This window comes from Microtus oregoni, unplaced genomic scaffold (assembly GCF_018167655.1).
Source record: "Microtus oregoni isolate MIOR12 unplaced genomic scaffold, Mior012 000015F_ref0000493, whole genome shotgun sequence".
Lineage (NCBI taxonomy): Eukaryota > Metazoa > Chordata > Mammalia > Rodentia > Cricetidae > Microtus > Microtus oregoni.
The window spans coordinates 28,852,766-28,957,099 of NW_024543074.1; the positions used below are offsets into that span (position 1 = coordinate 28,852,766).

Consider the following 104,334-nt stretch of genomic DNA (forward strand, 5'->3'; position numbering starts at 1 on the left):
GGGTCCTGAACCTCAGAGACCCCTCACCCCCACCTTTACTACTATAAAAATCCAATTCTAATTGAGCTCGAGGCTTTCCAGTTATTCCAATACGTTGGATACGCGGTTGCAAACTTGATTAAAATAAAGCCTCTTTGCTTTTTATATAATGGGACTCGGTTTCCTTGTTCGCCTTGAGGGGACTTCGCAGATTTGGGCATAACATTAGACACTAAGAAGAGGTAGGGGTTCCTCATTTCAAAAGATGACTGAAATTTTTCCTTTTTAGTGGCCTATGCTGGGAAAGAGGTGGTATGCCGGCTAGAGCTGTTAACTTAGACGTTAGAGTCATCTGGAAGAGGGGATTTCAACTGAGAAAATGCCTCCATCAGATTGGCCTGTAGGCAGTTAGGGGTATCTTCTTGATTAATGATTGCTATGGGAGGGCCCAGAACACTGGGGTGGGTGCTGGGTTCCTGGGTCCCCATCCCTGGCACACAGGCCTGGGTATATGCCCGGCCACTTCTGCTTTCACCGGCTCTCAAAGGCCTAGGCCTGGGGTGCCTCTGCGGTCGCCTGCTTGCACACGCCCGGGAGCTAAACGCCACTCGCTTCTTGCACTGCACTCCGGGGAGGCTGGATTTTAATCACACAAACAGTGTCCGGCTTCCTGTCCTCGTCCGCCCCCCCTCCGGCCCGCTTCTCTGGCCCCTCCCTCTCCCCTGGACCGATCCGCCCACCAGCTCCCCCTCCCCATCCCTTGGGTCCCGGGATGGGGGGGCGGTGAGGCAGGCACAGCCCCCCGCCCCCATGGCCGCCCGTCGGAGCCAGAGGCGGAGGGGGCGCCGGGGGGAGCCGGGCACCGCCCTGCTGGCCCCGCTGGTGCTGAGCCTGGGCCTGGCGCTGGCCTGCCTTGGCCTCCTGCTGGTCGTGGTCAGCCTGGGGAGCTGGGCAACGCTGTCTGCCCAGGTGAGGCCCTCAGCATACCCTTCTCTGGGCAGATTAGGAGCAAAAAGTGCAGAGAAGCAGATGGGGGCCGGGAGGGTAGAGAGCCAGGGGATCGGAGAAAGGGGTAGAGGATAAGATGTCAAGAGGACAGGGTGACGCTGCCTCCTTCCCAGCAGGAGCCTTCTCAGGAGGAGCTGACAGCAGAGGACCACCAGGAGCCCCCTGTGAGTAGGTGTGGATGCTGCGTGCTGGCTGCCAGCAAGGGAAAATACGTTGAAGCTTTGGCTGCCTGTGGCAGCTCTGTATGCGGCGTGTGCATTCAGCTGTAGGTGCATGAAGGCTCTCGCGTGCACTAGTTTACAACTGAGTGTGGGGAGTGAACCAGCCCACGTGGGTATGTCCGCGCGTGTGAGAGGGTGATCTGGGGGTAAGGAGGTAACTCTTACCACAAAGTAAGAGTTGTGTTACCTGAGTGGGAAGTGCTGATTGGCTGTGAAGGAGTTGAGACAGAAATCTGAGCCTGTCATGGAGTATGAAAGAGATGGATCACCTATGTATACCCGTTGTCTGTCTGCCCCACCTCCGTGTGTGTGCGTGTGTGCTTGTGTGTGTGTGTGCGTGTGTACTCGTGTGTGCGTGTAGTATGTCAGTAGGGTGCAGGCTGTCTGTTGATTGGGGCTGAAGGCATTAAAGTCTATCTGGTCTCTCAAAAGGGATGAGGACCCAGCCTCACTCCCCAGGTTTAGCCAAGCCCTAGGATTTGAATCCGTTGCTGGCTAATGGTTCTTCTGACAGGCAAGCCCTTTGGCTTTTGTCTCTGGGAGGTCCTGTTTGAGCGTTGCCCTTACTTCCTAGGAACTGAATCCCCAGACAGAGGGAAGCCGGGATGCGGTGGTGCCTTTCCTGGACCGACTAGTGAGGCCTCGAAGAAGTGGTGAGCATCCATCCCTCTGTCCCGTCTCAGGGATGACAAACTTGACTAGTCATTGGTTCACGTGCCGCTTTGTTCTACACAACTGTCTATGAAATGAGCAGAGTAGAGAAACTGAGGCAGGGATCATGACGTAGACAGAGTCACACAGCTAAATAGAGACAGGGATCTAGAAATTTTTAGCTCTCCCTTGCGAAGCTGTTTACCCCTATGGACCCTTCCACAAATGGCCAGGAGTTTGAAAGACTTCTGGAGCCCTCTTAAGGACAAGGTAGAGGAGTCCGAAGTCTGGGCATCCATAAACAAAGGCTTCTATGAGTCAATGGAACATTACTATATATCCAAGTTTGGAAGGATAAAACTGTCCTGGCCTGTCCCTGGTATCTCAGTATCGGGTGTGTGTGTGTCTCTGTGTCTGTGCTGCTGTGTGTCTGTGTATGTCCATGCGTGTGTGTCTCTCTGGTGTCCGTGTGTGTGTCTCTCTGGTGTCCGTGTGTGTCTGTGTGTGTGCATGCGTGTGTGTCTCTCTGGTGTCTGTGTGTGTATGTGTCTGTGCCTGTGTGGTGGTGGAGATAGAACCCAGAGCCTGGTGCATGCTGGGCAAGCACCCGCCACTAAGCTGCTCCCCTTCCCCAGTGTGGATTTTAATTAATAGCCACCTTTTGCTCTCACAAGTATCCCAATTTGGATGATAAATTATGTTGTCACTGTTTATGAAGGAAGACGAGACTGGAAGTGTGATGCTGGGAGTCTGGGAGTGTGACACACCACACACACACACACACACACACACACACTAAGGCTGCCAGGGTCCTGAGCAGGGAGAGGCTGGCCCCTGGGTCTCCAGACGGGTGGGTCTCACTGCTAATCTGTCTTTGCTTTATTCTTAGCTCCTAAAAGCCGGAAAATACGGGCTCGCAGAGCTATCGCCGCTCATTATGAAGGTTGGTAGCCCTTTGGGAAGGGAGGAATGGTGTCAGAGGGGCAGGACAGGTTTCCCAACCTTTCCTGTGTCTTACAGTTCATCCACGGCCAGGACAGGATGGAGCGCAGGCAGGTGAGACCCCATCTCCACCTCTGAACTTTCCCCTGACCCATCGGAGCAGCATCTCCCACACCAGCTTGAGAGGGTTCCCCAAACCTCTTCCTATGTCCAGCCTAGGAACCCTAGAACCCAGTTCAGAAACCCCAGAAAGTCCTCCAAGTTCTCTCGGTGACCCTGGCATGGGATCCCAGGAAGATCCCCTCACCTTCCAGAACCCAGTCAAGCCTCTTCCCAAACCAAATGTTCCAGCTTTCTCCTCCTACCCTCAGGCTTTTCAATTTTTTTTTCTTTTCTGAGACCAGGCTTCTCTGTAGCTTTAGAGGCTGTCCTGGAACTAGCTCTTGTCGACTAGGCTGGCCTCGAACTCACAAAGATCTGCCTGCCTCTGCCTAGAGTGCTGGGATTAAAAGCGTGTGCCACCATCACCCGGCACCCCTCAGACTTTTCAAAGAAACCTCCATGATCCTTTTTTTCCTCTGTATTCTGTGTTTTTTTTTTCTGCTGAGTGATCATTGTTTCTCGTCTCTGCTCATCTCTCTCCCCACTTAGAATGCCAAACTCGGCTCTCCCCTTCCCCATCCTCGGTCCCCTTGCCTCGCCACTGTGTTCAGACTATGTTGCCAAGCTAAGCCCTCTGAAATGTACAGCTCACCAGCCCATTGCCTTTCTGCTTAGCTTCCCGTCTCTCCAGGCTATGGTCTCCACCTCACTTCCTGGCACTTGCTTGTGCCCGAGTATGCCTCTTCTGGACTTTGAACACACTGTTTTCTCACCTGGAACATCCTTCCCCTGTGCAGGTCTGGAGACAGAGCATAAGGGTGGCTCAGACTAGGGCATTAGTAGCAGTGAAGGGGAGACCCGGAGGTTCAACATGCAGCTTGCTCATTCAGAGTTTGCTTGTGGCTTAGATGGAAATGGTTAAGAGAAATGGAGGAATAATAAATAGCACATACTCTGTTCCCTTCTGAGACAGGGTCTCGCTACTCCACCAACGCTGTCCTAAAACTCAAGTGATCCTCTTGCCTCGGCCTCCTCAGTGGCCGGAGCTACTGGTGCCTTGACACCTGCTTGAATATCGCAGAGAACCGTAGAACCATTTTCTAAGACTGGCCTGACCAGGAGGGAAGTAGGTTGTAAGTCTAATGATGGACAAGTGGAGAAAATGGTTAGTAAAGAAAATCTCTCCAGTGGGTAGCTAGACTGGCCCGGGCCGGGTGAGAAATGGTCATGGGGTTGTTACTGAGAGCGACAGCAGGGAAAAATACCCCAAGAACGAGGCTGGGCCAAAGGGGAAGCCAGCTGAGGATATGGGAAAGGGAGAACCTCAAGCAGGGTGTGGTCCTGAGAGCTCAGGACGGGAGGCAGGAGGATGTGGCTGTCTGTGCAGAAGCAGCTGAGAGGTCACATGAGATGAAGACAGATGTGACTGCTGGCTTTGGTGACAGTAGCATCAACTGATGACCTTAATGGGTGAATTGGATAGTGGTGTGCACCGAGGGCGGAAACAAAAGGGACTGCGAGGCTGTGACGAGAGAGGAGTGGCTGGCAGGTAAAGAGGGCTGTGGCCAAGGGAGACCTGTCCTTGTAATGAGACGACATCTGTCCTGTAGGCACTGGGACTGGCCCTTGGCATTTAAACTTATCAGGTCCCAACTGCTGAAGCAGGAAGATATTCTGATGGGCAAACCTAAGTGGTGGAGGCCGGATTCAAAGCCAGCTAGGTCAAGCGTAGGTGCTGAACACGGGCTTCTGAGAAGCACACTTGTTGGGGCACAGATGAAGCTACCCATAGGCCAGAAACTAAGAAGGTGGAAGGGATGTTTCTAGAAGAAAGGGAGGACACACATCATAGAGGTGCCCAAGGAGTGCTTGTAGGTTTTGTAGGGGGCAGTTGGGGAACCCTGGTGTAAGGATGGCTAGGTCCCCTGGAGAACTAGGAACATAAAAGCAGGAGGTCTGAGGAGAGAGGCTACCAAGTCCAGCACTTGGTAGGGGCAGGTGAGGTACCAAGTAGCATTAGACACCCTTTGAAGGGCTGTGAGCCGTTTGCATTCCCAGGTATACGATGCCCTTTGGCCACCACCAGACTTGCCCTAAGCCGGTCTGCATCCATGCCTTCTTCTCTTTCTTTCCTCCCTATGCCAAGCCAGCTCTTTTCACCTTAGTAGAGATCATTTTTTGGGGCACCTTTCCAGGCATCAGTTCAACATGTGTGTATCAGGAACCTGCTATTGACCAGGGACCAGAGCACAGCAAGTCACATGCACCTTTAAAGATACACGGCCGAGGAGTAGCAGACAGTCTATAAATGTGTAATTACAGTGTTGGGCGACGAGGATGATAGAGAGTCGCCCAGGATACATGGCACTGCACAGGAAGACAATTTTACGGTGGAGTCAGGGACTCCTTTCCCCTTGTAGTAGCACTGAGGCCTCACTAGGCCTTGAAGCCTAAATCGAATGGTGTTGAGAAGGTCAGGCACCCTGCAAGGCCGGGCTTTTCCAAGAGTCCAATGAGGCTGAAAGTTGTAAGAATTTCAGTGGGGCTGGGGTGAGAAGTCCTGTATAAGTGTGGGGGTATCAATCCTGTCACGTGATGATGTCCTTACAAATGTATTGGACCACATCCATCGCTCCTCTGGGATGCATGCTCCCTCTCCGAGTGCCATAGGCTGGACATGCCTGTAAGAGAAATAGTGTAGGGTACAAGACTGCCAAGGACAGAAGTCACAGAGTAGACGGGGCTTGATCTTCAGTGACGCATCAAAGGAAATGCGGGGAGAAGCAGGCCCAGGTCTGCGGTCTGGAAATAGCAACTCTGAGGTGTTGCTCGGGAAATAAACTGGAAGAGGTAAGACTGGAAATGGGGTCCAGTATGGAGTCCCAAGGAGACCAGACTGGGAAGAGAAGGGGTAGGCAGGGCTATTCAGGAGCAGGACCGATGGAGAAACTGTGATCACTGAGCAAACTGGGTCTAGGGGAGACTGGGGGGACCAGGAGCTGCATGTGGGATACAGATAGGGGACCAGTCTTCAATCACGCTTCTGGGTGAAGAGAAGTTAGTTCAGTTTTGGTGAAAGAGCTGCCAGAGCTGGACTTAAAGGGCACATACTGTGCTAACTCAGGTGAGAACACCCAGAAAGAATTACCACCCCCTTTTTTTCCAGTGTGGCGGGAGGAGGGGCGGGGGAGAGCAAACCCAGGGACCTACACAGGCTATTGTCTAGCCATGGACCTACACCCTAACCCAGAGAGTTTACTTGAAAAAGGAACAAGAAAGCCAGGCAGGGTGGTACATTCTGTGATCCCAGCACCTTGAAGGACGAGGCAGAAAGACCCCAAGTTCAGATTGTGCACTGTAACCAGGCAGCCGGAGCTACCGAGTGAGACCCTCTCTCAAGAAAACAGCAAACAACAAGTGACAAGATGAGAGGAGGACACTGGGAAAGGCCACCGACTGAGCGTCAGGGCTCTCGAGACCCAGGCAGCCTATGGCCCCAAAGGATGAGAACTGGCAGCCGGTTACCCCTCTCCTGCTCCCCACCAGTGAGGCTCGGGCCTAGGCCCAAGTGCTGGGAATGCAAACAGGGTGAACAAGGCAGTTGTCCTTGCCCTTGCTGGGAAGTCACACCCTAAAGAGAAACAAGGAGGAATCCATAGAAAAGATTCCATATTTTGCTGACTGCTAGGGAACAAGCAGGAGAGACAACAGAGATGGGTTTATCTGCTTGTCTTGTATTGCTTTGTTTTGTTTTGAGACAAGACCTCAGTTTGTAGCCCAGGCTGGCTTTGAGCTTTGAACTCAGGAACTTTCTTTTTCAATCTCCCAAATGCTTGGATTATAGACCTATTCCTCTACAACAGGAGAAGATGGAAGGTGGCTGTCGGGAGGGATTCCTGGGAAGAAGGAAGAACATTATAAAGCTCCAGAGGGAGAGTAGCTTGATGAATAGCAGGAGGCTGAAGAAAGCCACGATGGTTGTGGGTAGCAGCTGTGAGACTGGAGAGGTAGACAGCTTCAGAGGTGGGGTCTGGGAAGCCATGGAATGGGCACTGGGCTTTAGGTCCACTATTTCTGTTCCAATTTTCTTTTTGTTCATGGTTTCCTAGACAGGGTTTCACTCGCTCTGTAGACCAGGCTGGTCTTGAACTCCTGAGAGAGCTGGCATTCACCTTGTACGCGACCATGCCTGGCTTTCTTCTGCAGTTTTCAGCTACTCTCGCTCTGGGGATTTCTTTTTGTTCATTTTGTGGTGATAGAATTTAGAGCCCTAGGCATGCTAGCTAAGGGCTTTACCACTGAGCAGCATCCTCAGCCCATTCTATGGTCTAGTTTTGGGAATCAGTTTTGTTGAGATGGATTTCCCACTCTGTGCAGTCTGTCCATCTGCACAGCTCAGTGCTCTTTAGTCGGCTGTGACTAATGTACAACCTAAGGTACAAACCGTTGGTCACCACAACAAGCCATTACTCACGCTTTTAATCCCAGCATTTAGGAGGCAGGGGCAGGCTGGTCTCTGTGAGTTCAAGGTCAGTCTGGTCTATATTGGGGGCAACCAGTAGAGCCAGGACTGTCACAAAACAAAAACAACAAAACCCCACAGGCCCAAATCTGGCAAAGTGGCACATACCCAATCCTGCACTCGGAAGGTAGGAGAAACAGTATGAGGGATCCGAGATCATCCTCTATTGCATAACAAGTTTGGGGCCAGCCTGGGCTACATGAGGCTTACTCTCAAAAATAGTAGTCTGGCTAGTTCTGGGACAGAGAGAGTGGACACACAGAGAAACCCCCTCCCTCCAAAACTAGTAACAAAGAGCAAGAAAAAGTCACGTGTCCTTTAGCTATTCCCCCCCCCTCGTGTTCGTTCCCATCATGCCTTGCCTCAAGCAATCAACAACCACTTGCAAGCGGTGGTGGCGCACGCCTTTAACTTGCTCTGTAGACCAGGCTGGCCTTGAGCTCACAGAGATCCACCTGTCTCTGCCTCTCAAGTGCTGGGATTAAAGGCCTGTGTCACCACTGCGTGACATATTCTTTCTTGTTTACATAAGAAATTTTAGGCCGGGCGGTGGTGGCGCACGCCTTTAATCCCAGCTCTCGGGAGGCAGAGGCAGGCGGATCTCTGTGACTTCGAGACCAGCCTGGTCTACAAGAGCTAGTTCCAGGACAGGCTCCAAAACCACAGAGAAACCCTGACTCGAAAAACCAAAAAAAAAAAAAAAAAGAAATTTTAAATTCATAACCCATGAGTCTGTGTTCTGTCACTCATTTCGTTTTATTGATTCAAATAATGCATGGATATGAATATATACAACACTATATAGTCAGGACACAATAATGACAGAAAAAGTAAAATGAAAATCCCAACTCCTCTGCTTCAGAACTGTTCTTTACTCTCCCCAGAAACAGTCACCAGTGACAATTTGCCCTGAAACTCTCGGGTCACATATGTTAGATCTCATCATACAGTCCCTTATTGTCAGTATGGGCATCATAGGGCCATGGCTCCTCCCATACTCTGGGCCATACCTCTCTGGATAAGGTGGACCTCACATATATATAAACTCAATGGATTCTTGGGAGGTGTGGGGAGGCTTGTAAAGAGACTTTTACTTATCCCTAAACATCCACATTCAGGTATGGATGGGACAGTGAGTGGCTGGGAAGAGGCCAAAATCAACAGCTCCAGCCCTCTGCGCTATGACCGCCAGATTGGGGAATTCACAGTCGTCAGGGCGGGGCTCTACTACCTATACTGTCAGGTAAGCTCTGCCTGGCTCCGTGGGCAGAGCAGTGACCAAGGAGGATTTGGCTTGGGAGGTAGGAAGGAGGGCAAGGTGTAGATGTGAAAGGGAGACTCTGGGTCTGATGAGGGAAGAGATGCCTGGATTTCTCAGGAAACCGGAAATTAGGATGGGGCAGGCCGAGGCCTGGATCGTGCATGTCCTCTTTCTGCCCAGGTGCACTTTGATGAGGGGAAGGCTGTCTATCTGAAGCTGGACTTGCTGGTGAATGACGTGCTGGCCTTGCGCTGCCTGGAGGAGTTCTCAGCCACAGCAGCCAGCTCTCCTGGGCCCCAGCTTCGTCTGTGCCAGGTCTCCGGGCTGCTGCCCCTGAGGCTAGGGTCTTCCCTGCGGATCCGCACGCTCCCCTGGGCTCATCTTAAGGCTGCCCCCTTCCTTACCTACTTTGGACTCTTTCAAGTTCACTGAGGGGTCCTGCTCTCCCAGACTCCCTAAACTTTACCCAGACAGCTCCCAGAGCACCCCGACCCCTAACTCTGAGCTGCTCCAGTCAAGTCCTCTCCTCTGAAGGCAGTGGGGTTTGTTCACGTGTTTTCCACCCCACGGAAGCATTCCTGTTCCTCTTTACCACCCCATCCCACCCCAACTGCCCACCTCACGAAGCCCCACCTTTCCCTGATTCCCTGGCCCCAGCCCCCAGGACACTGTATTTACTGACTGTGTGCATTGGGCACTGAAATGGGCTGGACCTGGTGGCAGGAAGCCAAGGAGCCTGGGACTAGGCCAGAAGTTCCCAAATGTGAGGGGTAAGAGCCTTCGACAAGCTCCTCCCTGGATCCCTGTGGATTTTGAAAAGATACTATTTTTATTATTATTGTGACAAAATGTTAAATGGATATTAAAACAAATAAATCATGATTTCTCTCTTCTTTGGGGACCAGACTCACTGAAAGTCATGGGAAGGAAGTTTAGGCATTGGGGGGCAAGAGTCTGCATGCCTCTGAGCTGCGGTTCTGAGCAGAAATCACCCAGGTATCAGAAAAAAACCACCTGGTCCTTGGCTGAAGGTAGAGCAGCCTCGGACTCATTTCCCTAGCAGGCGGACTTCCTCCTGTAGGGGGAATCCCTGACTGGGAGGAGCAGGGCCCTTCCTCTTGGCGGCCTTAGAACGTTCAGCAGTTCAGCGTTCAGCAGGTGCTGGCACAGGCCCTAGCGTAGCGAGGAGACGGGGTGGGAGCCAGCTGGGAAAGGAGCTCAAAGCCATAGGAAGGCCTGCAGGGCCAAGAACCAGGCCTGGGCCCCTGGGTCTGGGGAGGAGAGCTGCACTGGCGGGGAGGCTTGGTGCTTTTTCTTTTGTCTCTTTGTCCAGAGAGCCTTATGTAAGAACTCTTCTCGGGGAAACAGGAAGTCCAGCTTGCCAAGTTCAGCACAGGGAGTAGTGCAGGCCTGGTTCCAACACACCCGGCCCAGCCTTCACCCCAGCACCCTGCCAGTTTCTCGTCCCTGGTTCTCTTCCCTGCTGGCCCCTAAACCCCTCTTTTCATCTTCAGTCACCCCTAATAAGCCTCCTCAGGGATCTCCTCCATGCCTGAGTCAGAGAATCTGCCACATTCCCCTTCTACACCTCAATGCTGCCCAGCTTATACCCCTTCCCTGCTCCTGGCACCGTGCCCCATAACCAACCGACCTTCCCTCCTCCAACTCAGGGGCCGCCCCTGGGCTCCTGAATGCTGGCCGCTCCTTCTGGGTGTCACAGGCCGCTCTGGCCTTCCTAGATAATTGGCACCAAATTCTCCTGAGGCTGGGGGAGGGAGGCGGTGAGGCGTGACACTAGCTCCACAGTGGGGGCTAGGGGTACCAACAGTGCTCCTAGTTTGCTTTCTTCCTTTCTCTTTTTTATTCTCAAGTTCCTTTTTATTTCTCCCTTGCGTAACTGCGCTCTTCCCTTCCCTGCCTTTGCCTGTATTCCCACCCTCCCTGCTACCTCCTGGCCACCTCATTTCTGAGACCACAGCTGTTGGCAGCGTCCCCAGCTCATGCCAGCCTCATCCCCAGGCAACATGGGGGGCTCAGTCCGAGAGCCGGCCCTCTCCGTTGCTCTTTGGTTGAGTTGGGGGGCGGTTCTGGGGGCTGTGACTTGTGCCATCGCGCTACTGATCCAACAAACAGAGCTGCAGAGCCTAAGGAGGGAGGTGAGCCGGCTGCAGCGGAGTGGAGGGCCTTCCCAGAAGCGAGGAGAGTGTCCCTGGCAGAGCCTCTGGAAACAGGTGAGTAAGGGGAGATGGGAGTCTCGGGGTGAAGGCAGAATGGCAGAGGGGGCTCAGGGCCTCTCAATCTGCAAAATTTCAAGTAGGTGCAAGAGGTGGCCCTGGATTTGGAAGTCAAGGGAACAGCCATTCCGGGAAAAGAAACTGTTAAAGATTAATGTTTCTTGTACCAAGAACGCCCTGGAAAGCAGTCAGTGCCCAGACCGGGGCCTAGGACAGGTGCAGAGATTTGGGCTATTCCTGGTGTTGTGGAGGGCCGCCAATGAAGGCTGTCTGAAACCCTAACATCTTTAGTCAAACATCCCTCTTCCATGAGCAGTGTCCTGATGTCCTGGAAGCCTGGCAGGATGGGGAGAAATCCAGGAGAAGGAGAGCACTGCTCACCCAGAGGCGCAAGAGTGAGTGAGCTCTGGGGTTCAGCAGGGGTGGGAGGTGGTCCAGAAGATGGGGGGATGGCTGCTAGAGCTGAGGTGAGGGTGGAGGGTGGACTCCAAGGGAAGCCAACACTGTGATTCCCTCCTTCTCTCCTTAGAGAAGTACTCAGTTCTGCATCTTGTTCCCATTAACATCACCTCCAAGGGTGAGCACTACTTTCAATAATGGTATTGTGGGAAGGGTACCAACCAGGAACTGTGGGGCTGGGGCCAAGAGAATCCTAGAAATTGAAAGAGGGAGAGCTCATGTCTATAAGCGTAAAGAAATGCTGACCTGCCACACTCCCCACTTCCAGTGGACTCCGATGAGACGGAGGTGATGTGGCAACCAGTTCTTAGGCGTGGGAGAGGCCTGGAGGTCCAAGGATCTGTTGTCCGAGTCTGGGACACTGGAATTTATCTGCTATACAGCCAGGTAACCCCAGACAAGCCCTGAGCCACCATGTGGGCATGCAGGCTGGCTTGTCATTCTTTCTTAGGGACCCCATAACGAGGGTTTTCCTGATTCCTTTGCTCATACCAGGAGACCCCTCCTCACTCCCTGGCTCCTACAGCAGGGCTCCTGAGGACTCCCAGGACTGAACCTTGCATTCTTGGTTTTCTTCAGCATCTCCTCCCCCCACAGGTCCTGTTTCATGATGTGACTTTCACCATGGGTCAGGTGGTATCTCGGGAACACCAAGGGAGCCGGGAGACTCTATTCCGATGTATCCGAAGTATGCCCTCGGACCCTGACCGTGCCTACAATAGCTGTTACAGTGCAGGTGAGAACAGGGTCAGGAAAGGGTTAATGTGAACAGAGCAGGTCCCATCAACTCAAGCAGCTGACTTGGTGGAGTTACAGTAGAGTTGGCAACTTGGTGTAGAAGCAAATCCGAAGACTAAAGAAGGAGATGCCTAGGTCCTTACAGGGAGAAAAAGCCTCTGAGCCACAAGGTTTTTAGGAAGCTGAGGTGGGAGGTGGAAACTGAGCTTGAAGTTCAAGGCCAGCCCACAGTACAGTGCAGGGCTGTCTCAAAAGTGAAAAGAAGGGAGCTGGTGGTGGTGGCGCACGCCTTTAATCTTAGCACTGCACTCGTGAGGCAGAGGCAGGCGGATCTCTGTGAGTTTGAAGCCAGCCTGGTCTACAGAGTTCCAGGCTCCAAAGCTACACAGAGAAACCCTGTCTCGAAAAACCAACCAAATAAGAAAGGAGCAAGGATGGTTCAATTAGTAAAGGCTATTGTTCCATCCCTCACAGCTCCCCACCTGAGTCTGATCCTCAGAACCCACAGAGAAAAGGAAGTAGCTGACCCCTAAACTGCGCTCTAGCCTCCGCACATGCGCATGATCCCCCCCCCCCCATGAAAACATAAAATCAAAATGGAGGAGGGGCCAGAGCAGGCAGTGAGATATCTGAGAACTTGTGTTTCACTGAGCGTCTGCTCTCTCGGTTTTTCCTCAGGTGTCTTTCATCTACATCAAGGGGATATTCTCACTGTCAAAATTCCACGGGCAAAAGCAAAACTTAGCCTTTCTCCGCACGGAACCTTTCTGGGGTTTGTGAAACTATGATTGTGCTATAAAAGGGGTTTCTAAACTGAGAAGAGCAGTACGGGCCATACTGGAGACTGCAAGAACTTGCCAGACAAAGGAAAGCAAACGCTCAAGAATGGCCCTGCTTGGGTTTGAATTCCTGACTCTCGGTCCTCCCTCTGCCTTTCCCGCCCCCACTCCCTGGGCTTTGACTTAAAGGCTATTAAAAAGGTAGAAGATTTTGCGTTTATCTCCCACCCAGCTCCAAATTCTTTTGTTGTGTGTGTTAGGGGGGTTTCAGCGAACTGTGCCAAGCCTTGTCCACTCGATGGAGTCCACTGGAATGCATCCAGAACGGCACCACCACCTAGCGGCAGATTGAGGAAAGAATACGGCCTCCTCTAGGGAAAACCCGTGTCTCTTGGCCACGCCTCTTCAAGTGCCCTCTGCTTCGATTTACAAGAACCCTGTTTTCACCCTGTTTCTATTGTGTCGAGTTCTTGTTATTATCTAGAAGAATGTATTTTATGGTGCGTCGATCTGCATGCCTTCCGTGCTCCCCATCCCCCTGGTAAACTTCCAAGCTGGGATGGTGCTTCACGCCTTTAATTCCGGTACTAGGGAGCAGATCTCTGTGAGTTCGAGGTCAGCTTGGTCTAAGCAGCGAGTTCCGGGACATCCAGGGTTACATGGTTGAGCCAGTCTCAAACAAACAAAATAACAAAAGACTCTCAAAGATTGGAATGGTGTCCGGGAAGTTTGTATGTAATGGACGCCCTGGCAGTGTCTCACTCTTGAATCAAACCCTGCGTAAAGTTGAAAAAAAAAGAAAGCGTGTCGGCCCCCACGCCGCCTCCGTTTCCCCGGGCGGCAAGCCTCTGGCCAGTCCCCTTAGACCCCCTGACATGCCAGCCATGCTCTGGGAAGCCCACTGGATCAGCTCGGGCTCAGGCCACCAAGGAACAGAGAGCATCGTGTGGCTCCGACGTAGAGCGTGAGGCCGGACGCGACACGCAGACGTAAAAGGGCGAGCGGCGGGGCTGCCACGCGCGGCGAGCCAGGCAGCTGTGCGCAGGCTCGGCCCCGCGTGGCGCTCGAGGGCGGGACCGGCCGGTGGCCTGCACGCTTTCAGGTAGGCGGGACCGGGCAGAAGCTGGCCGCGCCGGCGCCGCTCGCCGGGTGTGACGTACTAACCCTGCGCCGCCAGCGGCGGTGGGCCTGGGGCTCGCGGGAGGGGAAGGAGGAGGAGGGGTGGTGGCGGTGGTGGAGGTGGAGGTGGAGGTGGAGGCTAAAGCCGTGCTAGAGGCGGCCGCGGCGGGACGGCACGGCGCGCGGCCCGGAGCGTTGGCATCGTGAATTGAGACGGCTCCATCTGAAGACAGCAGGAGTGGCGGGGCCGCCGCCGTCCGAAAGATGAGCCGGAAAGCCTGAGGTGGAGACACCCGCCTTGGGGCCCGTGTGGCCGGCTCCCCGCTCCGGGTGAGGACGCCCCTTCCCCTCCCCCCGCCCTTCTGTGGCCTCTTCCATTCCTGGTCCTCGCACGCACCTAACTGGGCCCAAGAGGCCCTTTAAGGGACTTGAGATCCGTGTGTGCCGAACCGCCCTAGGTTTCAGAACTATACCGGGTCGGGAAGCATTCAGGTCCCCCGGGATAAGGCTGGAGAGGGGCTGGTTTGCCTGGCTCCCCGGGCTTCGTTCTCTCCTATCCTCTTGATTCGGTCGTTAAGCACCGACTCGGTTTGCTTCCAGTTTCTTTGAAAAATTTCCCCTCTTATCACCCCATTTTCTGAGCCATAACCCTGGCAGCACCTTTCCCCACACCTGAGGCGTATGTATGTGTCCCCTCCTCCCCCCATCATTCCAGGGTGAACGGGAACTTCCCACTCGGGAACAAAGTTTTCTAGTGGAAGTTGTCTTCCAGGTACACATATCGGGATTCCCGTGTTGAGGAAAGTATCCCTAAGACTTATCCTAAGGACACTCATAGTGGCATTAAAAGGGGAGCCTGGAAATACTGGGCTTCACGCTAGGAGTTTAGAAATAAAATCTAAGGTTTGCCACTTAGTCATTTTCCATTGCTTCTCTACCTGGGCAAGGGAAGAAATGACGGCAAACTCTGAAGGGTTCCTTGTGGACCAGGTTAGCTGGGAAGAGCTGAAGGTAGGGGCTTTCAGATTTTTATTTGTATCTGAAACCAGAGGGGAAATGCTGAGGAACAGCATTTCCTTTGAGGAAGGAGTAGGATGTTGATTCTGATATTGAAGTGTTTGTTTTGCAGGGTATTGGAAGATGAAAGAGACTATACAAGGGACCGGGTCTTGGGGGCCTGAGCCCCCGGGACCCGGCACCACTTACTCAAACCCCAGACGAGAACGTCTTCGTTGGCCCCTGCCCCCTAAGCCCCGGCTCAAGTCAGGTGGTGGGTTTGGGCCGGATCCTGGGTCAGGTACCACAGTGCCAACTAGACGCCTCCCTGCACCTCGGCCCTCTTTCGATGCCTCAGCTAGTGAAGAAGAGGAAGAGGAGGAGGAAGAAGAGGAGGAGGAGGAAGTAGCAGCTTGGAGGCTGCCCCCTAGATGGGGCCACCTGGGGACCTCCCAGCGTCCTCGCCCTCTGCGGCCCTCTCATAGAAAAGCCTGCTCACTGCGCCGGCGCCGAGCCATGAGAGCCTTCCAGATGCTGCTCTACTCCAAAAGCACCTCGTTGACATTCCACTGGAAGCTTTGGGGGCGCCACCGAGGCCGGCGGCAGAACCTGGCACACACCAAGAACCATCTCTCAGCCCAGGAAGGGTGTGCAACGCCACAGGTGCCGTCACCCTGCTGTCGTTTGGATTCCCCCCGGGGGCCACCCCCACCTCGACTGGGTCTGCTAGGTGCTCTCATGGCTGAGGATGGGATGAGAGGGTCTTCACCAGTGCCCTCTGGGCCCCCCATGGAGGAAGATGGACTAAGGTGGACCCCAAAGTCTCCTCTGGACCCCGACTCCGGTAAGGTGGGAGATGGAGTGGGAAGGGTGAAGAGCCGGAGCCCCAGGACGTTGTTGCTGTGGTGAGAATGGGGCCTAAGGAAAGCAGAGCTAGGTATCCAAAAGAGCTGTGGAATGATCTCATTGAGCCTTAATGTGAAAGGCCCGTTCTGGCACACACCTGTAATCTATCCCTTGGGAGGCTAAGACAGAACAGCCTAGGCTGCAGAGAAAGCTCCTGTCGTGTGGCAGTGGGAGAATCTCATTTCGAGCAGCAATGATGCTTGGAACCCACAGAGCAGCCTTGGTCTTCAGCACAGACGACAAAGGGCACTCTGGTTTAGGAAAGTCGGGCTTGTCCGTCTCAAAGCCGCCTTCCTCTCAGGTTCAGGCTTGTGCATGTCTCCACAGTTCACTCATGGCTTGTGGAATGGACCTCTAGGAGAAGGGTGTATCATCTGCAGACTAACGTTTTTATTTAGAATATCTTCTAACTCCAGCCTATGATTTATCATCCTTTCGTATGCACTGCGTACGAGGCTAGGTGTTAGCATATGTTGGCAGTGGGTAGTTCTGAAGTCTCCGAATCCTGCTCTGCTCTCCTCCTGCTGGTAAACAGGAAATCTTCCTTTTCTAAACGTTTGGATGGCCTTACATTAGGCTTGGGGGTGGGGGGACGGTGTCTTGCACTCCATAAGGCTTGCTAGATTCTGCTTCATCCATGCTCTGTGGTCCTATTTGTATGGATCAGTTCTTTTACTGGGGCCAATTTCTCATCCCTTTGCGTTTTCCATGCCTTACAGGCCTCCTCTCATGTACTCTGCCTAATGGTTTTGGGGGACTACCTGGTCCTGAAGGGGAGCGCAGCCTGGCACCCCCTGATGCCAGCATACTCATCAGCAATGTGTGCAGCATTGGGGACCATGTGGCTCAGGAACTTTTTCAGGGCTCTGACGTGGGCACTGCGGAAGAGGCAGAGCGGCCTGAGGAGAAAGCTGGCCAGCATAGTCCTCTACGGGAGGAACACGTGACCTGCGTGCAGAGTAAGCCTTTAGAGGACTTAAGTCTCCTTTTGACCACCTCCTAGGTCAGAGTCTAAAGGTCTCACCTTATTCTTCTACCTCTGCTTAGGCATCTTAGATGAATTCCTTCAAACTTATGGTAGCCTCATCCCCCTCAGCACTGATGAAGTTGTCGAGAAGCTGGAGGACATTTTCCAGCAGGAGTTCTCTACTCCCTCCAGGTGAGCTTTGAAGGAGGGCTGAGACCTTGAGGCCGGGGAGAGATGCTTTCCTCCTTTAGGGATGGATGTATGTAGGATGTGAAAGCTACAGCTGCAGGAGAGGAGGCCACAGACAAAGTCCCAAGCTCTAGAAAACAATTGGGAAGATCTTTATTTGGGATACTGTGAAACACTGAGAAGTTTATGCCTGATCTTTCCTGTGTTCTTTCTGGGGCATTGGGAGACCCTCAAAAGGACTGGTGTAAAAGGTCATTTTAGAATTTTATTCTAGATAATAGTGGATAAATAGTCTGCTCCAGCCCATTAGCTCTTATGTGATTGCAAACCTTTGGCCTATTCAGGAAGAGTCTGGTATTGCAGCTGATTCAGTCCTACCAGCGCATGCCAGGCAATGCCATGGTAAGGGGCTTCCGGGTATCCTATAAACGACACGTGCTCACCATGGATGACTTGGGGACCTTATATGGACAGAACTGGCTCAATGACCAGGTAAGAGGAGGAAGATAAAGGGACTTGAAAAAGCCTTTGGATTGTGGAGCCTTTTGCATAGGGGAACCAACCCTGTACCCATGCCACACCCTCTAGGGCAAGTTACTTTCTCTTTTCCCCAGGTGATGAACATGTATGGAGACCTGGTCATGGACACAGTCCCTGAAAAGGTAGGTCCAATCAGATTTTTTCTTTTTTTGATCCAGGGTTTCTTTGTGTAGTCCTGGATTTCCTGGAACTTGAAATGCAGACCACGCTGGCCTTGAATTTAGATCCACTTGCCTCTGCTTTCCCAGCCTAGAATTAAAGGCATCTGTCTATGTCTCCACTTGACACCAACCAGATTCTTTAATGCCCAGAACTTTGCAATGTAGGGTGACTTAGCAGTTTTTTTACATTTGCTTTCATCTTTCCCATCTTCTATAACTAGGGTCTGCGTTTGGGAGAAGAGGTGTTAAGTGGTAGGCTATTTTAAATCTGCAAGCCAATCTCTAGTGGGTTTTTTTTTTTTTTTTGGTTTTTTCGAGACAGGGTTTCTCTGTGGCTTTGGAGCCTGTCCTGGAACTAGCTCTTGTAGACCAGGCTGGTCTCGAACTCACAGAGATCCGCCTGCCTCTGCCTCCTGAGTGCTGGGATTAAAGGCGTGCGCCACCACTGCCCGACCTTAACCTTCTCTTACGATGATTTCCTATCAATTACTGGGGCGGATGGTGATGGCACATGCCTTTAATCCCAGCACTCGGGAGGCAGAGGCAGGCGGATCTCTGTGAGTTCGAGGCCAGCCTGGTCTAGCAGAGCTAGTTCCAGGACAGGACCCAAAAAATCAAAAAGCTACAGAGAAACCCTGTCTCGAAAAAAAAAAAAAAAAAGGTTAAAAACAGTTCTGTGCTGGGCAGTGGTAGCACATACCTTTAATCTTAGCACTTGGGAGGCAGAGGCAGGGGATGGGGATCTGAGTTCCAGGACAGCCAGAGTGTTACACAGAGACACCCTGTCTAAAAACAACAAAACCACAGTTCTACTGTATTGTTAAGTGAATTAGAACACCAGCTGTTGAAACCATTCCATTTAGGCTGTATGCAGTGGAGTATGGATTGGGAAGGGGAAGGGAATTCTGGGCAACTCTGAAGTCTTTTAATTCTATCCAGCTCTTTTGTGTCTTTGGCACAGGTGCATTTCTTCAACAGTTTCTTCTACGATAAACTCCGCACCAAGGGTTATGATGGGGTGAAAAGGTGGACCAAAAATGTGAGTTACTAGTTCACAACTACTTGTGCAGCACCTTGTCTTTTATATTTTAAAGTTTTGCTTTCTATGAGCCCTTTCCCCAACCCTCGTCACCATTCTGCTAAATATTAAATGTCTTGTGTACTAGGTACTACTGTAGGAAGCAAGGATACAATAGAGTAAGGAAATAATTTTGCCTTGATGAGATTAGGGTAAGTTAAATTTCAGCTAGTCGTAAAGTGTTGTGAACATATTAAAACAGTAACGACAGCATGAGAGGTGGGTACGGGTCTTACCAGACTTAGGTTAAGGCCTTCCACATCTGAATGATTGGAGTTGCCATGTGGAGTCTGGGAAACAGTGCTCTAAGCAAAAGGAACAGCAAGTATTTGAGACCCAGACAGAAAAAGAATATGCTTTGAACACAGTGACTAAGGGTAGAATGATAGAAAATTGGGCAGAGAAGATCATGTGACTTATATGACGTAAACTGACAAAGATGGATGTCACTCTGTGTACCTTGAGAAGCCATTGAAAAACTAATTGCGTTTTTACCGTGTGGATGTGTGTGCCTTGGTATGCATGTGGGGGTCAGAAGACAATGTGCAATGATCAGTTCCAGAGCTCAGACTCAGGCGGTCAGGCTTTGTGGAAGCACTGTACCTATTGAGCCATCTTCCCACTCATACCAGACTAGAGATGCTGCATGTTTGGTGCTCGGTCCGTGGTGGGATGAAAGGGGAGAGTAGCTCAGGTGAAGTAGCTGGACTGGAGTGCAAGTGGGAGATGAAGACAGCAGTGGAGAAGATACCTGGGCTTGGGACTTAAGTAATGGGAAAAATTGGGACAGGAGCAGTTTAGGGTGGACTCAAGAATTTCTGTAGGTTTCTTTGCCCTGTAATTGAAAGGCCAAGAAATTTCTACAGCAACAAAGGAACATTGGTCCTAACACCCACTTGCCTTCCTTCCTCCTGTGACTTAACACTACCTTATCTTCCTACCCTCTATCCTTCCCACCCCCCAAAAATGTAGCTAGAACTATAGCTGTGCACCGTACACCACTAGACTTCTGGCCTGGCCTGGCTCCAGGGCTTCATATCTGTGCTCAGGTTTACGCAGGGGCCTGGTGAGCCTTATTTCGTCCAGTAGTGGCAAGAATGACAACACAGCAACAAACCCTTAGCCTTTGTAAATTTATTCTTCCTGGGGTTCAGCAAGATGGCCCAGTGGGTAAAGGTACTTGCTGCCAAGCCTGATGACTTGAGTTTGATCCCTGGGACCCACATGGTGGAAGGAGAGAATCAACTTGTTCTCTGACCTCTACACATGTATTGTGACACATGTGCCCCCTTCCCATACAATAAAGTCTTTGCTGTTGCTTGCTTCTGTGATCTTGAGCAGTTACTTGCCCAATTGGCAGTTTTGTGTCTTGAGTGATACAAGAACTTGTGGTAGGATGAATATACACATTAACTGAGCCATGCATTTCATGTGGATAGTGACTAGTTTATTCCCCGTAATGAATGAGGACAGGTCCTTTTGTTCCCTTCTTGAGATAGGGCAAGGTATAGGCCAGTAAGTGTAGAAGCTGCACTTCAACCCTAGGTGTGGCACCAAAATCCTGAGTCTATTTTGTTTTTGCTTTAATTATTATAAGGTGTATTGGGTGTTCTGCCCACATGAATGTCTGCACCACATGCATGCAGTGCCATAGAAGTAAGAAGGGGCCATTGAATCCCTGGAACTTAAGTTACAGATGGTTGTGAGCCATCATGTGGGTGTTGGGGATTGAACTCAAGTCCTCAGGAAGAGCAGCCAGTGCTCTTAGTTTTTATATAAACTTTTTCCTTTAATGTATGAGTACCTGGTACCAGACAGGATCTCATAGCAGAGACTGGCCCTGAATTCCTACTTCTACCTCCTAGCTGCTGGAATTACAAGACACATGTATGTTCTGATACTTTTTTTTTTTTTTTATTTTTCGAGACAGGGTTTCTCCGTAGCTTTTGGTTCCTGTCCTGGAACTAGCTCTTGTAGACCAGGCTGGCCTCGAACTCACAGAGATCCGCCTGCCTCTGCCTCCCGAGTGCTGGGATTAAAGGCGTGCGCCACCACCGCCCGGCCTGATACTTTTTTTTAAAGTTCATTTAAATTCATTTTATGTGTATTAGTGTGAAGGTGTCAGGTGCTCTGGAACTGGAGTTACAGACAGTTGTTAGCTGCCATGTGGGTGCTGGGAATTGAACCTGGGTCCTCTGGAAGAGCAGCCAGTGCTCTTAACCGCTGAGCCATCTCTCCAGCCCTTCTGATACTTTTCTTATTTCCAACTTTCTTCACCATCAAATATCTCAACATCAGCCAGATGTGATGGTGCACGTTTTTAATCCAAGGACTAAGGAGGGAGAAGCAGGAGGATCTCTCTGATTTTTGAGGCCAGCCTGGTCTACATAGTAAGTTCCAGGACAGCCAGGGCTGTTTAGAGAGACCCTGTCTCAAAAGACCAAAAACACAAAGCAAAATCTGGGCTAGAGAAATAGCTCAGCTTATAGAGTGATTATGCAGACCTGAGTTTGATCCCCACCTAAAAAAGTCAGGCCAGGGGTAGTAGTAATATCAGTGCTGTGGAAGTGGAGATAGGTGGATTTCTGGAACTTGCTGGCCGGCCTGCCATGCTTGCTTGCTGAGTCCTAGGTCAGTGAGGGACTGTCTTAAGAAAAGGTTGACATTGTCTGAGGAAGGACACTCAGTTGTCCTCTGGCTTTCGTGTGCATGGCACACACATAGGGAATCTAAACAACAATGTAGAGATATAATTCAGTAGTAAAGGGCTTGTTTAGCATACAGCAGGTCATGAGTTGTATACCAGGCACTGCTCCTGTGTCACCCCTAGCCTCCCAATAACCTCTCATAAGTATTAACATCGAAGCTGAGCCTTCCCTCACAATCTAGGATCTGTATTTTATTTTATGACTCCTTTGCCTGTTGCATATTTTCTCTTTAGAAACCCACGGGCCTTCAGCAGATCTCTGTTGTTTCTGACCTCCAGCACTCTCTCTTCAGGTGGACATCTTCAATAAGGAACTGCTGCTGATCCCCATCCATCTGGAGGTGCACTGGTCCTTAATATCCGTGGATGTCAGGCAGCGCACCATCACCTATTTTGACTCGCAGCGCACTCTTAACCGCCGCTGCCCTAAGGTTTGAGGAGGCTGTGGGAAGACAGTAGTAAAGATGTATGGCCACTGGGCAGCAAGCCTGAGGAATGACTGTCAGACTCTGCATTCGGCTGGTAAATGATGGTGTCGCTTTCTTTTTCCTTTCCCACATAGCATATTGCCAAGTATCTGCAGGCAGAAGCCGTAAAAAAAGACCGACTGGATTTCCACCAGGGCTGGAAAGGTTACTTCAAAATGGTGAGTTTCCAGAGGGAAGTAGAATAGTGAGGTAGTGGATAGGAGGTGGGAACTGAATCCGTGACCTCTGGGATTCTCTTGCTTTCTCCTCCCTAGAATGTGGCCAGGCAGAACAACGACAGCGACTGTGGTGCCTTTGTGTTGCAGGTAAGCAAGTGCGCGGCCCCCTTGGCGCCAGTCAGTGCTTAGGGCTGTTGATGGGTTCTTGCCTCAGTTGGCTCAGCCAGTTGTAGAGCAAGGAGTACCTTTATGTGAGAGAACAGAAACCCTGCTTTCCTCTCCAGTCCTTCTCCATCCAGAGTTGGGACTGGTTCTCTGCCTTTGGTCCCAGTATAGAGGCTTCTTGACAGCCTCCCCCAATTCAATCTCTTTTTTCCCACTTGTATGTAGAGTGTTTTTCTCACTTGTATGTAGAGTGTTTTAAATCCCAGGCTATTAGATGCTAATGCCAGTCTGTATGAGAAATGGAGATTCTCTTACGGTTTGTGTGAACTGTGTAGTGCGGGTCCTGACTGGGAGGGATGCTCAGTAAACGTTCTCATGGCCTGCTTTGTTAACACCCAGTACTGCAAGCACCTGGCCCTGTCTCAGCCATTCAGCTTCACTCAGCAGGACATGCCCAAGCTTCGACGGCAGATCTACAAGGAACTGTGTCACTGCAAACTCACTGTGTGAGCCTCATACCCCAGACCCTTTAATGGGCAGGGGACAAGGGAGAGCCTTCCCAAGAAACTCGAGTTCCTCTGTCTCCCCACCCAGGTCCCTTTGGATTTTCATATTTAAATGTTTTGATTTCTGTATTTTGTTTTCTTTGCGAGAATGTTGATTTCTGATGGGAAGGGGGTGGCCACACGAGGCTTTCCTCCCTCTCTAGGGGAATGTTGCCCTGTGGCCTAGGGGCGCATCATTCCTCCTTCTGCGTTCAGGGGGCAGGAAAACTGTGGGGGTGGTGGGCGGGCAAAGGGATTACTGCCTGCCAGATCTTCAAGACTTTTTTTTATATATATAAATATATATATAAAAATGCCACGGTCCTGCTCTGGTCAATAAAGGATCCTTTGAAGATACTTAAGTGGTGGTCTTACTTGAGGGGCCTTAAATTAGTGGATGTGCCCTGTCTCAGGCCTTCCAGCTAGTGCTGTTAGCTGCCCCCTTTCAGGTCTTAAGATCTCAAAAGCCAGCTTTCTATATGTGCCAACACTTCCTCGTCCAAACAGATCCTCCAGGGCAGTATAGTGGAGGGCAGGAAGAGGAATTAGCCTCAAAAATAAGGGAGCCTGAGAGAGAAGCTGGAAACAGGCAAGTACCCTGACAACACACCTTCCTATGCCTGTTAGACAAGAAATGGGTTTCATCCTTTTCTCTCCAGTTAGGAAAACTTCCTATCCCCTGAGAGATCGATACTGGTTCCGTCATTCTTGGCGCACCGTGAACACACCAATCTTTAGTAGTCAGAAGAACAAAACTTCGGCAGGAACCTGTAGCAGAGATGTAAAGGGAAGTGGTAGTCCCGAGTGCCCGGAAGTCCCCGGAGGCTAAAGCCTCACCCCCGTCGCTTGATAGGACCCGCTGAACCATGTGACTAAGGCACGCTCGCCTCCGCACGTGTAAAGGTGCTGGGCTCCAAGATGGCTGCCCTGCCGCGAGGCCCAACTTCTATATGTCACTTCCGTACCAGCGAGAAAGGCGGGCCCTTCAGCCAATGAGGCTGCAGGGCGGGCCTCGACCTTGATAGACATTCAAATTACCCAATAGGGCGTCCGAGGTAAAGCGCCTACAAACTAACGTCACGTCGAGTTGCAGAGCGCCGGCAGGCGGGGCAGAGGCGGCCAAGCCAATGCGATGGCTGGGGCGGGGTCGGGTGCTCTATAAGTTGTCGATAGGCGGGCACTCCGCCCTAGATTGTAAGGATCATGTCTGCGAGTCAGGATTCTCGGTAAGAAAGGCATTTGCAAGCGGTGGTGGCTACTTACCCCGCCGCTCCCTTCGAAGGTCCCGCGGGGGGGAAGTTGAGAGGCCCATCGCCCAAAACCTACCAGGTTGCGAGGGGAACCGAGCCGGGAGGAACCGTCCAGAGGGGGGGCAAAGGGGAATCCATCCACGGCCGACGCTGCCACCAGCGCGGAGACGGGAAAGGGCGGAGGGCGCGAGGTTCGTCGCGAGGCCTCTGCCCGAGGGGCGGTGCGGTGCGCGGAGCCCGGGTACTGAAAGGCGAGACGAGGTCGCGACCTAGCGTGGGAAAGAGGAGAGGCGGCTGCGCGGCCCGGAGCCGGCTGGTCTGGTTGTCTCCCTGTGTCGGGCAGGGCGCGTGCGAGGGTTCCGGAGGATTCTGGCGGTACCACTCGCGACAAGCAGGGGTGTCTGGGTCTTCACGTCGCTCTTGGAATGTGGGTTGGGGAAGAAGAAACAGGCCGTTCAGGGTGCTGGTTTTCTTGACGGCCAGGACTGAGCTTAACCCCGAGGAGCGACCGCGTGAGGCACCAGGAGCCCACCCGGCGCCGGGCGGGCGGGTCCATTTTGCCGCACAAGCCGGGCAATTGGCAAACTGCGGATGGGCAGGTCCACTTTCCTTCGGGGGTGAGCGGCCTGAGGTATGGGAGGGCGACGCCATTTCTCGACGGGGGCGGGCGGGTTGCGGATTGTTTCATGGCGGGGGAGACGCCGCCGAGTGACGGAGCGAATGAGCACATGGCCGCTTGAGAGGTTCCCCTCCCCCAGTCTGCTTCGCTTGTCTGTGTTGTGCAATCTCCCCTTCAGCTAACTCGGCCGGGGCTCATTGTGCGCGAGGCCGCCACCGCCCGCGGCCTCCCACATCCGGGTACTGGGAAGGGGGGGCAGGCCGGAGGGAGTGGGGGAGGGCGCGGGCGGCATGACGTGGGGGGAAGGGGACGGCCCACCCTCGGAACTCCGAGGTGAAGGGCGGGACTTCCGGTGGCCTTGATGCCGGGGAGGAGGCGCACACGCTTTGCTCCGCCGGGCTCAGACCGTGTGGGTCTGGCAGGAGACACCGCATCTCGGCGTCTTGTGTGCGAAGGCACAGCCCGTTGATCTTCACAGGAGGGTCACTCTAAAGTGCCTCTTGACTGTCGTTTGTGAACAAATGGGAGTTGGATCGGGAATTGGCTGCTTGCTTCCGTGCTCTACTCCATCAGGAAAACAAAACTAATGCTTTGAATCAACAGATCCAGAGACAATGGCCCTGACGGGATGGAGCCCGAAGGTGTCATCGAGGTGAGACTCCACTACCCTGTCATGAATTTTCTCTCCTATTCAAATCCTTGCTGTACACGTCTGAAGCAAACAGGCGGTACCTCAGACACCTAGAATGAGGTGGCTGGCTTGGGTGGAGTGGTTGTGCAGCTTTTATTGTAAAACATGTTACTGTCTTACTAGCTTTTCATTTCCTTGCATCCTGCAGAGTAACTGGAATGAGATTGTGGATAGTTTTGATGACATGAATCTCTCAGAATCTCTCCTCCGTGGTATTTATGCCTATGGTTTTGAGAAGCCCTCTGCCATCCAGCAGCGAGCCATTCTTCCTTGTATCAAGGGTAAGAATCATTGTCAGGATAGATTTGGACTGTCCCTGACTTAGGTAGATTTTTAATGGTCGGTGACTAGCCTAGGTGGGTGTAGTTGATAATGTTTGGTGTCCTGGAGTCTGTTGTCACAATATCATGGTGACAAGAACCCCATATTTTGCATCCTTGTTTCCTTACTGATACCATGAACTCTAGGGTTCTGAATGTCTATGAGCCCAAGCTCCTTTACCAAATGGAATTCTTGATCTGATTGTAGGTTATGATGTGATTGCTCAAGCCCAGTCTGGGACTGGGAAAACAGCTACATTTGCCATATCAATTTTGCAACAGATTGAGTTAGATCTAAAGGCCACTCAGGCTTTGGTTCTGGCACCCACTCGTGAGTTGGCTCAGCAGGTAAGAGTGGTTTCTTCCTTTTTAAATGGCTGGTGGAAGAATGGCAGCAACTGAAAGGGCAGGTGCATTTTCTGTTACTGCTGGCTTTAGAATCCTTGTGGTAGCTTCTAGAGCTGTTGATTATCAACAGTTTCTGCTAGCGAAACTTTACTCAGTTCTGTGGAATCAAGCTGGCTGGGCAGGGTCAGCTGTTTTATGAAAGAATCCCTGGCAATGGGCAAAGAGACACCTTGGTGGTGGTGTTGTTCTTAAATCAGCCAGGGGCAGAGCAGATGACAGTCCTTTGTTCATCCTAGCTTGATGCCTGGCTTGGTGGCCAAAGCTGTTTCATGCCTGGGGCACAAAATCCTGATGCTAGTGTTAACTATTTAAAGCTAGTGATTATTTTGAAGCATCTGGGTGTTGATAGAAGCAAGAAATTAGAATTAACAGTGAGGGCCCTGTATATCCAGATCATTGTTTGTGTGTGTTTTGTTTGCGTACGGACTGGGGGTATAACTCAGTAGTGGAACGTGTGCCCGGCATGAGTGAAATCTTGTTTTGTGGCAGGGATGTAATAAACATGTTGGGTATGTTGTTGCATTCCGAATCCAGCCTTTGGGATGTGATGTGGCTGGAGGCTGTGAGTTCCACACCAAAGGGCTGGCCTGGGTTTTAGAGTTGCATGTAGAATGGAAAACTTACTATGAGCCTATGTGTTTAGAAATCAGGACTGCCATTTGTGATGGCAGTGGGGGGGGGGTGTCTTAAGATTAAATTGACAGGGCTGGAGAAATGTTTCAGAGGTTAAGAGCATTGCCTGCTCTTTCAAAGGTCCTGAGTTCAATTCCCAGCAACCACATGGTGGCTCACAACCATCTGTAATGGGGTCTGGTGCCCTCTTCTGGCCTGCAGGCATACACACAGACAGAATATTGTATACATAACAAATAAATAAATAATTAAAAAAAAAACAAAAAAAGATTAAATTGACAGCTGCTTTTCAGCAGGTAACGGGTAGGATAATTTAGTAAACGGCCTGTCATAGCCCAAGCTAATGGAGATGTCTCTTTTGTGTTCAGATACAAAAAGTGGTCATGGCATTAGGAGACTACATGGGTGCCTCCTGTCATGCCTGTATTGGGGGCACCAATGTGCGTGCTGAGGTGCAGAAGCTGCAGATGGAGGCTCCCCATATCATCGTGGGCACTCCTGGCCGGGTGTTTGATATGCTTAACCGGAGATACTTGTGTAAGTACTAATTTACAGTTAGTTGCTGGGTGGCTTTCCCAAGTTTCATTTCTTAGGATGCTAGTTTTCCCTTACTTAGAATTGAGTTGCTCTATGATGAACCCCATGCGTGTCATCTGAGCCCAGCTTCCCTGTTGCCTTAGCCCAGGTAGTGTTCTACTTCCCAGGGCTGTTGTCTCACTTAGCAGGGAGGTCCTGGGCAAAGGATCAGTCCTTATATTCTGAGAGCGGACTGTCTGCCCCTTGGCTGCCCTCTTACCAAGAAACTTAGTTAAATATATTTTATATTTCTTACTGTGCTTGGTATTGTTTCTGCCTTCTAGCGCCAAAATATATCAAGATGTTTGTACTGGATGAAGCAGATGAAATGCTAAGCCGTGGGTTCAAGGACCAGATCTATGATATATTCCAGAAGCTCAACAGTAACACACAGGTAAGGAAGGTGGCAGTCTTCATGGGGTAAACATGGCTTGGTTGTGATGTGAGGAGCACAAAACACCCTTGTGGCTGATCCATTTTCACCCCCACTAACTAGGTAGTTTTGTTGTCTGCTACAATGCCCTCTGATGTCCTTGAGGTGACCAAGAAGTTCATGAGAGACCCCATTCGGATTCTTGTTAAGAAGGAAGAGTTGACCCTGGAGGGTATCCGCCAATTCTACATCAATGTGGAACGAGAGGTGGGGCCCAGTGCAGGAGGCGGACCTGGTAGTAAGTTGTTGGGTATAGCCCCTGACTGATGTTTCCGGATCTCCAGGAGTGGAAGCTTGACACATTGTGTGACTTGTATGAAACCCTGACTATCACCCAGGCAGTAATCTTTATCAATACCAGAAGGAAGGTGGATTGGCTCACTGAGAAGATGCATGCCCGGGATTTCACTGTTTCTGCCATGGTAAGTTTTCTCAAATAGCTATGTGCATGTGTGTAGGTTGCCCAGAAGACACCTTGTGCTATTTGTTACATCCTTATTTTCTAGCATGGCGATATGGACCAAAAGGAACGAGATGTGATCATGAGGGAGTTCCGGTCTGGTTCTAGCAGAGTATTAATTACCACTGACCTGTTGGTGAGTAAAGGCCAGTTTAGGGAAAGCAAGAGGGGAGGAGTAAGTCCAAGGTGATTCCCTCTCCAAGGGGCTGACCAGTGCCCCTTTCAGGAACGTAGCAACTTGGAAGAAAATCTGGCATGCCTGAGGTCTGGGGAACAAGGGTTGCTTGTTGCCTTTGCCTGCCTTTGGTTGCCCACATGTATGCCTAGTCAGTCTGGGTAGATTACCTTCTGACAGCTCTTACCATCTTTCTTGACCTAGGCCAGAGGCATTGATGTGCAGCAGGTCTCCCTAGTCATCAATTACGACCTTCCCACAAACAGGGAAAACTACATCCACAGGTAAATTAAGATCTGAGGTACCAGAACTCACTTGTTCAAACTCGCGGGCACCCCTTTCTCACTTGCATATTCCTTTCTCCTTAGAATTGGCCGTGGCGGTCGCTTTGGCCGTAAAGGTGTGGCCATTAACATGGTGACGGAAGAGGACAAGAGGACTCTTCGAGACATCGAGACATTCTACAACACTTCCATTGAAGAGATGCCCCTCAATGTTGCTGACCTCATTTGAGGAGCTGTCCTGCTACCTGGCCATAGCCAGGGTTCAGTCCTGGGGGGCTGAGGAACAGCTGGAGGGGGGAGGGAAGGGAGCCAAGGGATGGACATCTTGTTTTTGGTTTTTTTTGTTTTTGGTTTTTTTTTCTCTTTGAATAAATGTCACTTTTTGAGGCAAAAAGAAGGAACCGTGAACATTTTAGACACCCTTTTCTTTGGGGTAGGCTCTGCCCCAGGCGCCGTCTCTTCCCCCCCACCCCCCAAAACACTAATCATTTCCCTAACCTAGTCAGTCACCTGATTCTAAAGGCTTTCTTACCCGGCCAAGTCTCAAAGTGAGTCAAGGGTCTAAAAGATGTCTGGCCTCATTTGCTGGACCAAATCTACAGGGAGAATCCCTGCGAGAAGTTGTCCGGGGAATTGTTCCCCAGGTGAGGGGAGCAGGGGAGAGAATATGGTAGCCATTTTTACATTGTTTTGTATAGTATTTATTGATTCAGGAAACAAACACAAGAATTCTGAATAAAAATACTTGGAAACTGCCTGTTTGGGCTTCTTGTTTGTTTCTCTGCCACCTGCTGCTTGCGTGGATCAGCTGTGCTAGTTCCTTATTGTATTTGCTGTGTTGCCTCCTTGCTGTGTGTTCCTACAAATAACAAATGAGGCACACCTTTAATCCTAGCAGAGGCCAGCCTGGTCTTCAAGAGCTAGTTCTAGGCTCCAAAAGCTACAGAGAAACAAAAAAAAAAACATGACCCACTGTATTTAAAGTGGTACTGACAGTATAATGCCCTGAACAGAAGGTTAGTCACAAGTGTCATGTGATTCCAGCCTTGAGGAACTAATAAAGAGTAATGGGGTCAAGGAGTAAGTGAAACTGAGTTCTGCATAGTCATAGCTGAGGCCCAACCCAGATATGGATGCTGATTGCCTCCTTTGAGTTGGTGGAAGAGGGCTCCCTCTGTCCTGAGAGTATGGACCAGGTTGGCCTCTTAGATCTGCCTGCCTCAGTAGTGCTGGGTTTGAAGGTGGTGCACACAGGTGGGGTTAGGTTTCTGACCAATGAGGAAAACGCATTTCTCGCCTTGTAAATAACCAAGTAGAGCAAGTTTTGCTTTAGGTAAGATCCTCTTGAGTCAACTGCCTCATTTTTCACGTGGTAAGCAAGACTTTGTACCTCCCACTCAAAAGGCCACTGCCAATCACAGCTTAGTTGTGAAAGCCAGTGACTAACATGGGAGCAGAGGTGTCTGAGTCAGGTTCGGGGTGGGATTATCTTAGTTAAGGGAAGTACAACTTTCATTTCCTCTTCCAAGAGGATTGAGGAAGAAGCTAGCACAGCCCAGCTGGACTCTGAACTCTTCTACCATGAGGCTCGAAGTGCTTTGCTTGGTCTCACTGGGACTTCTTGTAGGTAAGGAGAATTGAGGGGTGGGAGAGAGCTCTTGGGCAGGAACCTCTACCTAGATTGTTAACCAATCTTGCTGGAAGCCCAAGGAACAGGGAAAGAGTGTCCTCACAAAAAAGCTGCTACTCTCCTGCCATCCTTCACGGTGACGCCTACAACTACAGAAAGCACAGCAAGCCCTACAACCAGCCACAGGCCCATCACTACCACCCACGGGAATATTACAGTTCATCCAACAAGTAATACTACCAGTTCCGGACCCTCAACTTCCACTCCCAACCCTGCCACAACAACCAGTCATGGGAACGCCACAATTCATCCCACCACAAACAACGGCACTGCTACTAGTCCAGGATCCTCCACCACCACCACCGGCCCTCACCCGGGACCATATCCACCCTCTCCGAGTCCTAGTCCAGGCAGCACAGCGACTCTGGGAAACTACACATGGACCAATGGCTCCCAGCCCTGTGCTCAGCTCCAAGCACAAATTCAGATTCGAATCCTGTACCCAATCCAGAGTGGAGGAAAGGTAAAGCTAAGGGGCAAGAGTCAAGTCCTGTTGTGGTCAGAAGGAGAACAGAGGTGGGGATAAAAAACATTGCATGGCCCAGCCATGTAATTTCAGACTCACTATTTTCTCACTTCTGTAGGCCTGGGGCATCTCTACATTGAATCCCAACAAAACTAAGGTCCAGGGGGGCTGTGTCGGTTCCTCTCCCCACCTGCTTCTCCTATTTCCTGGTGGACAGCTTACCTTTGGATTCAAAAAGGTTAGACAGCTTTGTCTTCATCCTTTCCTCTCCCGTGCCCCATACCCATGCCCCCTGCGCCTACCTTCTTGCTCTGTGGACATGATGCCACTATCCCTGCTGCTCTGATCCTCTGTGTTCACCTCAAGGACCTGGAGCACAGCCAGAATATGGTTTACCTCAACTATATGGCAGTGGAATACAACGTGTCCTTCCCACACGCAACACGTGAGTAACCTTCTTTTCTCCTCACCACACTAGCTAGTGTGGAGGGAACAGAGGACTTGTGAGTTGGGAGTGGACTGGATTTGACTCTTCATTACTGACTTCTTCAGAGTGGACATTCTCAGCCCAGAACTCATCTCTTCAAGAGCTCCAAGCTCCCCTGGGCCGAAGCTTCTGTTGCAGAAATACAAGCATAGTTCTTTCTCCAACTGTTCATCTCGACCTGCTCTCCCTGAGGCTACAGGCTGCTCAGCTGCCCAACACAGGACACTTGGGGCCATGTAAGACCCTCTACCTCTTCCTTCCCGGGAATCTCCCAGCACTCTCCCCAGAGCTCTCTCTTTCTACATCCTAGTCGTCTCTACAAGACTACCTATGCCCCCTTGCTTACTGCTCTAAGTTATGGGGTTAATTTAGAGCATCACCCCTGTGTTCTTCCCCCTCCCCCCTCTGTCCCAGGCACCACTGCAGCAATCCCTAATCGTCCCCCTTTCTCCCAGGCGTCTCCTGCACCAATGACCAATCCCTCTGGCTGCCTCTCATCATTGGCCTGGTCCTCCTTGGCCTCCTTGCCTTCGTGCTCATTGCCTTCTGCATTACCCGGAGACGACAGTCCGCCTACCAGCCCCTATGAGCATCGGCTCCCACCAAGGAGCCCCCTCATCTCGTCAGCGTGCCACTGACTCTACCAAGTTATTTTCCTTCCCTATCTTTAAGAACAAAATTGGAGATTTTGTGATGGGGGCAATTAATAAACAAAAATGGTATCCTACTCCTGTTCACAAAAAAAAGGCTTCGCAAGCCCTGTCAGGATTAAAAGTCACGAGTTTCTTGTCATGTGCCTTCTTGTGCCTCCCCATGGTTGACTCACCAGGAGACAGCTGGCAAGAAGGGATGAAAATACCAGAGTGACCAAACGCCTTCATGGTTTCATCCTTCTGTGTCTGGCACAGCTGCTGGTGAAGCTGCCAAAACTCCTTTCCTCTCTTCTGGGGCCAATGGCTACCCATTCCCTTAACATAATGGATCAGACGATCCTGGCATCCTGTTCCTGACAAGCTACAGGTACAGCACAGCCAAAATAGGAGTAGGCAGCCATGTCATTTCATTTCAAATGGGTGAAGCCAGTAGTTACTGAGCAATGAGAACAACTACTGTCTGTTGTGAGGGCAAGATTCACCGAAGAGCCCACTGCAAAGAACTGTGCGACCCACGGAAGCAGTGGGTAGAACAACTTCAGGCCCAGCAAACATACTCTTAATGCCTGGGCACCAGAGGGCAAGGGGGTAATGCTATTGGAGGGGAGCCCACGACCAGATTCTAAAAATGGACTTCCCACTGCACCAAAATCAAGAATAAGCTTTCCTGTTTTTTTAGGACAGGCTTTTCTGTGTAGTCTCAGCAGCCCTGGGACTCAGTAGACCAAATTCTTGGTGGGCTGGTGCCCCTCGCTGCTGAGAGGTGCATGTGGCAGAACCAGCCCAGCTCCACCCTCCAGTGACAAGGAGCAGGGAAACTATTTACGAGCGCCCTACATACAGCCTGAGAGCCAGGCACATCCATCGGGAGGGCACGGAGCCGATGTCCGGGCGCTGGGTACTGGAATGCAATATGGGGTGACCCTAGGTGCCTTTTCCCAAACAAGGGATATTGGGGATCTTTTGCCTATGCCCTCTGGACCATCATCCTCAGGGTTCCAGCCTACACATAGCAGAGGCTGCCTGTTGTGTCAGGGGCTGCTCTCCTGTAGCTGAGTCTGCTCCTCTTCTACTTCACGGTCATTTTCTAAGACCTGGACAAACCAGAGGAAGAAGCAGGGGACTAGGGGTGATGCCCGGCTCAGAATGGCCTCTCCCCGACGCCATTCTTTCCGGAGAAATCAAGCGGGAAAAATAATAGAGCTGCAGCGCCATTTTGAAGACTCGTATTTTTTTCCTTTCCAACTTCAAATGTAAAGTTAGCCGAGAGAAGACAAGATGGCGCATACGCAGGAGGGACGGAGAAAGGCGGAGGGATAAATTTTTTTTTCAGAACTGATAGCCTAAACAAAAGCGCAGAAGTCCTAACTGCGCAGGCGTACAACTCGGACACGTTTTAAAATTCGAACGTCAAGAAGCCGTCGGTGGAGGAGAGCAATCTCGGGTTACCGAGGCAGGGATGGCGGTAGAAGGGGCGGTGCTGCACCGTCCCCGGGGAGAGAGGCTGCAGGCGAGCGCGCATGCGCGGCGTGGGTAATGGCGGGGCGACCCAGCCTGGCGGAAGCTAGCGTTCCAACATGGCGGGCGAGGCGGACGGACCGTTCAAACGGGTGCTGGTGCCGGTTCTTTTACCTGAGAAATGCTATGATCAACTTTTCGTCCAATGGGACTTGCTTCATGGTGAGTTTTATTCAGCCTTTAAAGCCTAGTTCGAGCAACCCCGGGCCGTGAGTTGGTGTGAGCAGTACCGGAGTTGGTCACGCGAAGCTGCGCCGGAAGGCGCTTCTGAAGAGGGCGGAAGTGTTCTGGCCCCTGCCTAGGGAAGGTGCCATATTTGGGCATGAGGGGGAGTCGCCCGAAAATAGTTAAAATTTGTGTTTTACGGTCTGGAAAGTACGTAACCCCCACCTCCCTTTCTGGGCTGGGGAATTCAGGGCCTCGGACGTGCAAGGCAACCACTCTGCTCACCGAGCTCTATCCCCAGCCTGGAGAACTCATGTTTTATAAAATAAAATCCCAGCCGGGCATATAGAGCTACTCCTTCCATCCCAACACTGAACGCAGACAGACAGACAGACAGACACCGCCTCCCCCCCCCCCCCTTTGAGATGCATTCTCACCCGGCGCTGACTGAACTTACTATGTAGCACAGGCTGCCCTTCCTCGGCTACCATGGTGGGAATACAGGGATGAGCTATCTCATCCCATTACCTTCCTTTCCCTTTCTTAACAAGGCAAGGCCATGGCCAGGGGTTCCAGCTGTGGGAGCCGTTGGTAAGGCCCTCCATCTTTCCGCTCTGCTCAGCTCACAGATTCAGAGACACTGTTCTAGTGCGGTTTGGCTTGCAGTAGTCAGACTCCTGCTGGGCTAAATTCCCTCCTGGTCAAGGACTCAGTGCTAGGGAAACTGCCAGGAGCACTGGCCCTCCCTTACTTTTAATGTCAGCAGAGGCAGGAAGGTCTCTGAGTTCAAGGACAGCCTGGTCTACAAGGTGAGTTCCAAGACTAGCATCTACACAGAGAAACCTTGTCTTGAGAAACCAAAATAAATAAATGATAAATACTAGATGATAAAAAGCAAGCCCTGGAAGAGCAGGCTTGGCCACTGAATAAGGAACAATCAGAAGATTCAGGAATGTATGCTGTAAAGATTTGCCTTTGGAAGGAAACCATTTGAAGAGAAAGGAAAGGGTCAGGAAACTCTTGAGCAATACCTGTGTAACTGAAAAGCAATGGCAGTCATGCCTGGGCGGCTACATGTTCGTGTGGAACTGGTGAAGTGGCTGCGAGGTTGGTGACCTGCAGAAAGGCAGAACAGGAGAGCTGGCTCCAGAGTTGTCACCTGAGCATCACACACACCTTTTGTGTCCACACACAGTGTCTATAGATACAGACCTGTGAATGCAGGGGCCTGAAGATGCCCGAGACACAAGAGATCACTGGAACTGGAGTTAGAGACAGTTGTAAGCTTGGGAGTCCCAGCATGGGAGCAGGGACTCCGACCCCTGAAAGAGTAGTAGGTACTCTTAACTACTAAGCCAGCCCTTCAGCCCATATTTCAAATCCACCTTTGTTGTGTGCATCTACTTCTGCACACCCAGGTCATCAGACTTAGCAGCAGAGCCATCTTACTGGCGCAGTATTTTTTTTTATTTTTGTTCTATGTGCATTGGTGTTTTGCCTGTGTGTATGTGTGTGAGGGTGCCGGATCTTCTGGAATTGGAGTTTGGCAGTTGTGAACTCCATGTGGGTACTGGGAATTGAACCTGGGTCCTCTGGAAGAGCAGCCAGTGCTTTTAACAACTGAGCCATCTCTCCAGCCTTATTTTTTTGAGATGGTTCCTACAGAGCCTTGACTGTCCTAGAACTCACTATGTATGTTGTAGCTTCGAACTCATAGAGATCTCTCCGAGATTAAAGGCGTGTGCCACCACACCTGGCAATAGTTTTTAAAGACAGGGTCTCACTATGTAACTCTGACTGACCTTAAATTCAGAGATTAAATGAGATTACAGGCATGCACCACAACAAACTGTCCTAATGATTTTTTTTATTTATTATGTATACAGTGTTCTGCCTGCATGTATGCCTGCAGGCCAGGAGAAGGCACCAGATCTCATTGTAGTTGTAAGCAATCACGTGGATCCTGGATTGAACTCAGGTCATTAATTATCTGATGAGTTTGTAGGAAATAGAAGGTTGGGCAGGGGAAAGGCGTTCAGGTAGAAGCTGCTTTGGCAGCATACCTAGTCTGGATGTAAGATGTTTGCAGCAGGAAGGCTCCCTGCCCCATCATTTCCCCCGTCCCCCAAACGGAGACTTACTGCTGTGGTGGCCATGCCAAGGGTGAGGGGAGAGGGAACAGCTTATGAGGTCCTCACCTGGGTTCCAGAGACCTGTTTGCTTACTTCCTTCTCTCTTCTCAGTTCCCTGCCTCAAGATTCTCCTCAGCAAAGGCCTTGGGCTGGGCATAGTGGCTGGGTCACTCCTGGGTATGTATATATAGTTCCTTCCTTCTGTTCAAGTAAGGGTGGGGTGTTGAGAGGCTAATGCCACGGGCTCGGGATAGTATGCTTCTTCCCCAGCCGTGCCCTTCTTTCCCCCAGTAAAGCTGCCCCAGATCTTTAAAATCTTGGGAGCCAAGAGTGCTGAAGGACTGAGTCTCCAGTCAGTGATGCTGGAGCTCACAGCGTTGACTGGAACTGTGGTCTACAGCATCACCAACAACTTCCCCTTCAGGTGAGGGGCCCACTCCTCACTCCCAAGGCCTAGTTGTAATTTATTTACTGGGGAGCGGGGTGTGCTCAGAGACAACTTGTAGGAGCTGGTTCTCTTCTTCCAGTGTGGATCATGGGGCTGGAACTCAGGCAAGTACCTTTGCCTGCTGAGCTCTTCTCCAGCCCTAGCAAGGGTTACAGCCCTCACAGAAGTGTAGTCAGTGAGCCAGGTCTGGGGTAGTTGGGGGAGCACAGGCCTAGTGGATGGCTATGGAGGCTTTCCCCGCCTCTTTCCAGGCCTGCCTTTTCCCTCCCAACTCTTGACTCTACAGCTCTTGGGGTGAAGCACTGTTCCTGACACTCCAGACAATTGCCATCTGCTTCCTGGTCATGCACTACAGAGGAGAGACCGTCAAAGGTGCCAGGGAATTGCTGGAGAGCAGGCGTGGATCTTGGGGATCTTGTTGGGGACTCAGGAGGTTCAAGAGGGCTCCTTGTCTCCCTGACCCTTAGGCGTTGCTTTCCTTGCCTGTTATGCGATGCTCCTGCTGGCGCTGCTCTCCCCTCTCACGCCTCTGGCTGTAGTGACCCTGCTCCAGGCCTCCAATGTGCCTGCTGTGGTGGTGGGGAAGGTGGGTACTCCGAGTGAAAGGGTGTGTATGCTGTGTGGTGGAGGCAGAATGGAACCTCAAAGGGTGGACTGTTAGTCTGGGGGAAATGAAGGCATTAGTTCAGGTGACAGAAGCCAAAGTATGGATTTCTCTAGTTGCTCCAGGCAGCCACCAACTACCATAATGGGCACACGGGCCAGCTTTCCGCTATCACAGTGTTTATGCTGTTTGGGGGCTCTTTGGCCCGAATCTTCACTTCTGTTCAGGTGAGTGCACCTTCTGTCCTCTAGAGGGCACTAAAACCTCATGCACCCAGCTGAGTAGTAAGCTGCTTCCTCTGGAACCTTTCTAGATCTGTGTTGTCTCTCCTAAACAGGAAACTGGAGACCCCCTCATGGCTGGAGTCTTTGTGGTCTCTTCCCTCTGCAATGGCCTCATTGCTGCCCAGGTCCTCTTCTACTGGAATGCAAAGCCTCCCCACAAACAGAAAAAGGAGCAGTAGTGCTGGGGCAGCTTCTAGAACCATTCCATTCCATCCAGCCACTACCTTCAGGTCCCTCCACAGGACCTGGTCTGCTGGTTCAACTTAATCATCCTCCATTCCACTGTAACTGCAGCCTCCTGAGCCAGGGTTCGTGTAAACAGCACATACTCGTTTCAGCAGGGGCTGAGGCTGCCTTTCTAAGCAGCTGTCTTCTTATTGGAGCAATGTCATGCCTTGTCCACTTACCTTCCTTCTGGGCAGAGGACAGAGCCTGGACAAACGTGGTTGGGAGCTTGTGGCTGCTTCCCTCCTGCCACATGGCTGGGATAATCTATTGGACCCCAGTTCTGGAGGTGGGGGAGGGGGAGAATGACTCAGATAAGGGCCTCGGGGTGGGGTGGGGAGGCTCCTGCTGTGGCAGGTCCAGACGGAAGGGAAGGGTGTGGAGAAGACTTGGGCTGCTGCTGTAATGAGACAATAAAGACTCAGAGACGGGCTTTCATTGTACAAAATCGCGTTTAGTGTAGGTTTGTGCATTCTGCTTCCTTGGGAGACTTGTAGGCCTCTGACTGGAAAGGGACGGGTCTGTGGGGTTGGCCCTGGATGTCTCTGCCAGTTAAAGGTGGGTTACAGACATGGGGCACCAGCAAGGGAAGTATTGTATGGAGTGGTAGAGCCTGGGGATAAGTAAGTGGGAAAAGAGGGCATTAGCTCCTCCTGGAGCCTAGGATCACTCTGAGGAAGGGAGCACGACGAGGGCGCCTCCGGTCTACAATGGGAAGAGCTGTAGAGAGAAACATAGGGTTTGGAGGTTACACTTCTGGGTTGGAGAGACTGGGCAGTGTCCCCAACTCAGTAGGAGACTGGTCTGACCAGTTTGCAGTAGACTGGGTTAGAATTTGCTATTCAGCCAGCCATGCTTGGGTACAGCAGGCATGGAACAAGACCCTAGGATGGCTTAAAGAGCAAGGTAGCTCTGTTGGGGCACGCTCAGGAGCTGTCTTGCGTGCTGCACGCTGTTCGCCTCTTGGGGCAGCAGGCCAGGAAGGAGCAACAGGATGGGTTTGGCCTCTCCTTGCCCCGGGGGCTGGGAGAGGAAGCCAGGTCACACCAGGGCCATCAACAGTGGAGAAACGGAGTTCAGAAAGTAGAATACATTATCCAGAGACGGACAAGCCTCTGTCCTGAATTTTCTGAGCTCTCCCACCCAACTGCCTGGTGTGGCTTCAGCTAGGATGGACGGGCGTTCTCCCAACTTAGCCCTCTGGCTTTCATCCCCACCCAGCCTTCAGGAAGGAGAATTGCAGAGATGGTGGTGGGGGACAACCAGGCACTCACGTGTAACTGCCGGGCAGGTAGGCTGACGAATAGTTGGGAGGCTGGTACCCAAAGCCTCTGCTCCCTTGCGTAGTTGTGTACCCGGGCCCCCAGTGCGGGCCACCACAGGCCAGGCCGCCTCCTCCCTGGCTGAAGTGGACAGACCCGGTGCCCGAGTTCTTGCTCTTGCGCCGAGGCCTGTACTTGTAGTCGGGGTAGTCGCGTAGGTGACGGGCTCGTAGTCGCTTGGCCTCCTCCACGAAGGGACGCTTCTCTTCGTCGTCCAGCAGCTTCCACTGCGCGCCCAGGCGCTTCGAGATCTCAGAGTTGTGCATCTTGGGGTTCTGCTGCGCCATCTGGCGGCGCTGAACAGAGCTCCACACCATGAAGGCGTTCATGGGCCGCTTCACCTTCTCCAGCGGAAGCCCCCCAGACGCTCCAGGGCTCCCGGCACCCTCCTGCTCCCGAGGTCGCAAGGACAAAGAGGCTGTGGGGACCGGAGGCTCCAAGCCCCAAGTCTGGGCTTGTGAGGAGCCGGGCAGCGCCATGGGTTGAAAGTAAAGCGTCTTTGAGGGGGCGTCTTGAATGCCCTCCTCCCAAAGTGAAGTCTGGGTACTTAAGTATCTTCCAGAGTCCTTGACTCGAACCTTTGTTCCCAGGAGTGAATCCGTCACCTCTGGAAAGCGGAATGCCGAATCCTTGTCTGTCACCAGTGTCCTGAAGAGGTTGTGCTCTCTCAAGTCTAGCTACTGCCAGTCCCTCTCCCTACCCTCTGCTGGGGCGGGACGGAGCCTTCCGTGGAGGCTGCGACTCGGTGAAGTTCTTGGTTTCCAAAGCTCCCACAGCTGCCGGGAGTGAACCCAGGTGCCACACAACTTCCCCACCTGTGCTCAGCCTCGGAGGAAGGTTCTTAAAGACCGACTCCTCCCCCAATCCCTCCCAGAGGCTGTGCTGTCCCGACACACACAAACTCTTGTGTCCTGTTCTGCGCAGCCCAGACACCTCCCCTGGGGCACCACGCCCCTCTCCACCCAAGGTCTGGATGTCTGGCCTAATGACCCCAATGGCTAAATTGTCAACTTTTTACCAGCAATTTGAAGCAAATTCCTTTCCTTGGTGGGATCAAGCTTGAGCATCAGACGTCCCCAGGGTCACTCCCTACTCAATACCTTTTCCGGTGCCTGTTGATCCTCAAATCCTGAACTGCCCCAGGGGTAAGAAACTCAAAGAAGATAGGCCACGGCCAACTGAGTCATCCCAGCAGGTGCCTGGGCAGATGAGAACACTCAAGCACTTCCAGCCCTGAGACTTGCCCACTGCCACTCAATTACGGCAAGTTTCATCTTTAAATCCAAACCAGGAGCAGCCAAAGGACTCTGCACCAGAGATACTTTTTTTGGTTGTTTTGTTTTTAAGACAGGGTTTCTCTGTGTAACAGTTCTAGCTGTGTACTGGAACTTGCTTTGTAGACCAGGCTGACCTCAAACTCAAGAGATTCGTCTGAGTGCTAGGATTAAAGGTTTGTACCACCACTCCCATGTCCTCTGAGCTATCTTTACTGCCCTGATAAATACTTTTTTAAATGTCATTATTTGAGACAGGGACTGCACCATACAGCTCTGGTGTTGCATGTCTTTACTCTCAGTGCTTGGGAGGCAGAGACACGCAGATGCCCGATCCACGAAGCGAGTTCCAGGACAACCAGGGCTACACAGAGAAACTCTGTCCTGAAAAACAAACAGGATGTATCAGGTACTTAGGAGGCAGAGGCAGATGGATCTCTGGCTCCCAAGTACCGAGAGTAAAGGTGTGTAACACCATCACCTGGACATATTTATTATGTATACAGTGTTCTGCCTGCGTGTATCCCTTCATGCCAGAAGGTGGCACAAGATCTCATTATGGAAGATTGTGAGCCACCATGTGGTTGCTGGGAATTGAACTCAGGTCCTCTGGAAGAGCAAGCATCCAGAGTTCTTAACCTCTGAGCCATCTCTCCAACCCCTGATAAATATTTAAGGATCTAAGTTCACTACATTTTAAGGTCATGGCTTCTCTGTCAAGGCATTCAGGGACGCCCTATTTAGGATCACCTTCAGCCCTCAGTGTACTGTCCAACATAGGTCTGGAGTCTCCCAACTCTATAATCACACCTCTTCTCCCTGGAGACCCCAAAAGCTAAGGTCAAGGGTGTGGATTCTGGAGTCAGGGCAACACCAGGCCAGAAATACTTGCTGACCCTCCTGGGTTCCAGAGGCCATGCTGAGAGAACCCTATTTTCACCTCTGATGAAGGCCCAGCCTGTGCCCCGGGCCCCAGATAATCCGATTAAATAGCCTGCCCAGACTCTCAGCTCCTAGCAGGAACAGATCCAGCTTCAAGCAGTCTTGCCTAGCCTCCCGTGACTCAGGGCTTAGGAGTGGCCCAACTCTATCAAGCAACCAAGGGGAGGGAGGAAACAGCAAGGCCTGAAGCACAAACCTCTGGACCAGAAGAATAACTGGGTATGGAGAATTAAGTATGCAGCAATTCCCAGAATATCATCTTTCTGACATAGGATGAAAAGCTAAGAATAAGGAATAGAAAACAAGAGCAAGCAAGAGACCAGTGCAGGTCAGTCCTAGAGATCCAAACAGACCAGACTGGGTACAAAGAAGGCATGGGAACCACAAGGCCATTGGATTTTTTTATTCTCTTTTTAAATACTGTACAGTGAAAAATAAATACGCCTTCTCATCCACCAGACAAGGTTATCCCCCCAACTCCCTAGGGGACCTTGTCACCCCCCTTCATACACACCCCTGGTTCTACTCCAAAACCTTCCCCATGCCTCCCACCCACAAATACCCTCACTATCCCCGTCTTCCACAGTGATGAGGCCCCAGAAATGGGGGGTACAGGATGGGAGGAGGGATAGCAGGGAAGCCCCCCTGAACTGTCAAATCTGGGTGGGTCATGGAGCACCCCCACAAACAGGCGGAGAATGGGGGTGTTCAGAGGTCGGGGCATTAGAGGATAAAGGCACATCCAGTCTGATAGGGAAGGGGAGGCTCCCCTCACCCTGGGGGTAGGTTGGACAAGAAGGAGGGGGTATGACCCTGTTACACACCCCTCCACTAGCTCCTGGAGGTTGGGGGGGACCCAAGCTGCTGTGCCACCCCCCACCCCCGTAGATAAGAGCAGCTCCAGCGCAGGTCAGTTGGACCCATGAGGGCCATGGTGGTGGGCAGCAAGCGAGATGGAGAAAGGAGGGATGTGGACTGGAGGTTTTATGAAACCCCATTCACCAAACTACCCAACTCCAAGGGGGCAGAGAGCTCCCCATTCTCCGAGGGGCCCTTGGGAAGCTTGCTGACAGAGTCACCCTGAGGAGGAAGCAGGAGAAGGAAAAGAATGCAGTTCATCAGTACACCAGGTGTGGGCACTCCTTCTCACTACTGATACACCTGTGCTCTAGTCACTGCGAGCCTTGTCTTCTGTTCGTGCCAGCTCTGCTCTATCCTCAGCTTAACCTGAACTCTACCAGATACAGCTAATTCAACATCTCAGATATTTCCTAGGAAAGTTTTCTGTGTCCCTGCCCCGAATCAAAAGAACAGGGTAAACTGTATCATGACTGCCTACCTTCTGTCCTGAAAGAGATTCCTCTGAGGGTTTCGTACGTTCCAGAGGTGGCCGCTGGCGGCTCTGAGACTCTGCCCGTGAGATATAGTCTGCCACAGTCACTAGGAAAGGCAGAGAGGATCGAGACTTTCAGGAACACAGGTATCCATCTCCATGGTTCTCACCGAACCCAACCCTGGTTTTCCTAGAGCAGGAGGCATCCCATTCTTAGTTCCTGAAAGGCTCCAATCCCACAGTGTCAGCTGACCTGGTTGGCGGTCTCCGCTGATAGACCCATCAGTTCGATTACCACGATTGCGGCGGCGGCGGCTCCGATTACGTCGCTGGGGTCTCGATTCATCTTCTGTGTAGTAAAGAAAAGTCATACACCCATCCTCTTCATTCTTTCTCAAACCACCTATAAGAACCCAGGCTCGCCCCTCACCCAGGCCATTCTCTGTCATGTTAGGACCATCAGACTCTAGGCCTCCATCCATGACAGTCCTGTCTTCATCAGTACGACGGCGGCGGGAACGGCGACGACGGGCACTTGCTGGAGGGGGTTCACCAGGTTCTGAATCAACTGGGGGCTCTGGTTCAGATGTGTCCAATAGGCTGTAAGGATTACTGTCTGGATCCTTTAGCACTGATGATGACAGGACAGAAAGGGACTGGGAGTTAGGTGACCACTATTTTCTCCTTTGGGCCCACAAACACGACACCACCACCCCTCACCCCCCTCCAGCTCTCTGATACCTGAGCTAATAGATGACGAATTGTATCTTGAGGTAGGCCGGGGAACAGGTGGGGGTCCCCTTCCCCGGCCCCCAATTGGCCGCCTCCGGCTTTCTTCTCCACGGCTTGGGGGCTCTCGGTCACCAGGTCCCGCTCGATTAGGCTCCTCTCTCTTTTCTGACTCTGTCTCAGAAGCTGTGGATGGGTCTGAGCTGGGGCCTGAAGGGCACAGACAGGTTTAATCAGATCCACTGGTCTTGCCCTGGGAGTTTCACTACCTCTTCCAAACTAGAATTCTTCTTATCACTCATAAGTACTCAAGTCACTGCTTTCCCTGAGTCTCCACCCAAACATCCACCTCCTCCACTGTCCCCACAGTTGTCTCACCATAGGCAGGACCACCAGTCCTCCGGCCCCGGCCCCGGCCCCCATAGCTGCCCCCATATGTTCGGGTCGTGTGCAGGGAAGAGGAGGAGCTCTCATCTGTGGTATAGCCAGCCTTGTCACTGCCACCACCGCCACCCCGTCCACTCCCAGGAGGGCGGAAGCCCAGTCCAATCTGCCGAAGCTGTTCATCAATCTGCAGTCTCTCTAAGCGAAGTTGTTCAACCTCCTGGATGGAAAGAAAACAGACAACACAGGAGAATTAAAATGAGTGGACAGTCCACTTCCTTCATGCTTTTCTCTCCATATGGTCCCTGTGTAACTAAGCTTTTGGGACTACAAGAAGGAAGACAAAACATTAGAGAATAGGATACAGCCCCATAGCCAAAATATGAACTAACGGTCCTGTTCTGCAAAAAGACAAAGCATGCAGGACAGCTCCAAAGATTATATACTAGCTGGGCAGTGGTGGCGCACGCCTTTAATCCCAGCACTCGGGAGGCAGAGACAGGCGGATCTCTGAGTTCGAGACCAGCCTGGTCTACAAGAGATAGTTCCAGGACAGGCTCCAAAGCCACAGAGAAACCCTGTCTCGAAAAACAAACAACAACAACAAAAAAAACAACAAAAAAACCAAGATTATATACTAGCAGTCCTTGCCCCCTCTTCACCCCAGTTTGTCTGACATGGCTTTTGACATGGGTACCTGCAGGTAGGAGAGGTGGTATTCTAGCAGTGCCTGGGCATTGCTGATATTCTCTCGGGTTCCAACAAATATGAAGGGAACCATTCCCTAGAGAACAGACCAGAAAAAAGATTAGAAGTCAGTTAGGTGTGATGGCACACATAATCCTTAGCACTCAGGAGACAGGGGCAGCAGGAATTCAAAGTCATCCTCAGTTACACAGTAAAGTTAATTAAGTTCAAACACAACCTAAACTACACGAGACTCTGCTTCAACAACCCCCGCCCCTAAAGGTGCCAGGCATGGTGGTACAGGTCTTTAGTACCAACACTAGGGAGGCAGAGGCAGGCAGATCTCTGTGAACTGAGTTTAAGGCCAGCCTGGTTCACAAAAGTAAGTTCCAGGCCAGCTAGGGCTAAATAAAAGGAAAAAGAAAGGGCTGGAGAGATGGCTCAGCAGTTAAGAGCACTAGCTGTTCTTCCAAAGGTCCTGAGTTCAATTCCCAGCAACCACTTGGTGGCTCACAACCATCTGTAATAAGATCTGGTGCCCTCTTCTGGCCTGCAGGCATACATGCAGGCAGAACACTGTATAGATAATAAATAACTAAAAAACATAGAAAAAGAATAAAGAAAATCAGAAAAGATTAAAATGTTACAAGAAAAAAAGAAAATCAGAAAGGAAAAGATTAAAATGTTAAGCCCACTCCTCAAATAGACAACAGGACCACAGTCTACGTCTAGAAGTCCCCAGGCCCCATACCTCTTCCCTGGGGTTCTTCTTGTCGTTGTCACCTTCCACACGCACCCTCACCACACCAGACTTGTCCACGATCTCCTGGATCACTTTCCCATTCTTTCCAATCACTTTGCCTAAATGGATAAAGGAGGAATTAGGCTTTTATTTTTTGTGGTTATTAAGGAAATACAAGTCAAAGTCTTCTTCTTCTATAGTCCCTTCTCATTATATATATATATTGCATGTAATTCATCTTCCTGCTTCTAGGAATCTCATAACCCTTCCAGGGATAAAAAATGCTACAATCCCTCAAACTACATCACTGCCTTTTCTCATTCTTATGTCAGACTCTTTATAAGGAATTACAAAATTGTCTTCAAGCCCTTGCCACCTGGGCCCTAACTATTCCTTTTTATATGCACACCCAAACTCACCAACCAGGTTCCTGGGCACTTGTACAGAGTCCTCAGAAAATTCCAGGTAGCTTCGAGCTTGTCGGCATGCCTCAGGTGTCTATAGAAAAGGCAAACTAAAATAGAGTCTGGATCTCTGCCATTTTCTGACCAAAGTCAGGCAGAGAGGGTACCACAAATTTGCTTTCCACCTCATCTCTATCCCCTCAGTTCCCCAAAGGACCCAAAAGAGCAATCTTTGGCTGACCTCCCCATAGATGCGGAAAGTGCAGGTCTCTTCACCCAACTCAATGGCAGTCACTCCTGGCACTTTTCGGGCCTGCTGGATGTTGGCACCATGTGTCCCAATTGCCAGACCCATCAGGTCCTCTCTCACCGTAAACTCCTCTTGGAACGCTGCTGCCAATTGCTTACTTGTCTAAGAGGAAAAGGCACTGTGAGATCATGGTGGTGGAATCTCAGAATATGCGTCCCAGGTGGCTAATTCTCTGTACTGCTTTTTTTTTTGGGGGGGGGGGAGGTCTTTCTTTCTCTCTCTCCCTCTCTCTCCCTCTCTCTCTCTCTCTCTCCCTCCCTCCCTCCCTCCCTCTTTCGTTTTCTGAGACACAGCTTCTCTGTAGCTTTGGTGCCTGTCCTGGAATTCACTCTTGTAGACCAGGCTGGCCTCAAACTCAGAGATCCACCTGCCTCTGCCTCTTGAGTGCTGGGACTAAAGGTGTGTGCCACCACTGCCCAGTGGGGGGTTTCCTTTTTTCTTTTCTTTTTTTCCCCTTTCGTTCTTCAAGAACAGGTTTCTCTGTAGCTTTGTTTTTTTTTTTGTTTTTTTTTTTTTTGATTTTCGAGACAGGGTTTCTCTGTAGTTTTTGGTACCTGTCCTGGAACTAGCTCTTGTAGACCAGGTTGGCCTCGAACTCACAAAGATTCTCGTGCCTCTGCCTCCCGAGTCTCTGTAGCTTTGGAGACCAATAGGCCTCAAACTCACAGAGATCCACCTGTGTCTGCCTCCCAAGTGCTGGGATTAAAGGTGTGTACTACTACCTCCCTGGTTTCTTTGTATTGTTTAAATAAGGAAAAAAAAAAGGCATGAAGAAAACCAGAACCACCTGTGATCTGCTAGGCACTGAACCCTGCACAGAAATCTCAGACTCCTTTAAATACGAAGGCTTATGGGCAGTTATTAACTAATGAGGGCAGTTTGAGCTAGAAACCACCAAAGTTCTAGATTTGGTTCTAACACGAACTGGTTGAATGGTTCTTAACAAGACACACTCTCTGTTCTACCATCTGACAGTCCCTACAGCTGGTCTACTCACTCTGATGTTAGTAAAAATAGTACTCCTCTTTTGAGCCCTTCTCACTCTCAGTTGTTCTCATTTTCATTAATAAAGCAATGTTTATTCTGCATTAAAAGAGAGCGACAAAGCCAGGTGGTGGTGCCACACACCTTTAATCATAGCATTTGAGAGGCAAAGACAGATCCCGGAGTTCAAAGCCAGCCTGGGCTACAGAGTGAATTTCAGGATAGCCAGGACTAGAGAGAATACTGTCTTGAAAAAAAAAGGGGGTGAAAAAAAAAAACTAACAAGAGGATTAGACAAGGCTGACGTCAAAGTGGCTTTTTTTTTCTTTTTTTGGTTTTTTTCAAGACAGGGTTTCTCCAAAGTGGTTTCTTAAAATTCTTTCTTTTTTTTAATTTTTGAAACAGGGTTTCTCTGTAGCTTTTGGTGCCTATCCTGGAACTCACAGGATCTGCCTGCCTCTGTGCTACCACCACCCAGCTAAATTTATTTTATGTATATGAGTGTTCTGTTTGTATGTCTGTGTACCATGCATGTACATGCTTGTTGCTCCACAAGGCCAGAAGAGGCATCAGCTCCCTGGAATTGGAGTTAAAGATGGTTATGAGCTGTCATATACAAACTCAGGGCCTCTGCAAGAGCAACTGGTGCTCTTAACTCTCTAGCACCAAATGCAGGCACATGTCATAATGTGCAGCTGTCCAGTTCTTCTTCAGATGGGGGTCTCACTATGCTGGCCTTGGACTAAGGCATTCAAGCAGTATTCTGCCTCTCCTGAGTACCTAGGTAGAGTCTACTGTTTCACCCATGGCTTCTCATACTCTAGGCAAATGCTGTACTACTCAGCTATAGCCCTAACAGTTATTGTCAGTGGCTGAGAACTTGCCTAAAGTTCAGAAGGCTTTATATTTAGTCCCCAACAAAGAAAAATAAAGGGGGGGGGGAGATTGGGAGTGAATAAGAAAGAGGTATTATCTAGGTACAGTGGCACACAGCTTTAATCCCTGCCCTGGGAAGGGAGAGACAGGCTGATTGATCTCTGAATTGAAGACAAGTCTGGTCTACATAGCAAGTTCCAGGCAAGCCAAGGTTACACAGTGAGATTGTGTCTCAAAAACAAAACAAAAACAAACAAAAACAAAACAAAAAAAGGCCAGGTGATGGTGGCGCACGCCTTTAATCCCAGCACTCGGGAGGCAGAGGCAGGCGGATCTCTGTGAGTTCGAGACCAGCCTGGTCTACAGAGCTAGTGCCAGGACAGGCTCCAAAGCCACAGAGAAACCCTGTCTCGAACCCCCCCCCCCCAAAAAAAGTACAAGAATGTAAAAAGTAACAAGAATCAATAAAAACAAAGGCAAGCTTTCCTTTTGTCCTTTCTTTTTCTAAAGACAGGGTCTCTCTACATAGCCCTGATAACCTCGGCTGTTCTGGAACTCTCTATGTAGAGATTCACCTACCTCTTCCTCCAACTGCTGGGATTAAAGGTATGAAAATAAGTGCACATATCCTCCTGCCTCCATCTCCCAAATGCTGGGATTACTATGTCAAGTTTACACGGTGCTGAGAAAGCACTTTGATTACTAGAAGCATGTTACCATAGAAAGTGAAAGCCAAGATCTAGGAGAAAAGAATATTCTACCCTTTGTTAAAATCTGCTTATGGGCCTGGAGAATTTACTCCAAGTTACGTTAAGTCTTGCAAAGGACCCAGGTTTTATTCCCAGCATCCATTAGGCAGCTCACAACCACCTTTAACTTCAGTCCCAGGGAATCTAATGCTCTCTTTCTGACCTCTAAAGACTATAGACACCATGCATGCATACACACACATAATGTAAAATAAATCTTTTGTTGTTTTTTTGAGACAAGGTTTCTGTGTCATGGAACTTGCTTTATAGACCAGGCTGGCCACAAACTTATATAGATCTGCCTCCCTCTGCTTCCCAAAAGGCATGTGCCACCTCACCAAGCAAAAAATAAATAAGTAAAAAAAAAAGAAAAGAAAAAAAATTATATATGGCTTAATCATTTATTCACTTTATGTCTGCATTTGTCTAACAGAAGAGGGCATCTGATCCCATTAAACTACAGTTATAGAGCTACCATGTGGGTGCTGGGATTTGAACTTGGAACCTCTGAAAGAACAGTCAGTCAGTGCTCTTAATTGCTGAACCATCTCTCCAGCCCTGGCAAAATAAATCTTTAAAAAAAAAAAAGGAAAAAAATCTACTCATTCGGAACTGGCAAAAACATGTGGATCAAGCAGAAGGAAAGATGACTTTTCATCAACCAGTTCCTTCAGTAACAGCCCTGGAGAAGACTGGAATAATGCACAATTTGTGCTGTCTCAAAGAAAAGCCTCCCAAAAGGGTCAGTTCACTTGATAAATGGAATTAAAGATCCGAATCAATCTAAACACTCACACCCTACACTCATTTAGAATGGTTTAACAGCCAGGCATTGGTGGTGCACACCTTTAAATCCTAGCACTCAGGAGGCAGAGGCAGGTGGGTCTCTGTGAGCTCGAGGCCAGCCTGGTCTACAGAGAAAATTCCAGGACAGCCAGGGCTGTTACACTGAGAAACCCTGTTTCAAAAACAAAACAAACAAAAAGAATGATTTAATCATTCTGAAAAGGAAACTTGTAATTATAGGATGTCAGAACTCAAAACCTTGTAGCAAAAACTTGTAGAGGAGTTGAGGGTGTGGCTCATTAGGAGACCTGCTTAGCAAGTAACAGACCCTGTGTTCTATACTCAGGCCAGGAGAAAAAGATTGTGGGTTGCGGGTTCAGCTGGTAGAGTGTTTGCTTAGCATGCATGATGCTCTAGGTTACAGCCAGATCCCAGCACTATGACAAACAGGGGTATTGGTCACACCTATAATCTGAGCACCAGGAGAATAGAGAAAAATTATCAAAAAAAATTTTTTTTAATTATTTATTATGCATACAATAGTCTGTCTGTGTGTATGTCTGCAGGCCAGAAGAGGGCACCAGACCTCATTGTAGATGGTTGTGAGCCACCATGTGGTTGCCGGGAATTGAACTCAGGACCTTTGGAAGAGCAGGCAATGCTCTTAACCACTGAGCCATCTCTCCAGCCCCTATCAAAAAATTTTAAGGTCATCTTGGCTACATAACAAAATTGAGACCAGTCTAGGATACAAAAGACCCTATGTTAAACAAAAAACAGCTGGGCAGTGGTGGCACAAAGGCAGGTGGACCTCTGAGTTCAAAGCCAGCCTGGTTTACAGAGCTAGTTCCAGGAGAGAGAGAGACAGAGAGAAACAAAACCAAGCTGGGCATGGTGGTACACACCTTAGATTCCAGCATTTTAGAAGCAGAGGCATTTGAGGTTGGTAGCCTGGCCTGCAGAGTTTCAGGCAAGCTAAGGAGACCAGTGAGATCCTGTTCTAAAGCAATATTGCCAGGCAATGGTGGTGCATGACAACATTTGGGAGATCTCTGAGTTTGGCCATCTTACTTTATATAGCAAGTTTCAGGACAGCCAAAGCTATATAATAGAGAAACCCTGCCTCAAAAATAAACAGATATATGATAGGCAGAGAGACAGACAATGTGTACTTTTGGCCATCTTTTTAATCCAAAACTCGTGAGACAGAGGCAGATGGATCTGTGAGTTTGTGGCCAGCCTTGTCTACAGAGTAGGTTCCAAGACAACCAGCGCTACACAAAGAGAAACCCTGTCTTGAAAAGCAGATAAAAGCCAGGCAGTGCCTTTAATCCCAGCAGGAGGCAGGCAGATCTTTGTGAGTTCAAGGCCAGGCTGATCCACACAGGGAGCTGCAGGACAGCCACAGGTACACAGAAATCACGTCTCAAAACAAACAAACAAATAAACAAAAAACAGAATAGAACACTGTCCTCTGGAGATTATGAGACAAAACTGCCAATCCAGGACTAATGACTCAGTAGCCTTTGTCTATGTTTCAGAAACAAGATGAGAAAGCAAAGTACAACATTATTCAGCATGAGAAAAAGCAGCCAAAACTTGCCTCTAGGTGCTTGGTAGCTTCTTCATTGCGGGACATAAGCAGCAATTTGGTGCGAAGGCTTCGAAAATGCATGTCACCCAGCAAAGATGCCCTCTTCACAGGGGCTTCTGTGGTTGACTGGGAAGAAATGAATAAAAAGTCTTACAAACAAAATACACTCCAGGGAGCATCAAAGACTGGGCACCAGAATGCCAGTATCCTGCAAAGAAGGCAGGTGTCAAGAATGAAGTTCAGCCGATCATGGTGGAGGCCAAGAAGCAGAGACAAGTAGATCTCTATGAGTTTGAAGCCAGCCTGGTCTACAGAGTGAGTTCCAGGACAGTCAGGGCTACACAAGAAGAAAACCTGTCGTGAAAAGTGGAAAAAGGCTGGGCGGTGATGGCACACGCCTTTATCTCAGCCCTTGGGAGAAGGGAGATCTCTGTGAATTCAAGGCCAACCTGGACTACAGAGTTCCAGAATAGCCAAGGCTACACAGAGAAAGCCTGGCTCAAAAAACCAGGGGGGAAAAAAGAGAGGGAGAGGAGAAAAAGAGGGAGAGATGAAATTTAAAATAAGAATGGTAGCACAGCTTATCCCCTCAAACGTAGGGAGAGTAAAGCCGGAAAGCTGTCACAAACCCAAGTGCAGCTGCAGCAACACAGTGAGTACCAGGTCATCCAGGGGACACAGTAAGACCTTGTCTCAAAGGAAGAAAAAGGAAATGAGGTAGGATACAGGAAAATCACTGTCACTCACACAGAGGCTGGATAGCTGAACACTAACGGAACTCATCTGACAAGAAGCAAGTACAAGGTGAGAGCAATATGGTGGTTTTTTGTTTTTGTTTTATCATTTATAAAGATTTATAGCTGGAGATAGTGGTGGATGCAGCAGGTAGATCTCTGAATTTGAGGTTTACATAGTGAATTCCAGGGCAGTCAAAATGAGATCATCTCAAAAAACAACAAAAGATAAGAGATTTATATGTGTCTCTCGCTGTGTGAATATGTTATGTACACATAGACACAAAGACCAGAGAGGGTTCAGGGGTCCTGACGTAGAAAAGGCAGGAACAGGAGTTCCCAGGAGGACTGGATGACTGACTGGCTGGCTCTGGGTTCAAAGACTGTCTTATAAAGTGTAGGTTGATTGTACCTGATACCAACACTTCAGGCTTTCTCAACCACCCCCAAAGTGTGCATTTATATACACGCAAACATGCACACACACACAGATCCTAATATATCCAAGAGCTAGGGTACTTTTCTAAAACAGATAGGTGTGTGAAGAACATGATTTTGTCTCTCACATTGAAAAAAAAAGAAGGGGGAAATTAAGGCCATACATGAGGAAAAGTAAGGAAAGCAGGTGACCTGGGTTCAGAGGGTCAGAAGTAACAAAGTCACAAGTTAAGTATGAGCACAGTCTAGCACAACCCATTTCTGCAAAAGCTTAAAGAGGAAAAAGGAAAAACTGTTGAAAAGACCTATGTTAATTTAACATGAAAACTCACCAGAATAAAGAGCTCACTGTTTGCAATGTTGAGAAAGATGCAATTGGCTCCCAGTGCTTTCTTGAACTCTTTATGGACATTTTCATTGGAGCAGCTGCAGAGAACAGTAAAGTGCTCAGGATGAAGCAGTAAGAGGTTTGGGGACAAAAAGTAGGGAGAAGGAAATAAGAAAGATAGAATCACTCTTGTTGTTGTTATTTTTTGTTTTTGTTTTTTTGAGACCGGATCTTTCTGTAACAGCTCTGGCTATCCTGTAACTCGTTTTGTAGACCAGGTTAGGATCGTACCAAATGTTAAATAATAAGGATTAAGAAAATTATTTTTAAAAATAATCAGAGCAGAGTATATTGGTGCACATCTTTAATCCCAGGACTCAGGGAGGCAGAGGCAGGTGGATCTATGTGACTTGGTTTACATAGAGTTTCAGGACAGCCAGAGCTTGTATGGTAAGGCCCTGTCTCAAAATAAAGACAGACAGACAGAAAGAGAGATAAAGATGAAAAATGGAAAGGCTAGAGGTATATCATGCAAAAAGATCCTCATAGGGCCAGGGGATAAATAGAACAGACTGAAGAGTGGGAGACCTGGGAAAAATAAGGACAGAGGCTGACACTATAGAGAGTCGTCAATTCCCAACCTCTCCAACACTCACGCCTCTCTGAGATCTTCAGGCACAGCCATGGTAACCTTGAAGAAGCTGCCTTTGGTTGCAAGGGGATTGGGATTAACAGGTCGAAGTCGTTCCAGGGTGACAATCTCATTGTAGGTAGCATCGCAGGCAGCATACTCAATGACATAGAACTGGCAGAAAGGAAGAAGGAAGGGTAATCAATCCATTTGCTACCTTTCCACAGAACAACAGCTTCAGGAGTTCCCCACAGGGCTTTAGTCACTCACATCTCCCTTCATCATCCGAACCCGGGCCAGCCACCAACCACAAGGTTCCTGTTCATTGGCTCTCGAATAAACCTGGAAAGTTAGAAATAAAGAGACACAGCATTGAAGACTATTCAAAAACATCAAATTAGAGAAAGCCAGCTGGGTATGGCGGTGTACACCTTTATCCCAGTACTTGGGAGGCAGGGGCAGACAGAGCTCTGAGTTTGAGGCCCAGCCTGGTCTGCAGGGTCAGTTCCAGGGCACCCAAGGCTATTATACAGAGAACCTCCCCCCCAAAACAAAAACAACAACAAAAAACAGAAACAAAAGAATTGGAGAAAGCTGAACTTGCACAGTGGACAAGAGCTCTCCAAGCCTGATAACCTGAGTGAGTTCAAGTCCCAGAGCTCATGGCTGTCCCGACCACCACTTGTGAGCCATGACACACTCATGCCTACAATTATGTATGCACACAGACGCATGCACATACACATACCTCTCACAAAATATGCCCAAGGTCTTGGGTTAAGTCCCAAGTCTCACTCACTCACTCATACACAGACTTCAAGTGGATTTGTCACACATGAAAGAGTGGCCCCTTTAATCAGGTGCACCCTCCGATCACACCCATGACAGAAAGGTACCAATGCATTTACTTCACCAGCTACATGGCTAGATGTGGTGGTTCAGATGAGGAAGGAACAAAATCAGTAAGTTAAAAACCTAAAATCCAACTGGGCTATAGTGATGCACATCTTTGATCCCAGCACTCAGGAGGCAGAAGCAGGTGTATCTGTGACTACCTGGTCTACAAAACGAGTTCCAGGACAACCAGAGAAACCCTGTCTTGAAAAAACAAAACAACAGAACCCTAAGGGGAAAAAGAGCAAACTAAGATGGTGCACTTCACAGGCCTTACCTCGACTTCATCTCCTTCTGTGATCTCCTTATTATAATCAGCTGGAGGTGGTAGTCGGACATCTCCAAAAGGAATCTGTCTCTCACTTTGCCAGCTACAAGACAGTGACAGGAAAGCTATTCAGATTGATGTAATTGTCCACTTCTTCACAAGGAAGTTCCTCCCTGGCCAAGACCACTTTATCCTTTCTGCTAGTTTAAGAGTCAAAACAACAGGCTCTGTTCTACAGTGGTCTTTATTCTTTACACTAATTGTCAAATGCCTACAACTTGCACCAAGCTACCTGCCCTTTTTTTCCTGGAATTCTCATCCAAACTCTCAGTTCCCTGGCACCTACTGTCCTCAGCAGGCCCCACTTTTTTGCTGTCCTTTCAGGACCTACTATGCCTGTCTATTCCTAAGGTCTTACTTGTTTTCAAAGAAGATGGTGACAGAGTCTTCATGGACATCCTTCACAAAGCCCTAGAAAAAAAATGTAAAAAACATAAATGAAAAGACATTTAATACTCAATAATACCACTTTTGGGTATATATCCAAAGGATGCTCAATCGTACCACAAGGATATGTGCTCAACCATGCTCAAAACAGCTTTGTTTCTTATAGCCAGAACCTGGAAACAACCTAAATGCCCCTCCATAGAGGAATGGATGAGAAAGATGTGGTACATTTACACAATGGAGTACTACACAGCAGAAAAAAATAACGCCAGCTTGAATTTTGCAGGAAAATGGATGGAACTAGAAAACATTATTTTGAGTGAGGTAACCCAGACACAGAAAGATAATTATCACATGTACTCACTCATAGGTGGTTTTTAAACATAAAGGAAAGAAAGATAGCCTACAAACCACAATCCCAGAGAATTTAAATAACAATACGGATGCTAAGAGAGACTTACATTGATATAATCTACATGGGAAGTAGAAAGTATAAAAAGACAAGATCTCCTGAGTAAATTGGGAGCATGGGGACCTTGGGGGAGGATTGAAGGGAGGAGGGGAGAGGCAGGGAGGGGAGCAGAGAAAAATGTAAAGCTCAATAAATATCAATAAAAAATATATAAAAAAAGAAAATACATTTAACGATCATCTTAGCCATCAGAAGCCTTTAAAATTAAGAGGTTTAGCAGGGGGTGTGAACAATCTAAACACAACCAGGAAGATGTGTCAGAAAATATGAACAGTGAAAGAAAACCATACTGACAAAAATCTAGAAATAACATGGGATAAGAACAAAGTAGAACCTGCACCAGAGCAGCCCCACAGGTGGCCTACTCAGGATACCAGTTACCTCGCTATCTGCCTCTTGGTGTGCTAAGCAGCCTGCTAGAGTTCAATTAAAATACCGTCAACTTTCAGCAAAGCTACAAATATCCCACAAGACAGTGTACAGCTAGACTAGAACACCTAGAGGACACCAGAGCTGGCAAATTTAGTACCCAGATGTCCAAGTCCTTGGAGAATAACTGGAACACTGGAGAAGTCCAAAATATTAAGCAGTTTACATAAGAAAAAACTAAGAGTTTAAAAGATGTCATAGTTCTGAAGGCAAAAATAACTACTGAACCTAGAAATAAAGTATGTACAAGACTCCAACCTTGAGATCATGGCCAAAGGAGTCATGAAATAGGGGCTTCTTCAATCTATAGTCTCAGTTATTGTCTTCTCTATTTTTCACACAAAGATTTCTAGTTTTGACAAAGTACAATTCATTAATTTTTATGAATTGTGCTTCTGATTTCACATCTAAGAAACTTCTGGAATCTAAATCCCCTAAGGTTTTCTTTTATGTATTCTAGGAATTTGTTTTTTAAATTACACATTGTATATGTGTGTAAGTGTGTGTGTGAACATATGCATGCTTTTGCTACAACATCTGTGGGAAGGTCAAAGGACAAACTATTGATGTCTGTTCTCTTCTATCATGTGGATTCTGCGATCAAACTCGGGTATTGCCCATTGAGCCATCTCCCAGGCCCACACTTTTTTTTTTTTGGTTACACACTTTTTATTTTATATTTTGGTATGTAACAGATTTTATTTTAGAGTCAGCAGCCCAGGCTGGCCTCAAATTCATATGCAGCAGAGCCTTTAACTTCTGATCTTCCTGTCTCCACCTCCCAAGTGTTGTGATTACAGCTGTGCACCACCATACCCAATTTATTTGGTGCTGGGAGTCCTCTGTGCATGTACTATCAGCTGCACTACACCCCAGCCCCCAAAGTGCTTTCAGTTATATATTACTTTCTACTTCCTGATTTTTGATAAAAATAAAAAGAGTTCGGAGAAAGCAGAGTGCTTTTCAAAAAATGGTGCTGAAAAAACTGGATAGCCACAGACAAAAGATGGACTTCGATAACCTCATTATCATACAAACAATTTACTTCAGAAATTTTAAATGGAGGCTGGAGAACTGGCTTAGCAGTTAAGACCACATGTTACTCTTGCAGAAGACCCAGGCTCACATCCTAGCACCACCTCTGACTCCCAATCCCAGAGGACCTGACCTTGTTCTGGTCTGTGCAGGCAGCAGGTACACATGATGGTACACACACAGACAAGCATTCATATACATCGATTTTTTAAAAGATAATTTTAAAGTATCTATCTTTTATTATTTCTCATTATGTATGTAGGTGTGTGGGTCTGCTTGTGGGTATGTGAATACTGAGTGCAGGAGCTCAAAGAGGTCAGAAGTGTTGGGTGCTCTGGAGCTGCAGTTATATAGCTGTGATATCCCTGAGGTAGGTGCTGGAATTGAACTCTGGTCCTCTGGAAGAGGCAAGTGCTTTTAACTGTTGAGCTGTCTCTCCAGTCCTAAAAAAGAAAAAAATAAATTTAATGTATCATAAGCCAGGCATGAAGAAGTACACATATAATCCAGCACTCAAGTGAAGGCAGAAACAGCAGATTTTAGGGCCTTCCTTGGCAGACGTACCTGCGGGAACCAGGCATACAAATAGTACATATATTCATAAATTGATAAAGTACCCATACACAGGCTGAGTGCAGTGGTGCCCAGCTTCTTTAGTTCCGGGATTTGAAAAGTAGAAGCAGGTGGATCTTTTTAAGTTCCAGGTTAGTCTGGTCTACATAAAAAGTTCCAGACCACCAAAAGATACATAATAAAACACTGTCTTAAACAAATGATATAAAAAAAAAATAGTTGCCACTGAGTGGTGGCACATACCTTTAATCCCAGCCCTCAAGAGGCAGAGGCAGGAGGATCTTGGAGTTCCAGGCCAACCTGGTCTACAGAGTGAGTTCCAGTACAGCCAAGGCTACACACAGAAACCTTGTATTAAAAAAAAAAAAAAAAGCCACCTATAGCTAAACAAAATAATAATCTAATTAGGGAGCTTGGGCTGGAGCACATAGTTTAGCAATGGTATGTGCTTAGCATATACAAGGGCCTGAATTCAATCGTCAACATCAGAATCAGTAAGAAAAGCAGGTACTTCAAAAGGCTAACAGTATTCAAGGACCAACTCTTAGCATAGTAACTAGGATAGTGGCAGAGCTTAGGAGAAAATGTACCAATAATGCTCTAGAGAATATACAGCTCCCTCTACACAGAACCAATCAACCACTACTTATGTATTGCTCTTTCTTTATAATGGAAAAAATCTAAACTTGGATTTTCGGCTGTTTTGTGGGAACAGTCTCACTATCCAGCCCTAGATAAACTGGAACCTATTACATATACCAGGCTGTGAAGTGGCCTTTAACTCAGATAAATCTACCTGCCTCTATCTCTCACATGCTGGGATTATAGGCATATACTAACCGTCCAGGTTTGTGTGGTATGTGTATTTATGTGAAAGCCAGAAACAGATCTATGTCCCTGTACTGCAATTTTTGAGATAGAATCCATCACTGAACTTGGACTGACCAACAAGCCCCCTGGGCTCCTCCTGTCTCTGATAGTGCTAAGATCACAGAGTTTTGTTGCTACAACAAGCTACTTATATTGGTTCCTGGGATCCAAACTCGGGTTCTGAGCAAGCACTGAGCCATCTTGCCAACCCTATTACTTTTTTTTTCTTTAAAGATTTACGTATTCATGACAAGCAGTAGTGGCACAAGCCTTCAACATCATCCCTCAGGAAGCAGAGGCAAGATGATCTCTGAGTTCTAGGCCACCCTGGTCTACAGAGCCAAGTTCTGGGACAGCCAAGGCCATACAGAAAAACTCATCTCAAAAATAACAAAACAAAGTAAGATTTACTTATGTGTGAGTATTAGGCTTGAAGGCATGTATGTGCACCAAATGTGTACCTGGTTCCATGAGAGAGAAGACTGTCAGATACCCGGGAACTAGAATTATCAACTGTATGGGTGCTTGGACTTATACCCCAATACTCTGAAACCTAGCAAGTGCTATAAGCCATCTCTCTAGCCCTATGCTACTTTTCATCTTCCCCTTTGATTTTTGAGACAGTCTTCCTTAGAGCCTTACTATTGCCCAAGTGTGGACAATCTGTCCTCAGCATATATTCCTTAGCACACTGTAAATACAAGTCTTCAGAGATGTTTATCTTCTTTTCATTCAGAACCAATGCCTATTCCTGCTAGTCTCTACAAAGTAACTCTGCCAAACAGCTTCCACTTGTCAGGACTCGCCTGCATCCTGCTTCCTTTTGGGTTCTTTAGCTTGTCTGAGACAGAATCTCATGCAGAATTTACTATGTAGGTGAGGATGACCATCAATTCCTGACCTCCAGTCTCTACCTCCCAAGTAGTAGGATTACAGGGATAGATCACCAAGCCTAACATTTTATCAAACTCTTTATCCAAATGTCCATCTCCAAGAATTTTTTCCCCTAGGGTAAATGTAGATTTATTAAGGAAAAGTGAGACAGAGAAGCCAGGCCTGGTGGCATAAACTTCTAATCCCAGCACTAAAGAGGCAGAGGCAGGCAGATCTGAGTTCCAGGGCAACCGCCAACCACAGTTATATAGAGTCTCTTACCATAGACAGACAGACAGACAGAGAACTCCTGAGAGTGGGAAAGGCTCAGAGTCTTAGATTATCAAGATACTTATCATTTATCAAAAACATTTTAAGGAGAAAAAGGAAGGAGAAAAGTCATAATCACTTGACTGCCTCTGAAAAAAAGTTCTCACTCCTAGATATACTCATTCACAAGGGCTATGTCTAAAGCTTTAATTTTCTTTTTTTTTAAAAAAAAAATTTATTTATTATGTATACAATGTTCTGTCTGTGTGTATGCCTGAAGGTCAGAAGAGAGCACCAGACCTCATTATAAATGGTTGAGCCACCATGTGGTTGCTGGGAATTGAACTCAGGACCTTTGGAAGAGCAGATAATGCTCTTAACCACTGAGCCATCTCTCCAACCCAAGCTTTAATTTTCTATGTTGAATTAGTCCATAAAGTAATATTAGTTTTTTCAATAAATAGTGACTTCCAAGGCAGAAATGCTAAGTTCAGACTAGAATCACCCTTTTTTTGTAGTATAACCCAATGCCACTTACCATATACCTTCACCATCTTTTCCCCTTCAACTACTTTCCATCAACCCTTCAACTCTCTTCCCAACATCATACTCCAGTTCTACCTCTGCCTCTTAATTCTTTTTTTTTTTTTTTTTTTTTTTTGGTTTTTCGAGACAGGGTTTCTCTGTGGTTTTGGAGCCTGTCCTGGAACTAGCTCTTGTAGACCAGGCTGGTCTCGAACTCACAGAGATCCGCCTGCCTCTGCCTCCCGAGTGCTGGGATTAAAGGCGTGCGCCACCACCGCCCGGCTCTGCCTCTTAATTCTACCCATTTACTTCAGATACAAGGTTTTCTTTGGAGGACAACTGTGATAGAAAAAGAACTCCAAAGTTCTGTTTGGTCTATGCCACTGGAGAAATAAGAGAGCACATAAATTCTGTTGTAAACCTTCTAGATCCAGATGATCTGAGTCAGGGCTGTAGCATTTCCTGGATTAGCTTTCTGGACTTAGAACTGTCAGGTGAATGAAGAAAGCTCTTAAATTCCTAGATACTTCAGTTTCCTTAAATAAGAAGATATGAAATTAATCTCCATCTTTACCCCACAGAAGAAAAAGGAATTTTTAGGAGAAAAAGAGTCAAGGCAAAAAATATGTTTTGAAGTTGATAATGTCCCATTAGAAAAGAATGCTGGCCGGTTGGTGGTGGCATATGTCTTTAAAGGCAGCACTGGAGAGGCAGACAGGTGGGTCTCTGAGTTTGAGGCCAGCCTGGTCTACAGATCGAGTTCCAGGACAGGACAGCCAGAGCTATACAGATACCCCATCTTGAAAAACAGAAACAAAAAAACAGAAAAAACAAAACATTATGAATCTGGGTTTGGTGGTGTGTCTCAATCCTAGCACTTGGGAAGTGGAGGCAGTAAGACCAGGAATTCAAGGTCATCCTCAGCTAAAAACCAGGCTGAGCCACTTGAACCTCACCTTAAAACAAAAAAGGAAAGCTTGATAGGATAGATATAAAATAATTTGGATCTGACATCTAGTATCTGCCCTGGATAAATCAAAATAAGTTTTGAGAGAAGGGGGTCTCCCTAAATTTAGAGATCTAAGACAAGCCAGAACTCCTTCACTCACACTGAAGTCTGCTGAGTCATGAATATCAATCAGCAAGATTGGAACAGATAAGCAACCACATCACACTGAGTTTAAGAAAGGTGAGTCCAATTGTCAGTCGTAGAGCAGAAAGTGCTGAAATGGCTAGAATACAGGATTTTATTCAACTGCTAATTCTGTCCCTGCTTCACTCAAATACATCTCTGCTATGTATGGTCCATAGGTAAAAAGGACTTTCTGTTGGATCCTCTTTTTAACAGAAACTCTATCCCTTCCCAACCACCTCAGTTAATCTGAACTGAGCACTCTTCTTTCCAAGCTGTGCCTGGCTCCCAAGCTCCTAGAACAAAAGTATCTTATCTTGAATTACTTTCTAAATGGGTGTGGTTGTGGATGCCTTTAATCCCAGACCCAAAAATGAGTTCAAGGCCAGCCTGGTCTACCTAGGAGTTCCAGGACAACCAGGGCCCCTTAGAGAGATCCTATCCCCAAAAAACAAACAAGGAGAAAAAAAGTCACTTTTCTTGAAAGTAAAAATTTGGAGGTGAAGAGGATATATATGAAAGCTAAGATGTCTCCAGGAAAAAAGAACAGCTTATGAAGGGTATTTTTGTTGTTTTGAGACCTGATCTCATTCTCCACACTTGGGCCATTTTAAACTTGGACCATCATACTTCAGCCTTCCAAGTACTAGGATTAGAGGAATGTGCCACGATACCCAGCCTAAGGAAGACTTTTAATAAATCTAATACAAGTCTGAGAAAAAGGATATTAAAAAACATAATGTAGCCAGACAGTGGTAGCACACACCTTTAATCCCAGCACTAGGGAAGCAGAGGCAGGTGGATCTCTGCGAGTCTGAGGTCAGCCTGGTCTACAGAGAGTTCCAGGACAGCCAGGGCTACACAGAGAAACTGTCTTAAAAACAAAACAATCCACCACAACAAACACATAAATGTGTCCAATGAGAACCCCTGAAAGGAATTAAGAGACTTTTGCCACAGAAAACAGAAATGTTACAAAGATATTGCTCCAGTCAGAAGAAAAAGTATTAAGAGTGGGAAAGATGACAGGGTCAGAATCAGCTAGGAGCCTTCTTCAGCTATACACAGAATAGGTGAACATCAGTGAGGATGACACAAGAATACAGAAATAGCAAGGCAAAAAGTCCAAGACTTAATTGAGACGATAAGCTAAGACTAACATATTTACACTCACAGGCACTGGATAAAGAACCTGATCAGAAAAGGCAGGCAGAAATGGTATGGCGTTCACAGAGTAAAATCAAACTTATCAGCTGAAGTGGAGCAGAAACCACTACAAGGGCAAGCACAAGGCCTTTTCAGCTACAAAAAGATACAGTTTCACAGTGGTCAGAGAGATTCCCAAGGGCCTGAGAAAGCGGAAAAGTCTCCTGGAGTAGGACCTGAGGAGACATGAAATAAAGGCGGCTCCAACTTATCCGATGCTATGAAAATTCCTTCCTCTCCAGAGTAAAAAGAGTAAGGGAGGAATCAAAAGTTTCTGGGACAATTCCACCCCCCAAAAATCAAAAGAAGGCCAGGTGGAGGTGGGGGTAGAGGCCAGCCTGGTCTACAGAGCACACCTGTCTTGCGGGGTGGGGGGTGTTCAAAATAAGTTCAGAATTTCACCTATCAGATGAAGAAAAATATTTGGTGGGTCAAGAAGAGTCAGTCTTTAATCTAAATTGGGGGGAGAGGGAATCCAGAATAGACAGAACAGATACAGAAGGTGGGATGGATGTATGGATAGAAAGAAAAACAAAAAGTCTGGTCTGGGATGGTGGCATACATCTGTAGTCCCAGAACTTGGAAGGCTGAGGTAGGAGTACAGAAGAGGTCACGTTTAGCCTGGGCTAAATAGTGTGAGCTATACATCAAGGTCCTCTTCCAACCCCACCCCTAAACAGGTCAAAGAAATCAAATCTTGGGCAAAGAAAAGCTGAAATGAGCCACTCTGGAAGGTATCTTTTCTTTCCAGAAAGACTGTCAACAAGTAGAAATCTGTCAGAGTAAGAACAGAATCTTGATGAGACACCTTTTAACGAAGCTTAAACTTTAGAAGATAAAGGAATGGCCTCACTGTATCTGGAGTCAAAGAGGTAAGTACAAACCCAAACCTAGGTAGGCTGGTTTAGGACAAAGGTGTGGTGGGGTGACAGACTTGCCCAACAAACCCACTTTCATGGCTGATAAAACCGGAGGCCAAAGATGCTAAATAACACAAATGCGTTTTGACCATTTCTTCTTAACCTGGGGACAAGAATGCAAGATGAAAGTTGAGTAAATGGTCTAGAGCCAGCAGGCAGAAGCCTCCCTGAAGACGGAAGATCGAATATGGGCCAGTGGCCCTTCCCAAGGGGGTCACGCAGGAAAAGAAAGAGGCTCTCCCATGTGCTTGGGCCGCAGAGGATGCGATTAGGAGCTCAAGTATCTCCTCCACTAGGAAACAAGAAAAGTCCATTAGAAGCTGGGTGAAGGGGTTTCTCCGGAGGGAGCGGGAGCGCCCAGCCACGCGCAGTAATGACCTGATGGTCACGCTTCCAGCTGAGGATAAAAGCAGGTGTACCCGCGGGCTCGAAGAGCAGAGCACGAGGGTTAACTCCCACGGTCTCCCCGGAAGGCTTTCGAGTGGGAGCGTGAGTCGAAGGTTCTAAGGGTCAGGACCGAGCTCCAGAAACTCGATCCCGCTCCACTCGTGCCGGCCTCGGCCGGGGGAGGGGGCTAGGGAGGGTGTCCCGGGTCGACGCGCCGTCTCACCTTGTAGAAGGCCCCGTTGGAGCCCCGCACCTCGACGGGCAGTCCCGGCTCCACATCCCCCCCAGAGGCCAGGCCGCCCATGGCGCCGCCGCCACCTCCGACTGCCCCGGCAGCGGCTGAAGCGGAGCTCTGAGTGCGGGCCGGGCCGGGCCCCCGGCGTCTCCCAGGAGGAGGAGCCGGAGGGGGAGCCGCGGGGGGCGGGAGCCGGGCCGGCCCCACGGCGGCCCTGCTACAGCCGACGAGCAGGGGGCCGGGGCCGGGCCGCTCCCCGTCCGCCGCCGCCTTGGTCTCCGCCACCGTGAGAGAAACGGCCGCCGCCGCCGCCGCCTTCGTCACCTCAGCTTCCGCCCGCCGGCGCCCCCGCTGCTGCCTCAGTCCCGGGACCCGCTGCTGCCGCTGCCTCTCCACGGCCTCCACCTCCCCCTGCCGCCGCCGCCGCCTACTGCGCAGGCGCACAGGGCACCCGCCCGCCGCGCGCGGAGCCGAAGGGCCAAGGCGCAGGCGTCCAGGCTAGCGACCCAACTCGGGCTCGCCAGCGCGTCAGGGCTTCCACATTCTCTTCCCCTCTCTCACGCCCCCTCCTGGTCGCGCCTCTGCGCCTGCGCGGAAGGAGACGAACGCTCGGGCCTCACCACCCCTTCCTTTCCCCGCCCCACAACACTGGAAGCAAACCAATCAAGGGAAGGGAGGGGCCGCGCTCGCTCCAGCGGATTGGACTTCCGCCTCCACAAAGTGAGCCCCGCACAGCCAGGGCAGTTTAGGGATGGGCATGCGCTGGAATGACTGCTTGGTCACTTTCACCACCTTTGTCTTTCTTGGTGCGCACACTCCAAAGTGAGGGGCGGGATGGGGGGGTTGAGGGCTGGGGAGGGGGGGGGGAGCCGAAAGGCAAAAAGTGCCCCATGCGCACGCGCTGGGCTTTGGTGTTGGTGCGCATGTGTTGACGCTCTGCATATATAGGAGATTAAAGAGTCACAGTTCTTGGCTTGAGTAGATTTTTTTTTTTTTTTAAGTTTTGGAGACAGGGTCTCTTATATCCTAGGTTGACTACGAACTCTCTAAGTAGTTGAGGAATGACCTTGAATTCGTGATACCTCCCAAGTACAAAAACTACAGACATGCATGTATGCATGTCATTGCCATGCTTGCCCTAAATTGGTTCTAATATTGTAATAAATTCAAGGCCCTGTCGAAAAGAAAATGCAAGCCAGGCGGTGCTAGCGCACGCCTTTCATTCCGGCACTTGGGAGGCAGAGGCAGGCGAACATATGTGAGTTCAAGGCCAGCCTGATCTACAAGAGCTAGTTCCAAGACAGTCAGGGCTACACAGAGAAATCCTATCTCAAACAAACAAACAAACAAACAAATAAATAAAATGAAAAGAAAATGCATTATGATCTGATACATAAATGCTGAGGAAATTCAAAACAGGGAAAACTGTCATGGAGTTAAAAAAAATTTTTCCTAGCCTGGAGGATGTCTCAATTTACAAAGCTTAGGCCGGGCGGTGGTGGCGCAGGCCTTTAATCCCAGCACTCGGGAGGCAGAGGCAGGCAGATCTCTGGGAGTTCGAGGCCAGCCTGGTCTACAAGAGCTAGTTCCAGGACAGGCACCAAAGCTACAGAGAAACCCTGTCTCGAAAAACAAACAAACAAGCAAAAAACAAACAAAAAATTTACAAAGCCGAACGACTGGGGTTCAGTTCCTAAACCCATAGCACAAGATACAAGGAGATACCCACTTCCCACAAGTTGTCTTCTGACCATCACACATATGATATCACTCCTGTTCACCCACACACATAACACAATAATTTATTTAAGTAAAAATAAAAAGTATCAGCTGAGCATTGGTGGCACAAGTCTTTAACCCCAGACAGAGGCAGGTGGATCTCTATGTGTTCAAGGATAGCCAAGGCTATATAGAGAAACCCCATCTCAAAAATAAAAAGACTAAATAAAAAAAGGAACTGAGATATAGACTTGTACATGTTTATACAAGGCCTTAGGGTTGGATCCATAGTACAGTATGTAAATAAATCAAAATTAAATCAGTAACTGCAGTAAAAAGGAATGTTATACTGAAAATAAAGAAATCCTGTAGACTTTAGTAAGATTTAACAAAGAGGGCTGGAGAGATGGCTCAGCAGTTGAGAGCACTAGCTGCTCTTCCAGAGGGCCCGGGTTCAATTCCCAGCACCCATATGGCAGCTCACAACTGTCTGTAACTCCAGTTCCAGGGGTTCTGACACCTCACATAGACATACATACAGGCAAAACACCAAATATACACAAAATAAAACAAAATAAATTATTTTAAAAAAATAATAAAAGATATAACACACACATATACATATATATATATATATATATATATATATATATATATATTTTCCAGACAGGGAGAGAGAGAGAGAGAGAGAGAGAGAGAGAGAGAAAGAAAGGTTTCTTATATCTCAGGCTGGCCTCAAATTGCTATGTAGCCAAAAATGGCCCTAAATGGTTTTGTTTCTGAGACAGAATAGCATGAGAGATGGCTCTGAATTCTCTATGTAGCCAACCTTAAACTTCTAATCTTTCTGATCCGCCTCCAAAAATAGGCTCTTACAAACACACCTATTTTATGTGATGCTAGGGAAGAAGAGGGGGTTTGTGCATACTAGGAAAGCCCTCTACAAATTATTCTACATTCTCAGTCCAAGAAAATTTTCTTTTTATTTTGGTTTTCTGAGACAGGGTCCCTCTACACAGTCCTGGCTGCCTTGGAAAGCAAGAAAAATTTTTTTTTTGATTTTTCAAGACAGGGTTTCTACGTAGCTTTTGGTTCCTGTCCTGGAACTAGCTCTTGTAGACCAGACTGGCCTCGAACTCACAGAGATCCGCCTGCCTCTGCCTCCCAAGTGCTGAGATTAAAGGCGTGCACCACCACCACCCAGCACCAAGAAAGTTTTTAAATAAAAAATGAACTATTAAGACGTAGAACTAAAGCGGTTGTGATGACACTTGCCTTTATAATCCCTGCATTTTAGAGACAGAAACAGGTGGATCTCTGTGAGTTTGAAACCAGCATGGTCTACAGAGAAAATTCCAGGACAGCCAGAGCTATGTAGAGAAACCCTATTTCGCAAAACCAAAAAATAAAAAATGTACTATTAAGCATGGTAAATCTTTTCTGTAATTCTAAAATTTGTGGGCAGAGAAAGAAGTTTTGTAAATTCCAAGCCAGCCTGATGCACACCAAGTTTATAAACTAACAAAATAGATAAAAAACAATAGCCCTGGCCGGGTGGTGGTGGCGGCGGCGCATGCCTTTAATCCCAGCACTTAAGAGGCAGAGGCAGGCAGATCTCTGTGAGTTTGAGGCCAGCCTGGTCTACAAGAGCTAGTTCCAGGACAGGAACCAAAGCTTCAGAGAAACCCTGTCTCGAAAATTAAAAAAACAACAACAACAAAAAATAGCCCTACTCAAAGACAGATCATCTATATTTCATGTATTTTTTATTATTGTTGTTGTTGGTGGTGGGGTGTGTGTGTGTGTGTGTGTGTGTGTGTGTGCTGATGTACATGCGTGGGAGGACAATGTTGTGGAGTCTAAGTGACAGAGTGAAATCGAGGCCAGTCTGGGTAACTTAATGAGACCCAAACTCAAAAACTGAAAGAAGTCTATGTATTTTGTTTGTTTTGGTTTTTCAAGACAGGGTTTCCCAGTAGCTATGGGAGCCAGTTCTGGAACTTCTCCGTAGACCAGGCTGGCCTTGAACTCCCAGAGCTCTGCCTGCCTCTGCCTCCCAAGTGCTGGGATTAAGGGCATGCACAACCATGGCCAGTTTAAAAGAGGTCTATGTATTTAGTTCGTAGTAGCACACTTGCCTTGGCAGATGTAAGACACTAGATTCAATCCCTAGTATTGAAGAAAGACAAATATTATATATTTTCTCTCACATATAAATCTATATTTTTATTGATATTTATTGAGCCCTACATTTTTCTCTGCTCCCCTCCCTGCCTCTCCCCTCCCCTCTTCAATCCTCCCCCAAGGTCCCCATGCTCCCAATTTACTCAGGAGATATTGTCTTTTTCTACTTCCCATGTAGATTAGATTTATGTAAGTCTCTCTTAGAGTCTGCATTGTTGTCTAAGTTCTCTGGGATTGAGTTTTGTAGGCTGGCTTTCTTTGCTTTATGTTTAAAAACCACCTATGAGTGAGTACATGTGATAATTGTCTTTCTGTGTCTGGGTTTCCTCACTCAAAATAATGTTTTCTAGCTCCATCCATTTTCCAGCAAAATTCAAACTGTGAATATTTTTTTCTGCTGTGTAGTACTCCATTGTGTAAATGTACCACATTTTTCTTATCCATTCTTCTATGGAGGGACATTTAGGTTGTTTCCAGATTCTGGCTATGACAAACAAAACTGCTATGAACAGAGTTGAGCACATGTCCTTGTGGCACAATTGAGCATCCTTTAGATATATACCCCAAAGTGGTATTACTGCTTGAGGAAGGTTGTTTCCTAATTTTCTGAGAAATCGCCACACTGACATCCAAAGGGGTTGGACCAGCTTGCATTCCCACCAGCAATGCAGAAGTGTTCCCTTTTCCCTACAACCTCTCCAGCATAAGTTGTCATCAGTGTTTTTGATTTTGGCCATTCTTACAGGTGTAAGATGGAATCTTAGGATTGTTTTGATTTGCGTTTCTCTGAAGACTAAGAATGTTGATCATTTCCTTAAGTGTCTTCCAGACATTTTAGCTTGCTCTGTTGAGAGTTCTCTGTTTAGGTCTGTACTCCATTTTTTTATTGGATTATGTGATCTTTTGGTGTCCAATTTCCTGAATTCTTTGTATGTATATTTTGGTGATCAGACCTCTGCCTGTTGTGGGGTTAGTGAAGATCTTTTCCCATTCTGTAGGCTGCCGTTTTGTCTTGTTGACAGTGTCCTTTTCTTTTCTTTTCTTTTCTTTTTTTTTTTTTTAGTTTTTTGAGACAGGGTTTCTCTGTAGCTTTGGAGCCTGTCCTGGAACTAGCTCTTGTAGACCAGGCTGGCCTCGAACTCACAGAGATCCGCCTGCCTCTGCCTCCCGAGTGCTGGGATTAAAGGCGTGCGCCGCCACCGCCCAGCCTGTGTCCTTTTCTTTACAGAAGCTTTTCAGTTTCAGGAGGTCCCATTTATTAATTTTTCTCTCAGTGTCTGTACTACTGGGGTTATATTTAGGATGTGGTTCCCTGTGCCAATGCGTTCAAGTGTCTTCCCACTTTCTCTTCTATGAGATTCAGTGTGGCTGGCTTTATGTTGAGGTCTTTGATCCATTTGGACTTGCGTTTTGTGCATGGTGATAGATATGGGTCTATTTTCATTCTCCTCCATGTTGATATCCAGTTATGCCAGCACCACTTGTTAAATATGCTTTCTTTTTTCCATTTGATAATTTTTGCTTCTTTATCAAAGATCAGGTGTTTGAAGAAATGTGGATTGATGTCCGGGTCTTCTATTCGGTTCCATTGGTCCTCCTGTCTGTTCTTATGCCAATAAAATCTATATTTAAATATATATTTATAAACGTAGTGGAAGGGGAAGCAAGGATTCTAATGGGAGGAGGAAGGAGGTAATGGATGAAAAAAGACTGCATTTTTTCTCACAGAATCTAAGTTCAACAGCATATGGATATGTACAGGACATGAAAACATAAGAGGGCTGCTTTGAGAAGAGGAGAAATGAAGAAGGAGGTGGGCTGGTTTATTATGAGCATGGTACAATGATATATGTATTTGGTATGCTCATTAAAACAAAAGAAAAACTCCTAAACAGGCTTGAGAACTTCCAACCCAATGCTCCTATTCCTCACCCCAACCATTTTCATCTGTATCCTTTGTAATAACATCCTTAACAATATACTGTAAACGTATCTGCTAACTCTGGGGCCATCCTAGCAAATTAACTGGATCCAAGGCGAGGCTGTGGAAACCTGACTGAGAACTGGTTGGTCAGAAACAATTGACTTTGGCGCCTGAAGTGAGAAACAGGCAAGTTGTGGGGACCGAGCCCTCTCTAGGCAGATCATGTAAGAACAATGGCGTTAAAGGACTCCCCGTTAGTGTTAGCTGTACTTTGTCTTTGTGTATGCACGCAGATGTGTTTGAGATTCGTGTACTTTCAGTATGAAGTGGGTATGGGGTCCAGAGTCAACGCTAAAAGTCTTCCCCAATCAATTTCCACTTGCTTTATTTTTATTTTTTTTTTTATTTTGGTTTTTCAAGACAGGATTTCTCTGCAGCTTTGGAACCTGTCCTGGAACTTGCTCTGTAGACCAGGTTGGCCACAAACTCACAGAGATCCACCTGCCTCTGCCTCCTGAGTGCTGGGATTAAAGGCGTGCGCCACCACCATCTGGCCTATATGTTACAGAATCTGCTGTATCTCAGGCTGGCTTGAAACTTGGAGCCTCTTGCCTCAGGTCCTAGGACTACAGATATACATTTTAACGTTTTATTTATTGATTTAGAAACAGGGCCTCTGCAGCCCAACAGTAAAATGTCAAGGCTGGCCTTGAGCTCCTAAGATTCTTGCTTTCAGCCCCCAGTACTGTGGTCACAGGTGTGTCAGCACCTCGATTTAGAGGGTTTGTTTTGTCTTAGATTATTTATTTTATGTATATAAAGGTTTTGCCTGCATGTATCCATGTGCATTACACGCATGCCTGGTGCGCTTCCGAGGTCAGGAGAGGGTGTTGGGTCACTTGGGACAGGAGTTATAGTTATTCGTGACCCATCATTCAGATGCTGAAAAGCAAACCTTGGTCTTCTTCTTTTTTTTTTTTTAATGATTTATTTATTTATTATGTATACAACATTCTGCCTCGATGTATGCCCACACGCCAGAGGAGGGCGCCAGATCTCATTACAGATGGTTGTGAGCCACCATGTGGTTGCTGGGAATTGAACTCAGAACCTCTGGAAGAACAGCCAGTGCTCTTATCCTCTGAGCCATCTCTCCAGCCCCCAAACCTTGGTCTTCTGCAAGAGCAACAAGCACTCTTAACTGCTGAACCTCTCTCTAACTTCTTGTTTTTTGTTTATTAAAACAGAGTTGCATCTGTAGCTCAGGCTCACCTAGAACTTGCTGTGGAAGCCAGGCTGGCCTCCAACTCAGAGCAATGCTCCTGCCTCATCTTCCTGAGTTCTGGGATTACAAATGTGAGCCACTAGGTCTGGCTTGAGGTTGGTAGTATTTCCACGTTGAGCAAAGGTCAGAGAGTTGGAACTTACCTCTAGTTCCTTCAAAGTTCTTGTCTCTACGCCAAACAAAGGTTCCACCTTTAGAACAGAGTAGTGCTCTCAAAAAAAAAAAAAAAAAAAAAAAGCTGGGTGATGGTGGCGCACGCCTTTAATCGCAGCACTTGGGAGGCAGAGGCAGGCGGATCTCTGTGAGTTCGCGACCAGCCTGGTCTACAGAGCTAGTTCCAGGACAGGCTCCAAAGCCACGGAGAAACCCTGTCTCGAAAACAAAACAAAACAAAACAGAGTAGTGCTCTCTCAACAGGTGTGGCTAATAGATCTTTCCTACCTCAAACAAAAGTCTAAGGATCCAACTAAGTTCCAGTTCTCTTAAGGAGATAATGCTGGATTCCCAGGAAGTGGTTTGCCTACAGAATGTTTTGGTCCAGCGGTTAAGAGCACTGACTGCTATTCTAGAGGTCCTGAGTTCAATTCCCAGCAACCACATGGTGGCTCACAACCCCCTATAATGAGATCTGGTGCCCTCTTCTGGCCTACCCAATGTTTTGGTCTAGGTTATAAGTGTGACTTGTTTTGTTCTAGGGACTTCACATTTAACTACTTTAACTACGACTGTAGCCGCGACCTTCAATTGGTCTGTTCATTTCCTTGTATCATGTTAATGCAGTCTTTTGTCTTACTCCTACTTTTTGGGGTCAGGGGTATATGAAGCAGTTGGAAATTAAACATGGGTGAATTTTCAGTACTCACTGGAATTCCCTCCTGATACTATCCTATATGTTTCTCCGTTTTATTTTCTTTCGTGTCTTCATATTTTTTAATAATATTTTCTAGGGGGCTAGAGAGATGGCTCTACCTAGCCCCAGCTAGATTTTTTTTTTGAAACCCAGGGCCTTGCACATTTTAAGCAAGTACTCCAGCCCTGAGCTGCAGCTACAGCCCATTTGAAAAGCTTGTTTTTGTTTTTGTGACACAGGGTTTCTCATGTGAAGCCCTGGCTGTCCTGGAACTTGCTCTGAAGATCAGGTTGGCCTCCAATTCAGTGATCTATAGTCGGATTTTCTTTGGATTGCCAGCTCCCAAATAATGACATGGAGACTTATAAATTTGGAAGCTTGGCCTTAGCTTATTGCCAACTAGCTCTTGAGATTTAAATTAACTCATTTATATTAGTCTACCTTCTGCCATGTGGCTCTTTACTGTTGGACAATATTAAATTAAGATGTATTACATTTGTTTATGCTGTAGAACATTTAATGATGCAAAGATGTGTTTCATTTAATTCTGTGAAGTTGGAGCTGGAGAGATGGCTCAGTGGTTAAGAGCATTGCCTGTTCTTCCAAAGGTCCTGAGTTCAATTCCCAGCAACCACATGGTGGCTCACAACCATCTGTAAAGAGGTCTGGCGCCCTCTTCTGGCCTTCAGGCATACAGACAGAATATTGTATACATAATAAATAAATAACTAAATATTTAATTCTGTGAAGTTGTGTTACCTTGCATGTCTAAAATATCTGATTGGTCTAATAAAGAGCTTAATGGACAATAGCAAGGCAGAACAGGTGGGGCTGGCAGGCAGAGAGGATACTCCAGGGGACAGCCACCCAGTTACACAGCAAGCCCCAGAATAAAAAGTAAAAAAAGGTATATAGGATAAAGATAAAAGCCCAGAGGTAGACAGAATAATTTAAGAAAAGCTATTATGAAACAAGCCAAGCTAATAAGGCCAGGCATTTATAAGTAAGAATGAGCCTCTCTGTGATTTATTTGGGAGCTGGGTGGTGGGCCCCCGAAAGAGCCAAAAGAGTACAAAACAAAAACCAACAACACTTTATCTCTTCTCAGTACTATATGTCTATATATATGTCTATCTCTCTCTCTCTCTCTCTCTCTCACACACACACACACACACACACACACACACCCACACCCCTGCTGCCCCAAGTTTAGCTGGCAAATCTCTAGTGCCTCAGATTCTTCCCATAGTTGCTTTCTCTGCTCGGAAGTCCCACCTATCCTCTCCTGCCTACCTATTGGCCATTTAACTCTTTATTAAACCAACCAATAGGTGCCTTAGACATATGGGATAAAAAAGACGTCTTCACACAGTATGATCAAATCTCCCACAGCAGGGATCTGCCTGGGATTAAGGCCCTGTGCCACCACATCTTTTTCTTTCTTTGTTTCTGAAACAGGGTAACCTTGAAATCTTTTTGAGAAAGACTCTTCCCAAATCTTTTTTTTTATTGATTTTTTTTGAGCTCTACATTTTTCTCTGCTCCCTTCCCTACCTTTCCCCTCCCCTTCAACCCTCCCCCAAAGTCCCCATGTTCACAATTTACTCAGGAGATGTTATCTTTTTCTACTTCCCATGTAGATTAGATCTATGTAAGTCTCTCTTAGTGTAGTGTCCTCATTGTTGTCTAAATTCTCTGGGATTGTAGTTTGTAGGCTGGCTTTCTTTGCTTTATGTTTAAAACCACTTATGAGTGAGTACATGTGATAATTGTCTTTCTGTGTCTGGGTTACCTCACTCAAAATAATGTTTTCTAGCTCCATCCATATTCTTGCAAAAGTCATGATGTCATTACTTTTTCTATTGTGTAGTACTCCATTGTGTAAATGTACCACATTTTCTTATCCATTCTTCTATGGAGGGACATTTAGGTTGTTTCCAGGTTCTGGCTATGACAAACAAAACTGCTATGAACATAGTTGAGCACATGTCCTTGTGGCACAATTGAGCATCCTTTGGATATATACCCAAAAGTGGTATTACTGGGTCTTGAGGAAGGTTGTTTCCTAATTTTCTGAGAAATCGCCACACTGACATCCAAAGGGGCTGTACCAGCTTGCACTCCCACCAGCAATGCAGAAGTGTTCCCTTTTCCCTACAACCTCTCCAGCATAAGTTGTCATCAGTGTTTTTGATTTTGGCCATTCTTACAGGTGTAAGATGGAATCTCAGGGTTGTTTTGGTTTGCATTTCTCTGATGACTAATGATGTTGACTATTTCCTTAAGTGTCTTCCAGCCATTTTAGCTTGCTCTGTTGAGAGTTCTCTGTTTAGGTCTGTACTCCATTTTTTATTGGATTATTTGTTCTTTTGATGACCAATTTCTTGTGTTTCTTCCCAAATCTTAACTAATTATCAAATCTTTTGCCTCAGCCCTCTAAGTATCTGGGATTACACACCCGCATTACCAGGCTCCATTCCAGATGAGTATTTATTTATTTATAAACTTATTTATTGTATGTATGGGTGTTTTGCTTGTGTGCACGTCTGTGCACCATGCATATGCAGTGCTCATGCACTCCTAGAGTGAGCTATGACGTCCTTGTGCCTCCCCACACAAGGAATGAATGTAAGAAAAGAAAAAAGGAAGCAATGATGGAGATGTGGCCTAGTTGGTAGGTACAATGCTTTCCTCACACACACGAGCCCTGCATTCCAACCCCAAGAACACTTCCATAATACAGGCATGGTGCATTTGCCCGCTATCTCAGCACTCTAGAAGTACAGACAGAGGGCCAGAAATTCAGGGTCATTCTTAGCTACTCAGGGAATTGGACGTCAGCCTGGGCTAGAGATTATCTCAAAACAACAAAACAAAAAAAATGACTGGGGCGGTAATAAACACTTTCAGTCCCAGCACTCTCAAGGCAGAGGCAGTGAATCTCTGTGTTCTAGGCCAATCTGATGGTCTGCACAGCGAGTTCTAGACCAGCCAGAGCTACATAGTGTGGACCCTATCTAAAAAGAACAAAGGTTGCCAGGCAGTGGTAGTGCACATCTTTAATCCCAGCAGAGGCTTGAAGCCAACCTTGTCCACAGAGTGAGTTCCAGGACAGCTAAGACTACACAGAAAAACCCTATCTGGAAAAAACAAAAACAAAGAACATGAAAGAAGGAGAGAAAAATAGCCTGCTTTCTTTCTTGTTCTCAGAGATTTAAACATTTCCTTTAGTTTTATTTAATTTTACTTTAGTTTAGGCAATGTCAAACTAATAATTGAAATTTTTTTTTCAATTTTATTTTTTTATGAGACAGGTCTCACTTTTCCAGGTGGGTCCTGAACTCTGGGATCAAGGGATTTTCCTACTTCAGCCTCCCCAGTACCATGCCATCATGCCTCTTAGCTGAGGCTGATTAGTTAAGGTGAAGCAATTGTATCTTCCCAGTGTCCCTTGAATTGATGACGGCAACAGGCAGTCTGTAGTCAGTGGCACATCAGTCCCAAAAGACTGACTGACGGGTTAAACTCTCCCAGTCTCACAACCGAATTTACATTTCAGGTCTCTGAGAACAGAGTCTCTCCCAACAAAGAGCCAATTATCCAATATACCCTTGCATTCAGGGGCAAAGGAGAAAAAAATATATCAAAGGCCCGAGTCTTCCCTACAAAGTCTCAAGTACAGTTCCTGCAACCCCCTTGACACTTACACAAATATGTCTACAGATAAAAAACCTCAGCCAACTAAAAGTAGGTATAACTGTTTGTCATGTTTGAGATGTCCCTGAACCATTCCTAACTACGCTCAGAAGGAGGCTACACACTTCTCTCAGGGGTGCCACCATTGTGTACAGGTGAACAACCCCACATGCATGCTTTGTTGTTACATACTTTTTGAGTCTGGGATCTTCCTTCAGCAGCATTTCCTCAGACCCCACTAGACCTTTGGGTTCCAAAGATGATTGACAAGATTGATATGTCATTCCTATAGACTCTTGTTCTTTTAAATTTTACTTTGATTTTATGTGCACTGGTGTTTAACCTACATGTTTGCCTGTGTGAGGATACCACGTCCCATGGAACTAGACTTACAGACAATTGTGAGTTGCCATGTGGGTGCTGGGAATTGAACCTGGGTCCTGTGAAGACCAGCCAGGGCTTTTAACCACTGAGACATATCATCTCCAGTCCCTTGTTCTCTTTTTAGAATCACAGGCTGGAGCTAAGACCTGGGGCATCCAGTACTCCTGGCTCCCTGCTATCCCAGCCCCCATCAAAGGAATATTACCCAGCCTGAAAACAGAAGAAGAGTTTCAAAGTGGCTGCACCGCGTCCTTTCATCAATCCCTCTACCCAACACCACACCAGGGCAAATGAAGTATTTTATTCTTTATTCTGAACAAGACTCCTCCCTTGTTTCCACTCTTTCTGCACCTCAGTGCAGTCTAGGTCAGTGTCTGTGAATATAGCCTTAGGAAAACTTGATAGGATATTGCCAAATTAGTAGCAATAAATTGAACTCCCCAGGGGATGACATCATCATCCTGCCAACACTTTCATTGCCTCTTGTTCAAATTGGAAGAAATGCCAGCCTTCTGCTTCAGTCAGATCTTGAGCACCCAGAGACTTGTACAAGTCAATGGCCTTCTTGTTCCAGTCCAGAACTGCCAGGCGGAACTGGGAGCACCCCTTGTGTAGGGCTTCCTGTAGGAGAAGACACTACTTACTGCCCCGGGTTCACAAAAGAAGAATTACCGGGTGGTGGCGATGGTGGCACACACTTTTAATCGCAGCACTTGGGAGGCAGAAGCAAGAGGATCTCTCAGTTTGAAGGCAGCTTGTTGTATAGAGCAAGTTCCAGGACAGCCAGGACTACACAAACAACCCCATCTCGAAATACCAAAAGAAGAAGAACCTTTCTTATCTCCTCATTCAACCTTGGCCCCTATACATTCTTGGTGGGTTGGTTTGTTTGGCCAATTGGTTATTTCTTGGGGGGAGGGGGAGGGAACTAGACTGTAACCCCTACCCCTTTGCTTACCTCAGCCACCTTTTTGATTATTTTGGTACCAATCCCTTGACCTGTAATGGAAAAAAGCGGGGGGGGGGGAGGCTATTATTTGAGTTGAAGGAGTATCTAAAGAAACCACAGGCTGATACAGGGGACAGGGAAGGGGATGGTCTTGAGGACTGCTCAGTGGGTCTATGGGTACTTTATATCCACCCTTAGCCTCTGCTAGTAGTACCCCGATATTTTGGCATCACATAGATGTCTTCCAGATAAACGTTTCTTCCAGACCATGTGCTGTAGATGAAGTAGTACAGCCCGAAGCCCACCACACTGGGCCCTGAAAGGAGAGAGAAGGGTAAGACCTCTGCGAGGGAAAACTCTGAGGATGCCTGGAGGGTCCCTTACCTTGGAGCTCCCCAGGTGCTGGAACAATCTCTGCCACCAAACAGTGAAAGAAAGGGTTCTCTCCAAAGCCATCTGCTCTCAGGGCTGTAGAGGTTGGGGGTGTGACAAAGGGGCAGAAAGGAGAGAGGGAATCAATGCCCAGCCCTGTAGATACCACCCAAGAGTTCGTCCTTTGCTTCCACCCCAGCCTCAGCACCCAGGTGCAAACCCCACCTTCTTCACTGATCTTCACCTGATGGGAAAGTTTCTCATACTCGGCCAGTTCCTACAACCGGAGAACCAAGACAGCATTAAGGTAGGAAGGAGGCCCTGCCGCTCTGAGAGCAGCGTCCAAAGGTACAGGTCCCGTTTCTAACTCTCCCCCTCCGACCACGCTGCTCCCAGCCCCAGGGCGCTCCGATTTTTAGCCAGCAGTCTTCACCCGTATCATCCTCAGAATGTCTCCACAATCTGTCTCCCTGGCCTCTCGGATCCGCGTGGAAGCCATCCAGATCCTCTCTGTCAAAAATCAAAGAGTAAAGACAAAATCCACTTCCGTTCTGCAGGATCACAAAAAGGGCCTGCAGCTCAGGTCTCAAAAATCTGGGAGTGAGGGGCAGAAGAAATGCTAGGAGCTCCCAGACAGCAGCTAGCTGGTCTCAGCCCGGAGCTTTCGGTCCGCCTGGAGCTCTCTTCTGCCTCCCGCCCTCCAACCAATCAGCTTCTGCTCAAGACCATTTCTCCACCTCCACCCCATCCCGGCCCCGCCTCGCCTCTCTGTGACAGGGCTAGGGGCAAGGGTTAAAGCTTGTTGTTTTAGCAAGGGTCACATATACCCCAACTTAAAAGCCCTCTTCTGCGCTGCTTTAATTAAAGCATGCGCCAGTTAGCTGCTTCAGTTTTTACTCTTAGTCGTCTAGCAAGACCCTCAGCTGTATTCTGTATCAGTTGTCTTTGATAGTGCAGGCCTTGTACTCTGCCTCCCCGTTTTTTAAAATCTATTTTTTTCTATTTTTTTAAATATTTATTTATTTAGTATACAATATTCTGTCTGTGTGTATACCTGCAGGCCAGAAGAGGGCACCAGACCCCATTACAGATGGTTGTGAGCCACCATGTGGTTGCTGGGAATTGAACTCAGGACCTTTGGAAGAGCAGGCAATGCTCTTAACCTCTGAGCCACCTCTCCAGCCCTAAAATCTATTTATTTATTTAAAAAAAATAGATGTATGCCTGCAGATCAGAAGAGGGCACCAGATCTCATTACAGATGGTTGTGAGCCACAATGTGGTTGCTGGAAACTGAACTCAGGACCTTCAGAAGGGCAGGCAGTGCTCTTAACTGCTGAGCCATCTCTCCAGTCCCTGTACTCTGCCTCTTAAGGCTTTCCCTCCCTTCCTTCCTCCCTCCCTCTCCCCTTCTTTGGTTCTGGACATTAAACCCTGTACCTCTGGAAGTGCTGAGGTTCATAGCGTTTTTAAGTTTTCCACATTAGGTCCTATAATAAGTCCCTGTAATTAAGAGTAGTATCAGAATCGGGTGGTGGTGGGGCATGCCTTTAATCCCAGCAGGCAGATCTCTGTGAGATGGAGGCCAGCTTGGCCTACAGAGCAAGTTCCAGGACAGCCAGAGCTGTTTATATGGAGAAACCCTGACTCAAATAACCAAAATAAAATAAAAGAGTAATAGCAGTTTCCTTAAATTTTATTATTCTTTATTTCTGATAAGGTCTTCAGGGAGTGGGAGTTTTTCCTGGGTATGCAGCCCAGGCTGGTGTCACATTCACCATATAGCCAAGAATGACCTAGAACTCCTGATTTTCCTGCCTCTTCATCCCTGGTGATGGTGTTACATATATTACTTATACCTGATTTAGCCTCAAACCCTTGATGCTTTGGGCTCCACATCCCTTGTTCTCCCGTAGCAGCTGGAACTACAATCTTGTGTCACGACATCCACCTTTTTTGTTTTATTTTGAGACAAAGTGTCACTCTTACACTCTGACTGGCCTGAGACTTATGTAGTGCAGGCTCACCACAAACTCAAAGCTCAAACTCTTGCCTCAACCTCCCAAGTGTCTGCGTTCTAGGTGTGAGTCACCACATCCAGCTTAGCCTAGAACTTATTCTTTTTAAATTCAAGAGCCCTTTTTAAAAATTAAAAAGATAGCCGGGCGGTGGTGGCGCACGCCTTTAATCCCAGCACTTGGGAGGCAGAGGCAGGCGGATCTCTGTGAGTTCGAGACCAGCCTGGTCTACAAGAGCTAGTTCCAGGACAGGCTCCAAAACCACAGAGAAACCCTGTCTCGAAAAAACAAAAAAAAAATATTAAAAAGATAATTTATGTACTGCATTGATGTTTTGCCTGCATTTGTGAGGGTGTCGGGTACCCTGGAACAGGAGTTACAGACAGTTGAGCTGCCATGTGGGTGCTGGGAATTGAACCTGGGTCTGGGAAGAGCAGCCAGAACTTTTAACCACTGCGACATGTCTCCAGTCCCTTGTTCTCTCTCTTTTTTTAAATTTTTTAAAAAGATACATTTATTTATTGTGTACACAGTGTTCAGCCTCCTTGTATGCCTGCAGGCCAGAAGAGGGCACCAGATCTCATTACAGATGGTTGTGAGCCACCATGTGGTTGCTGGGAATTGAACTCAGGACCTCTGGAAGATCAGCCAGTGCTCACCACTGAGCCATCTCTCTAGCACCCCCTGGTTCTCTTTTTAGAATCACAGGCTGGAGCTAAGACCTGGGGCATCCAGTACTCCTGGCTCCCTGCTATCCCAGCCCCCATCAAAGGAATATTACCCAGCCTGAAAACAGAAGAAATTTCAAAGTGGCTGCACCGCGTCCTTTCATCAATCCCTCTACCCAACACCACACCAGGGCAAATGAAGTATTTTATTCTTTATTCTGAACAAGACTCCTCCCTTGTTTCCACTCTTTCTGCACCTCAGGAGGCCTTGGATTAGTGTCTGTCTAGGTCAGGGTCTGTGAAAACTTCATAGGGCACTCCCAAATAAGAGGCAGTAGAGAGAACACCCCAGGGGATGACATCATCATCCTGCCAACTCCTTCATTGCCTCTTGTTCAAATCGGAAGCAAAGCCGGCCTTCTACTTCAGTCAGATCTTGAGCACCCAGAGACTTGTACAAGTCAATGGCCTTCTTGTTCCAGTCCAGAACTGCCAGGCGGAACTGGGAGCACCCCTTGTGTAGGGCTTCCTGTAGGAGAAGACACTACTTACTGCCCCGGGTTCACAAAAGAAGAATTACCGGGTGGTGGCGATGGTGGCACACACTTTTAATCGCAGCACTTGGGAGGCAGAAGCAAGAGGATCTCTCAGTTTGAAGGCAGCTTGTTGTATAGAGCAAGTTCCAGGACAGCCAGGACTACACAAACAACCCCATCTCGAAATACCAAAAGAAGAAGAACCTTTCTTATCTCCTCATTCAACCTTGGCCCCTATACATTCTTGGTGGGTTGGTTTGTTTGGCCAATTGGTTATTTCTTGGGGGGAGGGGGAGGGAACTAGACTGTAACCCCTACCCCTTTGCTTACCTCAGCCACCTTTTTGATTATTTTGGTACCAATCCCTTGACCTGTAATGGAAAAAAGCGGGGGGGGGGGGGGAGGCTATTATTTGAGTTGAAGGAGTATCTAAAGAAACCACAGGCTGATACAGGGGACAGGGAAGGGGATGGTCTTGAGGACTGCTCAGTGGGTCTATGGGTACTTTATATCCACCCTTAGCCTCTGCTAGTAGTACCCCGATATTTTGGCATCACATAGATGTCTTCCAGATAAACGTTTCTTCCAGACCATGTGCTGTAGATGAAGTAGTACAGCCCGAAGCCCACCACACTGGGCCCTGAAAGGAGAGAGAAGGGTAAGACCTCTGCGAGGGAAAACTCTGAGGATGCCTGGAGGGTCCCTTACCTTGGAGCTCCCCAGGTGCTGGAACAATCTCTGCCACCAAACAGTGAAAGAAAGGGTTCTCTCCAAAGCCATCTGCTCTCAGGGCTGTAGAGGTTGGGGGTGTGACAAAGGGGCAGAAAGGAGAGAGGGAATCAATGCCCAGCCCTGTAGATACCACCCAAGAGTTCGTCCTTTGCTTCCACCCCAGCCTCAGCACCCAGGTGCAAACCCCACCTTCTTCACTGATCTTCACCTGATGGGAAAGTTTCTCATACTCGGCCAGTTCCTACAACCGGAGAACCAAGACAGCATTAAGGTAGGAAGGAGGCCCTGCCGCTCTGAGAGCAGCGTCCAAAGGTACAGGTCCCGTTTCTAACTCTCCCCCTCCGACCACGCTGCTCCCAGCCCCAGGGCGCTCCGATTTTTAGCCAGCAGTCTTCACCCGTATCATCCTCAGAATGTCTCCACAATCTGTCTCCCTGGCCTCTCGGATCCGCGTGGAAGCCATCCAGATCCTCTCTGTCAAAAATCAAAGAGTAAAGACAAAATCCACTTCCGTTCTGCAGGATCACAAAAAGGGCCTGCAGCTCAGGTCTCAAAAATCTGGGAGTGAGGGGCAGAAGAAATGCTAGGAGCTCCCAGACAGCAGCTAGCTGGTCTCAGCCCGGAGCTTTCGGTCCGCCTGGAGCTCTCTTCTGCCTCCCGCCCTCCAACCAATCAGCTTCTGCTCAAGACCATTTCTCCACCTCCACCCCATCCCGGCCCCGCCTCGCCTCTCTGTGACAGGGCTAGGGGCAAGGGTTAAAGCTTGTTGTTTCAACAGGGGTCGCACACACCCAACTTAAAAGCCCTCTTCTGCGCTGCTTTAATTAAAGCCTGCGCCAGTTAGCTGCTTCAGTTTTTACTCTTAGTCGTCTAGCAAGACCCTCAGCTGTATTCTGTATTAGTTGTCTTTGATAGTGCAGGCCTTGTGCTCTGACTCTTACAGCTCTCCCTGCCTCCCTCCCTTCCTCCCTCCCTCTCTCTCCTTCTTTGGTTCTGGACATTAAACCCTGTACCTCCGGACGTACTTGCTTCCTGTGGCTATTGGGTGGCTCATAGAGTTTTTAAGTTTTCCACATTAGGTCCTATAATAAATACCTGTAATTAAGAGTAGTATCAGAATCGGGTGGTGGTGGGGCATGCCTTTAATCCCAGCAGGCAGATCTCTGTGAGATGGAGGCCAGCCTGGTCTACAGAGCAAGTTCCAGGACAGCCAGAGCTGTTTATACAGAGAAACCTTGTCTCGAATAACCAAAATAAAATAAAAGAGTAATAGCAGTTTCCTTAAATTTTATTATTCTTTATTTCTGATAAGGTCTTCAGGGAGTGGGAGTTTTTCCTGGGTATGCAGCCCAGGCTGGTGTCACATTCACCATATAGCCAAGAATGACCTAGAACTCCTGATTTTCCTGCCTCTACCTCCCCAGTGATGGCGTTACATATGTTACTTATACCTGATTTAGCCTCAAACCCTTGATGCTTTGGGCTCCACATCCCTTGTTCTCCCGTAGCAGCTGGAACTACAATCTTGTGTCACGATATCCACCTTTTTTGTTTTATTTTTTATTTATTTATTTGTTGCTTTTTTTGTTTTATTTTGAGACAGAGTGTCACTCTTACACTCTGACTGGCCTGAAACATGTAGTGCAGGCTCACCTCAAACCCAAAGCTCAAACTCTTGCCTCTACGTCCCAAGTGTCTGCGTTCTAGGTGTGAGTCACCACATCCAGCTTAGCCTTGAGCTTCTTCTTTTTCTTTTTTTTTTTAAATTCAAGATCCTCCTTTTTAATTAAACAAAATTAATTTATGTTCCCTGGACCTGGAGTTGCAGACAGTGTGAGCAGCCATGTGGGTGCTGGGAATTGAACCTCTGGCCTCTGGAAAGACAGCCAGTGCTCTTTTCAACTGAGCCATCTCTCCAGCTCCAAACTCTTTTTTTTGACTCGGTGAGTGTGCTACATGTGCACTTGTGCAGGCACAGGAGCATGTGAGCGTGCACAGCAGGAAGCCAGTGTTTTTTTCTTCTTCAGTGAGTCTGGAGCTGCTAGACCGACTGTCCAGTGAGCTCCAGGGGTCCACCTCTTTGCATCCCATCACATCTCCCCCAGCACTGGGGTCCCAGGTGTGTACCTCCTTGTCCTGGTTTATGTTAGTGGTGGTGGGCAATCCATACTCATGTCTTCAAGGCTGATCAGCAAGAACTTCACCTCCATTTTGTTTGTTTGTGTGGTTGGTTTTCAAGACAGGGTTTCCCTGTGTAGCTTTGGAACTTGTCCTGGATCTCGTTCTGTAGACCATGCTGGCCTCGAATTCACAGCGATCCGCCTGCCTTTGCCGCCCCAGTGCTGGGATTAAAGGTGTGTGCCACCAGCACCTGGTGCATTACACCAGTTGAATCATTTCCTCTGCCCAGTGTTAAACTCCGAATCTCAGCCAGAGTTGATATTTTTTCTCTCACTGCATCTGGTTTTTTGTTTGTGTTCATGTGTATAGGTATTGAGTGTTTTGCCTGTATGTATATATGTACACCATGTCTGTTTCTGGAGCCCTCGGAAGTTAGAGAATTGCAGTTATAGATGGCTATGAGCTGCCATGTGGGTGCTGGGAATCAAGCCTAAGTCCTCTGCAAGAGCAGCCCGTGCTCTTAACTGCTGAGTCATCTCTCTAACTGCCTTTTAAAAATTTATTTTATTTATTTATTTCATATTTTATGTATTGGTGTTTTTCTTTTTTTTCTTTTTTTTAAAATATTTATTTATTTATTATGTATACAATATTCTGTCTGTGTGTATGCCTGCAGGCCAGAAGAGGGCACCAGACCTCATTACAGATGGTTGTGAGCCACCATGTGGTTGCTGGGAATTGAACTCAGGACCTTTGGAAGAGCAGGCAATGCTCTTAACCACTGAGCCATCTCTCCAGCCCCTATTGGTGTTTTTCTTGCATGTATGTCTGTGTGAGTTGTTGGATCCCTGGAAGTGAAGTTACAGACAGCTATGAGCTGACGTAGTGTGCTGAGGAGTCAGTGTGGAGTCTGGAAGAACAGCCAGTGCTCTTACCCATTGAGCCATCTTTCTAGCCCCATGTCCATTTTTATTTTTTTCCTGGACTGGAGAAGTGGCTCAGCAGTTAAGAGAGAGCAATTACTGCTCTTCCAGAGGACCTGAGATGGATGGTGGGTTCTTTTTTTTAAAAAAAAAAAAATATTTATTATGTATACGATATTCTGTCTGTGTGTACAACTGCAAGCCAGAAGAGGGCACTAGACCTCATTACAGATGGTTGTGAGCCACCACGTGGTTGCTGGGAATTGAACTCAGGACCTTTGGAAGAGCAGGCAGTGCTCTTAACTGCTGAGCCATCTCTCCAGCCCTGGTGGGTTCTTTCTTTCTTTCTTTCTTTCTTTCTTTCTTTCTTTCTTTCTTTCTTTGACAAAGTCTCGCCGGGTGGTGGTGGCGCACGCCTTTAATCCTAGCACTTGGGAGGCAGAGGCAGGCGGATCTCTGAGTTAGAGGCCAGCCTGGTCTACAAGAGCTAGTTCCAGGACAGGCTCCAAAGCCACAGAGAAACCCTGTCTCGAAAAACCAAAACCAAAAAACAAAACAAAACAAAACAAAAAAACAAAAAGACAAAGTCTCACTATGTTGTTCTGGTTGTCCTAGAACTTCCTTTGTTAACCAGGCCGACCTGTGCACACATGTGCATGCGTGTGTGTGTGTGGAGGTCCGAGGACAACTTTCAGGAGTTAGTTCTTTCCTTCCGTCTGTGGATCCTGTGGCATAGACTCAAGTCATCAGGCTTGGCAGCGGCTCTCACCCACGGAGCCATCTATACCCCCACCACCTTTTAGAGCAGTCTCTCTGTGTAGTCCAGACTAGCTCTGAGGTCATGATTTGGCCGTTTCTATCACCCCGGTGCTTGGTTTAGAGGCAGATTTCTTCTTAGTATCCATTAAAGCACACAGAGAGACAATGCTTTCCTGTGAGAGCGGCGTGGTGGCTCTGGGAAAACTAAGGGAGGCATTCCTCTCAGATCCTGGGCTCCCTCCATACAGAAGTTCCATAACAGAAGGCTTATGTTCCTCCTGGACAAAGCCAGGGAGCACAAAGGTGACGAGTGTCTCCCAAGGCCAGCCAGCAAGATATCTGGATTCCACACCTCAGCCTTATCCTTGGGAGACGATGCCAGTTAAGCAGGGAGCACTGTTTCCAGATCTTAAGTTGGCCTAGGCAGCCTCCCCTTGTGGGAGGAGGCTTTGGAGGAGCCATACTGGACCATGGGGGGAGGAGAAGAGCGCTGCAGGGGATAGCAGTGGAGGGACTCTGTCCCTCACCTCATTTGCCTTCAGAGGGGCCCCTCACAGCCAGTGTCCCTGTCTCCTGCTCCTCCTTCTTCCTCTGGAGCAACCTTTAACCCTCCTCCACACACTGCAAGGCTACCTACTCCACTTGTTCTCCTCTGTCTGAGCTGCAGAGTGGACAGTGGCTATCAATGGAGAACAGAGACTCCTGCTTGCATCGACGGCTGCTTCTGCTATTGCTGCTGCTGCTGCCACCACCTCACACCCACCAGGGACAGCCTCTGAGACACACTGTTCCTAACCAGGTGCAGAATGGGATGGGGTTCCCCTGTGTGTTTAAATGAGCTACGTTTTAGCTCTGCCTTTTCCCGTCCTCTCCTCTTCTGACCCGGTAGCCGTGCTTGTCTGCCTCTGAAACATCTTGACTCAGCTCATTCTCTTTTTTCTGACAGAGTGCTCAGGCCCCTCCGCCTAGGTACCTCAGCAATGGCCCAGGACAAGAGCCTGTCACTGTGATAACCATTGATGTCGCCAAAATCAGCAAGTACGGAAGTTACTCTGCCTCTTTTTGTCTTAAACTTCTTTTTATTTTTATGTGTACTAATGTTTGGTCTGCGTGTATGTCTGTGTGAGGGTGTTGGATCCCCTGGAACTGGAGTTACAGACAGTTGTAACTCTGGAAGAGCAGCCAGTGTTTTTAACCGCTGAGTCATCTCTCCAGCCCCGTCGCTTGACCTCTTGACCCAGCCCTCTGACCTTCCCTCCCCCCCCCATGTTATCTCCCAGAGTTCCACTCCCCTCAACCCTGAAACCCCACACATCCCATACACAGTCTCTCCTTCTGTGTCCTTCCAGACCCTATTCCTCCTTTGAGTTTCGAACCTGGGATCCAGAGGGAGTGATTTTTTATGGGGACACTAACACCAAAGATGATTGGTTCATGCTGGGACTTCGGGATGGCCAGCCTGAAATTCAGCTGCACAATCTCTGGGCTCGGCTTACAGTAGGCTTTGGTCCTCGGCTCAGTGATGGGAGATGGCACCAGGTAAGAGAACTCTGCTGGGGGATGTCACCTTTATTTGATGAGGAAGGAGAGCAGGAACATACCTTCACGATGGTCCTCTCTTCTTAGTGATGCACAGTCCCTGTGAAGTAGCTGTTCTTATCCCTCTTTCATCAGATGGGAATTCCCAGGCGGAGTCAGTATGTAGTGACACAGTCTGAGGGACCAAGGATGCGTCTTCTAGTGCATCCTCTTTCAGCTGCGCTAGGCTGCCTCTGAGGAAAGTGGAGGTGACAGACTCAGGGCCCTCTGCTTTTGCTTCTTTCTGCTTCTGGTCCCGTCCTGTAGGTGGAGCTGAAGATGAATGGGGATTCACTGCTGCTGTCGGTGGACAGGAAGGAGGTGCTGTGCCTGAGACAAATCTCTGGATCTCTGGCTGACAGGGCCCAGCCCAGCATGAGGATTGCCCTAGGGGGACTCCTCCTCCCTGCCTCCAGTCTTCGGTTCCCGGTAACTACATCCTAGGGCCAAGCTATGGAACCCTAAGTTCAGGTTTTAGGGAGAGTGGGGTGGAGTAAGAGCTATGTGGCTACATGGAACTCTGGGTGAAGGAGGCAGAGGCAGGCAGATCTCTGTGAGTTCGAAGCCAGCCTGGTCTACAAAAGCTAGTTCCAGGACAGCTAGGACTGCTACACAGAGAAACCCTGTCTCAAAAACAAACAAACAAACAAACAAACAAACGAGCCACAGAGAGAAAAATAAACACTTGCCTTCCTAAGAGGAAATGCTAGGGGTTAACGGATTCAGATGCCCTGATCCCACCATCCCAACATTTTCCACCACTCCACTCCCAACCCACTTCAGCTGGTTCCTGCACTAGACGGATGTATACGTCGAGATATCTGGCTGGGCCACGAGACCCAGCTCTCACCCTCTGCCACTACTAACCTCGGAAACTGTGGCATGGACTTGCAGCCTGGACTGTTCTTCCCGCCAGGGACCCATGCAGAATTCAGTCTCCAAGGTAGACTTTTTAAAATCTCTTTCCTCTCCATGTCCAGTTCTGCCTTCCTCTGTCTCTCTTTAACATAAAACCCAAGTCTTACAGCCTCAGGAGAATAATTTTTCCCCCTAGACATTCCCCAGCCTCACACGGACCCCTGGAGCTTTTCTCTGGAGCTGGGATTTAAGATGGTGGATGGTTCCGGATGCCTCCTTGCTCTTGGGACAGGAAGAAATTCTTCTTGGCTTACCCTTCACCTCCAAGATCAAGTAAAGGAAGAGGGTGGAATGCTGGCTGTATTTAGCGGATTCTGGGGAAAATGAGGCAAGGGGGTGGTTTAGTAGTAGAAAGGCTTAAGTGGGCATTGAGATCAGGGTGGAAAGCCAGAGACATCACAAAAGGCAGACAGCTTTTACCTAGACTGCGTGCTTATTTGGGGCTGGGGATGGTTTCACAGAAGGTCAAACCAGGACATTGCACGGAAGTATAGCTCAGAGGCTGAATTAAGGGAGCGAGAGGAGCTGCAAGGTGTAGACGTGGCTCGTCCTTTCCTCTCTTAATGCCTTCTCTGCCCTGCCCACTGCAGAAGGTGGTGCTGTCTTCTGGAGTAGAACCAAAACTAGCTTTACCCCTGGACTTGGAACTCCCTCTTCAGCTGAAGCTGGATAACTTCAAAGTGGTCTTGAGTCAAGGACCAAAGATGGAGGTCCTTGCTGTGTCCCTTTGGAGATTTGCCTCCCTCCAGAGACTCTGGTCCCACCCTCAGAGCCATCTTTCCCTTGGGGCTTTACCAGGTAAGCGAATTCTGTTTAAGTAGCTATAGGGAGAGTGGACACATTCTGAGGGGAAGGGAGCCTCGGGGAGAGAAGAAAGGGATGACACGTGGAGTATCATTGAGGCATAGAGTGCAAACCTAGCGTGCATGAGGCTGTGGTTCTTTTACTAGAAAGTGAAATTGGATAGAGGGGGGGCTAGCCATGGAAACACACACACACACCACACATACACCACACCCCTACACACCACACACACATCACACACACACACCACACCACACACACATCACACACATACACACCACACACACCACACACACATCACACATACACACCACACACACCACACACACCACACACACATCACACATACACCACATACACCACACACACCATACACACACCACACACCACACACATACACACCACACACACCACACACACATATCACACATACACCACACACACCACACACACATCACACATACACACCACACACACCACACACACCACACACACATCATACACACACCACACACATACACACCACACACACCTCACACATACACACACACATCATACACACACCACACACATACACACCACACACACACCACACACCACACACACCACACACATACACACCACACACACACCACACACACCACACACACATCACACATACACCACATACACCACACACACCATACACACACCACACACACCACACACATACACACCACACACACCACACACACATATCACACATACACCACACACACCACACACACATCACACATACACACCACACACACCACACACACCACACACACATCATACACACACCACACACATACACACCACACACACCTCACACATACACACACACATCATACACACACCACACACATACACACCACACACACACCACACACCACACACACCACACACATACACACCACACACACACCACACACACCTCACACATACACACCACACACACCACACACACACACCACACACACCACACACACCACACACACATCATACACACACCACACACACACACACCACACACACCACACACACACATCATACACACACCACACACACACCACACACACATCATACACACACCACACACACCACACACACACACCACACACACACACCACACACACATCACACACATAGCACACACACCACACACACATCACACATACACCACACACATACCACACATATAACACACACACACCACACACATAACACACACACCACACACACACCACACATACACCACACACACATCACACACATAGCACACACAGCACACACCACACACACACACCACACACACATCACACACATAGCACACACAGCACACATCACACACACACACATTTATTTACAATCAACACTGGGGAGGATCAGGCAAAACGAGTGCATGTTCAAGGCCAGCCTGTGCTATATAGCAAGACTCTGTCCTAAAATAATCTTTAAAAGGGAGAGGAAGTGATTGTGGAAATTCAGATAGTAGAGATGGAGCTACTTGGTCTGAGCTACCCTGATGCTTGGTGCCACCTCTATGCCACCTTTCCGTAGGAGACAACTCTTCTGCTTCCTTTTGCTTGAGGGATCTTTGGGTACAAGGACAGAGACTGGATGTAGACCAGGCCCTGAACAGAAGCCAGAACATCTGGACTCACAGCTGTCCTCAGAGACCAAACAATATCACTCACACTTCCCACCAAGCCAACCCCCTTTGAGAAGGAGGCATGGTGGAGCAAGCCTGGAAACCCATGACAGGTGGAGTTGGGAGAACCAGGGCCTCAGTGCCATCCTTGGCTATATAGCATGCTTGAGGCCAGCCTGGGCTATGTGAAGCCCTGTCATTAAAAATAAAAAGGAACTGTGAATGCAGCCATTTATTCAACGAATATTTACTGTGCTCTGGCAGTGGACTGGGCAGCATGGTAAGCACTGAGGTGTGCTGAAGAGTAAAAACAACTGTGCTTTCTTTTGATGCTCATGGACCAATAGGAGAGGTGAGTTTGCTTCAAATGGCAGCAAATAGAAGGACAACTGGAATTTATAAGTGCTGCAGAAATGCACTTGGAGAGTTGTGCCAGCGCAGGGACTGTGAGGCTATAACGTAGACTGGAAGGCGGAGAGAGCTTTCCCGACGATATGGTGACTTAGGCTCAGCCCCGGGAACAGGAACCATGGACACACACACATCACCTGGAAGCTGAGAGCCTGCCCTCTTCCCCAACATCCACATTCTAAGACTCTCATGTCAGCACAGGAATTTGTTGTCTGGGGCAGCAGGGGGCGTAAGAGTGTCACAGAGATCTGGAGCAGAGGTTCTGGGAAAGTCAGGGAAAGAGCAAAAAGAGCTTAGAGTGGAAAGCTTGCCTGCTGGTGGGAGGCCCTGGGTTCTGTCCCTAAACACTGCGAAAAGGAGAAAAAAGAAGAGGCCAGAGGGGCCAAAGCGGCAGCTCTCCTAGCCTCGTTTCTGCTGCTGCCTGCAGTAAGGCTTCTTTCATTAAACAAAGACTAAAGACTAGTTTGTCGAGGCTCCAAATGGAAAGAAGAGGCAGATTCAGGAACATTTCTGCTATCAAAGAATTTAGAGGGGTGGGTGTTTCCCTACCGTTGAAGCCCAAGGTGGGAGTTGCAACATTGTATCCAGTGGTGGCCCCTGTCACCCCCACCACTCAGTTGGTGGGTAGGACTTCCAGGAGTTCACCACTACCCTGTACATCCGATGAGGTGGAGGTCAGTCTCGACTAGAAGACCTGTCTGACTTTGTGTGGCTGGTGAGGGGATCGAGGCCTGTGCATGCGAGGCAAACACTCTGCCCCTAAAGTATATCTCCAGACTGAGACTCTGTCTAAAAACAGGACAGGATATCGAGCCTCTGGTGACCCTCACCATCCGTGGCAACTTCAAGCCCAAGCCGCCAGCTCCATGTTTCAGCTCTTCTCAGAATCCTTATATCCTAGTTGCCAAGGAGTGAGTCCTCCCGAGACTCCAGCCTCAGTTCTGCCTCTCAGTCTCCCTTTGCAGCCCTTGCTAGACTGGAACTTGCTATGTAGACCAAGCTGACCTCACTCAAACTCATATTCTCCCGACTCGGCCACCTCTGGTGTGTGTACGTACCATTGTGCCCTGCTTACTCAAGAACTTTTTTTTAGCCAGGCAGTGGTGGCACATGCCTTTAATCCCAGGACTCAGGAGGCAGAGGCAGGTGGATCTCTGTGAGTTCAAGGCCAGCCTGGTCTACAAGAGCTAGTTCCAGGATAGGCACCAAAGCTACAGAGAAACCTTGTCTTGAGAAAAAAAAAAAAGAGTTAGCTAGAAATATGCGTAAGCCACTGACCAAACAGTGTTGTAATTAATACAGTTTCTGTGTGTTTATTTTGGGTCTGGATGGCTGGAAAACAAATGAGCAGTCTCCTACTACACAAAACAAAACAAAAACTAATAAAACAACTCTCCTAAAAAGCATCATTTCCTTCTTTTCTTCCTTCCTTCCTTTTTTTTTTCTTTTTTTTTTTTTTCAACACAGGGTTTCTCTGTAGCTTTGGAGCCTGTCCTGGAACTTGCTCTGTAGACTAGGATGGGCTCAAACTCACAGAGATCTGCCTGTCTCTACCTCCCGAGTGCTGGGATCAAAGGCGTGCGCCAGTCAGCCGCATCATTTCAATAGTAGCTATAACTATAAAAGGAGTAAAAGCCAAGACTAGAGTAGAGGGAGAAAGAAAGGGCATTGTGGGGTGGGTCATCAGGTGGTCAGGAGGGCCTCTGGGGTAATGTCACTGGAGTAGAGACCTGAACAATGAGAAGTCGCCCTGTGGAGGCTTCAGGTGTGAGCCAGCGGGGATCGATTGAAGAACCTGTATACATATGGGCATCCATCAAAGAGGACTGTGTTCTGGGTGGTAACTTCCTGGCTTTATGTGCTCAGAATGTCTCAGGGGCTAGTTTTTCTCCTCTGCCTCCACCATGCCCTCTCTAGGACACTATGCCCCCAACCTTTCTTCTCCAGCCTGCCCTAGATTCCAGGATTCCTGACCACAGTCCAAAGTTGTCTACACTCTCTCATTAAGACTGACTTTGCTTCAACACAGACTTTGCCAAGCCCCCACCAAGGGCATCGACTGTGCCTGCTCACCATCCCTTGCCTTCTCTGACACCCACCCCCTCCAAGAAGAAAAAACTTTCCAGATTTGGCAGCACACTCTGAAGCCTCAAGGCCTGGCCTCCTCCACTCACTCCAGCCTATCCACTGCCTCTCTCTCCCTCCCTCCACCATCCCCCTCATCTGCCCTCTGTTCTTTCTCTCTCTTTCAACTAACATTTATTGGGTGCTGACAGGATGCCAAGCACTGTGTTAGGTCACAGACAGGGATTCTAAGGATGAAGAAGGCTTGATGATGTCCCCAGAGACCCAGGGTGTTGACAGATACATATGTAAAATGTTATCAAAACCACATCTATTTTTTGAGACAGTATTTCATGCTGCCCAAGCTGGCTTCAAACTCTGTGTAGCTGAAGATGATCTCCGAATCTCCTGCCTTCACCTCTTGAGTGCTGGGATTATAGATGAGCACCACTATGCCAGGTTTATACAGTGCTGAGGCTCTGGGCACCTTTGGCAAATCCTCTAGGCTGTAATCTGCTTTATTTATGTTTCTACCTTTTTTCCTTCAAGGTAGGGTTTCACTATATAGTTCTAACTGGCCTGTGCTCACTATATAGACCATCATACCCTACTTCTGTCTAGGAATAGACATGCAATACTGAGAGAATACTTTAACATTGAGCTATATTCCCAGTTCCTAGTAGGGATATTTAAAAGGGGGGGGACCCAAAAAACAAAAAACAAACACCAGGTAAGGTGTTGCACACCCTTAATCCCAGCACTCGGGAGGCAGAGGCAGGCAGATCTCTAAATTCAAGGCCAGCCAGGGTTACAAATCGAGCTTGAAGACTGCCAGGACCACACAGAGAAACCCTGTCAGGAAAAACCAAAGTAAATAATAATGATAACAACAACAATAATAACAGCAACAACAATAATACTACTAAAAGGAAAAAAACAAAAACCCACAAACCAGTGATCTCTATGAGCTTCCAGAAAATTTAGATATTAATTTCATCAAGCAATATCAAGGGATGAGCCATTAGATGTACGACGTTGAGCAAATGGCTTTCAGTCTCAGTTCTCGCCATTACTGTTGTATGCAGGGTTTCACTCTGCAGCTCTGGCTAGTGTAGAACTCACTAGGCAGACCAGACTGGTCTCAAACTCGCAGAAGTCAGCTTTACTCCATCCCTAGGGGTGCTTTAAAGATTTGATAAAATCATGTAGGTAAAAATATCTGCTACAGAGCTTGGCATGAAAAGTACTCAAAATGTGGGTTATATTGCTGTTTTTATTACCATCACATTTAATTTTTTGATGAGTAAATCTGAGGCTGCTAATCTAGAGAACAGGGAAGGGTATGTCATGTGGTTGAGCCTTGGGCAGCCTCAGACGGAAAGAAGGGGAAAGAAGGTAGGTTTGGGAGGCTCCTTGGCTCATGTGATGAAAGGCCTGGTGTGTCCTGCTGAGAGTCTGGGCTCCATCTGGTCAGTGCGGGAACATTTGTGTTTTATCTTGCTGTTTTGTTTTGTTTTAGTTGTGATAAAATACAAGCAACATAAAAATGACCACCCTAACCATTGTCAAGTGTTCATCTCAGTAGCATAAAGGACATTTACCAGTCATACAAACATCACCACTCTCCATCCACAGACTGTTTTCCCCCAGTGCTAACAATAGATCTTGGTACCTCACATGTGCAAGGTAAGTGCTCTACCACTGAGCTGAACCAGGAGATTGCTTTCAGCTTGCAAACTCTGAGCTTTGCCTCTGCCACCTTATTTAACTCATTCACCTAAAACCTGGAATTAGGGCTGGATGGCTCGGCAGGTACCAGGCTGCTACCAACCATGATGACCTGAGTTTCATTCCTAGAGTGTGGAGGAATGGGTGGAGGGGGCTGGAGAGATGGCTCAGTGGTTAAGAGCACTGGCTGCTCTTCCAGAGGTCCTGAGTTCGATTCCCAGCAACTACATGGTGGCTCACAACCATCTGTAATGAGGTCTGGCGCCCTCCTCTGACATGCGGGCATACATGAAGGCAGAATGTTGTATACATAATAAATAAATATATCCATTAAAAAAATGGGTGGAGAGGCTGGGTGGTGGTGACACAAGCCTTCAATACTAGCACTTGGGAGGCAGAGGCAGGCAGATCTCCATGAGTTCATGGCCAGCCTGGTTTACGAATTAAATCGAGTTCCAGGACAGCCAGTTGTTACACAGAGAAACCCTGTCTCAGAAAAAAAAAAAGTCACACGTTGTTATGACTTCTACATACACACATATAATAAGTAAATAATGGGAAAAAGGTTAGATCCTAGAATTATGTGTGTGAGGCAGCAAGGACCTTTGCTGACTTTGCCTCTGGGACAGTGAGGAGGGGCAGCCACCTGACCCTTTCTGGAGATCCTGGATGGAGGCAGGTTCCAGAAGGGCTTGGGATTGAAGCCCCAGACTTCAGGTTGGAGGTTGCTAGTGGTTCTCTGTCCGTCCCCCTCGCCCCGTGCCCTCCACCCATCTAGGTCAACCCTAGGCTTTTCTGGATCTCCCCTTTCTCAGCTTGTCTGCCTTTGAGTATGGAAGCTCCCCCTCCCTCCCATCTACCCACTCCTTACCTACAGAAGGCTAAGAGAGGGAGCGACAGGCATCTCACTCAGTGGCCTCTCTCTAGTTCCCAGAAGATTTTCACCGTTTCTTTTCTAAGAAAATGAGCCTGGTGCCCAGGGAAGAGACTCAGCCAAGAAGCTGGAGGCCACCATAGGCTGTATTTGCCTGTGTGTGTGTGTGTGTGTGTGTGTGTGTGTGTGTGAGTGTGTTGCGCGCGCGTCTGTCTGTCCATCCATTCATTTAGTGCTCTTCTCTTAGTGGAGAGAACAAGCTGCTCTCTGGGATTTCTTGCAGAAAATCCATTCCATATTTAAGCTGAATTCAGCAACCAGCATTATCTTGCAAAGACAAAGGCCTACTGTCAAAAAGTGTAGAGTGGAGGTAGTTGGCTCAGTGGTAGCGTATTTGCCTATTCTGTATAGAGCCCCAGGTTTCAATCTCAGCACTGGGGTAGGAAGAGGAAGTTTACGACACAGTTGCATAGACAAAGCACACAAGTAAGTTCATAATCCATTTGCTCAGTAGAAAAATTCAGGTGCCAGCCTGGATTCCTCTCTTTGCCTTATCCCCATCGCTTACTCTTCCTCGCTCTCATTCTCTTCTCTTCTCTCCTTTCCATCTTCTGCCTTGATGTCCTGTTCATACTCACATGCTGTAAAGCTAGGGCTGGCCTTGCTTCTCATGGCCTTAACACACACACACGTGGATGTGAGGGTAATATATATATATATATATATATATATGACTATTTTATTTATTCTTTGAGAAGCTTTTACATATATACAATGTATTTTGATAATATCTACTCACACCTTTCTCTTCCAGCTCCCCCAGGATAAACCCCCCCCCCACATACGCACTGGCTTTATTTTTGAGACAAGGTTTCTCTGTGTAGCCCAGGTTGGCCTCAAACATTATCCTCTTGCCTTTGGTTTGGATTACCAGGATGGATTACTATAGTTCCCCCCCACACCCCGCTTTTTCCTGAGTTAGGGTTTGGTTGTGTTGTCCTGACTGACCTTGAACCCCTGGCCTCCATCCTACTCCAGTTTCCCAGAACTGTCACCATGCCTGGTTGAATGGACCATGTCATTTTACAGTTTAGAACGCTAGAGTTATTTCCTTGACACTTATACTACACTTCAAATTACAGTCAGCCAGTCATGGCTGCCTGCCATTTCAGCACTCAGAAGGCAGAGGAAGGAGAGTCCTAAGTTCAGCCTGGGGCTGGAGAAGATGATGCTCCACCTGCAAACCCAGTATCAGGAGTCGAATCAGGAGGATCAAGGAGTTCAAATTCATCTTGCCTTCTCTAGACCAGTATTCCAGACCGACCTGGGAAAACAAAACAAAAACCAGTACTACCACCACCAGTGGCAATAACAGATCATTGAGGCTTTTTTCTTTTTTTGTCTTTTTTGTTTGTTTGGTTTTTCGAGACAGGGTTTCTCTGTGTAGTTCTGTAGTCCTGGATCTTATTTTGTAGACCAGGCTGGCCTCACAGAGATCCGTTTGCCTACACTCATGCTGGGATTAGAGGCATTCTGCCAACACCTGTGTAGCATATTTTTATAAATCCAGAATTTGGGAGGCAGAGAATCTCTTTAAGGCCAGCCTGGGATGGAGAACCAACCCCTGCAAATTATTGTCTGACCCCCACAAGTGGGCTGTGTTCCTGCCACTGAAAGAAGTGGAGATAATGACTTTTTAAAGTAGGAGCTCCAACTTCAGTGGCTTGTTTGGCTTCCTCGGATAGTAGGGGCTCTGTAACGATTTGCCCGAATGGCAGGTGCTGAGAGGACCTACTTAGCTGTAGAGCTAAGGCGCGGGGTACGCCGTAGGGTGGACCTGAGAAGAAGGGCATCCTGTGGTGGCTTCTATCCCTCCCTCCCTGTGTGTTCTAGTTTCTTGGCTCTTTCTTGGTGTCTGGCGCTTTTCTTTATTCCTCTCACATTCTGTCCTCTGTTCCGGAGGTTTTCGAAGTAACTCTATCTTAGTCTCCTTTCAAATTCCCTGCCCTGTGCCCCCACTTTTGAGTACGCATCAGCTTGTCTTTCGGTTTGAGCCTCTCTGGGGGTAATTTTTTCCTCCATTCCATCCACACGCACCCTCTGTCCTCTTGTCCCACCTTGTTTCAGTACAGTACCTGGGGTCTTGGTTAAGGAAGAACCCTTTAGGACTAAAGGACCCTGCAGGGGGCGGGTCCAATCCTCTAAATTTACATATGTATGAGATCTCCCGGGCGAGCATCGAAGAGGCGGGGTTCCTGGGGAGTGGGTGGGAAGGGGGCGGACACCCTCAGAGTCACAGAATATAAAGACCGTGCGCAGGGACCGTGCTCCCCGCACTGCTGAGGAGCGGAGCCTCCGCCTCGGTGCTCCCCTGTTTTTTGCCTGTTTCCCCCCCCCCACCCCAACTGCCCGTCCCCGCCCCAGCTCCCACTGGCTGGGCCAACAGTGGTGTGGCTCTCGCCGTTTGTCGGAGGAGCTTTAATCGGCCACCTGCCGCGTTCCACAGCCTCTTTGCATCTCGGATTTCGGGGCGGCTCCCTCCCCCATTTTTCCCTGCTTCTCTGCACCCCGCTTTTTCTGCGTTTCGCCAGGTTTTTGTAGCCGTCTGTTTTTTGCACCCCTTTTTGCTTTGCTTCTAGGCGGTGTGTGGGGTGAAGCTGCCTTGGCATTCCTTCCCCTGGTTCTTTCCCTGTTTTGACAGCCCCCCTTTCTATCGCAGTAGGGGGGGGCCTAGCCTCGGCGCACCTCAGCTACGCTGCCAGCAGACCACAGTGAGTGGCTGTGCACCCCGGAATTTGCAGCAGCTGCATATCTGAGTAGAGTCTCCCTCGCCTCGCTCCCCGCGCATTTGGGTGCGTGGAGGGCTTCAGCGCGCGACGCCCCCGCTTCTCCGCAGCCCCCGCAGCACACCGGGACTCGCCCAGTGCCGCCAAGATGGTCATCCAGAAAGAGAAGAAGAGCTGCGGGCAGGTGGTTGAGGAGTGGAAGGAGTTCGTGTGGAACCCGCGGACGCACCAGTTCATGGGGCGCACCGGGACCAGCTGGGGTACGCGGGCTGGCGCGGGAAAGGTGGTGGCTGACTGCCCAGCGACGCCTTTGGGGCACAGGGTCCCGCGGGCGTCACCCCAGCTCCCCTGCCGGGTCCCTGGCGTCCAGCCCCCACTGCTGGGCTTTGGACCGGGAGGGGCCCGAATCAGCGGTCTAATCTCTCTTGGCTGGCCGCTGCGGAGGCGGAGAAAGTAGGTCACTGCCGCCTGCTCGCCCCCCGCGGAGCCCCCTCGGGCGGGGGGTCGCGGGTTCTGCGCGCGTGTCCGTGCTGTGGCGCTCCCGCTCCGGTTCAGGCCCTGCCGGCTGCACACGGTCTTCACCCCCCTCCCCGAAGAGTGCCCTAACTCTCCCTCTGGCTTTCACTAGCTAGCCAACCTCGTCTATTTTTAGCTCTCACCCACCCCCTTGGACCCTGGGAACATTCATGAGGGGGCGGATCTGGTAGGGGGGTCTTGGGGGGGTGCGTTCTTAACAGCGGAAGTTGTTTGTCTGTATTCCACCATTGGCGTTTGGAGCCTTCTGTGGCTGCTTTGTGGGTAGGGGGCTGCCAGGAGGGATGACACTTTTTCAGGCTAGATGTTTTCAGATGTCAGAGGCGAGAGAAAAATGGTCACTGTGCTGAGATGGATACATCCTCAGACTGGGTGTTTCCATGGGATGATGCCTGGGGGGGACTGACGGATTGTCTATCCTTGCCTTGGGGGTGTGCAAGGACTTTTATGTAGCCAGGGTCTGCTGATGGACACAGGTGAGGGGAGGGCCAAGCAGAGTTAAAGCACAGGGATTCTGTGTGACATAATTTACAATATAGCCACATTGATTGGACACAATTTCATCAGACCACCCACCTAAGACTTAGGGAACCTTGAAAGGAGATCAATGCAGCCCTTGTCCTCAAGGAACCAGAGACCCTCTGGGATGTGAGGGATCAATGAATGAACGCTTGGGGCCACCGAGACACTGTCTTCTTGGGTGGAAAGACTGATAGATAGCTCAGGGTGGTTGGAACAGCATGTCCTCCTCAGGCGAGGCCTAGGAGAGGAGTCACCAGATACCATGTCCAGGGAAGGCTTCTAGGGATGTCTGTCATCTCCTTGACTCCAGCCAGGCTCCTGTGTGACTGCCGATGTCCTGGCTATGACTATGACTTAGAGTCTGTAGCTGGGCTGAGCTCCCTCCTTTCAGGAGCTGCTTCCAAAGTTTGGCTTTCACAGGGTGTGTGTGTGTGTGTGTGTGTGTGTGTGTGTGTGTGTGTGTGAGAGAGAGAGAGAGAGAGAGAGAGAGAGAGAGAGAGAGAGATCTTGCTCTTTGAGTCCTAGGAGCCTCGGCTCTGAGGTCATAGGAAGTTGGCCGCGAGTAGCGGCCTCACCAGCTTCCATCCCTTGTGCTAGCCGCACATCTCTCAGCTTCAATTCCCATGCAGTGGGCCGTCATGTCTTTTCAGGACCATACACAGGTTGAGAAATTGGGGGTGTAACTAGAGGCAGAGCGACAGTGACCTATTCTTGGAATTGTCACAACTACAGCTTACGTCTCTTGTGGCCTGCAAAATGTCTGACTTCACTGTGCCCCAGGAGGAGGCTGGGAGTCAGGGCTGGAGCTAGGCTCTGCCTGGTTCCAGCTTGTTTCCTTTGGATCCCAGGGGAAGGCCCCAAGATATCCTGTCGCTCCCAGTACACAGCTTGAGAGGGAAGAAGCATGAGTGTGGTGGTGGGCTAGGTGAGGTAGAGGAGGTGTGGAACCTGCTGACTCTAGTTCCTCCATCCTAGCCTTCATCCTCCTCTTCTACCTCGTCTTCTATGGCTTCCTCACGGCCATGTTCACCCTTACCATGTGGGCCATGCTGCAGACTGTCTCTGACCACACTCCCAAGTACCAGGATCGACTGGCCACACCAGGTGAGTGAAGAGGTTCCCTTAGCAGCTGCTCTTAAACTGGTGTGTCTTCAAGCACCTCATGAGGCGCTTGCTCTTTCCAGGAGTTTGATGGGAAGTTCTTGAATTTGGCCTTCCTTCCCATGTCCTGCTGCTGGGAGTTACATGATCTGGAGAAGTGGCAAATGCCACAGGAGATTGCCCTCCCGGGAAGGCAACCTCAGATCTGTGCCCCATCTCTTATCCTGGTGTATGTCACATCTGTTTTCTTTCCGCGATGTGTTTCTCCTCACCTATGACCCCCAACCTTTCCTCACGTTTGACTCTAGGCTTGATGATTCGCCCCAAGACCGAGAACCTGGATGTTATTGTCAACATCAGTGACACTGAAAGTTGGGATCAGCATGTTCAGAAGCTCAACAAGTTCTTAGAGCGTGAGTGTGGGGCTCCCCAGGACCTTGAGGAGGAATTGGGGACCCTAAAAGTGGAACATCCGGCCTCTGACTCCCTCTCTCCCTCCCACCTCCTAGCTTACAACGACTCCGTCCAGGCTCAGAAGAATGATATCTGCCGCCCTGGTCGGTATTATGAGCAGCCAGATAATGGGGTTCTCAACTATCCAAAACGGGCCTGCCAATTCAACCGGACACAGCTGGGCGATTGCTCTGGCATCGGGGACCCTACCCACTATGGTTACAGCACTGGGCAGCCCTGTGTCTTCATCAAAATGAACCGGGTACCCACGACCTTGGTCCCTAGGGAGAATGGAGGAGGGAGCTGGGGCCACCATCTGTTAACTAATGTGTCCTTTCACTGGGGTTAATGGGCATTAAAGAGATATTTCGTTGTTTGTACCGAGTGAGAGGCGGGGTCAGTGGAACCTAAGTTCAGGAGCTGGAAGGCTGGACACCAAGATGTGGCCCCTTCTCACTCCGCCCTCTTTCCTTTCTCCAGGTCATCAACTTTTATGCAGGGGCAAATCAGAGTATGAACGTCAGCTGTGTTGGGAAGGTGAGAGTGTGCGCCCTCCCTCGCTCCCTGCCTGCCTGTTTGTACTTTATGGTTTCTGAGTGCTTCAGCCATATCTCCCTGTCTGTTTTGCTTTCAGAGGCCCCAACACTATAGGGACAAGGGGGTAAGAGTGGGCTCCTGTGCAGCTGGAGTTCTAAGGGGCTCTTAGCCTTGATGCTTCTCTCTAGGATACAGAAACCTGCTTTCCTAAAGACAGCCCCACCCCCTCCTACACCAGAGCCCTGGCCTCTGGCTCCGTCCTTATCTGCCTTCTCTTTGGTCTCAATTGTCTGGGTTTCTTCCACTCTCCCTTCCAGCTCAGTCTCCTTCAGACGTCTGGTAGCTGCTGATCAGTTAGCACCCTTTGCTACAACTAGGTTGTTCTTGGAACCTCTGCCCAACTCTGTCCTCTCTAGAAATTTGCTGCCCCCCTATTCACCCTCATCCTTCTTCCTACCAAGTCTTTACTGTTTATCTGTTCTTTCTTGGCTCTGCTCCAGAGACCGATTCCCAAGGATGGGGTAAGAACTTGGGGTTGATAGTGGAGTAAAAGGCCCCCCACTGTGCTGTAGCAAGTACCCTTAGGTTATCTAGTCTGATGGGATGGGACACAGGTCGCCCCTTTATGTAGACATGCAGATAAGAACATGTGTGCATGAACACACAACGCACGCGCGCGCGCACACACACACACACACACAGAGCAGATGCACAGCTCAAGGAAAACAAATTAGAAGGAATAATTTGGGGTGAAGGAGATGCAAGGGAAGTCTCGTGAGCTCTTCCAGGTGCTGCTGTTTCTAACATCCTCTCTGCTCAACCTTCCTGCACCCGCACAGAGAGATGAAGATGCTGAAAATCTTGGCCACTTTGTCATGTTCCCTGCCAATGGCAACATTGACCTCATGTACTTTCCGTACTATGGCAAAAAGTTCCACGTAAGTTCCACGGAAGGTCCTGGATGGCGGCTCCCCTCCAGAGGGGCAAAATGGGGATCCTGGGAAAGAGACTTAAGTCTTTGTCTTCTTCTGGCCTAGGTGAACTATACACAGCCCTTGGTGGCGGTGAAGTTCCTGAACGTGACCCCCAACGTGGAGGTGAACGTGGAATGCCGCATTAACGCTGCCAATATCGCCACAGAGGATGAGCGAGACAAGTTTGCTGGCCGCGTGGCCTTCAAACTTCGAATCAACAAAACCTGAGGCTCCCCTCCCCCACTCTTCCCTGTGGTGGATGCTTCTGGAATGTCCTTGACCCTGCCTGATCCCTCCCTCACCCACCCAAAAGGTATTTTTTATAACAGAGCTATGACTTGTCTGAACCTCACGTCCCCTTCCTCAACTTCTCCACCTAGCCTGATGGCCACACAATTTCCACCATCCTCCAACCTTAGCTTAGCCAGAGACAGATAGATGGGCTGTCAAGATGGCCACAGAGGAGTTAGGAATTTCCTAGTCAGGAGCCGGAGCTGTTGCTCCGCAATAGAGGACGTGCCTAGCATGCACAAGCCCTCAGCACAGCTGGAGTTTTTCTGGTTGGAGTGTTTAGGAGTAAACCCTTACTGCTCTTGGTTCAATTGCTACTCCATCGGGAGAGCTGTAGAAAATGGCCCGTGAACCTGTCCACCTACATACTCTCCCCACCCCATGTTCGGTTCTTTGCTCTTCCTGTCCTCTTATCTCTTCACACTTCTGTCACTGAAGCCAGTATCTTGGTGGCTTTGACTTCTGGCTTCTCCAGCAGGTCTGCCCTCTCCTCTACCCATCCTTGTCCCCTCTGAAAAGCAACCATTTGTAACTGAGTACAGGTTGGTTCTGTGGTCTTTTCCTTCCTGCCTGGTGCATCCTGCTTCTCCCCTAATTATGAGTCCACGTTCTGGAAAAAGAGGACTAGAAGTGAAGTCTTTAATTTTTCTAGAAAATTCTCTAGTAGGCCTAGACTTTAACTGTCATCCAAACAGCTCCTACACAGCTGGGCTTGACCTGCGCTGAATATCCACTTTGTTTTTAACTGTTGACTCCCTTCCCCCACTGGCCTTCCCAGAATATCTTTCAAGTTCTACTTCCCAGGGAGCTCTGGGGGAGGGGCCGCTATTCTGGCTCTATCCCCAGTGGCCACCTTGGAAACGTCAGCTAGCTGGGGGGACTCCCTGAGCCCAAATCTGCCCACCCCCATGCTCCCTCTGGCTTTTTCTTGCAAGTTACTAACTGGTCACTAACTTCTTCCCTTTCTGCATGCCGGCCTGAAACTTTCAGACGCCCCCTCCTGCTCAGCTCTGAATTTCTTGGCTCCGTCTCTTTCAGACTTTTTTGCCTTTAAAAAACAAACAAACAAACAACCCCTATAATGCCCCCTAGAATGTTAAATAAGAGTCCTGCTCTGAGTTTTCTTCAGGAGAGGCGATTTCCTCTGGTTTCTCTGCTTGTCCTTATCCATCCTAACCCCCCTTTCTTCGCTAACACTGTGGCCCCCACATCCCACACTCAGATGGATCCTTCCCTCTTCCCACTGGATCTGATCTTCCTTTGAGAGCCCGGGCTTTCCCCCTCCTTCCTCTTCCCAGTGGTCTCCCTCCCCCTGCAGTTATTTAATGCCTGTGTCCAATCCTACTGTAAAAAGGATAAAGTACAATAAACTGAGAGTGATTATATATATATAAATATATATCCTACACAGAGCCCCGTGTGCTTGTCCTTTCCTGCGGATTTGGAACAGTCCTGAGAAATGACTGGGGAGGGCGGATTTAGGTGCTACTGGGGTTACCCAAGCCCAGAGCATGAACTCCCATTTTGACCTCTGAAAGAGGCCAAGGTCAATTCCCTTCTCTCATTGTGGTTAACGGGGTTGAGATTTATAAAGCGCCTCTGTGGATTTAGGCACCAAGTGTATGAGTATACACTGAGGAGTAGGGCAAGCCCTCTGTTCCGGTTTAGTAGACACATGAGAAGCACACGAGAAAGTGTCATACAAGACAGACGTGATGACAGTTCAGGGCGGTCCATTGTCAGGGGCTCGAGGGAGGGTCTCTTAGAGGACACAGCACCTGAGCTGGGATGTCAGTTTAGGAGACAAGAACATTCATAAATGACCCGAGACAGAAACTAGGATCTGTAGGATTCTAGTTTTTGTCTCTTTGAAACGTAGGGCAATTTTCCTGCGTTAGCCTTCCAAGTGCTGGTATGATTATCATATTGAACTAGAATTCCAGTTTTGTGTCAAAATATGCAGAAACATACAACAACAACAAAAAGAGATGAGTGGATATATACATTTGTTGTGCTATATGGGGGAGGGAATGTATTGATAGCTAATAATTTTCTCTTAGGGCCTGGATTTTAGCATCCATGATGTGTAGGCACAGGTACAAGTTATTTTTCTTGGCAAATATTAGGCCCGATTTATGTCAAAACAGGCTGGCCTTGAACTCCCGATCCTCTCACCTACACTTCCTGAATTCTGGGAAGTGTGTGCCAGTTCCTAACACTAATTTTTATTTTAAAAAATTTAAAGTATGTATTTGCAAGTGTGTCTGAGTGAGTGTGGTCTGTGCACACGGGGGCAATTCCCGAGGCCAGAGACTTTGCATTCTTTGTAGCTGTGAGCCACCTGACATGGGGGCCAGTACCCCAGAACAGGTCCTTTGTAAAACCAGTATACACTCCTAGCCACTGAGCCTTCTCTCCAGGTCTGGCCTAACTTTAATTTTTAGAGTGTGCTTTCTGATATTTGACAAGAGTAAATAGAGTTCCCTATCCCCTGGCCTTTTCTGTGTTTTGTTTTGTTTTCAAGACGGTTTCTCTGTCAACCAGGCTGGCATCAAACTTACAGAGATCAGCCTCCTCTGCCTCCTGAGTGCTGGGATTAAAGGTGTGCATCATCACTCACCACCTGGCAAACCCAAGACCTTTTACATGCTAATTTGCTATGCTATAGAGCTATGTGCTCAATGCTCACTCTTTGTTTTAAAGTGCTATTGGCTATGCCTGCCTATAAACCTGTGATAGTTTTGGAAGA

At 48.5% G+C, this 104,334-nt stretch overlaps 13 protein-coding genes and 3 non-coding genes across 28 annotated transcripts; 11 read left to right on the forward strand and 5 right to left on the reverse strand.

The window, feature by feature from the left end:
- Positions 1-573: 573 nt before the first annotated feature.
- On the forward strand, positions 574-9,566 carry Tnfsf12 (TNF superfamily member 12). Of its 3 annotated transcripts, none has more exons than XM_041665674.1 (7): positions 577-948; positions 1,101-1,151; positions 1,783-1,861; positions 2,749-2,802; positions 2,880-2,915; positions 8,544-8,668; positions 8,867-9,566. In XM_041665674.1, exons 1-7 carry the CDS (start codon positions 790-792, stop codon positions 9,116-9,118), a joined length of 756 nt encoding a protein of 251 aa, XP_041521608.1. In that variant the 5' UTR covers positions 577-789; the 3' UTR covers positions 9,119-9,566. The 3 variants fall into 3 exon arrangements, with proteins under 3 accessions (XP_041521610.1, XP_041521608.1, XP_041521609.1); XM_041665675.1 differs by having other exon boundaries at positions 580-948; positions 1,104-1,151; XM_041665676.1 differs by lacking the exon at positions 2,880-2,915 and having other exon boundaries at positions 574-948.
- Positions 9,567-9,817: 251 nt separating this feature from the next.
- Tnfsf13 (TNF superfamily member 13) lies at positions 9,818-13,492 on the forward strand. 3 transcript variants are annotated; one of them, XM_041665670.1, is made up of 7 exons: positions 9,818-10,917; positions 11,237-11,315; positions 11,450-11,497; positions 11,648-11,766; positions 11,977-12,115; positions 12,796-12,889; positions 13,157-13,488. In XM_041665670.1, exons 1-7 carry the CDS (start codon positions 10,687-10,689, stop codon positions 13,269-13,271), a joined length of 825 nt encoding a protein of 274 aa, XP_041521604.1. In that variant the 5' UTR covers positions 9,818-10,686; the 3' UTR covers positions 13,272-13,488. The 3 variants fall into 3 exon arrangements, with proteins under 3 accessions (XP_041521604.1, XP_041521605.1, XP_041521606.1); XM_041665671.1 differs by lacking the exon at positions 11,450-11,497 and having other exon boundaries at positions 13,157-13,492; XM_041665672.1 differs by lacking the exons at positions 11,450-11,497; positions 13,157-13,488 and having other exon boundaries at positions 9,820-10,917; positions 12,796-13,134.
- A 613-nt stretch (positions 13,493-14,105) lies between these two features.
- On the forward strand, positions 14,106-23,138 carry Senp3 (SUMO specific peptidase 3). Its single transcript, XM_041664067.1, has 11 exons — positions 14,106-14,345; positions 15,145-15,855; positions 16,637-16,876; positions 16,965-17,076; positions 17,418-17,565; positions 17,688-17,735; positions 18,736-18,813; positions 21,853-21,990; positions 22,122-22,205; positions 22,302-22,352; positions 22,770-23,138. The coding sequence occupies exons 2-11, from the start codon at positions 15,156-15,158 to the stop codon at positions 22,878-22,880; spliced, it is 1,710 nt and encodes a 569-aa protein (XP_041520001.1). The 5' UTR covers positions 14,106-14,345; positions 15,145-15,155; the 3' UTR covers positions 22,881-23,138.
- Positions 21,984-25,286, reverse strand: LOC121456188. Of its 3 annotated transcripts, XR_005975612.1 has the most exons (3): positions 24,242-25,286; positions 23,526-23,683; positions 21,984-22,450 (listed from the first exon to the last, which is right to left on the reverse strand). XR_005975612.1 is itself a non-coding variant. In XM_041664070.1 (2 exons), exons 1-2 carry the CDS (start codon positions 24,814-24,816, stop codon positions 23,650-23,652), a joined length of 609 nt encoding a protein of 202 aa, XP_041520004.1. In that variant the 5' UTR covers positions 24,817-25,286; the 3' UTR covers positions 23,155-23,649. The 3 variants fall into 3 exon arrangements, 1 of the variants encoding a protein (XP_041520004.1); XR_005975613.1 differs by lacking the exon at positions 21,984-22,450 and having other exon boundaries at positions 23,155-23,683; positions 24,179-25,286; XM_041664070.1 differs by lacking the exon at positions 21,984-22,450 and having other exon boundaries at positions 23,155-23,683.
- On the forward strand, positions 24,033-29,521 carry Eif4a1 (eukaryotic translation initiation factor 4A1). The gene is made up of 11 exons (XM_041664068.1): positions 24,033-24,141; positions 25,388-25,436; positions 25,624-25,756; positions 26,004-26,143; positions 27,205-27,373; positions 27,697-27,806; positions 27,909-28,052; positions 28,130-28,267; positions 28,352-28,441; positions 28,685-28,764; positions 28,849-29,521. The coding sequence occupies exons 1-11, from the start codon at positions 24,119-24,121 to the stop codon at positions 28,991-28,993; spliced, it is 1,221 nt and encodes a 406-aa protein (XP_041520002.1). The 5' UTR covers positions 24,033-24,118; the 3' UTR covers positions 28,994-29,521.
- On the forward strand, positions 26,346-26,489 carry LOC121457206. Its single transcript, XR_005975705.1, has one exon. It is a non-coding gene; the product is annotated as a small nucleolar RNA SNORA48 (small nucleolar RNA).
- On the forward strand, positions 27,462-27,602 carry LOC121457219. Its single transcript, XR_005975716.1, has one exon. It is a non-coding gene; the product is annotated as a small nucleolar RNA SNORD10 (small nucleolar RNA).
- Positions 28,485-28,624, forward strand: LOC121457193. Its single transcript, XR_005975693.1, has one exon. It is a non-coding gene; the product is annotated as a small nucleolar RNA SNORA67 (small nucleolar RNA).
- Positions 29,522-30,240: 719 nt separating the features above from the next.
- Cd68 (CD68 molecule) lies at positions 30,241-32,199 on the forward strand. Its single transcript, XM_041664069.1, has 6 exons — positions 30,241-30,391; positions 30,469-30,917; positions 31,039-31,158; positions 31,287-31,365; positions 31,473-31,643; positions 31,863-32,199. The coding sequence occupies exons 1-6, from the start codon at positions 30,346-30,348 to the stop codon at positions 31,994-31,996; spliced, it is 999 nt and encodes a 332-aa protein (XP_041520003.1). The 5' UTR covers positions 30,241-30,345; the 3' UTR covers positions 31,997-32,199.
- Positions 32,200-33,297: 1,098 nt separating this feature from the next.
- Positions 33,298-37,884, forward strand: Mpdu1 (mannose-P-dolichol utilization defect 1). 6 transcript variants are annotated; one of them, XM_041665576.1, is made up of 7 exons: positions 33,334-33,740; positions 35,987-36,052; positions 36,167-36,299; positions 36,610-36,695; positions 36,791-36,909; positions 37,044-37,154; positions 37,265-37,884. In XM_041665576.1, the coding sequence occupies exons 1-7, from the start codon at positions 33,638-33,640 to the stop codon at positions 37,388-37,390; spliced, it is 744 nt and encodes a 247-aa protein (XP_041521510.1). In that variant the 5' UTR covers positions 33,334-33,637; the 3' UTR covers positions 37,391-37,884. The 6 variants fall into 6 exon arrangements, with proteins under 6 accessions (XP_041521515.1, XP_041521510.1, XP_041521511.1 ...); XM_041665580.1 differs by having other exon boundaries at positions 33,687-33,740; positions 36,172-36,299; positions 36,575-36,695; XM_041665578.1 differs by having other exon boundaries at positions 33,687-33,740; positions 36,172-36,299.
- Positions 37,868-39,342, reverse strand: Sox15 (SRY-box transcription factor 15). The gene is made up of 2 exons (XM_041665583.1): positions 38,711-39,342; positions 37,868-38,156 (listed from the first exon to the last, which is right to left on the reverse strand). Exons 1-2 carry the CDS (start codon positions 39,235-39,237, stop codon positions 38,000-38,002), a joined length of 684 nt encoding a protein of 227 aa, XP_041521517.1. The 5' UTR covers positions 39,238-39,342; the 3' UTR covers positions 37,868-37,999.
- Positions 39,343-41,356: 2,014 nt separating this feature from the next.
- Fxr2 (FMR1 autosomal homolog 2) lies at positions 41,357-63,771 on the reverse strand. Its single transcript, XM_041665229.1, has 17 exons — positions 63,208-63,771; positions 54,264-54,316; positions 53,855-53,948; positions 52,954-53,025; positions 52,709-52,857; positions 52,057-52,150; positions 50,562-50,678; positions 45,495-45,665; positions 45,269-45,347; positions 44,859-44,968; positions 44,118-44,204; positions 43,415-43,640; positions 43,049-43,246; positions 42,738-42,938; positions 42,561-42,656; positions 42,314-42,414; positions 41,357-42,054 (listed from the first exon to the last, which is right to left on the reverse strand). Exons 1-17 carry the CDS (start codon positions 63,286-63,288, stop codon positions 41,959-41,961), a joined length of 2,025 nt encoding a protein of 674 aa, XP_041521163.1. The 5' UTR covers positions 63,289-63,771; the 3' UTR covers positions 41,357-41,958.
- Positions 63,772-75,552: 11,781 nt separating this feature from the next.
- On the reverse strand, positions 75,553-77,272 carry Sat2 (spermidine/spermine N1-acetyltransferase family member 2). The gene is made up of 6 exons (XM_041665395.1): positions 77,016-77,272; positions 76,808-76,859; positions 76,595-76,678; positions 76,425-76,526; positions 76,220-76,260; positions 75,553-75,882 (listed from the first exon to the last, which is right to left on the reverse strand). Exons 1-6 carry the CDS (start codon positions 77,079-77,081, stop codon positions 75,718-75,720), a joined length of 510 nt encoding a protein of 169 aa, XP_041521329.1. The 5' UTR covers positions 77,082-77,272; the 3' UTR covers positions 75,553-75,717.
- Positions 77,273-79,323: 2,051 nt separating this feature from the next.
- Positions 79,324-81,189, reverse strand: LOC121456856 (thialysine N-epsilon-acetyltransferase). The gene is made up of 6 exons (XM_041665344.1): positions 80,933-81,189; positions 80,725-80,776; positions 80,512-80,595; positions 80,342-80,443; positions 80,134-80,174; positions 79,324-79,796 (listed from the first exon to the last, which is right to left on the reverse strand). The coding sequence occupies exons 1-6, from the start codon at positions 80,996-80,998 to the stop codon at positions 79,632-79,634; spliced, it is 510 nt and encodes a 169-aa protein (XP_041521278.1). The 5' UTR covers positions 80,999-81,189; the 3' UTR covers positions 79,324-79,631.
- A 3,834-nt stretch (positions 81,190-85,023) lies between these two features.
- Shbg (sex hormone binding globulin) lies at positions 85,024-89,414 on the forward strand. The gene is made up of 8 exons (XM_041665692.1): positions 85,024-85,137; positions 85,285-85,376; positions 85,688-85,877; positions 86,184-86,345; positions 86,700-86,859; positions 86,971-87,107; positions 87,425-87,632; positions 89,220-89,414. The coding sequence occupies exons 1-8, from the start codon at positions 85,024-85,026 to the stop codon at positions 89,381-89,383; spliced, it is 1,227 nt and encodes a 408-aa protein (XP_041521626.1). The 3' UTR covers positions 89,384-89,414.
- Positions 89,415-96,765: 7,351 nt separating this feature from the next.
- Atp1b2 (ATPase Na+/K+ transporting subunit beta 2) lies at positions 96,766-102,997 on the forward strand. 2 transcript variants are annotated; one of them, XM_041665153.1, is made up of 8 exons: positions 96,766-97,433; positions 99,205-99,333; positions 99,639-99,743; positions 99,840-100,045; positions 100,264-100,320; positions 100,418-100,444; positions 101,160-101,258; positions 101,358-102,997. In XM_041665153.1, exons 1-8 carry the CDS (start codon positions 97,322-97,324, stop codon positions 101,520-101,522), a joined length of 900 nt encoding a protein of 299 aa, XP_041521087.1. In that variant the 5' UTR covers positions 96,766-97,321; the 3' UTR covers positions 101,523-102,997. The 2 variants fall into 2 exon arrangements, with proteins under 2 accessions (XP_041521087.1, XP_041521088.1); XM_041665154.1 differs by lacking the exon at positions 100,418-100,444 and having other exon boundaries at positions 96,769-97,433.
- Positions 102,998-104,334: the final 1,337 nt, after the last annotated feature.

Excerpts from the sequence above, each read along its gene's own strand:
- Tnfsf12 (XM_041665674.1), top strand. The coding sequence starts at position 790 with ATGGCCGCCCGTCGGAGCCAGAGGCGGAGGGGGCGCCGGGGGGAGCCG. Across the intron at positions 949-1,100 it reads GGGCAACGCTGTCTGCCCAG|CAGGAGCCTTCTCAGGAGGA; the intron begins GTGAGGCCCTCA and ends CCTCCTTCCCAG. Across the intron at positions 8,669-8,866 it reads TCTACTACCTATACTGTCAG|GTGCACTTTGATGAGGGGAA; the intron begins GTAAGCTCTGCC and ends CTTTCTGCCCAG.
- LOC121456188 (XM_041664070.1), bottom strand. The coding sequence starts at position 24,816 with ATGGCGTCGCCCTCCCATACCTCAGGCCGCTCACCCCCGAAGGAAAGT. Across the intron at positions 23,684-24,241 it reads TCGGTTCCCCTCGCAACCTG|GTTCCTGCCGAAGTTTTGTT; the intron begins GTAGGTTTTGGG and ends TCTCTGCTACAG.
- Atp1b2 (XM_041665153.1), top strand. The coding sequence starts at position 97,322 with ATGGTCATCCAGAAAGAGAAGAAGAGCTGCGGGCAGGTGGTTGAGGAG. Across the intron at positions 99,744-99,839 it reads GCTCAACAAGTTCTTAGAGC|CTTACAACGACTCCGTCCAG; the intron begins GTGAGTGTGGGG and ends CCCACCTCCTAG. Across the intron at positions 100,321-100,417 it reads ACGTCAGCTGTGTTGGGAAG|AGGCCCCAACACTATAGGGA; the intron begins GTGAGAGTGTGC and ends TTTTGCTTTCAG.
- Mpdu1 (XM_041665576.1), top strand. The coding sequence starts at position 33,638 with ATGGCGGGCGAGGCGGACGGACCGTTCAAACGGGTGCTGGTGCCGGTT. Across the intron at positions 33,741-35,986 it reads CCAATGGGACTTGCTTCATG|TTCCCTGCCTCAAGATTCTC; the intron begins GTGAGTTTTATT and ends CTCTCTTCTCAG. Across the intron at positions 36,053-36,166 it reads AGTGGCTGGGTCACTCCTGG|TAAAGCTGCCCCAGATCTTT; the intron begins GTATGTATATAT and ends TCTTTCCCCCAG.
- Tnfsf13 (XM_041665670.1), top strand. The coding sequence starts at position 10,687 with ATGCCAGCCTCATCCCCAGGCAACATGGGGGGCTCAGTCCGAGAGCCG. Across the intron at positions 11,316-11,449 it reads GCTCACCCAGAGGCGCAAGA|AGAAGTACTCAGTTCTGCAT; the intron begins GTGAGTGAGCTC and ends TTCTCTCCTTAG. Across the intron at positions 12,890-13,156 it reads CCGCACGGAACCTTTCTGGG|GGGGGTTTCAGCGAACTGTG; the intron begins GTTTGTGAAACT and ends TGTGTGTGTTAG.
- Sat2 (XM_041665395.1), bottom strand. The coding sequence starts at position 77,081 with ATGGCTTCCACGCGGATCCGAGAGGCCAGGGAGACAGATTGTGGAGAC. Across the intron at positions 76,860-77,015 it reads ACATTCTGAGGATGATACGG|GAACTGGCCGAGTATGAGAA; the intron begins GTGAAGACTGCT and ends CTCCGGTTGTAG. Across the intron at positions 76,527-76,594 it reads AGCACCTGGGGAGCTCCAAG|GGCCCAGTGTGGTGGGCTTC; the intron begins GTAAGGGACCCT and ends CTCTCCTTTCAG.
- Senp3 (XM_041664067.1), top strand. The coding sequence starts at position 15,156 with ATGAAAGAGACTATACAAGGGACCGGGTCTTGGGGGCCTGAGCCCCCG. Across the intron at positions 16,877-16,964 it reads ACACGTGACCTGCGTGCAGA|GCATCTTAGATGAATTCCTT; the intron begins GTAAGCCTTTAG and ends ACCTCTGCTTAG. Across the intron at positions 17,566-17,687 it reads AGAACTGGCTCAATGACCAG|GTGATGAACATGTATGGAGA; the intron begins GTAAGAGGAGGA and ends TCTTTTCCCCAG.
- Eif4a1 (XM_041664068.1), top strand. The coding sequence starts at position 24,119 with ATGTCTGCGAGTCAGGATTCTCG. Across the intron at positions 27,374-27,696 it reads GCTTAACCGGAGATACTTGT|CGCCAAAATATATCAAGATG; the intron begins GTAAGTACTAAT and ends TCTGCCTTCTAG. Across the intron at positions 28,442-28,684 it reads TAATTACCACTGACCTGTTG|GCCAGAGGCATTGATGTGCA; the intron begins GTGAGTAAAGGC and ends TTCTTGACCTAG.
- Cd68 (XM_041664069.1), top strand. The coding sequence starts at position 30,346 with ATGAGGCTCGAAGTGCTTTGCTTGGTCTCACTGGGACTTCTTGTAG. Across the intron at positions 30,392-30,468 it reads CTCACTGGGACTTCTTGTAG|CCCAAGGAACAGGGAAAGAG; the intron begins GTAAGGAGAATT and ends TCTTGCTGGAAG. Across the intron at positions 30,918-31,038 it reads CAATCCAGAGTGGAGGAAAG|GCCTGGGGCATCTCTACATT; the intron begins GTAAAGCTAAGG and ends TCACTTCTGTAG.
- Fxr2 (XM_041665229.1), bottom strand. The coding sequence starts at position 63,288 with ATGGGCGGCCTGGCCTCTGGGGGGGATGTGGAGCCGGGACTGCCCGTC. Across the intron at positions 54,317-63,207 it reads CCAACGGGGCCTTCTACAAG|GGCTTTGTGAAGGATGTCCA; the intron begins GTGAGACGGCGC and ends TTTTTTTTCTAG. Across the intron at positions 43,247-43,414 it reads GACTGGTGGTCCTGCCTATG|GCCCCAGCTCAGACCCATCC; the intron begins GTGAGACAACTG and ends TGTGCCCTTCAG.
- Sox15 (XM_041665583.1), bottom strand. The coding sequence starts at position 39,237 with ATGGCGCTGCCCGGCTCCTCACAAGCCCAGACTTGGGGCTTGGAGCCT. Across the intron at positions 38,157-38,710 it reads TACCTGCCCGGCAGTTACAC|CTCTTCCCATTGTAGACCGG; the intron begins GTGAGTGCCTGG and ends TTCTCTCTACAG.
- Shbg (XM_041665692.1), top strand. The coding sequence starts at position 85,024 with ATGGAGAACAGAGACTCCTGCTTGCATCGACGGCTGCTTCTGCTATTG. Across the intron at positions 87,108-87,424 it reads CCCTTCACCTCCAAGATCAA|AAGGTGGTGCTGTCTTCTGG; the intron begins GTAAAGGAAGAG and ends TGCCCACTGCAG. Across the intron at positions 87,633-89,219 it reads TTCCCTTGGGGCTTTACCAG|GAGACAACTCTTCTGCTTCC; the intron begins GTAAGCGAATTC and ends ACCTTTCCGTAG.
- LOC121456856 (XM_041665344.1), bottom strand. The coding sequence starts at position 80,998 with ATGGCTTCCACGCGGATCCGAGAGGCCAGGGAGACAGATTGTGGAGAC. Across the intron at positions 80,596-80,724 it reads GGTGAAGATCAGTGAAGAAG|CCCTGAGAGCAGATGGCTTT; the intron begins GTGGGGTTTGCA and ends CAACCTCTACAG. Across the intron at positions 80,175-80,341 it reads TGTGATGCCAAAATATCGGG|GTCAAGGGATTGGTACCAAA; the intron begins GTACTACTAGCA and ends TTTCCATTACAG.